The sequence below is a fragment of the Somniosus microcephalus genome, chromosome 6 (genome assembly GCF_052327205.1).
Source record: "Somniosus microcephalus isolate GS21.2 chromosome 6, FLI_Smic_1.0, whole genome shotgun sequence".
NCBI classification, from domain to species: domain Eukaryota; kingdom Metazoa; phylum Chordata; class Chondrichthyes; order Squaliformes; family Somniosidae; genus Somniosus; species Somniosus microcephalus.
In genome coordinates this window covers 15,601,956-15,746,134 of record NC_140992.1, presented here as the reverse complement: position 1 = coordinate 15,746,134, position 144,179 = coordinate 15,601,956, and the positions used below count along the sequence as shown (strand labels likewise).

The 144,179-nt window shown below is 48.1% G+C and overlaps 1 protein-coding gene across 1 annotated transcript; it reads left to right on the top strand.

The window, feature by feature from the left end:
* Positions 1-34,492: 34,492 nt before the first annotated feature.
* LOC147115491 (ras-related protein Rap-2b) lies at positions 34,493-36,809 on the top strand. The gene is made up of 2 exons (XM_085989759.1): positions 34,493-35,759; positions 36,429-36,809. The coding sequence occupies exon 1, from the start codon at positions 35,164-35,166 to the stop codon at positions 35,713-35,715; it is 552 nt and encodes a 183-aa protein (XP_085845885.1). The 5' UTR covers positions 34,493-35,163; the 3' UTR covers positions 35,716-35,759; positions 36,429-36,809.
* Positions 36,810-144,179: the final 107,370 nt, after the last annotated feature.

Genomic DNA, 144,179 nt, shown 5'->3' with positions numbered 1-144,179 from the left:
CTACCCCACCTCCCCTACCTTTTTGCCGATCCTTCCTAAATATTGTATATCCCTGGATGTTAAGTTCCCAGCCTTGCCCACCCTGCAGCCACGTTTCTGTAATCCCAATCAAATCATACTTGTTTACCTCTATTTCCACAACTAATTCATCCACCTTGTTCCTAATGCTTCTAGCATTAAGATACAAAGCCTTCAGGCTTGCTTTTTTCACACTCTCATCATGAATTAGTTTGGCCCTTTGTGTTTCTCTCCTTTGCTTATTGCTTCTCACCTTTCTACCATCTATTTCTAACTTCATATGACTTCCCTCTTTTCCACTACCTAGGTTCCCATCCCCCTGCCAAATTAGTTTAAATCCTCCCGAACCGCCCTAGAAAATATTACCCCGAGGACATCGGCTCCCTCACAGTTCAGGTGTAGACCGTCCCCTTGGTACAGGTCACTCCTCCCCAAGAATTGGTTCCAATGCCTCAAGAATTTAAATCCCTCTCCCTTGCACCACTGCTCAAGCCACGTATTTAGCTTATCTATCTTACTCTCTCTAAACTTATTAGCTCGTGGCACTGGTAGCAATCCAGAGATTACTACCTTTGAGGTCCTACTTTTCAATTTAGCTCCTAACTCCCTAAATTCAGCTTGTAGGACCTCCTCCCTCTTTTTACCTACATCGTTGGTACCTACATGTACCACGACAACTGGCTGATCCCCCTCCCCCTTAAGAATGCTCTGCACCCGCTCCGAGACATCCTTGACCCTTGCACCAGGGAGGCAACATACCATCTTGGAGTCTCGGTCTCGGCCACAGAAACTCCTATCTATCCCCCTTACAATTGAATCCCCTATCACTATAGCCCTATCCCTCTTTTTCCCGCCCTTCTGTGCAGCAGAGCCAGTCATGGTGCCCTGAACCTGGCTGCTGGTGCCTTCCCCTGATAAGTCATCTCCCCCAACAGTACCCAAAACGGTAAACCTGTTTTGGAGGGAGATGACAGCAGGTGACTCCTGCACTACCTTCCTGCCTTTACCCTGCCTTTTGGTCACCCATTTACTGTCTGAGCTAGCCTTTACCTGCGGTGTGACCAACTCACTGAATGTGCTATCCACAACATCCTCAGCATCGCGTATGCTCCAGAGTGAGTCCATTCGCAGCTCCAGCGCCGCCATGCGGTCTGCTAGGAGCTGCAGCTGGACACACTTCCTGCACACATAGTTGTCAGGGACAGTGTCCCTGATTTCCCACATGGCACAGGAGAAGCATGACACGGGTCCGAGCTGCCCTTCCATGACTTAACCCTTACAATACCCTTTTATTTACTACGATTTAGCTTAATTATTGAATTCTACTTAGAATAAGTTTGTGAAAGTACTCACCAACCAGTCACCTACCTGTTATCTGGTGTTGTATTTTCACTGCCGCCTCCTGTCCTGGAACCTTTTCCACCTAGGTTAGGCTCCTGAAATAAAATAAATTGAACCTACCTTTTCAACTTCCCCTAACCCCTAAAAGGTTAGAGGAGGTGGAAGGGTGGGAGACACTACACTGTAGTGTTTCGGGTTTAGCAACAGCTCCACCTATATAAGAGTTACTGGCCTCCTGCTCTCCCGACTGCACCAGCTGTGAAAGAAAAAGCCCGCGAAAGGTGAGCTTTTAAACTCACCAGTTACTGGCCTCCTGCTCTCCCGACTGCCCCAGCAGTTACTGGCCTCCTGCTCTCCCGACTGCCCCAGCTGTGGTCTCGGGCCTCGCCTCTCTCCGGTTTTTATACCGGGCTCCGACTCACTGCTCCCGACTGGTCTCGGGCCTCGCTGGTCGCCGGGTTTTCTCCCGAGCTCCTCCTCGCTGCTCCCGCTGGTCCCGACTCCGCCTCCACCCGCTGCCGATGCCGCACTGGGGCCTACCTGAGCCTCTGGGGCCTCTTGTAGTCGCTCTGCCGCTCAGCTCTGCCTCCACCCGCTGCCGATGCCGCACTGGGGCCTACCTGAGCCTCTGGGGCCTCTTGTAGTCGCTCTGCCGCTCAGCTCCGCCTCCACCCGCTGCCGATGCCGCACTGGGGCCTACCTGAGCCTCTGGGGCCTCTTGTAGTCGCTCTGCCGCTCAGCTCCGCCTCCACCCGCTGCCGATGCCGCACTGGGGCCTACCTGAGCCTCTGGGGCCTCTTGTAGTCGCTCTGCCGCTCAGCTCCGCCTCCACCCGCTGCCGATGCCGCACAAGACATAGATAGATAGATAGATAGATAGATAGATAGATAGATAGATAGATAGGTAGATAGATAGATAGATAGATGGATGGATGGACAGACAGACAGACAGACAGACGGATAGATCAGATACATTATGCTGTAGTGTTGCTTTTAGATAAAAATATTGGAATTGTTTTTTTTCAGTTAATTCAATTGCATTAAAATAACAAAATGGCACATTACTGACTTCAGTAGTTCCAATAAATCTCAATTGCTATCATTATTTCTGTAGGGCATATTTTCATAATGCCTCTTGCAAGGATTGATTCCCAATACTGTCATGGAGTGAATGATTTGCCTGTGAGAAGAGGCAATGATTAGGATTGATACAGATAGCTGGACTTCCAAATACAAGTTATAGTAATGTCTGAGGCTTTCTCGATGCCCGATTACATCATGTCTGTTGGTTCTTATCCCGCCTGTGACAGGCAGAACTGTATTGTGATTCCATTAGTCACTATCAGACCTGGGTTTATTTCCATAGGCCAATTCATTTTCAAATTCATTTATCAGTGTCAGCACCCACAGGACTCCCAGTAGGGATTTGTGGAGTAATAAGACTAGAAAGAGTAACTTAGGATATCCACCTGGTAATAGAAACATAGAAGATAGGAGCAGGAGGAGGCCATTCGGCCCCTCGAACCTGTTCCGCCATTTAATGAGATCATGGCTGATCATCCAAATCAGTACCCTGTCCCTGCTTTCTCCCCATATCCCTTGATCCCTTTAGCCTTAAGAAATATATCTTTTTGATTTGATAACTCCTTCTTGAATATATTTAATGAATTGGCCTCAACTGCCTTCTGTGGTAGAGAATTCCACAGGTTCACCACTCTCTGGGTGAAGAAATTCCTCCTCATCTCAGTCCTAAATGGCTTACCCCTCATCCTTAGACTGTGACCACTGGTTCTGGGCTCCCCGCCATCGGGAACATCCTTCCTGCATCTAGTCTGTCTAGTCCTGTTAGAATTTTATAAGTTTCAATGAGATCCCCTCATTCTTCTAAACTCCAGCGAATATAAGCCTAATCGACCCAATCTCTCCTCATACGTCATTCCTGCCATCCCAGGTATCAGTCTGGTGAATCTTCGCTGCACTCTCTCCATGGCAAAAACATCCTTCCTCAGATAAGGCGAACAAAACTGCACACAATACTCAAGGTGTGGTCTCACCAAGGCCCTGTACAACTGCAGCAAGACATCCTTGCTCCTGTACTTGAATCCTCTCGCTATGTAGGCCAACATAGCATTTGCCTTCTTAACCGCCTGCTGCACCTGCATGCTTACCTTCAGCTACTGCTGCACATGGACACCCAGGTCTCGTTGCACTTCCCCTTTTCCCAATCTATTGCCGTTCAGATAATAATCTGTCTTCCTGTTTTTGCCACCGAAGTGGATAACCTCGCATTTATCCACATTATACTGCATCTGCCATGCATCTGCCCAATCACCCAACCTGTCCAAATCATATTGGAGTTTCTCTGCATCCTCCTCACAGCACACACGCCCACCCAGCTTTGTGTCGTCTGCAAACTTGGAGATATTACATCTAGTTCCCTCGTCTAGATCATTAATATATATTGTGAATAGCTGGGGTCCTAACACCGATCCCTGCAGTACCCCACTAGTCACTGCCTGCCACTCGGAAAAAGACCCATTTATTCCAACTCTTTGCTTCCTGTCTGCCAAACAGTTCTCTATCCAAGTCAGTACCTTACACCCAATCTCATGTGCTTTAACTTTGCACGTTAATCTCTTATGCAGGACCTTATCGAAAGTCTTCTGAAAGTCCGAATACACCACATCCACTGGTTCTCCCTTATCTATTCTACCAGTTACATCCTCAAAAAATTCCAGTAGCTTAATCAAGCATGATTTACCTTTTGTAAATGCATGTTGACTTTGTCCGATCCTGTCACTGTTTTCCAAGTGCTCTGCTATTACATCTTTTATAATGGACTCTAGCATTTTCCCCACTACCGATGTCAGTCTTACCGGTCTGTAATTCCCCATTTTCTCTCTACCACCTTTTTTAAATAGTGGGGTTACATTAGCTATCCTCCAATCCATGGGAACTGTTCCAAAGTCTATAGAATTTTGGAAGCTGATCAGCAATGCATCTACTATTTCTAGGGCCACTTCCTTAAGTACCCTAGGATGTAGATTATCAGGCCCTGGGGATTTATCAGCCTTCAATCCCGCCAATTTCCCTAATACCATTTCCCTACAAATACTGATTTCATTTAATTCCTCCCTCTCATTAGACCCTATGTTCCCCGACATTTCTGCGATGCTATTTGTGTCCTCCTTTATGAAGACAGAACCAAAGTATGTATTTAATTGGTCAGCCATTTCTTTGTTCCCCATTATAAATTCCCCTGATTCTGACGCTTGACTTCACCAATCTTTTTCTCTTCACATATGTACTGCAGCACAAGCTACAGTCTCTCCCACACCCTCTAGACTTGCCCGTGAATCTAACTCCTACTGGGCCTCGATTGTACAAAGGCTCAAATCCATCACTGGGGTCTCAATAGCCTTTGATCCTCCTCAATGTTTACAGCAGCTCTCTTATGAGGTTCAGCTTGATCCTGAAATTGGCAATATGATTACATCCTGCTGTATAGTTTCTGGAATAGTAATCCAGTCATGAGGCACTTGGTGGACCTAAGCCCATAGTAATCCAGTCATGAGGCACTTGGTGGATCTAAACCCATAGTAATCCAGTTGTGAGGCACTTGGTGGATCTAAACCCATAGTAATCCAGTCGTGAGGCACTTCACAGAAATCACAGAAATCACAGAAACCTCACAGTGCAGATAGAGGCCATTTCGGCCCATTGGTGGATCTAAACCCATAGTAATCCAGTCGTGAGGCACTTGGTGGATCTAAACCCATAGTAATCCAGCCGTGAGGCACTTGGTGGATCTAACCCAAAAGTAACCCCGTGTTTGCGTGGGTTCCCTCCGGGTGCTCTGGTTTCCTCCCACAGTCCAAAGATGTGCGGGTTAGGTTGATTGGCCATGATAAAAAAATTGGCCCTTAGTGTTAGGGGTATTAAATACGTGGGGTTACGGGGATAGGGCTTGGGTGGGATGGCTGTCGGTGTAGGGACCGAGTGCTAGGGTTTGGATGATCAGCCATGATCTCGTTGAATGGCGGAGCAGGCTCGAAGGGCCGAATGGCCTACTCCTGCTCCTATCTTCTATGTTTCTATGTTTCTATGTAATCTAGTCATGAGGCACTTGATGGATCTAACCCCATAGTCTGCTTAGTTCTGGATAATCTGGAGAATGGCTCAATCAGAGAAGACTAGAGCTGATCTTTTGATTGGGGTACTTTAGCTGCCGGCCAAGGGGGGTTGTCCCTATTAAAACAATTACTCTCTTTCACCCTGGCCGTTCCCCCTGGTACAGGCCTCATCTTCACTCCCTTAAGTCCAAGGGACGCATTCTTGAATGGATATGGCGGACAACTGGTTTCGCCATTCACCACCAGATCTGGCTGGACCACATAAAGCATTATCGGATCCTGCTCTCGTCTGCCAAAATTGCTCACTATTCCAGAATCATTCTGGAATGCAAAGATAAACCCCGACGTCTATTCTCCACTGCTAGCTGTCTTCTTAAACCCCTCTCCCCTTTCTCCGCCACCCTCACCTCTGATAACAAGTGTGAGGAACTCATGGACTTCTTTGTCTCTAAGATTGAGACCATTTGTTCAGATGCCTCTGCCACTTCCCTTCCTTCCCCTAGCCCACTAGGCCAAACTTCCTCTAAGGTTCCCTCGCCCTAGCCCTGAAATCACATCTTTCTCCAGTTTCTCTCCAATCTCCCCTCATGACCACTCTGCACTCATCTTGTCCGTGAGACCCACTTCCTGCTCCCTCGAACTTATTCCTACCAAACTGCTGACCACCCAACTTCCTTTTCTGGCTCCCATGTTAGCTGACATTGTTAACGGTACTCTCGCCTCAGGTACTGTCCTCCTCTCCCTCAAATCTGCTGTCATCACCCCTCTCCTCAAAAAACCAACCCTTGACCCTCCGTCCTTGCAAACTAGCGCTCCATCTCCAACCTCCCTTTCCTCTCCAAAGTCCTTGAACGTGTTGTCGCCTCCCAAATCCGTGCCCATCTTTCCCGCAACTCCATGTTTGAATCCCTCCAATCAGGTTTCCACCACGCCACAGTACCAAAACGGCTCTCATCAAAGTCACAAATGATATGCTTTGTGACTGTGACAAAGGTAAACTATCCCTCCTCACCCTTCTTGAATTGTCTGCAGCCTTTGACACAGTTGAGCACTCCATCCTTCTCCAATGCCTCTCCACCATCGTCCAGCTGGGTGGGACTGCACTCGCCTGGTTCCATTCTTATCTATCTAATCGTAGCCAGAGAATCACCTGCAATGGCTTCTCTTCCCACTCCCGCATCGTTACCTCTGGTGTCCCCCAAGGATCTATCCTTGACCCCCTCCTATTTCTCATCTACATGCTGCCCTTTGGTGACATCTCCCGAAAACACAGCGTCAGTTTCCACATGTTCGCTGATGACACCCAGCTCTACCTCACCACCACTTCTCTCAACCCCTCCACGGTCTCTAAATTGTCAGACTGCTTGGCCGACATCCCGTTCTGAATGAGCAAAGATTTTCTCCAATTAAATATTGGGAAGACCGAAGCCATTGTTTTCGGTCCCCGCATCAAACTCCGTTCCCTAGCCAGTGACTCCATCCCTCTCCCTAACATCTGTCTGAGGCTGAACCACACTGTTCGCAACCTTGGTGTCATATTTGACCCAGAAATGAGCTTCCGACCACATATCCGTGGCATAACAAAGACTGCATATTTCCACCTCCGTAACATCGCCCGTCTCCGCCCTTGCCTCAGCTCATTCGCTGCTGAAACCCTCATCCATGCTTTTGTTACCTCTCGACTTGACTATTCCAACGCACTCCTGGCTGGCCTCCCAGATTCTACCCTATGTAAACTTGAGGTGATCCAAAGTTCGGCTGTCCGTGTCCTAACTCGCACCAAGTCCCGTTCGCCCATCACCCCTGTACTCGTTGACCTACATTGGCTTCCGGTTAAGCAACGCCTCAATTTTCAAAATTTTCATCCTTGTTTTCAAATCCCTCCATGGCCTCGCCCCCCCCTTTTCTCTGTAATCTCCTCCAGCCCCACAACCCTCCGAGATACCTGCGCTCCTTGAATTCTGGCCTCTTGAGCATCCCTGATTAAAGTCGCTCCGCCATCGGTGGCCGTGCCTTCTGTTGTCTAGGCCCGAAGGTCTGGAATTCCCTCCCTAAACCTCTCCGCCTCTCTCCCTCTCTTTCCTCCTTTAAGACGCTCCTTAAAACCGACCTCTTTGACCAAGCTTTTGGCCATCTGCCCTAATTTCTCCTTATGTGGCTCGGTGTCAAATTTTTTGGCTTATAACACTCCTGTGAAGCGCCTTGGGGTGCTTTACTACGTTAAAGGTGCTATATAAATACAAGTTGTTGTTGTTGATCATTCGTAGACGATTTCCTGATGTAACTGGTGGGTGAAGCTAACAGCCGGCAGCAGGATAACGGAAAAATCAGCCTGACCGTTTGTACTTCGCAGCTTCTGCAAGACAGAATGTTCCTGGTCTACTAACACACTGGCCTGAATTCTCGGAGCTGAACTAACAATATTATTTACAAGTCAGTGAGCTTAGCTGTGGAATAGGCGGGACGTAGATCCTGAGGCTTTTATCATGAGCCTTGAGATTGAAGCTTGGAAATAAGAGTTTGCAATGTGGTGAGGGGGAAAAAAACCTTGCATTAATATCGTGCCTTTCACATACTCAGAGGTCCCAAAGCACTTTACAGCACATTTAGTACTTTTGAAGTGTAGTCACTGTTATAATGTAGGGAAACATGGCAGCCAATTTTCGCACAGCAAGGTCCTGTAAATGATAATAAAATAAATGACGAGATCGTCTGCTTCAGTGATGTTGGTTGAGGTATAAATATTGGCCAGGACACCAATAGTGGGATCTTTTACATCCACCTGAGAGGGTAGAGAGGGCCTTGGTTTAACGCCTCACATGACATCCGGCAACAGTAGAGCAGAGCAGGTTAAGGGGGGATTTGACAGAAGTAATAGCGCAAATGAGGAGGAACTGTTTCTACTGGCAGAAGGGTCGGTAAGCAGAGGACACAGATTTAATGTGATTGGCAAAAGAACCAGAGGCGACATGAGGAAACAACTTTTACACAGCGACTTGTGATCTGGGATGCGCTGCTTGAAAGGGTGGTGGAAGCAGATTCAATGGTAACTTTAAAAAGGGTGTAGTGGCGCTCCGTAGTTTTCAATATGCAGCCACTGAGCTTTGACTGGCCTTTAGCAACGAGTAGACGCGTGTCGAAATAAAACGTTCCAAAACGTAACTTTGTCTTTTAACTGTTTAATGTAATACATTTCAAACAGGATTTCAAAGTAAAACACGTTTAACACGGTCAAAAACTGTATTGCCCCACAGCCATCAAAGCTTCTACCTTTTTCTAGCCTCGTGGAGCTTGAACTGTAAAATGGCTGGATATCATGTGACAAGCTTAAGGGCTATACCATTGGAGCAAGAATAAAGGGGGTCTCTCAGACTATACTATTAGAACAAGAAAAGAGGGGTTTCTCAATACAATAAGTCAGTCAGGTAAATTAACTGTATTATACTAGAATATGCATCAATAATAAACAAATGTACATACATACTGTACCATAATATTTAACCAATATTTTAAGGTATTTTCTTTCTTCTTTACACTTTCTTAAACTTTCATGACTCTTACAAAGGGAATTGGATAAACACTTAAAAAGGAAACATTTGCAGGGCTCTGGGGAAAGAGTGGGGTGGGGGGAGGAGTGGGACTAATTGGAGAGCTCTTTCAGAGAGCCGGCACAGACACGATGGGCCGAATGGCCTCCTTCTGTGCTGCATCATTCTATGATTCTACATGGCCCCAGAGCCCTGCTGGTAGTCCACCCGACAAAGCTCAGGCAACTTGGACAGGGCCTTGGTTAAACGCCTCACACGACATCCGGCAGCAGTAGAGCAGACATTGGCTCTTCTACTTTGTATTGCTGGTTTGTTCTGTTTGAATCTAGCAGGTCTGGAGGTCTGAAAAGGGCTGTTCTTACACAGGAATGTACGATTTCAGTGGAAATTAAACTTGGGCCAGATGTAGAACAGGTGGCCGAATCGACATTTCCCGTTTTACATAATCACCCAAAGGAAAAATTACCCCCCCTGTCTGTTACCCACCTTCGATCGATGAAAAAGAAAAGTCCCACCTCTGGATTCTACTGTGCCCTAAATGGGTTAAAATCCGCCCGATAAACATTCTGATCTGAACCTCTGCTCTTTGTGTGCCAGACTGCTCACATCAGACAGGGATTCTGTTACCATTTGAAGTGTGGACCAAAGGTGCAGTCTATACTAATTCAGTCGAGATCGGTACATAATTCAGTGCCCCAAGGTAAAATGTTCTGTGTTTGTTCCAATTAGGAACATAGGAACAGGAGTGGGCCATTGAGCCCCTCGAGCCTGTTCCGCCATTCAATGACAGATCAGGGCTGATCTGTGACCTAACTCCATGTGCCCGCCACAAAAGCAAAATACTGCGGATGCTGAAAATCTGAAATAAAAACAGAAAATGCTGAAAACACTCAGCAGGTCAGGCAGCATTTTATGGAGAGAGAAACAGAGTTAACGTTTCAGGTCAATGACCTTTCATCAGAACCTCATCAACCTCATATTTGGCAGTTTTGGTCGCCTTATCTGAGGAAGGATGTTCTTGCCATGGAGGGAGTGCAGCGAAGATTCACCAGACTAATACCTGGGATGGCAGGAATGATGTATGAGGAGAGATTGGGTCGGTTGGGCTTATATTCGCTGGAGTTTAGAAGAATGAGAGGGGATCTCATTGAAACTTATAAAATTCTAACAGGACTGGACAGACTAGATGTAGGAAGGATGTTCCCGATGGCGGGGGAGTCCAGAACCAGGGGTCACAGTCTAAGGATAAGGGGTAAGCCATTTAGGACAGAGATGAAGAGGAATTTCTTCACCCAGAGAGTGGTGAACCTGTGGAATTCTCTACCACAGAAGGCAGTTGAGGCCAATTCACTAAATATATTCAAGAAGGAGTTAGATATATTTCTTAAGGCTAAAGGGATCAAGGGATATGGGGAGAAAGCAGGGACAGGGTACTGAGTTTGGATGATCAGCCATGATCTCATTGAATGGTGGAGCAGGCTCGAGGGGCCGAATGGCCTACTCCCCCTATCTTCTATGTTTCTATTCCCCTTCCCCACACAGCTCCATATACCCGCCTTTGCCACAGATCCCTTAATACCTTTGGTTAACAACAATTTGGGTCAAAATGCACTTGGACGAGCCACTGTTTCAGATCTGTCATCAGGTACACTGAGATGAGCAAACATTAAAAGGAATCCAACACCAGACTATCCCAAACCTTCGGCGCAGTTTCGATACACTGTTGAAGAATCACCATCACCATGAAAATCACTTGGCCAATATCTATCCTTCTACCAACATCACTAAAGAACAGATGATCTGGTCATTATTACATTGCTGGATGTGGGAGCTTGCTGTGTGCAAATTGGCTGCCGCGTTTCCTACATTACAGCAGTGACCACACCCCAAAAAGTTCTTTGTTGATTGTAAAGCGCTTTGGGACATCCTGAGGTCATATAAATCCAAGTTCTTTCTTACTAGTATACAACCAGTGTGCATAGGCATGTTGATGAAATTTGACCCTTGAAAATTCCTTTGCTTGAGATAATTTACTGAGTACAGTATGTTCTGATGACAGGCAAACATCTGCACTGCCAGTGAATCCCCAGCAACCTACCCTCCCCCATCGCATCGGGGTTCGTGCAACACCGTTAGCACAAACCTACTATTTTTATTTCTATCTTCTAAGTGGCAGATGGGTCAGTAACCAAAGCACGCAGATTTAAAATAATTGCCAAAAGAAGCAGGGGGGAGATGAGGAGAATGTGGTTTATTTTTACGCAGTGAGTTGTTATGACCCGTTATGAGAATTTTAAAATCGAGGCGTTGCCGGACCGGGAGCTAATGTGGGTCAGCGAGCTCAGGGGCGATGGGTGTACGGGACCTTGTTGCGAGTTAGGATAGGGGCAGCAGAGTTTTTGGCTCGGGAGGGTGGAAGATGAGAGGCCGGCCACGAGAGCGATGGAATAGTCGAGTCTGGAGGTTCAACTTCGGAGGAAAACATGGCTGGCGGGGGGAGGGATTCATGTGGTGGGCGGGTGATTCTCGGTGTGGGTCCACATTGGGCGCGCTGCGGGCAGATCGATCGCTAATGCCCACCCGTTGGCGCCAGTAAGACCGTTTTGTGGCTGGGCCTCATTGCAATACTTTCAGCGGGTCGCTCAGATTCAACCAACGACAACGGGAAGCTCATTGATCGGGGGAAGGGGTCAAGAAGACACCACTGTAGAGCTGAGCTGGAAGTCAAGTGGTCGGGGTGTGGAGGCAGGGAGGAGTCCACTGGGGTTCCATGAGCGACTGGAAGCTCATGCGAAGATTTCTGTGGGGCCTGGAGGAACACTCAAGGTCCTCTTGACCCTCCCAAAAATCAGTGGCATGGCTGTCTTATTTTTGCCAGTTATGGAGCGGCCTGCAGCAGTCCCTTTAAGGACCCTTTAAGTGGTAGGCCACACCCACCCCCCCCAACGTCCAGTACCAGTGGGTCAGGCTGAACCACTCCAAAATCTTGGCAAACGGGATGTCTGCAGGAATGGGCAGTAGGTGGTAGGCCCCAACCCTGCCTGAAAATGAGGACAAAAATCATCCTAGCCCTTGGTTTTGCTTATGCATTGAGTAAGAAGCAGACTGCCATGTCATGTGGGTAGAGTGGTGTAGTGGTTATGTTACTGGACTAGTAATCCAGAGCCTGAGACTAAGGATTGACAGGGTCGGTGCTGAGTGGTTGTTTCCCCTGGCTAGAGAGTCTAGAACTAGAGGGCATAGTCTCAGGATAAGGGGTGGGCCATTTAAGACTGAGATGAGGAGGAATTTCTTCACTCCGAGGGTTGTGAATCTTTGGAATTCTCTGCCCCAGAGGGCTGTGAATGCTGAGTCTTTGAGTATATTCAAGGCTGAGATCGATAGATTTTTGGACTCTAGGGGAATCAAGGGATATGGAGATCGGGCGGGAAAGTGGAGCTGAGGCCGATGATCAGCCATGATCTTATTAAATGGCGGAGCAGGCTCGAGGGGCCGTATGGCCTACTCCTGCTCTTATTTCTTATGTTCTTATGATCTAGTAGAACATGAATTTAAATCCCACCATGGTATTTTGAGAATTTGAATTCAATTTTAAAAAATTGCTGTCTGTAATAGTGACCGTTAAGCGGTTGAATTGTTGTATAAACCTCACTGGTTCACTAATGTCCTTTAGGGAATGATACTTGATTTCCTTCTGTCCACCACTGGTGGCTGTGCCCTCAGCTGCCTAGATCCTAAGCTCTGGAATTATCTCTCCCTCCTCTTTTAAGACACTCCTTAAAAACTACCTCGTTGACCAAGCATTTGGTCGCCAGTCTTAGGCCTAGAAATTGGGTATAGCCCCGCTTGTGGCATTAGAACTGGCACTGCGCAAACTTTAGCGTCAAGCGCTCTTCCGCGCCAACTAGCGCCATATTGGGTCGTAGCGCTCCTAAGGGGATCGCAGCACTAATTCAGGCGTTGCACGGTAGACTTAGGGCGCTAACATGGTGGCGCAACCCAATAGCGGTCCGGCCAGGTGCAGCGCAGGTTCAATGTGTCATCGATGATCACAAGAGAGTCAGGAGCCAGCCAGCTCTTAAAGGGGTGGGTCCAGAAGGATCAGCAGCCACACTCTTCGCCCTGCTGAACTGAATTTTGGGCGCTGTGTTTTGTCTGTCACAACAAACTTTGTGAGCATGGAGAGGGCAAGGCAAAGAGCAGAGCGCTTCACTGATGATGCCTTGAATGCTTTGGTAGGCGCAGTGGAGCATCATCGAGCGGTCCTGTACGCGGGCAATGGCAGGAGGCCTAGACTGCAGGATTATCGCAGAGCATGGACGGCCATCACTCAGAGGGTCAACTCCAGCAGCCTGGTGGTCAGGGCGCCATTGCAATGCCGGAAAAAATTCAACGACCTCACCCGGGTCGTTAGGGTGAGTGATGTTTTTGCAGTCCTCCTCATGCCTTCATCTGCATCTGACTTTATGGCCAATGGGTGCGCCATGCCCCACTGGCCATCTATCAGCACGCACCCATGGCCCTTTCTGTGAACACATTTGCACATACAGCTGACGCCATGATGCCAGGGCTTTTCGACCAAGGGGGGCATGACATGACAGATGAGGCCATGATGTGAGGGCTATTCCACCAAGGGGGCATGGCATGACAGATGAGGCCATGATGTCTCATCATTTCCTGTCCTTTCTCCTGCAGTTCAAGCTGGCAAAGAACCGGCGACAACAGATCCAGACCGGTGGAGGACCTCCAAATGTCCAGAACCTGACGGACCTGGTGGAGCGCGTGCACCAGATTGTTGGCGGCCGCCTGACTGGCCCTGTCACCACTGCAGCAGCCGACCCCATTGTGCATGGCGATGGTAAGGTTATGTCCTCTTTGATCTGTGTCCTTCCAGTTGTGACCCCCCACCGGCATGCTTTTTCACAGTGGACCCATGTCATAGAATTGCACCAATCTTGCATCCCTTGCTGCCAACCTCTCCTCTAGCTGAAGCCACTCTTCTACCTCCCTCCTTTCAGATGCTGCATCACCAGATCAAGAGGCAGGCCCTCAAGCTGCCAGTCCCATTGAGTCCGGAGGTGACCAGCTGGAGGAAGCCGGACCTTCTGTGCCAGCCTCAGGGGAGGCATGCCAGCTGCAGAGTGGGGATAGCTCTGCCCTGGAGGGGAGCGGGGTGGGGGGACTCTGATGAGGAGCCAGCTCCAGGAACCAGTGGGCTGCACCAACGCAGGGGGGGAACGGAAGCTCGGGGGCCGTCTCCGCAGAGGCCGAGTCAGGCCACCATGACTGCTGCTCAGAGCGCAGAGGAGGTTCGGGCCCTAGCTGAAATGAGCGCCCAGGCTCGGCTCAGGCACAATGAGCTGATCGCTGCAGTGGCAAGGCTGCCTGAAGCCATTGACAGACTGGCAGGGAGTCTCCAGGACTTCGGTGCAGCACAGGAAAGGAGAGCGCAGGCCTTCTCCGATGCACAGGAAAGGAGAGCGCAGGCCTTCTCCGATGCACAGGAAAGGAGAGCGCAGGCCTTCTCCAATGCACAGGAAAGGAGAGCGCAGGCCTTCTCCGAAGCACTGGAAAGGACTGTCCAGGGCTTCATTGAAGCACTGGCACCTACCACGCAGTCACTCGCTGGCCTCATGGAGGTGCAGATTGAGGCTACGCGAGCACTGACTGCTGCCACCGTTGAAGGATCAGGTAGGATTACCCGGGGACCTTCCAGCACCACAGCAGGGCATCAATCTGTGGGACAACCGATTGGGGCGCATGCTGCGCTGCTGCCCCGTCAGAGTGCCAGTGTGTCGCACGGCCACGGAGCAGGTGTCCGCTCTGAGGATATCAGCATTCCTGATGCCACCACTGGCACGTCTGCACTGCAGCTGCCACCACCTGCAGGACAGACTACATCCGCCCATGAGCAGCTGGAGCAGTCCGCCCCCGGGCCCTCCAAGCCCAGAGGTCGTCCAGCCCATCCCTCAGGGGCTTCTGCGCTTTCGGACACGCAGCAGGCCTCCCCCAGCCTTGATGCAGCCACTGGGGTTCAATTACGGAGGAGCCGCAGGGAGGGAAGGGGGCGTTCCAGAATGAGAAGTCGAAGCCCATCAAGGAGTCAAAAGTAGAGGGAGCTTCGGAGACGACGAGGTTCAGCATTTCAAGGCCCTCTGCATCTCATGTCAATGATGAGCATGTCTTGTTTACTATCGCGGGTTTTGCAGACAGATAAGTTTTTTTTGGTTGCTGATGTGTTAAATGCTTAGTTATGTGTTTTGCCGTGACTGAACTGTTATTTTGTTACTTCAGCTTTCTTCTGCAATTGCTTTGTGAGGATGGAAGGCTCCACTTTTTGGAAAATAAAGAAAACTTTTCATTTACACTGGACATCTAAACTCTTTACACTTAATCTGTCCTTCATAGGCTTTGGGTGAACCGGACGGGCCTCTCCCAAACACACCAAGCAATCCGTCAGTGGGGCCGAGAAACGAGTCATTATGAGTTTGTGACGAACGGCCCTTCCAGTTTCGGCAACCCGCCCGTCCTCCACCTCCTCCTCCTCCTCCTCCTCCTCTGCTGGTCCTTCAAGTTCGGCTGGCATTGGCTGGGTGCGTTGGATGGCGAAGTTGTGGAGCATGCAGCAGACAACTGCGATGTGGGCGACTCGCTCCGGCGAGTACTGCAGGGCGCCCCCCGAATGGTCGAGACATCGGAACCGCTGCTTCAGCACGCCGATTGTGTGCTCCACAGTGTTCCGCGTCGCCTAATGGCTGGAGTTGTAGTTCTCCTCTGCCTGGGTGCTGGGCGAACGTAGCGGGGTCATAAGCCATGGGCACAGAGGAGAGCCCTTGTCTCCGAAAAGCCAGCCTCGTGGGTGAGCCGGGGCGTCGAAAAGGTCTGCAACTGTGGCCTGACGCAGGATGAAAGCGTCGTGGCTGCTGCCAGGGAATTGTGCTCTGCCTGTGAACAGCAGCAGCCAGTGGTCTCACAGCAGCTGTATATTAAGGGAGTGGAACCCCTTGCGGTTGCGGTAATCCTCGGGATTGCTCACAGGCGCCGCCTGAAATGAGCCGTTGGCAAAGAAATTGAGGGCTTCAGTTACCTTTACAGGCACCGCCAGAGATGTCGGGCACCGTATGCGCAGCAGAAGATCATCCTGAAGCAGCTGGCACAGCTCAGACACCACCTCCTTATGGAATCGCATCCTCCTGACACACAGCTCCTCCAACATGTTGTGGCAGCAGAACTGGTGTTTGATAACCCTCGCTGCATGAGCTCTGCTGTGGCGACGTCTGTTGGCCCTCCTCCGTCTGGCCACTCCTGGCCCTCTCTCCCTCCGTCTCTGCGCCCTCTCAAGTTGTTCTAGCAGCAGGATGTTCCCTTCCAGAGCAGCCCCCATAATAAGACTGATCAAGGTAAAGGTTGTAAACTCTTACCAGCAGCTAGGTAATGTTCACAGGGCTAAAGGTCCTCTGGCACTGCCGGTTGAATGGCAATAAGGCTCTAGCACTGGAGCTGCTCCACTGTATCAAACCAGCCAACAAGTTGCTCTGACAAAAGGGCTGACGTTATCGGGACAGTGGTGGCCCCTTTAAGCAGCGCCCCCCTACTCCGAGAGTGCCTGGGGAATGCTCCAGTAAGCTGTCACTATTAGCGCCAGGCGCAAAACAGGCGGGCGCCACCCAATATCCGGACCGGGGCGCTAAAAAGGCATTGCACCATGGAATGACATCATGATCAGCCTGCGCCCGCGAGCGCGCGCTAATCTTTTGCGCCGGCGCAAAATGCATGGTCAATATGGGGCGAGGCGTTAGGCTCCCTGCGGCCGCACAGAAATTGGCTATCGCCAGACTTTTCGGACTCTTTAGGCGTTATTTGGTGGCGCTAGCCACCGAATTTCTCCCCCTTAATATCTCCTTGCATGGCTCCGTGTCTAACTTTGTTTGATAACCGCTCCTGTGAAGCGCCTTGGCGATGTTTTACTACGTTAACGGGGCTATAGAATTGCAAGTTGCCCTTACCCGGTCTGGGCCTATATGTGACTCCAGTCCCTCACAAACGTGAATGACTCTTAACTCCCCTCTGAAGTGCAAGCCACTCAGTTGTACAAGGGGCAACTCAGGATGGGCAATAAATGCCAGCCTTGCCAGCAATGCCCACATCTCAAGAATGAATAATGGAGAGAAAAATATATCTTCTGAAGCGCATTTCTAATTAAGTTATAAAGACCCCGATAGCATCTGTTTTGTGCAACCAGCTGGAGTGAGACCCTTTTAAAGTGGTGCTCTGTCTGTGTGTGTGTGTGTGTGTGTGTGTGTGTCTGTGTCTGTCTGTCTGTGTATGTGTGTGTGTGTCTGTCTGTCTGTCTGTCTGTGTGTGTGTGTGTGTGTGTGTCTGTGTGTGTGTGTGTGTGTCTGTGTCTGTGTGTGTGTGTGTCTGTCTGTCTGTGTGTGTGTCTGTCTGTGTGTCTGTGTCTGTGTCTGTCTGTGTGTGTGTCTGTCTGTGTGTCTGTCTGTCTGTGTGTGTGTCTGTCTGTGTGTGTGTCTGTCTGTCTGTGTGTGTCTGTCTGTGTGTCTGTGTGTGTCTGTGTGTGTGTGTCTGTGTGTGTGTGTCTGTCTGTCTGTGTGTCTGTGTCTGTCTGTGTGTGTTTTACAACATAATTTGCTTGAGATTAATCCAATCAAGTGACAAAAAGTCTGTTCGCTTTCCAATTGGCAGGGCACCAGGAGGATGGACCAATGGCGGGAGTGTGGGGGCGGGGCGGTTGCAGGCTGGAGGTCATGTGCTGAGGGTGGTGAATCTTTGGAATTCTCTACCCCAGAGGGCTGTGGAGGCTCAGTCATTGAGTATATTCAAGACAGAGATCGATAGATTTTTGAAAATGAAGGGAATCAAGGGATATGGGGATAGTGCAGGAAAGTGGAGATGAGGTAGAAGATCAGCCATGATCTTATTGAATGGCGGAGCAGGCTCGAGGGGCCAAATGGCCGACTCCTGCTCCTATTTCTTATGTTCTTATGAAACCGGCAGGATTACACCCAACCAGAGTTGGCAACCCAAGCCAACTCATCTGAGCTTCTCTTACGTCGGTCTTACAACACACTTTGCTTGAACCACCATCAAATAGATTTTTTTTTAAAATATCAACATTTTATTTAAATTTTTACTCAAAAATAAAATGGCCGACACTCGCTGGAAAACCCAAGAAGTGTGTGACATTCGAACGTGCGAGCCAGCCTGTGCCGGAGCGTTGTGTTGAAGTGGAGGCAAACCGGAGCAGGAGGCCACTGGAAGAATGCCTCAGCTCCCCATCCTTAGCTTCTCTGTGTCCTCAGGGGGGTAACATGCCAGCGAAACACTGGCTGTGGGTGTTAACGGCAGCATTTACATCACAAGGCTGTCTCGAGGCAGAATTCCCATCCGGGGGGGTTTCAGTTAACCCCGAAAAGAAATGTGTTGTTCATCATTGCCAGCTGCAAGTCTGCTGAACAGACAAGCAGCGGCGGTGAACTAGACACAGAGGGCACACACACTATTGCCTTTGAAGGCATCAAACCACACCTCATGAGCTGGGTTTCCAAGAGGAGACGTTGAAAGAAAGAATAAAAGACTTGCATTTCTCCAGCGCCTTTCACAACCTCAGGACGTCCCAAAGCACTTTACAGTCAATGAAGTACTTTCTGATGTGTAGTCACTGTTGTAATGTAGGAAACGCGGCAGCCAAATTGTGCACAGCAAGCTCCCACAAACAGCAACGAGATAATGCCCAGATAATCAGTTATAGCGATTGACGTAAGAAAACTACTAGGCACTTGGTCTAAACGTTAAACAAAGCTTTAATCAACTGTTTTACAACATGGAGGTCTAGTTGTGTCCTTCACTAGTTCCTGTTAAAGAATGTCCTGAGCAAGCTGGGCCCATGCCCGAGTATTTATACTCTCCCTGGACAGCGCCACCAGCAGGCCGCCCAGTATTATTTCATAAGTCATTTCCACATGATGTTGGTTGATCACATAAATAACCCAGGACACCGGGGATCCTCTTTGAAATAGTGCCGTGGGATCTTTTACGCTCATTTGAAAGATAGCGCCTCCAACAGTGCAGCACTCCCTCAGTGCTGCACTGGGAGTATCAGCTTAGATTTTGTGCTCAAGTCTCTGACGTGGGACTTGACGCCACGACCTTCTGGCTCAGAGGCGAGAGCGTGCCGTCCCCTGAGCCAGAGCTGACACAGTTGAAGACAAAGCACCGCCAGAGAACAATATAAATGGCTGGCTCACGATGGTTGAAGGTGCTACTGTCTGCCATTGTTTATCACAGTGGGCGGGCGCTCTTCTCTCCTGCTCAGCATAGTGACAGCAGCTCCTGCATTGCCTCTCTGTACAGATCTCCCCACCCCACCCCACCCTACCCACAATGTCAAAGAAGGTCTTGGGCCAGAAACGTGAGCTCATGAACGGCAAACACACTGTCACGTAGCGAGGCCGATTGAAATAACAGGAGGCCGTGAAGAGACCACAGACCGAGCAGGCGTCAGGAGAGGATGGAAGTCCTGGTGAAAGATAAAGGGAGTTGGGGAGTCTCTTGAAGATGTGGAATGATGCGGCAAGAGGGGGGGGTTCAGGATGAAAAATCCCAGGTTCATGGGAAGTGAAATTGCTCTCTGTCAGTAGCACAAAATGTGTGACAGCGAATCGCACGTCAGGTGCCTGATTTGCGCTACCGAGTGAAGACCAACTTCACCCCCCGTAATGTCCACTGGTGGCCGAGCGAGGGGGGGGCAGGGAGGGGCGGCGACACAGGATTTTAACCCCCACCCCCACCACTGCTCGCCTGGTGATAGTGGTGCATGGGAGGGGTTAAAATTAGGCCTGAGGCCGCTGCGTTGCCGCTGCGTTACCGCCCCCCCCCCCCCACCCACCCTTTTAAATTCGGGGCCAGAATCTTGCACACGTGCAGCTTCGACCAGTCCTCCGACTCCACCCACCAAATAAACAGGGTGGAATCCACAGCTCCCAATCACCTCAACACATGACAGCACCAGACAGGCTCCAGAGAAGCTCAGATTGGGCTGGGGGACCTTGGGTTGCCAACCCTGATTGGACGTATTCCTGGAGGGTTTCATCACATGACCTTTTGCCTCCAACCGCCCCACCCCACCCTGCCCCCACACTCCCGCCATTGGCCCAACCTCGCGGCACATTGGAAAGCAAACAGACCCTTTGTTGTTGTCCATTGGATTAATCTTGTCAAACAATCTTTCCCCACCCCCCACCCCTCTCCATCCCCAATATTTTTACAACTAATAGATGAAAGTGTTGAAAGAAAATGCCCCCTAATTATGTTTTTCTCCCGGGTGTTGCTCCCAGCGGTGTCGTTGGAGTCTAATCTTCAATTCCTGAGACTCCAGGCCAATCCTGGGGGGTTGAAAACCCGACTGGGAGCCCAGGAGGCGAAGGGTTAAGAGACTGTGTGAATTTTTAACTGGTGTGAATCTGACTCACTCTCTGTGTTTGTTTTCTCTCGAAGGTGATCGACCTGGAATGCCGAAACCAAAAAGCGACGCAGACAGCTGTCTAAAGTTTGTAGGTTTAATTACCTCGGTAAGCAAAGGTGGTTCTGAGCTATGGTATGTGGCAATGAAAATATTTGCTCTATAAGGATTTTTTTTTAATGAAAGCATATCTCCACTTACCTAATAGGCTGTGGTTATGCTTCGGCAGCATTTTCCTAACCAATTGAAATGGTTTTATTCTTAAAGGGGCACCGTCTTAAAGCGGCATCGTCTTAAAGGGGCACTGTCTTAAAGGGGCACCGTCTTAAAGGGGCGATAGCAAAATACTGCAGATGCTGGAAATCTGAAATAACAACAGAAAATGCTGGAAAAACTCAGCAGGCCAGGCAACATCCGTGGAGAGTGAAATAGAGTCAACGTTTCGGGTCAAACCCTTTGTCTAGTCTGGATAAGCACAGGAAATGAAATAGATTAAAAGGCTGGGCTGGGAGAGAACAAAAGAGAAGTGAAGAGACATTAAGAGGTATTCAAAACGAGACGAGATGGTGATAGGACTAGTGGCTCTAGATTAGGTGTGAAATGCGCTGGCAGAATGGGAGACAGCTGTCATGTGGGAGAGAAAGAAAGCCGGGGGGGGGGAAGGGCCAAAGCAAAGGTGTGGATAAAAAATAAGTAAAAATGTAATGGGGGCCGAGGTTATGATCTGAAATTGTTGAACTCGATATTGAGTCCGGAAGGCTGTAAAGTGCCTAATCGGAAGATGAGGGCCACTGTCTTAAAGGGGCACTGTCTTAAAGTGGCACTGTCTTAAAGCAGCATCGTCTTAAAGGGGCACCGTCTTAAAGGGGCATCATCTTAAAGGGACACCGTCTTAAAGCGGCACTGTCTTAAAGCGGCACCGTCTTAAAGGGGCACGGTCTCAACAACAATAACTTGCATTTATCTCGCACCTTTAACATAGTAAAACATCTCAAGGTGCTCCACAGGAGCATTAGCGCTGTGCAAGTGACCTCTGCTAGAAAGAGCGGAAGTGTGCTCGTCAGGCGAGGAGAGAACCGGGTTCAGCTCTGACGCCCTACGTACTGGGATAGACTTTCCCAAGTGACCATTCTCTATGTGCGAGCTTAGACAGTCAGTAGTATCACAACAACAACTTGCCTTTATACAGCACCTTAAAACGTCCCAAGGTGCTTCGCAGGAGCGATTATCAAACAAAATTTGACACCAGGCCACATAAGGAGATATTAGGATAGGCGACCCAAAGCTTGCTTTAAGCTTAGGTTTAAAGGGGTGTTTTACGGGAAGAGAGAGAGGTGGAGAGGTTTGGGGAGGGAATTCCAGAGCTTAGTGGCTAGACAACTGAAGGCACGGCCGCCAATGGTGGGGCGGGGGAAATCGGGGATGCAATTTATCTTCTGCACAAAGTCTCTCACACCCAGCGCTCCAATCCTTCTCATCCCATTAACTCGGCTTCAATCCTGAACCTTGTTTTCAAATCTTTCCACAGCTCTAACCCCCTTCCTGCTTGGGAAATCCAGCCATCTGTCCCAGTTGGCACCCACTCTTTCCTTGATTCTGAATTGCCGCTCTTTCCCCGTCCGTTATATTCCACCGTCAGTGGCTGATCATTCAGCTGCCTCGTTCCTTCTGCCCTCGGGAGTTTTCTTCCACCACCCCCCCCCCCCCCCCGCAAACCACTTTGCCTCGCTACCACTCTGTCTCTCTCTCTGCCTTCAAAAAAAAAGTCTTTACTCAAACCTTCTGTCTCCCCTGTTAAATTCCACAACTTCCTGTTTTGCTCTCGGCCTCTCGCTCGTAAAGCTCTCAGGTGTTTTTTTATGTGAGGTGTGTCGTAAATATCAAAGAAAGGACTTGCATTTATATAGCGACTTTCACAACCTCAGGAAGTCCCAAAGCACTTTACAGCCAATGAAGTACATTTTGAAGTGTAGTCACTGTTGTAATGCAGGAAACGCGGCAGCCAAATTTGCGCACAGCAAGCTCCCACAAACATCAATGACCAGATACAACACCTGCCCTTTTACCTCCTCCCTTCCCACCGTCCAGGGCCCCAAACGCTCCGTCCAGGTGAAACAGCGATTTACTTGTACTTCTTTCAATTTAATACACTGTATTCGCTGCTCAAAATGCGGTCTCCTCTAGACTGGGGAGACCAAATGCAGATTGGGTGATTGCTTTGTTGAACACCTCCGTTCAATCCACAAGCGTCCCCCTGAGCTTTCGGTCGCCTGTCATGTTAATTCTCCGCTCCACTCCCACTCTGACCTCTCTGTCCTCGGCCTCCTACAATGTTCCAACGTAGCTCAACGTAAGCTCGAGGAACAGCACCTCATCTTTCGATTAGGCACTTTACAGCCTTCTGGACTCAACATTGAGTTCAACAATTTCAGATCATAAGCACCGCTCCCATTTTTTCGGACAGCGGGCGCTGGTAATGTTTCTGCTGTTTATTTAATCACAGCTGCCTTCCACCCTGTCACAGACCTTCCCTTTTGTTCTTTCCTTCCCCTCCCCCCTTTCCCTGCCTCTATACGTGTTTAAAAATCTGTTACATCTCTAACATTTTCCAGTTCTGACGAGAGGTCATCAACCTGAAACGTTAACTCGGTTTCTCTCTCCACTGATGCTGCCTGGCCTGCTGAGTGTTTCCAGCATTTTCTGTTTATATTATCAACGAGCAGATAATCTGTTTCAGTGATGGTTGAGGGATAAATTTTGGCCACATTCAAGTTGGCAGCTTTGCGGAAACGTGCTTGCCAAACATTTTTGTTTGGGAAGGAAGAGAAGCCAGAGGTAATGTGTGTCGTTTGGTAGAAAAGGTAAGTGACGCGCTGACGTGCTCCAATGCAACTTGCTTCATCGTGTGTTTGTAAATAAGTCAAAAGAAAACTTGTTCATAAAGAGATGGACATTTCCAAAGTGTCACCCCCACTCTCATCGCCCCACCCTTGGCAGCCGTGCCTTCAGCCGCCGAGGCCCTAAGCTCTGGAATTCCCTCTCTAAGCCTCTTTTGCTTTCTTTCATCCTTTAAGACGCTCCTTAAAATCTACCTCATTAACCAAGCTTTTGGCTCGGTGTCAATTTTTGCCAGCACTCCTGTGAAGCGCCTTGGGAGATTTTACTACGTTGAAGGCGCTATATAAGAACATAGGAACATAAGAAATAGGAGCAGGAGTCGGCCACTTAGCCCCTCGAGCCTGCTCCGCCATTCAATGAGATCATGGCTGATCTTCTACCTCATCTCCACTTTCCTGCACTATCCCCATATCCCTTGATTCCCTTAATATTCAAAAATCTATCAATCTCTGTCTTGAATATACTCAACGACTGAGCCTCCACAGCCCTCTGGGGTAGAGAATTCCAAAGATTCACCACCCTCTGAGTGAAGAAATTCCTCCTCATCTCAGTCCTAAATGGCCGACCCCTTATTCTGAGACTGTGACCCCTGGTTCTAGACTCCCCAGCCAGGGGAAACATCCTCCCTGCATCTACCCTGTCAAGCCCTGTAAGAATTTTGTATGTTTCAATGAGATCACCTCTCATTCTTCTAAACTCTAGAGAATATAGGCCTAGTCTACTCAATCTCTCCTCATAGGACAATCCCCCCATCCCAGGAATCAGTCTGGTGAACCTTTGTTGCACTCCCTCTATGGCAAGTATATCCTTCCTTAGGTAAGGAGACCAAAACTGTACACAATACTCCAGGTGTGGTCTCACCAGGGCCCGATAAATACAAGTTGTTGTTGTAATCACAAAATGCAATCCTCAAAATCCCAGAAGCCAACATAATAAGAACAAGGATATGACTCATTCGGTCAGAATCAGTGGATGGCTCTAATTGTCAATGGAGTGAACTGTGGGATGTCATCCCTAAAATACCGGTGAAAGTCCCGTCGTGCCAGCCAGTAAAAATGGAATTTGACTTTAATCAATCACTTTAAACTGGTCATTTGGCTTATCAACTCAGGGTTAGCTATAAATAAACTGCCACATGATCCTCTCTAACTTTTACCGCTGCACAATAGAGAGTATCCTGACGAACTGTATCACAGTATGGTATGGCAGCTGTAGCTACTATGACCAGAAAGCCCTGCAGCGGGTAGTCAAAACTGCCCAACGCATTACCGGCACCCGGCTACCGACCATAGAGCACATATACCAGAAACGCTGTCTACGGAGGTCACGGTCCATCATCAAAGACCCTACCCACCCCAGCCACAGTCTGTTCGCCCTTCTGCCATCTGGGAGACGCTACAGATGCATTCGCACCCGTACGACCAGATTTAGGAACAGCTTCTTTCCCAGGGCTGTCATCCTACTGAACTCCACAAATAAACTCTAAAGCCTGCACATCTGCCAATGCACTTTATTATGGTTATATTTATGTTAATGTATTACAAGCCAAATGAATGTTGAATGTTTAAATGTCTTAATCTAAATGTACACTCTCGGGAGCCGCAAGCCTACATTTCGTTGTACTGCACTTGTGCACTAACAATGACAATAAAGTTGATTATGGTTATGATTAACTGAATAACTTTCGCAAAATGATGATTCAATGAAGAAGAAATTTTAAGACAGAGAGGCAAACGTAAGGAGCTAAGCACACGAGTGCTGACTCCAGCGATTATACATATGGCTAGCCTGTTTCATTCCTTGGTGTGTGTGTGAATTGTGTCCTACACCTCTCACCGTACCCCTGCCTAGCCATTGACAGCACTGGGACTTGCTTGTGAAGTTAACTCTTGGGTTCTGCAGGACTGCACTGACGCTATCATCTGATGTCATCCAGGGACAAGCAGTTGGAGTGAGGGGAATGTCACAAACTGGGTCTTTAGTGAGGGATGGGTTAAGGTTAAGTAATAAGGGAATTCCTGTGTTACCATCGAATAACCACCGACACTTACTTCATCAAACGCATACGAATTTCATAACTGTCTGGGGACTTGTTTAATTTGCCAACACAGATGGTCGCTTTTAAGATCTTAAACCTGTACATACATCACAAACCATACAAAAGGTGCTCTTAAAGGGGTATCATCCCCAATAAAGTGGTTAGGGCAGCATGCTCGCAAACAGGTGACAATGATATCATTTATGTAGGGCCTCACCCTGAATGTTAACCTGCATGTTCTGCTTTCAGCTGCTGATTAATCCACTGTACATTTCAGGCACTTCCTGCTTTTATTTCGCAATTCACCTCAGACATCCCTGACATTGCAAAACATGAGAGTGTCACAGGAAGGTAATTATCTCATTTATTTATGATAAATCATCAGGGGGAAATGATACTCCGATCTTGCATGCTCATTCTTATCCCACGTCACTGACATCTGGGCGTTGCTTTTAACCTGGTGTATTTTTCAGTGCATGGTGGAGTTTCCTTGGAGCTGGGGTGCTTGACCACGGCCTTTGCCCCTTTTCTGACATGGCCAGCTCCCCCCCGGGGCAGCATCAGGTGGCGCGCGGCGGTCTGGGTCTCCCGGGTGCTGGCGGCCAAGTACTCGTCGCAATGGGCCTCACCCGCCGTGCGCTCGAAAATATTGTTCACAAAGGTGGTTGTAATGCTCCTGACCTTGGGGCAGAGGCCGGTGTTGGGGGGTGAACCTGCTTCATCATCACCTGGTAGATGTAGCTGGAGTAAAACCCTCCTTTCTCCACCTTCTCCGCTTCTTGCCGCCCTGTGCTGCGACTTCACTTGTAGTTTTCTTGGTGCCCTTCTTGGGGCGCTGGTTTCTTCTCCCCAGAAATTGTCACCTTCACTTTCAGACACAGAAATTTAACCTGTGCGTATGTTAATGCGGTTGTTAGCACATTAGGTTAAAATAGTGTATGAAGGAATTATACACGAATGTGTTAACCATTGGTCAACCAGAGGGTTTAAACCCTTAGATGACCCCCCCGAGACTTCAGGCGTTTGTTTTGCCGATTTTTGTGTGACACTAGGGTGGGCAGGGGTGGGAATTGGGGCAGGGTCAAGTCATCCCAGATGCCTGCCCATTTTTTTTACATCCGGTTGATTTTCTAGCATCATTTCCGCCAGATGCAGGAAGTACTCTTTGACCTCATATGTCCCATTTTCCGCCATTACCGCCTCATTTATGTTGGATGTCAATTGTGTATAAGACGGGCATCCAGTGTTGCTCGGCTACAGAAAAGGGGGACGTATACCATGCAAGTAGATAGGAGCTTTCCCGGTAGCTGCCCTCTTATTTTGCCATCTCCGACTCCCTCCATTTGCAGGGTTACAATGACTTCCTCCACTTTTAAGGTGGGTGGTGGGGGGGGTGATAGGTAGGTCCGACCTCTGTCCACTTGAGAAAGATTGTAAAAAAGTTAAATCAACCTTTAGGTATCAGGACAGACTGCACAAACTGAGGTGTCGGTAAGAAGCCCATAATGGGTATGATGCACCATGCAATTAGAGTCCACTTGAGGCTTTGAGTGTGGTGATTGCATGAAATACATTAAAGTAAAGGTTCTTGAGCACTGATGGTAAGCAATTCAATCACTTTAACACTGTAAGTGTCTGCCATACTTTGTGCAAGATGCTGCTGCCTTCTCTTACCTTGTCTGCCCATGTAAGGTCCTTAGGGGGAAAAATTGGATGGTGCCCAGGGTGCTAACGTCGTCAGGGCCTGAAATAGTTTGTGCCCCTCCGCCAGAAATTCTGTAGTAGCGCCCCAAACAGGAGGTGGGGCGCTACTGGAAAGCGCTCCGCCTCCTTCTTGGGGCGCTACTACTGAAGTTTGCGGCACTACGTGCAACCGCGCGACACGTGGCAGCACGTCACGCCACGTCATTGCAGGCCTCTTCCCCTGCCCAATTAGACCACCGGGGAGTGGGGTGACATGAAAACAGCCCGGCACTCCTCTCGAGCGATCGTGGCCGGTTCCCCGCATGAAAAAGGGGAAAGGGGGCAGGTGCTGGCAGTTGGCCAAAATAAAAATGGCCACCCGACACTTGCCCGTTAAGTAGCGGCGTCGCTGCCACTGAGAAAACGCCCCCTGATCCTGTCGGACACATCGTCCAGCGATAGGTATGGGGACGCAAGGGAAGTTTGCGGCTGGGACGCGAGCGGGGGACTGCACGGCGATGACATCATCGCCAGCAGCTCAGCGCCACAGGGCGCTACCGGCTATCTCCGCCGCTAATCTCCCACTGAATTTCACGGGAGGCGTTAGCGGCGCAATGCCCGGGCATTGGGGATTTGTGCCCCTTTAGCGCCCCCGGGGGTGCTAACGAGAGGTGTAAATCAACCCAATTTTTCTCCCCTAAACTTTTACGCCACTGAGTTACCATACGTGGGGCGGCAATTTCACTGCTCACTGCCCTGGTCACCTGCTGACATGCTGGTGTCTATGACCTAAACAATGTGTCCATCCTCTGCCTTGGTTCAGCTGTGGCTCACTGGGTAGCACTCTCGCCTCCGAGTCAGAAGATCATGGGTCATAGTCCCACTTCAGAGACTTGAGCGTATAATTTAGGCTGACATCCCAGTGCTGAGGGAGCGCTGCACTGTCAGAGGGACCGTCTTTTGGATGAGACATTAAACCGAGGCCCTGTCTGCTCTTTACAGGTGGATGTAAAAGATCTCATGGCATTATTTTGAAGAAGAGCAGGGGAGTTCTCCAGATCTATTATTCTGGATGGATGAGAAAGTATTCACCAAATGGCCTCCCTCATCTGCATCGATTTTGCGATCTTGACCTTGTGACCCGACCTCTGGAGACACAAGGACACTGGAGACATGGATTTTCCTGGGTCTCGCAAGATGCCATCAAATTTCTAATTAAAACGGCTGCCTCCCTCTTTGCCACAAGGTATGCGGGTCTCTGAGTCTCCAGTGGACCTCGATTAGGAGCAGCAACACCAGCTTAAGCCAACAAGAAGCAGCGGTGCCTGAAGGTTGCAGCTCTCCAGTTGAGCGTCACTCCAACAACAACTTGCCTTTATATAGCACCTTGAATGTAGTAAATAGATCCCCAGGGCGCTTCACAGGAGCGTTATCAATCAAAATTTGACACCAAAACACATAAGGAGGTATTAGGACAGATGACCAAAAGCTTGGTCAAAGTAATGGATTTTTAGGAGCATCTTAAAGGAGGAGAAGACTCGGAGAGGCGGAGAGGTTTAGGGAGGGAATTCCAGAGCTTAGGGACTAGACAGCTGAAGGCACGGCCACCAATTAAAATCGGGGATGCACCAGAGGCCAGAATTGGAGGTTGCACAGATATCTCGGGGGGGTTGTGGGGCTGGAGGAGGTTACAGAGATAGGGAGGAGCGAGGCCATGGAGGGATTTGCAAACAAGGATGAGAATTTTAAAATTGAGATCCCCCAGGGACCCATTGTGAGGATCTGAATTACTTAAATTTATTTCCCTTTTCCCCTGGACTCAATATGAGATCATGATGAAATCTGGAATCTACTCTACATCTACAGTATGTTTATGGATGGGGGGTGAAGTAGGGGGTATGGGGAGAGAAGACTGTCTGTTAAGTGTTTCTTCTTCTTTGAATGTTAACTCACGTGTATTGATATCACTGAGACAAGATACTTGCAATTATAAAGACAGTAATTAAAAAGAAAAGACTTTTTCACGGTCTCAGGATGTTCCAACGTGCTTTACACACCAATAAACTACTATCTTTTTGAAATGTAGTCATTGTTGTAATGTAGAAAAAGCGGCAGCCAATTTGTACACAGCAAGGTCCCACAAACAGCAATGTGATAATGACCCGGTCATCTGTTTTAGTGATGTTGGTTGAGGGATAAATATTGGTCACAACTCCCATTTCCTTCTTCAAAATAGAGTCATGGGACCTTTTACATCCACCTGAGAGGGCAGAAGGGGCCAAGGTTTAACGTCGCTTCCAAAAGACAGCATCTCCCACAGCACTGCACTGAGAGTATCAGCCTGGATTATGTGCTCAAGTCTCTGGAGTGGGATTTGAACCCACAACCTTCTGACCCATAGGTGAGAGTGCTACCCACTGAGCGACGGCTGACACCTATATAGTAAAGTGATGGGGCGATTTAAATGTGGATGACACCAAATTGGGGGGAGGGGGCAGGGATAATCAATACTGAGGAGGACTGCAACAAGTTACAGGAGGAAATAAAAACAGAAAATGCTGGAGAAACTCAGCAGGTCAGGCAGCATCTGTGAAGAGAGAAACAGAGTTAACGTTTCAGGTCGATGACCTTTCGTCAGAACTGGAAAAAAGCAGGAACTGGAACAGATCTTTAAGCAAGTGTAGAAGCTGGGAAAGGGGGGAGGGGATGAAAGAACAAAAGGGAAGGTCTGTGATAGGATGGGAGGCGGAAGAGGTTAAGAGACATTAAGAGATATTCAAGGCAAAAGGAGACGGTAATGGGACAGGTTAAGAAACAAAGGATGGTTCTAGATGAAGTTACAGGAGGACATTAATAAACTTGCAGAATGGGCATATAATTGGCAAATGAAGTTTAACACAGATAAATGTGAGGTAATACATTTTGGTAGGGAAAATAGGGAGGTCGCTTATCACTTGGAGGGTGTGAGTCTGGGTGGGGTAGAGGAACAAAAGGATCTAGGAGTACAAATACACAAATCACTAAAAGGCCATAAAAAAGCAAACCAAGCACTAGGGTTTGTTTCTCGAGGGATAGAATTGAAAAGTAGGGAAGTTATGCTAAACCTGTATCGAACCTTGGTTAGAGCACACTTTCAGTATTGCGTACAGTTTTGGTCGCCATATTATAAAGAGGATAGAGAGGCACTGGAGAGGGCGCAGAGAAGATTTACAAGGATAATACCAGAAATACGAGGGTATACATATCAGGAAAAGATGAACAGGCTGGGTTTCTTTTCTCTTGAAAAATGAAAGCTGAGGGGTGACCTAATAGAGGTCTTTAAAATTATGAAAAATGTTGATAGAGTGGATACAGAGAGAGTGTTTCCACTTGTGGGGAAGAGCAAAACTAGAGGCCATCAATATAAGATCGTCACCAAGAAAGCCAATAGGGAATTCAGAAGAAACGTCTTTACCAGAGAGTGGTGAGAATGTAGAACTCGCTACCACAGGGTATTGAAGCGAATAGTATAGATGTATTTAAGGGGAGGCTAGATAAGTATATGAGGGAAAAGGGAATAGAGGGTTATGCTGATAGATTTAGATGAGGAAAGACGGGAGGAGGCTCGAGTGGAGCATAAACACCGGCACGGACTGGTTGGGCCGAATGGCCTGTTTCTGTGCCGTATATCCTGTGTAATCCTGTGTAAAATAGGCCAGGTGCAGTACTCCATTCACCTCTGTATCAATAAAAACCGCAGTGTAACTTCAGGTGTGAAGTCCCCTGGATCAGACTTTAGCAGGGGGCCGGGGACCAGTTTGTATTGGTCTTGCACAATATAACACTGGGCCATCTGGAAACTTTTTAACTTTTTTTATATATCTGGTAGCAGAGACCTGACATTAAGTATCCAGAGAGTGACATTGAGGGAGCATGCTAACTCAGGCCTAGTGTCATTAAAACACCTACTAATCTCAAGCATGTAGTATCATTGTTCCCTGAAACCTTTTATAAATGTTCAGCCCCTCCCACACCTACTGAAGTCACTGATACTTTTTGGGGCCAACAGATTTCTGTCACCTCGCCCAAGTGCCCATTCTTCATTTGATAAATCCTTCCGTGGTCTCGCCCCTTCCTAGCTCTGTAATCTCCTCCAGCCCTAAAACCCTCCGAGATCTCTGCGCTCCTCCAATTCTGGCCTCTTGAGCATCCCTGATTTTAATCGCTCCACCATTGACGGCCGTGCCTTCAGCTACCTAGGAGCTCTGGAATTCCCTCCCTAAACTCCGTCGCCTCTCCACCTCTCACCATCCTTTAAGACGCTCCTTAAAACCTATCTCTTTGACCAAGCTTTTGGTCACCTGTCTCCTTTATGACTCGGTGTCAAATTTTTGTCTGAATTCGCACCTTGGGAAGTTTTATTACGTTAAAGGCGCCATATAAATGCACGTTGTCGTTTTTATTGATTCTATACTGCCTGTCTCAGCCCGTACATAGAGAATGGTCACTTGGGGAAAGGATGTTCGACCGCATAGGGCATCAGAGCTGAACCCGGTTCCCTCCTCGCCTGACATGCACACATTCCAGCTGAGTTCACTTGCACAGTGATCAGGGGGCAGGAACCCTTGCTGATTTATCCACTCCCGCGCTTAGGGGCACTAAGGGAGGTTGTCAGCCTGGTGCCCTTGGCTGAGATCAGCTAACAGCAGAGGTTGGGAATCTGCACAACTTAGTCGCACAGCAAGCATGTCCCCAACGAGCCTCAGCTAAAACGTATGGGCCGACCCTTCACTGTTGGTGATGTTAGAGGGTGACTGTTTAATGCATTTGTAAGACAATTCTCTGGCCCGTTCTTTTAACAAAGGGTTTTTATTTAAAATGCATTAATGCCACTAGTAAAGATCAGAGAAAGGAGGGCCACGCAAGCTCATTAAATATTCAACCTCTAACAGGATAAACGCTCTGCTCTGCCTGTCCCTGGCCCAGGATGAGAGGACACACAAATGTTCCCGCTAATATTTTTTTTTGGTGCACGGTCCCTTTAACCGGCTGCGCGGCCCATTCAAATTTTCACGCATGAACGGTTTCTTCCATTGAAAAGCCGGTGAGCGGCCTGCGCGGGACCTCCAGACCGCTGCGCGGCCGCGCAGCTTAGCGGGAACGTTGGGACACAGCGGGAAATTGCCTTCCACCAGTCCTTGAATTTCCGTCCATTAACGGAACCAATCTGATAGCGGGTCTTAGAGGGTTTTATTCTGAGGACAGGTTGCATAAACTTGGCTTGTATTCCTTTGAGTTTAGGAGATTGAGGGGTGATCTGATCGAGGTGTTCAAAATGATAAAAAGGATTCAATAGAGTAGATACAGAGAAACTATTTCCTCTGGTGGGGGAATCCAGAACAAGGGAGCGCAATCTTAAAGTTAGGGCTGGGCCATTCAAGGGTGAAATCACACAAAGGGTAGTGGAAATCTGGAACGCTCTCTCCAAAAGGTTGTGAATGCTGGGACATTTGGAACATTCAAGACTGAGATCGAAAGATTTTTGTCAGGTATGGTAATAAGGGATATGGAGCAAAGGCGGATAGGTGGAGTTGAGGTACAGATCCACTGTGATCTCATTGAATGGTGGAACAGGCTCAAAGGGCTGAACGGCCTCCTCCTGTTCCTGTGTTCCTATCTTTACACCAATGTCACTAAGATACCTCCCCTCAACCAACACCAAAAACAGGTTAACCCTGAAAATTCATCACTGGACGTACTGGTATTTACTGATTGTCAAAACAGAACCAACGCTTTAACTGGCAGCCAATTTTAGTTTGTTGTGAACCCATTGTCTTAACGGAGGCACTTGTCAGAAACTGGCGGTTATTCTGTGGCAAGTGCTGCTTAATGGTTCAAACAATAGAGGAAGCTTCATCCCATCTGCCATTTGTGGGATCTTGCTAGGCGCTATACTTTCTGTCCCGTTCACCTGCATACCAACAAGGTCTGAACTTCAACATTAATTCATTGGCTGTGATAAGCTCTAGAATCTAATTTATTTAGAATTATAGAAACATTCAGCACAGAAGGAGGCTATTCGGCCCACCATGCCTGTGCCAGCCCTTTGAAAGAGCTCTCCAAAAGCTATGCAAAATGAATGTGTCACAGGTGCTGTCTTTCGGAGAGATATTAAACTGAGGCCTTCGTCTGCCCTCTCGTAAAACACTGCACGGCACTACTTCGAAGAAGAGCAGGGGAGTTCTCCCCGGTGTCCTGGCCAATATTTATCCCTCAATCAACATCACAAAAAAAGCAGATGATCTGGTCAATTATCACATTGCTCTTTGCGGGAGCTTGCTGTGCACAAATTGGCTGCCGCGTTTCCCACATTACAACAGTGACTACGCTTCAAAAATACTTCATTGGCGGTAAAGCGCTTGGTGGCACCCTGAGGTTGTGAAAGGCGTAATAAAACAACAACAAACTTGCATTTATATAGCGCCTTTAACATAGTAAAATGTCCCAAGGCGCTGCACAGCTTGGTCAAAGAGGCAGGTTTTAAGGAGTGTATTAACGGAGGAGAGGGAGGTTTAGGGAGGGAATTCCAGAGCTTAAACCTAAGCAGCTGAAGGCACGGCCGCCAATGGTGGAGTGCAGGTTTGGGGTAGGGATTTGCAAGTCATAGAATCATAGAATGGTTACAGCACAGAAGGAGGCCATTTGGCCCGTCGAGCCCGTGCCGGCTCTCTGCAAGAGCACTCCAGCTAGTCCCACTCCCCCCGCCCTTTCCCCGCAGCTCTGCAATTTTTTTTCCTTCAGGTATTTATCCAACTCCCTTTTGAAAGCCACGATTGAGTCTGCCTCCACCACTCTCTCAGCCAATGAATTCCAGAGCCTAACCACCCGCTGCGTTAAAATTTTTTCCTTCATGTCACCTTTGGTTCTTCTGCCAAGTCAGTCTTTCTTTCTTTCAGAAATTGTAAAACGCCTCCATCACCCTTTAGGGTGTGTATATTTCAAGAAGACTTTTCTCTCTCTCTCTCTCTCTCTCTGAGATGATGATGATTCCAGGGATGAGGGATTTCAGTTACGTTGATAGACAGGAGAAGCTGGGGTTGTTCTCCTTGGAGCAGAAAAGGTTGAGAGGAGATTTGATAGAGGTGTTCAAAATCACGAGGGGTCTGGACAGAGTAGATGGAGAGAAACTGTTCCTATTGGCGGAAGGGTCGTGAACCTGAGGACAGAGATTCAAGGCAGACATGAGGAAAAACTTTTTTTTTAGTGCAGCGAGTGGTTAGGATCTGGAATGCACTGCCTGAGAGGATGGTGGAAGCAGATTCAATCGTGGCTTTCAAAAGGAGGGGGGAAAAAAAACCCCGCAGGGCTACGGAGGGAAAGGGCGGAGGAGTAGGACGAGCTGTCGAGGTGGTGTTGGAGTCCCAGCATTTATTTGCCAATGCGGCTCCCTCCGGCTGCTCTTGCACAGCCTGCCTTGTGTGCTGTCAGCATTCTGTGAGCATGGGACCCAAAGGTTATTTTTTGTTTTTTTTGCAGTTGCCCCTTTAAGAGATTAAGCTCCTCCCCGCCGGTGCAGTTTCCAGGCTGATGCCGATGTGTTCACGCCCTGTGCAGAGCCTTGTGTGTGTCAATGGGAAGCCAGAGCGTGGGAGAGATCGGCCCGCTTCACTCTCGCACTGCAGCGGGCAAGGACTGAAGTGGGGGGGAAGGCTGAGCCAGCCGGAGGGAGTCGCATTGGCAAAATAAATGCTGGGACTCTAACACCACCTCGACAGATTGGAAGAAGACTGCAGCAAGCACACCCGGCATCGGATTTAAACAGGGGGGGGGAGGGAGGGGAAGGCACACACACACACAAAAAAAAAAGCAGCAAGGATTTTGGGGGGGCTGTAATTGCCCTTGTAGCTTTCACTTGCAATTTCAGGTCAATTTCTTGCTTCTGGTGGTGGGGAGAGCGGTCGCTGACTTACAACACACACACACCCCAACAACAGGAAGACAGACAGACAGACAGACAGAAAGAAAGGAAAGTGGCTTCTGCCAGACCATGAGAGAATATAAAGTGGTCGTTTTAGGGAGCGGCGGAGTGGGCAAGTCCGCCCTGACGGTGCAGTTCGTGACCGGCTCCTTCATCGAGAAGTACGACCCGACCATCGAGGATTTTTACAGGAAGGAGATCGAGGTGGACTCGTCGCCCTCGGTGCTGGAGATCCTGGACACGGCGGGCACCGAGCAGTTCGCCTCCATGCGCGACCTCTACATCAAGAACGGCCAGGGTTTCATCCTGGTCTACAGCCTGGTCAACCAGCAGTCCTTCCAGGACATCCGACCCATGCGCGACCAGATCATCCGCGTCAAGCGCTACGAGAGGGTGCCCATGCTGCTGGTGGGCAACAAGGTGGACCTGGAGGGCGAGCGGGAGGTCTCGTTCGGGGAGGGCAAAGCCCTGGCCGATGAATGGAACTGTCCCTTCATGGAGACCTCGGCCAAAAATAAGACCTCAGTGGACGAACTGTTCGCCGAGATCGTCCGGCAGATGAACTATGTGGCTCAGCCCAATGGGGACGATCAGTGTTGTTCCTCCTGTGTTGTCCTGTGATGAGATTTCTATATAAATATATATTATACATTATAAAAAAAAAGGTGAGACTTTTTTTTTTCCTTCTTGGAGATTTGTTAACTTTTTTTTGTTAATCTCAGGTTCCCCCTCCTTATTTTTTGTTGTGGGGGCAGTAAAGCAAAATAATTTATTTTTTAAAAATGTGTTTTTTTTAAAAAAAGGATGAGATGCTCATGTGATGGTTGTGTGGGGGATGGGGAGACAGATCTCTAACCCCCCCTCCCAGTTATGATGCTACTTCCAGGAAGGCAAGTTGCAACCAGCAGGCTTCTCTCTCTCTCTCTATACTCACCAGTAAAGGACAGCCTCCTCACTTAAAATGGTGGGGCTGATAAGCTGCATGTGTTTGCTAGGCAGAGCATTCAGTGTTGGTCCCTTGTGTGTCTGTGTATGTATGTATGTGAGTGTGTGTGTGTATTTTGTGGAGGGGGAAAATGGGGTGAAAGCGAGTTAGCAAGACACATATTTGCATTAAAACCTCTTTTAACTGTAAAGGGGCAAGGGGGGGTGAGAATAAAAGATTTATTTAAGGACATTGTATTTGGTCTTTTGTTCACTGCAAGGTGGGGGGGGGGGGGGCGCGGTGTGCGGTTTTAAGTGAATCTTAAGTCTGGTGAATTATTTAATGATTATGATTTTTTTGCCACCCCCTCCTCCACCCTCCCCCCCCCCCCACCCCCCCTCTTCCACAGGCACAGAATTTCTATGCAAAGTTGGAAATATGGATATTTGGCATCCCACCTCTCGTGGCACCCACCTAACTTGGAGACTGTGCACCAGATGCCACCCAGTATGGATCAGAGCTCCATCTTACTGCTGTTTTATTTGTGGGGCGGGGGAAAAGTACTTCTATTTTTTGTTGAACTGCTGTGACTTAATTTTTCGCCTCTTCTTTCCCCCTCCCCTCCCCTCCCTCCCTCCCCCTACCCGCCAACCACCCCCACCCAGTGGAAAGAAGGGGGATGGTAGGGCCAATATATTTAACAACAAAAAAGTGACTGGTATTTTTTTGAACGGTGTGCTGTGAATGTGCTAACCATAGACTTGTACAAACAAGGGGTGGGGGGGTGGGGTGAGGGGGAAAAAACGAACTCGACAAACGGCAAGCCCTGGAGGGTGCAGACAATAACTGAAATCTGTGCTGTGGTCCACAAACCTGATGATCACAGGCCACCAACCACCCTTGTGTCTAGTGCCTTTGAGACTCCGCTGTCAATGCAGTACGTGCCAATCTGTGAAAGCCTCCACACTATCCCATTAGCTGTCGGTGCAGAAAAAAAAAAGTACTTAACAAAATTTCCTTCGAGTGTTCCCACACAAAGCATGGCAAGACTTAAAAGAAGACTCTCTTGACGGAATCTATATACCTTTTCGGTTTTTTTTTTTCTCTCTCGCTTTGCCTACATTTCAGGTTGTTGGAGAATTCATTTTTTTTTTCTCCTCGTCTCTCGTTTCCAAAGGAACTGTGTCAACCCTCACTTTGTTATTCCATGTACTAATCCAATCTCTCTCTCCAGGCCAGCAATGACAGAGATGGGAGGGCAAGGGGGGTGGGTGGGTGGGCGGGGAATCTTACTCTGGCGCACCAAGGAACTCTAACATCCTCTGTATGTTACAAATCCAGACACGCATTTAACAGCTGTCTGTCTGTTCCGAGACTTTTAATACAAAATGAATTTTTATATAAAAGAAACCCAAACAAAACAATATTAAGCGTTGGGTGTTTTATTGTATATCTTGGCATTTCAAATATTATACCTTAACAGAGAACCTGTCGTACTGTTTTATACATTGTAATACGTCTATTTTGACTACGGTTTAAAAGTGTACTGGATGTTGTGAAATCTAAAAGCAATTTTGTGAAATTGTCAACCATTTTGAAAGAAACGGGATGGCTTGCATTTCCATCGTGCCTTATTAGTGACCAGTCTCGGAAATATCTCTGAGCGCTTCGTGTGCAGTGAATTACACTGATGTTGCATGGCTGCGTGATAGCTACTTGCTTGGGAACTAAGGGTAAATAGAGGTCGAGGGTGGGGAATTGAGATTAAATAGGTAAAGGGTCGACATGGTCTACATGGTGGCAGCGGCGGCTTGATGAGCCTGTGCACGTAGTAAGGTCCCACAACAATGAAATGTGTATATAAAAAAAAAAAAAAAAAAATTCTTGGCGCCACTGGCAAGGATGGCATTTATTGCCCAGCCCTCATTGCCCTTAAGGTGGTGGTGAGCCACTGCCTTGAACCACCGCAGTCCATGTGGTGAAGGTACTCCCACAGTGCTGTTAGGGAGGGAGTTCCAGGATTTTGGCCCAGCGACGATGAAGGAACGGTCATTATATTTCCAAGTCGGGATGATGTGTGACTTGGAGGTGGTGTTCCCATGTACCTGCTGCCCTAGTCCTAGGTGGCAGAGGTTGCAGGTTTGGGAGGTGCTGTCGAAGAAGCCTTTGGCGAGTTGCTGCAGTGTGACGTTAACTAACCTGTTTTGGGTGATGTCAGTTGAACATTGTTGAAAGTCAGAGTATTTTGTTGGGGAGAAAATGTGCTTGAGTTCTGATTCTCTTAAGGTTTTACAAGTCTGGGTCATGTGAACATTCTAGGTATGCATTTCCTGTTGAGTCAAGCATTAGATATGAGAGGGTTAAAGTCGATCTGAGCAAAGCTGGCTGAAAATGATTTACTTGTAAAATGATTGATTTATTTGAAGACCTGTTCTCCATTGCTTTGTGGGCTAGTTGCCACCGCATGTGCTCCTGGAGTCAGAATCGTAGTTCTGTTTTCTCCCCCCTCCGTTTCCCACGTTGCAGTGTCTCCCCTCGCGTGGAACAATCCATGCAGCACTCTGGGCAAGCCCAGGCAAAACACAGAGAGTCACGTAAAGTAGGGAGAGTCAAATAACTGGCAGCCAGGACTGAATCGCAGCCTCTGGGTTTCTGACTTAAAGGCTGCAATATGTTAAATCTGTAGGCCGTGATGTCAGCAGTCAGGTGGGTTTTAGCAATGGGAGTGCAGACAATCCAAACTGTCGGACAAAAAGACTGCCGGCTCCTCTGTAAAAAGGAACTGACTGGCATTTTATAACAACAACAGCCTGCATTTATATAGCATCTTTTAATGTAGTTAAACATCCCAAGCAATGTTCCCTTCAAGCTGCATGGCCGCGCCGGCTTGTAAATGGCAAAAAACCTGCGCATGCGCGGTAATTTGAATGGGCCGTGCACCCCCCCCAACAAAAAAAAAAAATTAGCGGGAACATTGGTCCCAAGGCGCTTCAGAGGAGCTACACAAGGAGATATTAGGACAGGTGAGCGAAAGCTTGGTCAAAGAAGTAGGTTTTAAGGCCCGTCTTAAAGGTGGAGAGAGGTTTAGGTAGGGAACTCCAGAGCTTAGGGCTTAAGCAGCTGACAACACGGCCGCCAATGGTTGAGTGATTGAAATAGGGGCTGTGCAAGAGGCCAGAATTGGAGGAGCGCAGAGATCTCGGAGGGTTGTAGGGCTGAAGGAGGTTCCAGAGGGATGGCAGGAATGACGTATGAGGATAGATTGGGTCGATTGGGCTTATACTCGCTGGAGTTTAGAAGAATGAGACGGGATCTCATTGAAACTTATAAAATTCTAACAGGACTAGACAGACTAGATGCTGGAAGGATGTTCCCGATGGTCGGGGGAGTCCAGAACCAGGGGTCACAGTCTAAGGATAAGGGGTAAGCCATTTAGGACTGAGATGAGGAATTTCTTCACCCAGAGAGTGGCGAACCTGTGGAATTCTCTACCACAGAAGGCAGTGGAGGCCAATTCATTAAATATATTCAAGAAGGAGTTAGATATATTTCTTAAGGCTAAAGGGATCAAGGGATATGGGGAGAAAGCAGGAACAGGGTACTGAGTTTGGATGATCAGCCATGATCTCATTAAATGGCGGAACAGGCTAGAGGGGCCAAATGGCCTACTCCTGCTCCTATCTTCTATGTTTCTATGAAGGGGCGAGGCCACGGAGGGATTTGAACACGAGGATGAGAATTTTAAATTTGCGGCGTTGATGTAGGCCAGCGAGCACAAGGGTGGTCGGTGAACAGGACTCGGTGCGAGTTAGTACATGGCCTGCAGAGTTTTGGATGAGTTGAAGTTCATATAGTGCCTTTCATTACCTCAGAAACTGTACACAGTGCAAGCGACTAATGCAGCCCCTCCCCACCTACCCAATCAGCACCAGGACCTGTTCATTTCTCTTTTGGAAGTCCCCATTGAGGAAAGTTTGGAATTTTCCAACATTCCAGCAATTGTGATTGACGTCAGGTTTTCAGCTGGGTTCCTATTGGAAGACCAACCTGTCAGTATCTGTGAGGTGCTGGGGCCTCCTTGCAATCTGTCTCGGTGCTAATTTAAAAAAAAAATCACAGTCTGTTTTTATTTTTACACATCTTCGCAACTGCATCCTTTTAGTCTTTGGGGAAAAACCTTTTGCATTTTCGCAAGTGTTGAAATGGTCGGCTGGTGTGGTTTTAAGAATGGCGTCTATCTTTGAAATGACGTGCAAGAGAGATTTGCCTTTTTATAGTGCCTTTCATGACCCCAGGGCATCCCTGTAATTTTCTTTGGCGCCACGCAGCTCCTTTAAGGGGCCATGCAAATTACCGCACATGCGCGGTTTCTGCGTTTGAAAAGCCGGCTGTGCGGGATCCCTGGAGCGCTGTGCGGCCATGCAGCTCACAGGGAGCATTGGCTGTAAAGCACTTTGGGGCCAATGAAATACTTCTTGGAAGCGTAGCCATTGTTTAATGCAAGAAATGCGGCAACCAATTTGCGCACCACAAATGTGGTAATGACCAAATAATCTGTTTTAAGGGATGCCGATTTGAGGTGCTAAACATTGGCCGGGACACCAGGTGATAACTCCCCTGCTGCTCTTCGAAATAATGCCGTGGGATCTTTTACACCCACCCGAAAGAGCAGACGGGGCACTCGGTTTAACGTCTCGCCTGAAAGACGGCACTTCTGACAGTGCAGCACCCCCTCAGTACAGCTCTGGGAGTGTCAGCCTAGAGTATGTGATCAAGTCTCTGGTGTGGCACTTGAACCTACGACCTTTCTGACTCGGAAGCGAGAGTGCTACCAACTGAACCACAGCTGACACAAGTAGGCAAAATTTTGAGTCAGTCTTTCCGGCAAACATGTTTTCAGTAAACCTGCTCGTTTTTGATAATTTGATGGTTGTTACAAGTGTAGTCTTTGTGCAATAACTAAGATTTGTGGATAACTGTGTACTTGATGAGTAAGATTTGGGTAGTAACGTTTTACATTTTATTTACGTTTAAGTCAGTATAAAACGGTGATCAATTGGCATTGTGTTTTTAATTTAATTTACGGCCGCCCTCGCCTGAAGGCCTTGACCATTGTTAAGTTGCGGTTGTACAGCTTGCTGACGGCCCTGTCTGGGATGCCACACCCAGCTTGTCCATTCTTGATGGCCGAGCCTTGACATGGAATGTCGGCGGGCCATTCAACCATGGGGTGGCCTGGCAATCGAATCCAGCCCATAGCCCGGCATGCACACGAGCACGTTCCAGCAGAGATGATCGGATATCGATCAGGAACGGAACCCCGGCTTGATGGTTTTTAAGCCTTTTCCACCTCGGGGGATGTCACTCATGGCATTCGTGTCACTGCTGTGAAACACTCGGCTATCGGTCAAATATCCATATGAATCAAAGCAGAAAGTCTAAAGGACGGTGACTCTCTTCAACGTCAATTAGATAACCAACTCAATTCAAAACCAGACTCCGAATCATAGAATGATATGCACAGAAGGAGGCCGTTCGGCCCATCATGCCTGTGCCGGCTCTCTGAAAGAGCTACAAATTAGTCCCACTCTTTCCACATAAGCCCGGCAAATTTTTCCTTTTCAAGTATTTATCCATTTTAAAAGTTATTACCGAATCTGCTTCCACCACCCTTTCAGGCAGCACATTCCAGATCAACTCGCTGCGTAAAAAATGTTATCCTTGTCTCCCCTCTGGTTCTTTTGACAATGATCTTAATCTGTGTCCTCTGGTTACTGACCCTCCTGCCAGTGGAAACAGTTTCTCCTTATTTACTCTATCAAACCCATTCATAATTTTGATCCCCTCTATTACATCCCCCCCCCCCCCCCCTTGACCTTCTCTGCTCTAAGGAGATCAACCCCAGCTTCTCTAGTCTCTCCAAAACCCTGAAGGTCCCTCGTCCCTTGTACCATCCGAGTAAACCTCCTCTTGAACCTTCTCCGAGGCTGATTGTTATTCAGTGACCCCGTGCTGGGAAGTGCTCATGGGGCGAGGTCAGAATTGGACTTGGTCAGTGATGGACCTCCGCTGTTGCTCACTGTCAAAATGAAAAAAGGAGCTTGCATTTATATAGTGCCTTTCGTGACCTCAGGACATCCCAAAAATGCTCTGCACCCAATGAAGTAGTTTTGAAATGTAGTCAATGTTTGTAATGTAGGAATCGCAATTTGCGCACAGCAAGGTCCCACAAACAGCAATGTGATGATGACTGGATAATCGTTTATTATTTGGTGATGTTGGTTGAGGTATAAATGTTGGCCAGGACATTGGGGAGAACTCTCCCCCCCCCCCCCCCCCCCCCCACTCCTCTTCGGAATGGTGTCATGGAATCTTTTATATCCACCTGAGAGGGCAGACGGGGCACTCGGTTTAATGTCTCATTCGAAAGACGGCACCTCCGACAGTGCAGCTCCCTCAGTACTGCACTGGGATTGTCCGCTTTGATTTTGTGCTCAAGTCTCTGCAGTCTAGGCTCAGACATAATCACTGGCCTCTCGTGTGAGGGCACTGGGGGGGGGGGGGGGGGTGCCTGACATTTTAGGAACCATACTCCAGTGTGAGTCAGCAATCTTCAGGAGACAGAGAGGAAAGTAAAAGTAAGCTATTTGAACAATGATACAGTGGGTCCTTTTCTGATGCTGGTTGCCAAGGTAGCACTCGTAGCTAGATGCAGTGTTGCTGCTTTATGAAAAAATATAGAATTTTTTTTTTTCTTGATACAGAATTGGATCTGCTGTGTGCACAAGTCCATTCATACTGCAGCAGATGGGTGTTAACACTTATTAACTGAAATAAAGGCGACAGGGCATAGGGGCCGGATAAGATGTGTGTGCGCGGTGTTGGGTGGGGTGAGGAGGATGCTGTTATCTTGCAACAGCTCTTACTGTCACCATGGTGTCTGCATCTTGGGCAGCGGTAAATGATAAAATCTACAGTGTTTTTTGATCACGAGCGTTTTTTTTTCACAAGGTTCAGCTTTCGTGGTAGGCATCAATGAGGATCGAAACTACCCAGTGTGGCAGGAAGTTCATGTGTTCCTTCACCGGTCTGTGCTGAGGCAGCAGATCTCGGTCAGGCCCGTTGTTCGGGGAAGCACGGCAGTTCGGCCACTAGGTTTGCGGGCAAATGTTCCCGTTAAGTTGTGTGGCCGCGCAGCGGTCTGGAGGGTGCTGTGCCGGCCGCTCGCCGGCTTTCACGGGCAAGAAACCGCGCGTGCTCGAAAATTTTGAATGGGCCCATGCAGCCCATTAAAGGGACCGCGCGCCAAAAAAATTTAGAGGCAACATTGCTTGCGGGTCTAAGGCAGGGGCAGGAGCAGTCGGCCAAAGCCCCCCAACCGCCCCCATCCCTATCTGATGAAATTGGGCGAGAGCGTGACCATTTCTACCGGTGATCAGTGCCCACATTTGCATAGCTAGGATTGCCGGCCCTCCGGGATTGCCCTGGAGTCTCCAGGAATGAAAGATTAATCTCCGGGAGGCTGCTGCGAGCGCATCCGGGAGAAAAAACCAAAGGGGCATTAAAACAAAGTGTGTTTTCTTCAAACGCTTTCATTTATTAGTTCTAAAAATATTGGAGAGGGGGGTTGGTGGAAATGCAGTTTGACTGTCGAGTCATCCAATTGGATAATGAGTCTGTTCGCTTTCCAATTGGCTGTGGGAAGGCGGGGCACCGCGGGAGTGGATGTGGCGGGCGACCAATGGCTGGAGCAGGGCTGTTCGAGGCGGGAGGTCATGTGACGACACCGCCAGGAATACGTCCAGAGTTGGCAACCCTACATCTGGCTCTTGGCCAAGCTATCAGAGAAGGCTGTGGAGTCGGCGCCGTTTGGGAGATTACGGAATCTTTGCAATATTCACCAGGGATGGGGGAGGTGCGATTTTGACTTTGCGCGGTGATGTGAATCGGCAGCCCCGTTTTGCGCATCTCCCGATTTTGAGAGAATTTATTTCCATTTGAAGTTGTGAGAAATGAAAAGATGTAAAATGTCAAATACCTCCATTGTTCCTGGCCTTCAGTCCAGGAATTCCAAACAAAGGCCAGGATCGGAGGAGCGCAGAGATTTTTGGAGCATTCTAGGGAGGGTTCTCGGGCTGGAGGAGTTTTCAGAGATGATGGTGGGGGAAGGCGAGGCCATGGAGGGATTTGGAAACGCGGATGAGAATTGCAAAATGGAGGCGTTGCGGGAGCCAGTGTGGGTCAGCGAGCACAGGGTGATGGGCGAACGGGATTTGGTGCGAGGTAGGACACGGGGCAGCAGAGCTTTGGATGCGCTCAAGTTTATGGAAGGTGGGCGGCCGGCCAGGAGTGCGTTGGAACAAGGTATGGGTTTCAATTCACTGTGCGGAAGCCCTTGTAGTAACTTTGCTGCTGTGGACTCTGACAAGTGAGATTCTATTGAGCCATTTCCTTTCAAGTATCCTATTTATTTATTTATCTGCCTTATCGCAGCCGATACCTCCTTCTGTGACTGGACAGATAAGCTTAACACCGTGGCCCGATAAACTCAAAACTGAGCTGAGAACAGCATTCTGCATGGAATAGTCTTTTTGATAGTTTAAAAAAAAAAAAAATGTAATGTTATGCATAAACAATGGCAAGTAATTGTGACAGGCTCGTACAATATTTATCCAGCTTCAGAGAGATGTGGGTGTCATGGTGCAAGAAACACAGAAAGCTAGCATGCAGGTACAGCAAGCAAAAAGGAAGGCAAATGGCATGTTGGCCTTTATTGCAAGGGGGTTGGAGTATAGAAACAGAAGATAGGAGCAGGAGTAGGCCATTCGGCCCCTCGAGCCTGCTCTGCTATTTAATGAGATCAGTACCCTGTCCCTGCTTTCTCCCCATAGCCCTTGACCCCTTTAGCCTTAAGAAATATATCCAACTCCTTGAATATATTTAACAAATTGGCCTCTACTGCCTTCTGTGGTAGAGAATTCCACAGGTTCACCACTCTGGGTGACGAAATTCCTCCTCATCTCTGTCCTAAATGGCTTACCCCTTATCCTTAGACTGTGACCCCTGGTTCTGGACTCCCCGACCATCGGGAACATCCTTCCTGCATCTAGTCTGTCTAGTCCTGTTAGAATTTTATATGTTTCAATGAGTATAAGAGTAAGGAGGTCTTGCTACAATTGTCCAGGGCCTTGGTGAGACCACACCTGGAGTACTGTGCACAGTTTTGGTCTCCTTTTCTGAGGAAGGATATACTTGCCTTGGAGGCGGTGCAATGAAGGTTCACTAGATTGATTCCTGGGATGAGAGGGCTGTCCTATGAGGAGAGATTGTGTAGAATGGGCCGATACTCTCTGGAGTTTAGAAGAATGAGAGGTGATCTCATTGAAACATACAAGATTCTGAAGGGGATTGACAGGGTAGATGCTGAGAGGTTGCTTCCCCTGGCTGGAGTGTCTAGAACTAGGGGTCACAGTCTCAAGATAAGGGGTCAGCCATTTAAGACCGAGATGAGGAGGAATTTCTTCGCTCAAGAGGGTTGTGAATCTTTGGAATTCTCTACTCCAGAGGGCTGTGGATGCTGAGTCTTTGAGTATATTCAAGGCTGAGATCGGTAGATTTTTGGACTCTAGGGGAATCGAGGGATATGGAGATTGGACGAGAAAGTGGAGTTGAGGTCGATGATCAGCCTTGATCTTATTGAATGGCGGAGCAGGCTCAAGGGGCCGTATGGCCTACTCCTGCTCCTAATTCTTATGTTCTTAAAGGAAGCCTCCAGGGTCCAGCCACCACCTATTGGCATTCTCCCTATTGTTTCAGCTTTCCCTTTAAGTAATATGGGCGACGGGCATTCGATAATGTCAGCCAGCATCTCAATACTTTAATTGATAAATTAAGCTTCATTTTAACCACATGCAGTGGTTGAGGCGAATAGTATGGACACCAAAGAGGAAGCTAGAAATGTACATGAGGGAGAAAGGAATAAAAGGATATGTTGATGCTGTTAGATGGAAGTAGGGTGGGCGGAGGCTCGTGTGGAGCATAAACTCCGGCATGGATCAGTTGGACCGAATGGCCTGTTTCTGTGCTGTAAATTTGATGCTCCCTCGTGGCTTTTGTGAGCGTTACCTGTTGTTAGTGAGGAGACACCCAGATCAGAAAGGTGCCAGGTTCAGTTTGCAGTCAGTGCTGAGTTCATCAACATCGCTTAAGGGGTCGCCCACTTAAGACCGAGATGAGGAGGAATTTCTTCACTCAGATGGTTGTGAATCTTTGGAATTATCTGCCCGAGGGCTGTGGATGCTGAGTCTTTGAGTATATTCAAGGCTGCGATAGGTTTTTGGACTCCAGGGGAATCGAGGGATATGGAGATCGGGCGAGAAAGTGGAGTTGATCTGGTCATTTATCACATTGCTGTTTGTGGGAACTTGCTGTGCACAAATTGGCTGCCATGTTTCCTACATTACAACAGTGACTACAATTCAGAAAGTACTTCATTGGCTGCAAAGTGCTTTGGGGCGTTCATTGGTCGTGAAAGGCGCTATATAAATGCAAGTCTTTCTTTCGTTGACCTTGGCCAGAGCTGTGGTAGAGGTGCTACCAAATGTCCTATGTGACCTCGTGTCTTGGGAAAGGAAACATCAACCGAGGTTTCCGCTCCTGATCGCTCGCCAGCCTCTCGTGGAGATTGTGTGCCCGTGTTGGGTGACGACAGTTATAGGCTCGGTTGTGATGGCTTCTGCAGTAAAATAGCTTGCCAACACTCACGGTCTAGGCTCACCGATGGAGAATAACTAAGGTGGCAACCGTGGCTCAGTGGGCAGCACCCTCGCCTCGGAGTCAGAAGGTCGTGGGTTCAAGTCCCACTCCAGAGACTTGAGCACAAAAGCTAGGCTGACCCTCCATTGCAGTGCTGAGGGAGTGCTGCACTGTCGGAGGTGCAGTCTTTCAGATGAGACTTTAAACCGAGGCCCCGTCTGTCCTCTCTGGTGGATGTAAAAGATCCTATGGCGCTATTTCAAAGAAGAGCAGGGGCATTCTCCCCGGTGTCCTGGCCAATACGTAACCCTCGACCAAAATAACTTTTATAAAAAATTTAAAAAAATAGATGATCTGGTCATTAGCACATTGCTGTTTGTGGGAGCTTGCTGTGCGTGCATTGGCTGCCGCGTTTCCTACATTGCAACAGCGATTGCACTTCATTAGCTGTAAAGTGCTTTGGGACGTTCTGAGATGGCGAAAGGAGCTATATAAATGCAAGTCTTTCTGTTACTCGAGTGAAGTATTGAACGGAGGTCATGTTCGTGGTAGTGTAGCAACCTCCAGGAAATGAGAGGGCAAAGTTCAGCAGAGAGGTGAAAATGGATATCCATTTTTATTTTAATAACTTTGTGCACGTTTGAAGGCAAAGACAAATACAATATTGTCAATTTTTTAAGACGAGTCCTTATCTTTAGTATCTAATATCTAGTTGTCCCCCACATTCCATGCTTTACAGATTGTGAACTACTTTTTTACACTAAAGGAATTCTATCTAAAGCAGACCCCTAATAGTCCTGCTGTCGACAGTCCTCTGTAATACTAAAGAAACCCGGCAGCACCGGGGAGCCACATTCTCCCTTTAGACATCAATTTAAACCCACAGAGCAGGACTTGATCCTTTTAACTATGGTAATTGGGGTGGAGAGGTAGGCCTCAGGCTTTCAATAGGCCTTGCTTTAGACCATACTGACGAAAGTGTATGGGGCGGGGGGGGGGGTGTGGGGGGCAGGTGGGTGGAAGGTCAGGAGTCAATAAATGAGTGTCATTCCCTCAGGGCCCCAGTGGAAAATATAAAAATACATTTTCTATCATTGCTGAGTAATCCTTTATAAGAGCGAGGCTGCTGCATGTGAATAGGGTGGAAATTGTGATTCCTGTATGAACACACAGGCCCTGAATTTCTTGGGCTTTCTGCCGCTGCGACGCCATAACTTTGTCGGAAGTGCGCAAGCGGGGTTTCCGATGAAGCTACGAAGCTGCAGCGGAGGAAAGTCTTGAGAAAATTCAGGGCTTTAAATGTATATATGCACCAGATTGCGCTCTCCCTATTTTAGTGCAGCCGTCAACCCGCGATCCGCACCTGTGTTAAAATACTGCAGGGAGCAATTCGCTATGAGCCCATTAAACATGTGTCCGAGGAAATAGAAACCAGAGTCGGCCATTCAGCCCCCTCTGGCCTGCTCTGCCACTCGGATAGATCATGGCTGATCTGTACCTCCAACTCCATTTTCCAGCCTTTGATCCACGTCCTTTTGATACCCTTGCCCAACTATAATCTATCCATCTCGGTCTTGAAGGCTCCCATTGAGAATTACAGGTTTCTTCTACACTTTTTGTGGGGAAAAAGTGCTTCCTCATTGCCTTCCTGGATGGCCAAGCTCTTAATTTTTAAGATTGTGTTTCCCTTGTTCTTAAAATCAACAACAACTTGAAGTTATATAGCGCCTTTAAAGTAGTAAAACGTCCCAGGGCGCGTCACGGGCGTGTTATCAGACAAAATAGAATCAGACAATTATTCAGCACAAAAGGAGGCTATTCAACCCATCATGCCTGTGCCGGCTCTTTGAAAGAGCTCCAATTAGTCCCACTCGCCCCGCTCTTTCCCCAAACTCGCTTACCCCACCAGAGGTAATAATTTCTCTGTATCTACCCAATCAAATACTTCTACCGTTATAAACACCTCCATCAGATTAGCCCTCAATCTTCTATACTCGAGAGAATACTGCAGCCTGTCCTCATAATTCAACCCTCTAAGCCCGGTATCATTCTGAACAGCGCCAGTTATGACCTGTGCTTTAATATCTGTTGACGGCAAAATCCTGATAAGAGATTATATGAGATATTTTCACCCATTCGCTAATTTTACTTCAAAGGAGATGTGTATATAAAGTGGCAACCTTTGTGTGTCAAAACCTGCTGCTTCCAGTGAACAGACCAATGACCAGGCAACTCAGATCCTTCTGAGTGAAGCGTCTAACTGAGGAATTGCTGACATTTTTAGAAGTCGCTGTCCTCTGTGAACGCCTCCACTCTCAAAACCCGTATCGTGCAATGATGTGTAGGGTTGCCAACTCTGGTTGGACATATTCCTGGAGGTTCCATCACATGAGAACATAATAGGAGCAGGAGTGGGCCATACGGCCCCTCGAGCCTGCTCTGCCATTCAATAAGATCATGGTTGAACCTCTACCACAACTTCACTTTCCCGCCTCCTCAACCTCAACTGTCCCGCCCCCACACTCCCGCCATTGATCACCGCAGGTGTCCATCCCCCCTAGCACACCGCCTCCCCCCCAGCACACCGCCTCCCCCTCAGCGCACCGCCTCCCCCTCAGCACAGCGCCTCCCCTCACGCACCCCCTCCAGCTCACCACATCCCCACACGCACCGCCTCCCCCTCAGCGCACCACCTTCTCCCCAGTGCACCACCTTCTCCTCAGCGCACTAGTCCGCCCCCCCAGCGCACCACCTTCCCCTCAGTGCACTAGCCCCCCCCCCCCACAGCGCAGCGCCTCCCCTCACGCACCGCCTCCCCCTCAGCGCACAACCATCCCCCCCCCCCCCCCCCAGCCAGCTCACCGCGTCCCCACACGCACCGCCTCCCCACGGCCAATCGAGAGGTGAAGAGACTCTTCACTACCCGCTTGGATGATTCTTGACTGTCAGTCAAATAGATTTTTATTCCCCTGTCTCCGATATTTTGATAACTATTAAACAAAAATGTTCAAAGAAAATGAGAAGTTTTTAATGCCCCTGTGATTTTTCTCCTGGGTTTTGCATGCAGGGGTTTCCTGGAGATTAATCTTTAATTCTTGGGGCTCCAGGGCAATCCTGGGGAGGGGCTGGCAACCCTAAATGATGGGTGTGTGCAGTTTTCATACTATGCCCACTTGAACTATGGAAAAATACTCAACTGTTTAGTTATGTAATTTTTTCGCCTGGTGTTTTTGACCCTGTTCTGGGCAGGCACAACTCATGTCTGCTCATTCCACTCTTGACATTGGTTGGGCCCACAACAAGATCTTTAACACACTGCATTGGGATCTAGTTGCTGTGGCACTGTTCGACTCCATGGTCCAATATGAAGACCCAACGCACAAACCTCATAGAACCAGCTTCCCACCTTTTATAGAAACCGCTGTAATTAACCCCACAACACATTCATACACCCACAATGGGCCTACAATACCGTTAGTCCCCTAGCATGCCGGATAGATCACGCCATCAAGGGGTGATTAGCCGATGTGACACCCTTGTACAAGAAGGGAGAGGATGATAAATCAGATAGCTACGGACCACTTAGTCTGGTTTTGGGCAAACACTTAATGAGCATTTAGTAATGCGTGGGTTCGTGAAGAAGAGCCAGTACATATTTCTTAAAGACAAATCGTATTTGACAAATTTAATAGTTGTTTTGATGAAGTGATTGATTGGATAGAGGTAATGCAGTAGATAGAATCATAGAATAATACAGCACAGAAGGAGGCCATTTGGCCCATCGCATCTGTACCGGCCCTTTCAAAAAGCAATCCTGTTAGTCCCACTCCCCCGCTCTTTCCCCATATCCCTACAATTATTTCTCCTTCAAGTATTTATCCAATTCTCTTTTGAAAGCTATGTTAAATCTGTTTCCACCACCCTATCAGGCAGTGCATTCCAAATCCTAACTATTTGTTGTGCCCTCTGCTTATCGACCCTTCAGCCGGTGGAAACAGTTTCCCTTCAATAACTCTTATCTAAACCCTTCATGATTTTAAACACCTCTATCAAATCTCCTCTTAGCCTTCTCTGCTCCAAGGAGAACAACCCCAGCTTCTCTAATCTCTCCACATAACAGAAGTTCCTCATCCCTGGTATCATTTGAGTAAATCTCCACTGCAGCCTCTCCAAGGCCTTGACATCCTTCCTAAAGTGTGGTGTCCAGAATTGGACACAATACACTGGCCCCAGCTGGAGCAGTGCATATTTGGATTTTCAGAAGCTATTCGATAAGTTGTCTCAAGAAAATTGTTGGAAAAATCCAGGCGTATATTATGAGGAAATGTAGCAACCTGGATATAAAGTTGGGTTGCTGGACAGGAAAGAGAGAGGTAGGGTAAATGGATGTTGCTCGTTACAGAATTGCCCAAAGCAAAGTGGGAAATAGAGAACAACAGGCACCAGGCGCATTCCACAGCTGTCTGCATCCCACATCCAGAATCCAGATCCAACAAATGGATCCAATGTGGAGTTAGAATGGCTTCCAGAACAGCTGGTATGCTCTTCTCTCCTGCACATGGAGGCAAAAAGCTTGGATGCTCCCAGTTGTATTTTAAAGCTCAGTGCCGTTCAACTACTTGGAGAGTAACTCTGAGGATTGCACCTTTTTGCAGGCTGACTTGGACCTGTTGAATGCAGGGATACTAGTTTCCACATACACAGTGTCCTCGAGAATCGTCAAGATGAAACGGTATCTGTCCCTTTGATCGTTGAAGTTGATTGGAGAAGGTGTAGAAGGGGTGTACCCCTGGAGTCAGTGCCGAGTCCACTTATGCTTTTGGTAAATATTGATGATATGGACTTGGTATATGGAACACAATCTCAACATTTTTTCTGATTGTTTCTTCTGTATGAAGTTTGTAGAGCGGGAGGTTGAGAAGTGGCTGATCCTAACACTTGCCTCACTGGAGGATCAATCGTATTATCTGTTATTCCAACTCAATAACCTCTCCATCGTAAAGACCACCTACTTCAACCCCCTTAACATTGCCTGCCTCTGGCACTGCCCTTGCTTCAGCCCATCTGCTGAAACCTTCAGATTCCAATGCTCTCCTGGCCGTACTCCCACCTTCCATACACTTAAGCTCATCCAAATCTCTGCTGACTGATAATCTACATCCTAGGGTACTTAAGGAAGCGGCCCTAGAAATAGTAGATACATTGCTGGTCATCTTCCAAAATTCTATGGACTCTGGAACAGTTCCCGTGGATTGGAGGGTAGCTAATGTAACCCCACTATTCAAAAAAGGTGGTAGAGAGAAAACGGGGAATTATAGACCGGTAAGCCTGACACCGGTAGTGGGGGAAATGCTAGAGTCCATTATAAAAGATGTAATAGCAGAGCACTTGGAAAACAGTGACAGGATCGGACAAAGTCAGCATGGATTTACAAAAGGTAAATCATGCTTGAATCTACTGGAATTTTTTGAGGATGTAACTGGTAGAATAGATAAGGGAGAACCAGTGGATGTGGTGTATTTGGACTTTCAGAAGGCTTTCGATAAGGTCCTGCATAAGAGATTAGCATGTAAAGTTAAAGCACATGGGATTGGGGGTAAGGTACTGATTTGGATAGCGAACTGGTTGGCAGACAGGAAGCAAAGAGTTGGAATAAACGGGTCTTTTTCCGAGTGGCAGGCAGTGACTAGTGGGGTACCGCAGGGATCGGTGCTAGGACCCCAGTTATTCACAATATATATTAATGATCTAGACGAGGGAATTGATGTAACATCTCCAAGTTTGCAGACGACACAAACCTGGGTGGGCGTGTGTGCTGTGAGGAGGATGCAGAGAAACTCCAGTATGATTTGGACAGGTTGGGTGATATGGCAGATGCAGTATAATGTGGATAAATGCGAGGTTTTGGTGGCAAAAACAGGAAGGCAGATTATTATCTGAACGGCAATAGATTGGGAAAAGGGGAAGTGCAACGAGACCTGGGTGTCCATGTGCAGCAGTCACTGAAGGTAAGCATGCAGGTGCAGCAGGCAGTTAAGAAGGCAAATAGTATGTTGGCCTTCATAGCGAGAGGATTCGAGTACAGGAGCAAGGATATCTTGTTGCAGTTGTACAGGGCCTTGGTGAGACCACATCTTGAGTATTGTGTGCAGTTTTGTTCGCCTTATCTGAGGAAGGATGTTCTTGCCATGGAGGGAGTGCAGCGAAGATTCACCAGACTGATACCTGGGATGGCAGGAATGATGTATGATGAGAAATTGGGTCGATTGGGATTGTATTCGCTAGAGTTTAGAAGAATGAGAGGGGATCTCATTGAAACTTATAAAATTCTAACAGGACTAGACAGACTAGATACAGGAAGGATGTTCTCGATGGCGGGGGAGTCCAGAACCAGGGGTCACAATCTAAGGATAAGGGGTAAGCCATTTACGACTGAGATGAGGATGAATTCCTTCACCCAGAGAGTGGTGAACCTGTGGAATTCTCTACCACAGAAGGCTGTTGAGGCCAATTCATTAAATATATTCAAGAAGGAGTTGGATATATTTCTTAAGGCTAAAGGGATCAAGGGATATGGGGAGAAAGCAGGGACAGGGTACTGAATTTGGATGATCAGCCATGATCTCATTAAATGGTGGAACAGGCTCGAGGCGCCGAATGGCCTACTCCTGCTCCTATCTTCTATGTTTTTATGACTGTATCCTTTCTCATACCAAGTCCCGTGCACCCATCACCCCTGTCCTTACTAATCTACGTTGGCTCCTGGTCCCCCAACACCCCCAATTTAAAACTCTCACCCTTCTGCTTAAATCCCTCCTTGGCCTCCCCCCTTGCTACCTCCGTAAACCCCCTCAAGCCCTACATACCCTTTCCCAAACTGTCCATTCCTCAGAACTCTGGCCTCTTGCACATCCTCCCATCCCGTCACCCCGCCATTGGCGGTCATGCCATCAGCCACAAAGGTCCCATGCTCCCTAAACCCCTCTGCCGCTCCACTTCCATCTCCTCTTTTAAGAACCTCCTAAAAACTCATCTATTTGACCAGGGTTTTGTTCAGCTCTCCTAATACCTCTCGCTTTGTCTTGGCATCCATTTCTTTGATTATGTCCCAGTGAAGTGTTGTATCTTGTGATACATGCAAATTCATGTGAGCAATCATTGCAACCTTATATGCGGCCCCCAAAACGGTGGCATACTGGTTAGCACCGTTGCCTCACAGCGCCAGGGACCCGGGTTCGAATCCGGCCTCGGGCGACTGTCTGTGTGGAGTTTGCACATTCTCCCCGTGTTTGCGTGGGTTTTCTCCGGGTGCTCCGGTTTCCTCCCACAGTCCAAAGATGTGCGGGTTAGGTTGATTGGCTATGATAAATTGACCTTCGTGTTAGGGGGATTAAATACGTGGGGTTACAGGGATAGGGTGGGATATGTGTTGGTGTAGGGGTTACGGGGATTGGGTGGGATATGTGTCGGTGCAGGCTCGATGGGCCGAAATGGCCTCTACCTGCACTGTGGGGTTTCTGGGTTTCTGTGAAAACGTTGATGATATGCCCCAAAAGTGGCCTACGTAGACGAAAAACATGGATGCTCCCGGTCTAGCTGCAGTTGTATTTTAAAGCTCATTGCCGTTCAGATATTTGGAGAATAGCTCCAAACTGATTGCTCTCTTTGCAGGCTGACTTAGACCTGTTGAATGCAGGGGCACTAGTTTCCACGTACACAGAGTGTCCTGTTCGGGCATGTCAGCCATATCTCGAGAACCGTCAAGATGGAAAGATATCAGTCCCTTTGACCATTGAAGCTGATAGTACTGTTGCAATCGCACACCAAGTCTTGCAACAGTCCTGCAACAAAAAACACTTTAAAAGACTACCAACTGAGCCAACAACAATAACAACTTGCATTTATATAGCACCTTTTAAAGTAGTAAAACGTTCCAAGGCATTTCATAGGAGTGTTATCAAACAAAATTTGACACTGAGCCACATAGAGATATTAGGGCAGGTGACCAAAAGCTTGGTCAAAGAGGTAGGTTATAAGGAGCGTCTTAAAGGAGGATAGAGAGGCTTAGGGAGAGAATTCCAAAGCTCGGGGCCTAGACAGCTGAAGGCACGGCCGCCAATGGTGGGCTGAAGGAAATCCGGGATGCGCATAAGGCCAGAATTGGGTGGAATGCAGAGAACTCGGAGGGTTGTAGGACTGGAGGAGGTACCCTGCTTAGGCTTGTATTTTGATGGTGTTTTGCCTCACTGCACAAACACACTGAGGCACTGGATCTGCTCAACCCATTCAGGAGAAAATCTGGGACCAAATCGCAAGGCCTATGCGAATCACTGGGTCTACAGAAGCCTTCGAGAACTCTGTGTTCCTCCAATTCTGGCCTCTTGTCCATTCCCCCACTCCTTTAGCCCCACTATTGGCAGATGTGCCTTCAGCTGTCTAGGCCCAAAGATCTGGAATCCCCTCGCTAAACTTCTCTGCCCCTCTCTCCTCCTTTTTAAGACGCTCCTTAAAACCCTTTGTTGTGGTTCCTTACTTTGAGACGTGTTGTCCATGGCAGGAAAACTGTGCATCTGGAGTCGCTGGCAGTCAGATAGGGAATGAACGCCATAACTTGCCTTGTGAGGGCAGTATAAAAAGGCACCCAAAAATGAGCAGATACAGTGGATTGTGTCAGACAATCCTTATTCAAGCTAAGCTGTATTTAGAATGTGTTACTGCCTCGTTGCAATACACAGTCAGGATGTGTGTGAAAATGTGTGGTGACATTTCTCGAACATCCTGTTTCATGACAACCTGTTTGAAGCTTGCTGGATAAGTGTGATGATAATTATATAATGAGTTGTTTCTATGCCAAAATGATAAAGTACCAAATTGGCTACACCCAAGGTCAGATTGATAAATTATCTTGAACCACAACTTGCATTTATATAGCGGTTTAACGCAGGAAAACATGCCAAGGCCCTTCGCAGGAATGTAATCGGACAATAATTGACACCGGGCTACACAAGGAGATATTGGGACAGGTCATTGAAAGTTTGGTCGAAGAGATAAATTTTAAGGTGCTTTTTCAAGGAGGAGAGAGTGTTGCAGAGACGGAAAAGTTTAGGGAGGGAATTCCAGAGCTTAGGGCCTAGACAGCTGAAGGCATGGCCGCCAATGGTGGGGTGTAGGGAGTGGGGACGGGATGCACAAGAGGCCAGAGTTGGAGGAACGCAGAGTGCTTGGAGGGCTGTAGGTTTGGATAAGGTGATACGAGACCAGGGGGAGATTTAAACGCAAGGATGAGAATTTTAAAGTCGCGGTGTCGCTGGAGCCAGTGCAGGTCAGCAACCACAGGGGTGATGGGTGAACGGGACTTGATGCCAGTTAGGATACATGTAAGAAGTCACACAACACCAGGTTATAGTCCAACAGTTTTATTTGAAATCACAAGCTTTTGGAGCGCTGCTCCTTCGTCAGGTGAAAGCTTGTGATTTCAAATAAAACTGTTGGACTATAACCTGGTGTTGTGTGACTTCTTACATTTGTCCACCACAGTCCAACACCGGCATCTCCACACCATAGTTAGGATACAGGCAGCAGAATTTTGGATGAGCTCAAGTTTTAAGGAGGGTGGAAGATGAGAGGCCGACCAGGAGAATATTGGACTAGTCGAGTCCGGAGGTAACTAAAGCGTGGATGAGGATTTCAGCAGCAGATCAGCTGAGGTGGGGCAGAGTCGGGTGAAGACGGGTGATATTGCAGAGGTCATAGAGTCATAGAGCACAGAAAGAGGCCCTTCGGCCCATCGTGTCCGCGCCGGCCATCAAGCCCTGTCTATTCTAATCCCATTTTCCAGCACTTGGTCCGTAGCCTTGTATGCTATGGCATTTCAAGTGCTTATCTAAATGCTTCTTGAATGTTGTGAGGGTTCCTGCCTCTACCACCCTTTCAGGCAGTGAGTTCCAGATTCCAACCACCCTCTGGGTGAAAAGGTTTTTCCTCAAATCCCCTCTAAACCTCCTGCCCCTTACCTTGAAACTATGCCCCCTGGTTATTGACTCCTCTACTAAGGGGAAAAGTTCCTTTCTATCTACCCTATCTATGCCCCTCATAATTTTGTACACCTCAATCAGGTCCCCCCTCAGCCTTCTCTGCTCTAAGGAAAACAACCCCAGCCTGTCCAGTCTCTCTTCATAGCTGAAGCGCTCCAGCCCAGGTAGCATCCTGGTGAATCTCCTCTGCACCCTCTCCAATGCAATCACATCCTTCCAATAGTGTGGCGACCAGAACTGCACACAGTATTCCAGCTGTGGCCTAACTAGCGTTTTGTACAGCTCCATCATAACCTCCCTGCTCCTGTATTCTATGCCTCGGCTAATGAAAGCAAGTATCCCATATGCCTTTTTAACCACCTTATCTACTTGTCCTGCTGTCTTCATGCACACCAAGGTTCCTCTGATCCTCTGTCCTTCCTAGGGTCCTACCATTCATTGTGTATTCCCTTGCCTTGTTAGTCCTCCCAAAATGCATCACCTCACACTTTTCATGGTTAAATTCCATTTGCCATTGTTCTGCCCATCTGACCAACCCATCTATATCGGCCTGTAGCCTGAGGCTTCCCTCCTCGCGATTTACCACTCCACCAATTTTCGTGTCATCTGCGAACTTACTGATCATACCTCCTACATTCATATCTAAATCATTAATGTACACTACAAACAGCAAAGGACCCAGCACCGATCCCTGCGGTACACCACTGGACACGGGCTTCCAGTCACAAAAACAACCTTCGACCATCACCCTCTGCCTCCTGCCACTAAGCCAATTTTGGATCCAATGTGCCAAATTGCCCTGGATCCCATGGGCTCTTAACTTTTGACCAGTCTCCCATGCGGGACTTTGTCCACGGGACAGGTGGAAGCAGGCGGTCTTTGTGGTGGAGAGGATATGGGGTGGGACGCTCAGTTCAGGGTCAAATAGGACGCTGAGGTTTGCCAACAGTCTGGTTAAAGGGCAATTTACCCCTTTCAAAACAGTGGCCCTACATTTCCGATCGGAGGCTTCCTACGGGCGGGTGCCTCCGATCGGCAAAGAATCTACGAACTTAACTGGTGGTTCCGTAGATCCGAAGGTTTCCGATCCTGGGCCTCTCCTGTTGGAAATGCGCAGAGGCCCAGGTATCCCAGGGGCACAGGCAGTTCGCAAGCGCCCCTGGGATCAGGTGGGCCAGGCGAACCAATCAAAGGGAATCCCCCTTCACACTTTTGACAGGTCTGTACGGACAGAACTGTCAAAAGTATGAATGGGGATCACAGTTAAAAACACACACAGTTATACGTTAAATAAATTTTACAAAATATTTGAATAATTCAAATTCATTCAAATTCCATTTAATTAGATTTTTTTTTAATTTAATATTTTGAAAAAGAATTAAATGTTTTTACGGGGCTAAAAATAAACTTACCTTTTTGAAGAGTATTTTTAATTTATAAATGAGTTATCAAATTTCATTTTTCTATTTTTCAACACTTAAGCTGGTAAAAGCCGGCCTTGCGCCTGCCTTTACCAGGCGTAAGAATTCTACGGCCTTTCAGCCGGCGGAAGTTGTGCAAAAAGCGGAACTCTCCACCCGCGGAGGTTCTTTTCCCGGGCAGGCGGATGATCTGTCAAGAGAATGCTTGACAGATCGCAAGTGCCGGTTTTCAGCGCCTGCGCGTGCCTGAAACCTGACACTTGCGAGGCCCCTACGGGCGCGTACACACCCGTGGGGGTGGGCCGGAAAATCCAGCCCATTATACACTTCACTTGATCAATCAAAACCCCTCTGAGAGCTGTTCTGAAACCCTGTGCCTGTAGCAACATGGCCTGGGTCGATGATTCTTTACACCATCAGTAGGACCACTCTTTGTGATCTGCAGTGCATTCTGGGTGTCAATGACATCGCCCTGATTGGCTCATTGCCCCTTAGGCTTGTGGGGCTTACGACTTGGGTGCGGAATGATTAACTCCATTCAGAAAACAAAACAAAGACGCATTTCATTCAAGAGCCAAAATGCCACGGAAAATAGCACAGCTGCAACTGATGTCATGCTACCCAGCATGCACCACAAGAGAGTTCTGGTTGTGAGAGGAAGTTTCTCTGTGATTCACCAGAACACAGTCCTGTTCGCATGGCCGAGGATTGTGTTTGTTAGTAGCTACATGGTTTGAATGCTTTTTATTTCCCCTCAAAAGGCTTTCATTTTTCCTCCTTTTATCGAAACCAAAATTCAAAGTGAGGCACGAGCCAAAAAAGTCTTGTCTATGTTAAGGGCTCATAATGGCCCAGAAATTCGGGTCGGGGGCTTCCCGCGGGTGCAAGCCTCCGACCTGCACTTACCTAGCGCGCCAGCCGTGTGCTGTGGGCCCGCGTGGGATTCCGATCCTGGGCCTCCTCCAACTGCCGGCGCGCAGTGCTTGCGTATCCCAGGGGCGCAGTTAGTTCGAAGCGTACCCTGGGATCACATGGGTCATGGAGAGCCAATGGTAGCAGGGAATGCTTCATTCATAAATTTGACAGGAAGACCTGTCAAACCTATAAATACTATAAGCCCCAAAACATAACTAAAATTTCAAATAATTTTTTTTTAAAATCACATTTTTAAAATAACTATAAATTACATGAAATAACTTTTAAACAATTTAAAATTTTGCAAAAATTACATTTTCTAACAGGGCTAAAAATAAACTCACCCTTCTTTAAAGTATTTAAAAATAATAAACCTGTGGAAAAAATGTTTTAATTTTAATTAATTCACCACTTACCTTGTTAAAAGCAGGCCTTGTGCCTGCTTTTTAAAAGTGTAACTGCTGGAGACTTACCCTCCCGGAGAAACCTGCAAAAAAAAACGGAAGTTCGATGCGCACGCGCTGCTTCTCCGACGCATGCGTTCCACCTGTCAACCCCTTCTTTCAAGGGAACGGAAGTGCCGGTTTCCCGCGCATGTGCAGTGCGTGCACGAAACCGGCACTTTCGTTGGGCCTACGGGTGAGTACCCAGCACGTACTCACCCGTGGGGACCCGAATTTCTGGGCCAATGTATTGGTCTCGGAGAAATGTTAGGCGGAGAGACTAGAGAAACTGGTATCGTTCTCCTTGGAGCAGAGAAGGTTAAAGGGAGATTTGATGGAGGTGTTCAAAATCGTGAAGGGTTTGGATAGAGTAAATAAAGAGAAACTGTTCCCAGTGGTAGTAGAGTCAGTCGCTAGAGTACACAGATTTAAGGTAATTGGCAAAATAGCCAGAGGGGAGCTGTAGAGATGATTTATTTTTACGCAGCGAGTTGTTATCACCTGGAATGCACTGCCTGAAAGGGTGATGGAAGCAGATTCAACTTTGGGGGGAAAAAACCCTGGATCCGTGAGCGAGAGCTTGGATTGACCTCCCTGCCCCCACCCCCCAGGCTTTGGTGCATCATTTGGGGGGCCTATATCTGTGGCCATCGTACACATATGATTCTGCCACATCTTTCCCTTCACGGAGAAAAGCCTCTAGGTATTTTTGCAAGGACGCAACTATTGTCTAGTCAATCAGGAACTATTTAATTGAATCTGCTGTCATTGAAACAAGTTTCACAGGAATGTGGACACTGAGTTGAAGATTCATTGTAACTAGAGCCTTATTAAAGGGAGCTGAGCTTTTCAGTTCTGACCTGCTTCGACCGTACAGGGAATTGAAAATCCATTCAACAGTTCTGCTTTCAATTGTTGATAACAGAGATTAGAATCATTGAATCTTGCAGAACAGAAGGAGTCCATTCGGCCCATCGTGCCTGTGTTGGTTCTTTGAAAGAGCTCTCCAATTAGTCCCACTCCCCCGCTCTTTCCCCATAGCCCTGCAAATTTTTCCTTTTCAGGTATTTATCCAATTCCCTTGTGAAAGTTACTATTGAATCTGCTTCCACCGCCCTTTCAGGCAGCGCATTCCAGATCACGACAACTCACTGCGTAAAAAAATTCTCCTCATCTCCTCCCTCTGGTCCTTTTTCCAATTATCTTAACTTTGTGTCCTTTGGTTAAGGACCCTCCTGCCACTGGAAACAGTTTCTCCTTATGCACTGGATTAGAATTTTGCTGTGGATTACTGCAGCTATAGTATTGGTACAAAATAGTCTTGCTTCCCACCGGCGCTGCAGTTTATAATTTAGACGCAGCGCCTGAACCTGGACTCCAATCCCGACAAGACGCCCGAGCAAAGTAGAGTGAGACTGGAGAGGAGAATCTCACTCCACGTTGGATTCAGTCTGTGTCTTCGCACCTGATTTGGATTCCACGGGCTGGATTCTCCTCGGCCATCCCGCCCGGAATTCAAGGGGGGAAGCAGTGTCGAATCAAGCGCAGTCCAGCAGTGAGGCCGCGACACCCCAAGGTGGACTTCCCTCCCTCGCACCGTCTATGGCGAGAGTGTCATGGGCCCGCCTACTGGATGCCGAGGGTGACCGACACCACCTCCCAATTCCCGACAGATTTTCTCGGCATCCATCCCCCGATTACCGCCATTTCCCGTGACCACCATGCACCGAATCTATACCAGGGCTTACTAGGATGGCGATTTTCCCCCTCTCCGGGGCCCTTTAAATGCCACAACCAGCTCCTCTGTGCACCCAGGTGCTGCGGTGCCGCGATCTTGTGAAAATCTGCAGTTGTTCTGGTGGACTCCCATTATTATTCCGGTAAGAGGTCGACAGAACCCATCGGAAATTGGCAGAGACCGGCTTCCATCTGGGTTTCCCCACCACCCCGTACATTGTCGAGGGGGGGCGTGCGAATTTCAAGCACCACAAGTTCCTACTTTCAGGATCTGGGATAGCACTGAAGACCGGCAAAGCGAATGAGATGAGGACTACCAGCCACTAGATGGGTGATAGTGGGCCCCACCAGGATGGAGGTTTCAGGCCAGGCCAGGCAAGTATCCTGGACCTCCAAAGAATGGTTTATATATACACATATATATGGCCGAGGGGAACATGGCTGGGATCTATGGGAGGAAGGAGAGAGGAACCTCAGCATCTCTTTCTCTGCCCCCCCGCCCCCCCGGGAGATCATACACTTTGGACCTAAAAAGGATAGAACAGGGTACTTTCTAAATAGTGAAAGGCTAAAAACAGTGGAGGTCCAAAGGGGCTTGCGGGTCCAGGTACATAGATCATTAAAATGTCATGAACAGGTAGAGAAAATAATGCTGGCCTTTATATCTGGAGGACAAGAGTACAAGCGGGTAGAAGTTATGCTGCAGCTGTACAAAACCCTGGTTAGACCACACCTGGAGCACTGTGAGCAGTTCTGGGCACCACACCTTAGGAAGGATATATTGGCCTTGGAGGGAGTGCAGCGTAGGTTCACCAGAATGATACCCGGATTTCAAGGGTTAAATTATGAGGAGAGATTACTAGGGTTGTATTCCTTGTAATTTAGAAGGTTAAAGGGTGATCTGATCGAAGTTGTTAAGGGGAACAGATAGGGTAGATAGAGAGAAACTATTTCCGCTGGTTGGGGAGTCTAGGACTAGGGGGCAGAGTCTAAAAATTAGAGCCAGACCTTTCAGGAGTGAAATTAGGAAACACTTCTACACACAAAGGGTGGTAGAAGTTTGGAACTCTCTTCTGCAAATGGCAATTGATACTAGGGGTCAATTGTTAATTTTAAATCGGAGATTGATAGCTTTTTGTTAACCAAAGGTATTAAAGGATATGGGCCAAAGGGAGGTACAGGAAACTTTGTGATATCCGGCACCGACGGGACCGAGCTGTTGCCGATCTATCAAAACTGCCGGACATACAAAGTTAATGTTGAAGCATACGGAGGTTTTCATCTCCGTATCTGACAACAAACACTGTTGCTTAGCAACAGCTTCTAACGAGTTGGTTGGAAGCGTCTCTAGCTGAAGCTGTTGCTATAGCTACAGACCTTGCAGTAACTGACTGGGGGAAAAAAAAGAACGAGATCTAAAAAAAACTTATAGAAAACGGCTCCTGATTTTTGCCGTTAGATCGAGTATTCCGGACATACAACCTCCGGATAAACCAAAGTTTCCTGTATATGGAGTTAGATCACAGATCAGCCATGATCTCATTGAATGGCGGAGCAGGCTCCAGGGGCTGAATGGCCTAATTCTGTTCCTATGTTCGCACCTCCATGGCAGGCATGAGCCCGATGTTCCAGCTGCCCTCTTGCAAATCAGGTACCCTCCCACTGACCCCTTAGGGTCAGGGGTCGAGGATTACGCCAGGGTCACGGCTCACGGGATTTCACGGTCTGTTCTGACCGAAACATCCTCCAAGCTGCCATTTTTAGGTGTGTGTGTGTGGCCACAAGTCGAGTGTGTGTGTGTGTGTGTGTGTGTGTGTGCAAGTCGATTACCTGGTTTTACTGATGAAGAGTGACTCAATGTGAAAGCTTAGACTTTCTGTGCAGAACTGGATTCCAAGTAGGACCTTTAATAACCACAAGACTGCTGTGGGACCGGTGAAACTAGTACAGCGCTGAAGGCAATAGAATATTTAAAGCTGTTCGTTGTTTTGTAAATAAGGATTTTTTTTTACAGCTGACTTACAGGACATAATGACCGGCTCGATGTCCAGTGTGGACCTGAGCTGTACCGACCAGGAAACTCCCGGGCTCAAACGCCAGTTTGTGTTGACACGGTGGCAGTAGAGGCAAAGCAGTTGGCACTACTGCCCGTGAACTAGGGAGGGGGCTAATTAGGCCAGGTTCCTGCTCAGAAAGTGTGTTTGCATAGATGGCGATTATAATGGAATGAAAATCGGGTGATCCGCAACGCCCAGTTCTACGCCCGGGAGTCAAGTTAAAGCCGAAGTGTCAGCCATGGCTCAGTGGGTAGCGCTCTCACCTCGGAGTCAGATGGTTGTGGTTTCCAGTCCCCACTCGGGAGACTCTAGCCCCATAATCTAGGCTGGCAGTGCAGTACTGAGGGAGTGCTGCTCTGTCGGAGGTGCCGTCTTTTAGATGGGACGTTAAACCGAGACGTCTGCTCTCTCAGGTGGACGTAAAAGATCCCACGGCACTATTCCGAAGAAGAGCAGGGGAGTTATCCCCTGTGTCCTGGCCAATATTTATCCCTAATCCAACATGATTAGAAGAGTAGATTTTCTGATCATTATCGTATTGCTGTTTGTGGGAGCTTGCTGTGCGCAAATTGGCTGCCTGGTTTCCTACATTATAAGAGTGACTACACTTAATAAGCAACGTTCCCGCTAAGATGCGTGGTCGCACAGCTCTCTGCCGGTCCCGCGTAGCCCGGGACTGGCTTTTCAAATGTGAAATTTCATGCATGCGCGAAACTTTGAATGGGCCGCAGGTCTCATTAAAGGGACCGCGCACCCAAAAACAAATTAGGGGGAACATTGTTCGTAAGTATTTGATTGTCTGTAAAGCGCTATGGGGCATTTTGAGATTGTGAAAGGCGCTATATAAATGCAAATTCTTTCTTTAACCCATTAACCTATGATGTACCACTAAATGCAGTGAATGCAGATTCTATGCAAGTGTACACTGGGTAAATGGGAGGTTCCTTATTCAGCGGGGAGGAAGCTCATCCTTAATACTAAGGCAGGAGAGACTCCTTGTCATGCCTGCAAAGTAGACCTGTTTATGTGCTCACTTTGAGTACCCAATTGTCCAATATTAGAACTTTGTAGCACATTCGTGAATGCTCCCCAACTCCACCCAACATGCTGAGCTACCAAATGGTTGGGTTGATCTCTTCAACATGCCATTTGCTGGCCTCACTCCACCAACCCTTCATCTCATCCGCAACTTCCGCAGCCCACATCCTCACCAGCATAAGTCTTGCACTCCCTTCCTCCAGCCCCCACCGGCTCCTTGGGACCCAGCAAGTCGATTTCAAAAATTCTCGTGCTCGTTTCCAGATCTCTTCATAGTCTCGCCCCACCCTCCCTCAGTGATCTCCTGCCTTACCTCCACCCATTCCTCTAACACTCCATGCCCCATTGGTGCCTGCTTGTTCAGCCATTACTTTCCTGCCCTCTCCCAGTTCTCTATCCAATGCCCTTCACTTTGCCAACTCCCTCCCAACTTTCAAAAACCTCCTCAAATCCCTTCTCTTCAACCATGCCTTTTGCTCTCCCTCCAAAACTCTCCATTTCACCCCCTTTCCCCATGCTTGGTGTCCACCACATCCTTTTCCTCCTTAAGGTGAAGCATACTGAGATATCTTCTTGCATGAATGCGATGGAGTGATTATTGATTGAAGTGTCATTTGGCCAAAGGCGCAGTCTATATTCTATCATGTTCAGCTTCGTTACCTTTCTGTACATACTCTTCTAATTGTTTTCCCCTTTCTGTTACCTTGTGGGCATTGGATTTTATATGCAAACCAACATGTCTGTTTCATCAAATTCACTCTTTTTGGATCAAAAGGAACTGCACTCTTCCGACTCTGACCTCTTGTGCATCCCCCACTTTCTTCACTGCACAATTGGCGGCCGTGCCTTTAGCCATCTAGGTCCTAAGCTCTGGATTGGCACCCCATCCACCACCTTAAACATTCACTCCCTCCACCACTGGCGTACCGAGGCTGCAGTGTGTACCATCTACAAGATGCACTGCAGCAACTCGCCAAGACTTCTTCGACAGCACCTCCCAAACCCGCGACCTCTTCCACCTAGAAGGACAAGGGCAGAGGCGCATGGGAACACCACCACCTCCAAGTTCCCCTATAAGTCACACACCATCCTAACTTGGAAATATATCGGCCGTGCCTTCATCGTTGCTGGGTCAAAATCCTGGAACTCCCTCTGTAACCGCACTGTGGGAGCACCTTCACCACACGGACTGCAGCAGTTCAAGAAGGCGGCTCACCAACACCTTCTCAAGGGCAATTAGGGATGGGCAATAAATGCCGGCCTTGCCAAAGACACCCACATCCCAGGTACGAATTTTTAAAAATTCCTTCCAGAGCCTCTCCATTTCTCTCTGCTCCTTTAAGATGCTCCTTAAAGCCTACCTCTTTGGCCACCTGTCCCAGTATCTCCTTTGGTTCAGTGTCAGTTCTTGTTTGATAATCGCTCCTGTGAAGCCTCCTTGGGACATTTTACTATGTTAGAGGCGCCATATAAATGCAAGTTGTTGCTATTATGAATCCATTAATGCAAAAATTACATGCAAGTGAAGATTTGCTGAATTCCTAGCAAATAACGCTCAGCACCAGCAATACAGTCAGAAAGCCGGCCCTGTAACATCTCAGCTCCTGCTATTTGCGGCAGAGAGTTCCAAACTTCTATACCACCCTTTGCATGTAGGGTGTAGGAGATACGCTTCCCCAGTATCAACCATGCTGCTAAGAGAGTGGCGCTGAGCGGCAGCCAAACAATTCCCCAGCAGTCGTGCAGGGAGGCAAAGGTCAGAGGGCTGATGATGCCAGGCGAGGCGCATTGCATGGCAACTTTGTCTCAGGATGGCATCGGCAGATCCTTTTAACCTGAGGAAGATTTTACGCGCCAGCCTGGTGCTGAAGGGATGAGGTGTGGCCAAGTCTTCTGGAGAATTCAGGGCCTCCACTTTTGGCCTCCGGGAACTTTGAGCCTAAAAGTTACAGGCCCTGAAAATCGCAAAGGGGTTTTTCCTGTGCTCCTGCCATAACATGAATCACTAGAAAGTTAACAGGCAGGTACAGCAAGCAATTAGGAAAGCAAATGGTATGTTAGCTTTTGTTACAAAGGGATTAGCGTATAAAAGTAAAGAAGTCTTACTACAATTATACAGGGCATTGGTGAGGCCACACCTGGAGTATTGTGTACAGTTCTGGTCTCCTTAGCTAAGAAAAAACATACTTGCCTTAGAGAGAGTGCAACGAAGGTTCAGCAGACTCATTCTTGGGATGAAACATAGAAACATCGAAGGTAGGAGCAGGAGTAGGCCATTCGGCCCCTCGAGCCTGCTCCGCCATTCAGTGCGATCATGGCTGATCATCCAATTTCAGTACCTGGTCCCTGCTTTCTCCCCATACCCCTGGATCCCTTTAGCCTTAAGAAATATATCCAACTCCTTCTTGAATATATTTTAATGAATTGGCCTCCACTGCCTTCTGTGGTAGAGAATTTCACAGGTTCACCACTCTCTGGGTGAAGAAATTCCTCCTCATCTCTGTCCTAAATGGCTTACCCCTTATCCTTAGACTGTGACCCCTGGTTCTGGACTCCCCGACCATCGGGAACATCCTTCCTGCATCTAGTCTGTCCAGTCCTGTTAGAATTTTATAAGTTTCAATGAAAGCAAATGTATGTTAGCTTTTGTTACAAAGGGATTAGCGTATAAAAGTAAAGTCTTACTACAATTATACAGGGCGTTGGTGAGGCCACACCTGGAGTATTGTGTACAGTTCTGGTCTCCTTATCTAAGAAAATACATACTTGCCTTAGAGAGAGTGCAACGAAGGTACAGCAGACTGATTTCTGGGATGAGAGGATTGCCCTATAAGGAGAGATTGCGTAGACTAGGCCTATATTAACTAAAGTTTAGAACAATGAGAGGTGATCTAGTTGATGCATATAAAATTCTTAAGGGGCTTGACAGGGCTAATACTGAGAAAATGTTTGCCCTGGTTGGGGAATCCAGAACCAGGGGTCACAGTCTCAGAATAATTGGTCAGTCATTTAGGACTGAGATGAGGTGATATTTCTTCACTCAAAGGGTGGTGAATCTTAGGAATTCTCTACCCCAGAGAGCTGTGGATGCTCAGTCGTTGAGCATATTCCAGACAGAGGTCGTTAATTTTTTAGAAACTAAGAGAATGAAGGGATATGGGGATCGGGTGGGAAGGTGGAGTTAAGTTAGAAGATCAGCCATGATCTTATTGAATAGCGGAGCAGGCTCGAGGGGCCAAATGGCCGACTCCTGCTCCTATTTCTTATGTTCTAACATAATGGCTGTCTTCAGCTGTTTACGCCATATCTCTGGGGGTTCTGTGGTGGGTGATTGGGAGAACCCTTGTGAAGTTTCGGGGCCACTGTGTTGTGATTGGCAAGTTCCCCAAGTACCTGCAACCTCCACCAGCTCACGCATTTGGCCATTGATAGTGGTTATGTTACTCCAGAGGCCCGGACTAATCAATCGGAGAAGCTGCATTCAAATCCCACCATGGCTTTTTGAGAATTTGAATTTAGTTTTTTTTAAAAATCTGCAAATAAGAATCCAGTACCAGCAACAATGACTGAGAAACATTGTCGTCAAAATCCCAGCTGGTTCACTAATGTGCGTTAGGGAAATCTGCCGTCCTTACACGGTCTGGCCTATTCACATATTAACCTGGCTGACTCTTACCTGCCCCTCCTGAAGTGGCCTAGCAAGCCATACAGTTGTACAAGGGACACTAGGGATGGGCAATAAATGCCAGCCTCGTCAGTGATGCTCAGGTCCCGGAATTAATTAAAGTAAATTCATAATCCTGGACAGTGAGCACCATTCCGTTACGCTTCACGGCCACACAGCGATCTGGCGGTCCCACGCAGGCCGCTTACCAGCTTCTCAGTGGGAATAACCGCGCATGCGCGAAGATTTGAATGGGCCACAAAGCCAGTTAAATGGCTCGCGCACAAAATAAAATTACAGGGAACATTGACGGTGAGTACCTGCAGGCTATTTGACCCTGCGGGGCATCACAGCTGAGCCTAGTGCCGTCCTCACCTGATACCCCTAATATATGTGTCTTCAAGAATGGGTCACTGAGCAGGAAGCCCTGGCAGATTTCTCCTTCTCTGTCACAAGGCCCCAGCCGCTTTCTCAATTGCTATTGGTTAACTCCAGACACCACACAGATCCTTCCCAATAAACGTCTGATCCCAGGAGATATTTCAGCACATTTTATTCAATGCCTTGTTGTTTTTGGTGTGTTGCAGCATACGTTGTCTATTAAACTGCTCCCGGATCTGTACCAGAGCCCTACTCAGGAAGGACAATTTGCCCTGGATGTGTGGAGACCATTTTAATTGTGTTGATGAATCACTGTACCTTCTCCAAGATCCACGGTGTCAGTACAATGGCAGGAAGTAGAAGATTAACTGTAACAGTTCTCTTTTTTTTCTCTCGTGGTTAAAGTTTTAACACTTTGAATCATAGACTCATATAGAAGCGTACGACACAGAAGGAGGCCATTCGGCCTATCCAGCCTAATCCCACTTTCCAGCTCTTGGTCCGTAGCCCTCTAGGCCTCGGCGCTTCAAGTGAATATCCAAGTACTTTTTAAATGCGATGAGGTTTCTGCCTCTACCAGCCTTTCAGAAAGTCCGGTCCAGACCCCCACCACCCTCTGGGTGAAAACATTTCTCCGCAACTCCCCTCTGATACTTCTACCAATTACTTTAAATCTATGCCTCCTCTCTGGTTATTGACCTCTCTGCTAAGGGAAATAGTTCCTTCCTATCCACTCTATCTAGGCCCCTCATAATTTTATGCACCTCAATTAAGCCTCCCCTCAGCCTCCTCTGTTCGAAAGAAAACAACCCCAGCCTCTCCAATCTTTCCTCATAGCTAAAATTCTCCAGTCCTGGCAACATCCTCGTAAATCTCCCCTGTACCCTCTCTAGTGCAATCACATCTTTCCTGTAATGTGGTGACCAGAACTGCACACAGTATTCTAGCTGTGGCCTAACTAATGTTTTATACAATTCAAGCATAACCTCCCTACTTTTATATTCTATCCTCTGCTATTAAAGGAAAGTGTCCCATGTGCCTTCTTAACCACCTTATCTACCTATTCCGCTACCTTCAGGGATCCGTGGTCATGCACTCCAAGGTCCCTCTGTTCCTCTACACTTCTCAGTATTCTACTGCCTTGTTAGCCCTCCCCAAATGCATTACCTCACACTTCTCTGGAGTGAATTCCATTTGCCACTTTTCTGCCCATCTGACCAGTCCATTGATATCTTCCTGCAGTCTACAGCTTTCTTCCTCACTATCAACCACACGGCCAATTTTCGTATCATCTGCAAACTTCTTAATCATGCCCCCTACATTGAAGTCTAAATCATTGATATATACCACAAAGAGCAAGGCACCTAGTACTGAGCCCTGGGGAACCCCACTGGAAACAGCCTTCCAGTCACAAAAAACACCCTTCGACCATTACCCTTTGCTTCCTGCTACTGAGCCAATTTTGGATCTAACTTGCCACTTTCCCTTAGACTTTGTGGTCTCTTTACCTGTCCTTCACTAATGGCGTCGTTTTGACTCAGTTGGTAGCCCCACAACCTCTGGGCCAGAAGGTTGGCGTGTTCAAGAACATTACATAGAATTACGTAGAACTTATGTAGCACAGAAACAGGCTATTCAGTGCAACTGGTCTATGCCGGGGTTTATGCTTCACATGAGCCTCCTCCCATCTCTCTTCATCTAACGCTATCAGCATAACTTTCTATTCCTTTCTCCCCCATGTGTTTATCTAGCTTCCCCTTAAATGCATCTATGCGGTTCGCCTCAACTATTCCATGTGGTAGTGAGTTCTACATTCTCACCACTCTCTGGGTAAAAGAAGTTTCTCCTGAATTCCCTATTGGATTTATTAGTGACTACAGGAAACTCTCTGTTAACCGGCAAAATTCAGGAGTAGGTTCAGGTAAGTTTTACTTCATATTAGTGGCAGTTCCTGGATCTGTGGCTGTGTAACTGGGGCTCCTACACTTGTTGCTAAGCAACAGGGACGCTTGGTCTGTGGCCGGAGTTCCTACACGTGTTGCTAAGCAACAGGGAAACCTGGATTTGTTGCTGTGTATGGTGCTCTTGTACCTTTTAACTATACCTCTCTGTAATCCGGATTTTTGATAAACCGGCACCACGCCGGTCCCGTTGGTGCCGGATAATAAAGAGTTTCCTGTATCTATATTTAGGCCCCTAGTTTTGGTCTGCCCCGCAATTGGAAACATCTTCTCTACGTCTATCCTAGCAAACCCTTTCATAATCTTAAAGACCACTATCAGGTCACCCCTCAGCCTTCTGTAGTACTCGAGGGCTTGAGTTCATGATCTATGGGAGTTGAAGTGCAGTTGTTTGTCTCACAATATTCAACCATAGCTGGATGATCGGCAAAGGATCAGGAAGTGTCAGGAAATGTGCAGGAAGACTGGTGATGTGTGCTTTGGCCAGGCAGGATGAAAACTTGTTGGAGCAATTAAAAACTTTGGAGGGTTGAGTTTATGGGTAAGGCTGTGAGTTGTTTTCTCTGAATTATGTTTGTTATCCATGTTTTCTAAACTTTCCTTTTGTTGGGGACCTCCCCCTATGAATATTGACACATTCTCGAGGACTTCCTGCAAATATTGACATACTCCCAGGGAACCCTAGTCCTAACTTCTAAAAGACAGTGCGGGCTACACAAAGCAAAGCAGTGCTATCACTGAGGGAAAAAAAATTATCAGTATGCAACAGTGTACTGTGAGTCAACAGATAAAGAAAAATTCAGAAATCTGATGAAGTCATGGACCTCTTTAAAGTCCACTGACCTTAGTTTAATCTATGGAATCAAACCTCAGCAAGCGACATAGGAGCAAGCGTAAGCCGTTCAGCCCCTCGAGCCTGTTCTGCCATTTAGTTAGATCATGGCTGATCTGTATCTTCACTCCATCTACCCACCTTGGTTCTGTAATCCTTGCCTAAGAAAAGTCTAGCCATCTCAGTTTTGACATTTTCAGAATTATGAGGGGTTTTCATCGAGCAAGTAGGGAGAAACTGGCAAGTGGGCCAGTAACCAAAGGTCATAGGTTTAAAATCATTGTGTGGAGATGCCAGAGTTGGACTGGGGTGGACAAATGTAAGAAGTCACACAACACTAGATTATAGTCCAACAGTTTTATTTGAAATCACAAGCTTTCGGAGCGCTGCTCCTTCGTCAGGCGACTTTATGCATCTCTCCACTTCACTTGACGAAGGAGCAGCGCTCCGAAAGCTTGTGATTTCAAATAAAACTGTTGGACTATAACCTGGTGTTGTGTGACTTCTTACATTTAAAATCATTGGCAAAGGAACTAGAGGGGAAATGAGGAGACGTATTTTCACACAGAGGGTTGTGGAGATCTGGAACGCACTGCCTGAAAGGGTGGTGGAATCAGATTCCACAGGGCAATTGAAGATGTACTTGAAGAGGATTCATTTGTAGGGTTATGGGGGAAAAGTTGGGGAGTGGGGCTAATTGGAGAGCTCTTTCAAAGAGCTGGCACAGGCATGACGGGCCGAATGGCCTTCTTCTGTGCTGTACGATTCTGTGATTCTGTGATCTAGCCTCAACAGCCTTTTATGGGGAGAGTGTTCCAAATCTTCACTACCCTTTTGAGCCAGCACCTTTAGGAGAGGAGGGGCAAAATAGCTTCTGATGGAAGCGACCAAAAGTGACGTAAGGGGTGGCCCATCATCCCTGGAATGCACAAAGCTGATGAAAAATGTTGCAGAAAATGCCGACGAGGACGCTTTAAAAGCAGCAAAGAATTCTAAAACAGTAAAGTACGAATCCAGGACACACTGCTTAGTTCTGGGGATGATTTCTCTGGCTAATGAAAGGCAGCATCCAGGAAGGCGGAGAACGGGGGAAGGTCCTGAAACAACGAACAGGCAGAACACTCCGCCAGACCCATTTCATTTTTTAAAAGCATCTTCTCAAGCTTGTAAATAATCAGATTTAGCCCAGCGCCAGGCAGGAAAAGCCATACTAAATAACCACCACAGTTTACAGTCAGATGCAAGTTGGCTCATTTCCTGCACGGGTCAAGGGTCACGCAGCAGAGTTCTAGGACTTTGCCCCGGTCATTGTCTGCAACAGCGGCCATTGAAATGTTGTTTTTAAAAAAAAAAGTGTTTTCCTTTTGGCTGTCCATTGTAACAGTAATGACTAAAATGCACAAAAAGTACCTTGTCTTAACAGGCAGTCTTTGTCACTCGACACTGTCAGGACTGATGGTGATATCACGCAGTTAGGGCATTGTATGTGTCACCCTTTCAGTGACCTTTGGAGATAAACCTTTAACCCCTCCACTGCTGAACACACTCTTTGAGCTGAGGGGTTGTTCAGTAATCCAGGACGCTCAGGATCTAAGGAAAGAAAGGGCTTGCAGTTATACAACTCCCTTTCACGAACTCAGGACGTCCCAAAAGCATTTTACAGCCAATGAAGGACTTTCTCAGGGTAAGGGGTCGGCCAATTAGGACTGTGTTGAGGAGAAATTTCTTCACTCGGGGTTGCGATTCTTTGGAATTCTCTGCCCCAGAGGGCTCAGTCAGGTGGTTAAGAAGGCAAATGGTATGTTGGCCTTCGTAGCGAGAGGGTTTGAGTACAGGAACAAGGATGTCTTGCTGCAGTTGTACAGGGCCTTGGTGAGACCACATCTTGAGTATTGTGTGCAGTTTTGGTTGCCTTATCTGAGGAAGGATGTTCTTGCCATGGAGGGAGTGCAGCGAAGATTCACCAGGCTGATACCTGGGATGGCAGGAATGACGTATGAGGAGAGATTGGGTCGATTGGGCTTATACTCGCTGGAGTTTAGAAGAATGAGAGGGGATCTCATCGAAACTTATAAAATTCTAACAGGACTAGACAGACTAGATGCTGGAAGGATGTTCCCAATGGTCGGGGAGTCCAGAACCAGGGGTCACAGTCTAAAGATAAGGGGTAAGCCATTTAGGACAGAGATGAGGAGGAATTTCTTCACCCAGAGAGTGGTGAACCTGTGGAATTCTCTACCAAAGAAGGCAGTAGAGGCCAATTCATTAAATATATTCAAGAAGGAGTTGGATATATTTCTTAAGGCTAAAGGGATCAAGGGATATGGGGAGAAGGCAGGGACCGGGTACTAAGTTTCGATGATCAGCCATGATCTCATTGAATGGCGGAGCAGGCTCGAGGGGCCGAATGGCCTACTCTTGCTCCTATCTTCTATGTTTCTATATTTCAGTCGTTGAACATATTCAACACTGAGATCGATAGATTTTTTGGACACTTAGGGAATCGAGGGATAGGGGGAAAGGGTGGGAAAGCGGAGTTGAGGGAGAAGATCAGCCATGATCTTATTGAATGGCTCAAGGGGCCGTACGGACTACTGCTGCTCCTATTTCTTGAGTTCTTATGAAGTGTAGTCACTGTTGTAATGCAGGAAACACGGCAGCCAATTTGCGAACAGCAAGCTCCCACAAACAGCAAGGTCCTGCCGTATGGCTTGAATCCACTCCAAAACTGTACTGGAGGGTCAGCCTAGCCTGTAATCTGGTCTTGTGTCCTAGTGAGTGGTTTGAACCCACAGCCTTTAGATATAGGAGGCAAGAGAACTCACAAGTTTAATTACACATAAAAACTCCAGCTGCTATATATATCAAAAATAACAAACGGCCGCAGAGGCAGAAAGCGATAATTGAATCTTGGGTTGTGAAAATTACTCAAACTTTGATCTCAATGCTTATCGCATCATCAATTCAATGGGTGCTTTGTAACTTGCTGCCATTACCCAATTTGGTTCGTACTGTAGCACACATGATAGCATTATTTTGTACCAACGGCCTTGGAACAACATCGCTCAGTCTCGGTCAATGTTGTTTTATCTCTTTGATTAAATGGCAGGGGCATGTTTTAATATTTTAGTTCGAACATCGAGTACTGTGAAGAAAAGTGATTATCCTGGGCCACACAAGGTGAGCACAGGGCTAATTTAATCGCGGCATTCAGTGGTGTCCATGGCTTGTGTGTGAGTCATCCTCACCAGCATTAAAAGCTGACAGAACCAGCACCCTGGCTCAGTTGGCAAGGTGTGCCACCAGGCAAGGTTGATCTATACCAAACTAGGTTCTAAACTTGTATAGAACCTTAGCTAGACCACACTTAGTGTACTGTGCACAGTTCTGGTCTCCATGTTATAAAAAGGACCTAGAGACACTGGAGATAGTGCAAAAAAAGATTTACTAGAATGATATCAGAACTGAGAGGTTATATCTATCAGGAAAAATTGAAAGGGCTCTTTTCTCGAGAAAAGAGAATACTGAGGGCGACCTGATAGAAGTCTTTAAGCTTATAAAAAGGTTTGATAGGGTAGATGTAGAAAATATGTTTCCAAGGGCAGGGTAGACCAGAACTAAGGGCCATAAATATAAGACAGTCACTAATAAATCCAATAGGAATTCAGGAGAAACTTCTTTACCCAGAGAGTGGTTAGAATGTGGAACTTGCTACCACCTCCAGAATCACAGCAATCTGGTTGACTCTTAGCTGCCCTCTGAAATGGCCTAGCAAGCCACTCAGTTGTAAAAAACCGCTATGAAAAACAATAAGAATAAAACCATCCGGCATCGACCTCAGCACCGGCTACGGACATGGCAATGGCACACCCAGCCCAGTCGACCTGGCAAAGTCCTCCTCACCAACATTGTGCCAAAATTGGGAGAGCTGTCCCACAGACTAGTCAAGCAACAGCCTGACAAAGCCATACTCACAGAATCATACCTTTCAGCCAATGTCCCAAACTGCTCCATCACCATCCCTGGGTATGTCCTGTCCCACCGGCAGGACAGACCCACCAGGGGTGGCGACACAGTGGTATACAGTCAGGAAGGAGTGGCCCTGGGAGTCCTCAACATTGACTCCAGACCCCATGAAGTCTCATGGCTTCAAGTCAAGCATGGGCAAGGAAACTTCCTGCTGATTACCACCTACCGCCCTCCCTCAGCTGATGAATCAGTACTCCTCCATGTTGAACACCACTTGAAAGAAGCACTGAGGAGGTGAGAGAACCAACACGAGGGAAATATCTACTTGACCTCATCCTCACCAATCTACCTGTCACAGATGCAACTCTCCATGACAGCATTGGTAGCAGTGACCACTGCATATTCATTGTGGAGATGAAGTCTCGTCTTCACACTGAGGACACCCTCCATCATGTTGTGTGACACTACCACTGTGCTAAATGGGATAGATTCAGGACAGATCTAGCAGCTCAAAACTGGGCATCCATGAGGTGCTGTTGGCCATCAGCAGCAGCAGATTTGTATTCCACCACAATCTGTAACCTCATGGCCCGGCATACCCCTCACTCTACCATTACCATCAAGCCAGGGGACCAATCCTGGTTCACTAAGGAGTTTAGAAGAGCAGGCCAGGAGCAGCACCAGGCATGCATAAAAATGCGGTGCCAACCTGGGGAAGCTGCAACACAGGACTACATGCATGCTAAAAAGCAGAAGCAGCATGCTATAGACAGGGCTAAGTGATTCCACAATCAATGGATCAGATCAAAGCTCTGCAGTCCTGCCACATCCAGTCGTGAATGGTGGTGGACCATTAAACAACTAACGGGAGGAGGAGGCTCCATGAATATCCTCATCCTCAATGATGGTGGAGCCCAGCACGTGAGTGCAAAAGACAAGGCTGAAGCGTTTGCAACCATCTTCAGCCAGAAGTGTGGAGTGGATGATCCATATTGGCCTCCTCCTGAGATCCCCATCACCGCAGAAGCCAGTCTTCAGCCAATTCGATTCACTCCACCTGATATCAAGAAATGGCTGAGCACACTGGATACAGCAAAGGCTATGGGCCCCGACAACATCCTGGCTGTCGTGCTGAAGTCTTGTGCTCCAGAACTAGCTGCGCCTCTAGCCAAGCTGTTCCAGTGCAGCTACAACACTGGCATCTATCCGACAATGTGGAAAACTGTCCAGGTATGTCCTGTCCACAAAAAGCAGGACAAATCCAATCCGGCCAATTACCGCCCCATCAGTCTACTCTCAATCATCAGCAAAGTGATGAAAGGTGTCGTCGACAGTACTATCAAGTGGCACTTACTCACCAATAACCTGCTCACTGATGGCCAGTTTGGGTTCCGCCAGGACCACTCGGCTCCAGATCTCATTACAGCCTTGGTCCAAACATGGAGAGAAGAGCTGAATTCCAGAGGTGAGGTGAGAGTGACTGCCCTTGACATCAAGGCAGCATTTGACTGAGTGTGGCATCAAGGAGCCCTAGTAAAACTGAAGTCAATGGGAATCGGGGGGAAAACTCTCCACTGGCTGGAGTCATACCTAGCACAAAGGAAGATGGTTGTGGTGGTTGGAGGTCAATCATCACAGCCCCCGGACATTGCTGCAGGAGTTCTTCAGGACAGTGTCCTAGGCCCAGCCAATTTCATCTGCTTCATCAATGACCTTCCCTCCAACATAAGGTCAGAAATGGGGATGTTCACTGATGACTGCACAGTGTTCAGTGCCATTTGCAACTCCTCAGATAACGAAGCAGTCCATGCCCACATGCAGCAAGATCTGGACGATATTCAGGCTTGGGCTGATAAGTGGCAGGTAACATTCGCGCCACACAAGTGCCAGGCAATGACTATCTCCAACAAGCGAGCGTCTAACCACCGCCCCTTGACATTCAACGGCATTGCCATCATTGAATCCCCCACCATCAATATCCTGGGGGTCACCATTGACCAGAAACTTAACCGGACCAGCCACATAAATACTATGGCAACAAGAGCAGGTCAGAGGCTGGGTATTCTGCGGCGAGTGTTTCACCTCCTGACTCCCCAAAGCCTTTCCACCATCTACAAGGCACAAGTAAGAAGTGTGATGGAATACTCTCCACTTGCCTGGATCAGTGCAGCTCCAACAACACTCAAGAAGCTCGACACCATCCAAGACAAAGCAGACCACTTGATTGGCACCCCATCCACCACCTTAAACATTCGCTACCTCCACCACCGGCGTACCGTGGCTGCAGTGTGTACCATCTACAAGATGCACTGCAGCAACTCGCCAAGGCTTCTTCGCCAGCACCTCCCAAACCCATGACCTCTTCCACCAAGAAGGACAAGGGCAGCATGCACATGGGAACACCACCACTTCCAAGTTGCCCTCCAAGGCACACACCATCCTGACTTGGAAGTATATCGCCGATCCTTCATCGTCGCTGGGTCAAAATTCTGGAACTCCTTCCCTAACAGCACTGTGGGAGTACCTTCACCGCACGGACTGCAGCGGTTCAAGGCAGCTCACCACCACCTTCTCAAAGGGCAATTAGCGATGGGCAATAAATGCTGGCCTCGCCAGCGACGCCCACATCCCATGAACGAAGAAAAAAAAAGTTGAGACGATTAGCGTAGATGCCTTTAAGGTGAAGCTAGATAAACACACGAGGGAGAAAGGAATAGAAGGATATGTTGATAGAGTGAGATGAAGTAAGGTGGGAGGAGGCTCGCGTGGAGCATAAACACCGGCACGGACCAGTTGGGCTGAACAGCTGTTTCTGTGCTGTTAATATTCTGTAATAGGAAGGTCCTTCCTGCAGTATTGAATAAGCTGACTGCAGCTCGGGCAGTAGCTTAGGTCATTGCAGTTGCTGGAAGGACTCCAGGACTAGGGAGGGGGGAAAAAATCGCTGGAATTTCTGCTCCTAAATGTCATCCAATGACTGCTGTTTGGAAAGTGTAAATATGTGGACAGAATCAGGGTTGAGATTCTCGCACCCCCTCGCCCCACAGCCAATTAACGCGCCGATTCTAACTATCGCCCCACACCTGAAGCATGGCCACTCAGCCCAGCTAATGCTGCCTACCTGGCTGGCATGTGTGGAACTATCTTCATCCAAAACTCTGCCACGTCTTATCCTAACTCGCACCAAGTCCTGTTCACCCATCACCCCCTGTGCTCACTGACCTACTTTGGCTCCTGGCCCAGCAATGCCTCGATTTTAAAATTCTCATCCTCGTGTTCAAATCCCTCCATGGCCAATAAAATACTGTTGAACCGTAGTCAGTATTGCAACGTGTACCACTTTCCATACCTCGGGAGCCTACTGTCAACAAGGGCAGACAGCGACGATGAAGTCCAACACCGCCTTCAGTGTGCCAGTGCAGGCTTCGGTCGCCTGAGGAAGAGAGTGTTTGAAGACCAGGACCTCAAACCCGGCACTAAATTCATGGTCTACAGAGCAGCAGTGATACCCGCCCTGCTGTATGCCTCAGAGACATGGACCATGTACAGCAGACACCTCAAAGCACAGGAGAGGTACCACCAACACTGCCTCCGCAAGATCCTGCAAATCCATTGGCAGGATAGGCGCACCAACGTCAGTATTCTTGCTCAGGCCAACATCCCCAGCATCGAAGCTTTGACCACGCTCAATCAACTCTAATGGACGGGTCACATTGTCCGCATGCCCGATACAAGACTCCCAAAACAAGCGCTCTACTCGGAGCTCCGGCATGGTAAGAGAGCCCCAGGTGGGCAGAGGAAATGCTTCAAGGACACCCTCAAAGCCTCCTTGAAAAAGTGTAACATCCCCATCGACACCTGGTAATCCCTGGCCCAAGACCGCACAAAGTGGAGGAGAAGCATCTGGGAAGGCGCTGAACACCTCAAGTCTCTTCGCCAGGAGCAAGCGGAAGCCAAACGCAGGCAGCGCAAGGAGTGCACGTCAACCCAAGCACCCCACCCACCCGCCCCTTCAACCACCGTCTGCCCCACCTGTGACAGAGACTGTAGGTCCCGCATTGGACTCATCAGTCACCTGCAAACTCATTTTTAATGTGGAAGCAAGTCATCCTCGGTTCCGGGGGACTGCCTAAGAAGAAGGTAGGCGAACACAACAGCTAATTTGCCTGCAGCAAGTTCCCACAAACAGCAATGAGATAGATGACCACGTCATCTGTTTTGGTGGTGTTAGTTGAGGTATAAATGTTGGCCAGGGCATGTTGGGGAATCCTCACAATTACATTCTTCGACTGAATTCTTGAGAATTCTCTGCATCCTTATGGGAATCATTTCATGCTGCAATTATGCTGCAGCATAGTAATGGAATATATTGGTGGCCCCTTACTGCTACCGTGGCAGATCAATCTGGATTATTTATTAAATCAAATGTTGATGTGCGAATGATTAGTGTGGTAAAATCAGTTTTCAAATGAACTTTTTGCCATCTGTAAAGGAGAGTATGTGTCACTGGGGAAATCTGTTCAGACTGTATTAATTTCTGGAAACACTCTGAATCAAAACCATTACATTAGCTGCTGGCAGCAGACCGCAGCAGTTGCTGTATCAGATTCTCTCCCGCGCAGTACTACGGGAGTGCAGCACTGTCAGAGGTGCCGTCTTTCAGATGAGACGTTGAACTGAGGCCTCGCCTGCCCTCTCAGGTGGATGTAAAAGATCCCACGGCCACTATTTCAAAGAGGAACAGGGGCTTTCTCTCCGGCGTCCTGGTCAATATTTATCCCTCAACCAACATCACTAAAAAAACACAGATTATCTGGTCATTATCACATTGCTGTTTGTGGGAGCTTGCTGTGCACAAATTGGCTGCTGCTTTGTCGACATTGTAACAGTGACTACGCTTTAAACATACTTCAATAGCTGTAAAGCGCTTTGGGATGTCCTGAGGTTGTGAAAGACGCTATATAAATGCAAGTCTTTCTTTCTTTATTTCCTTCTTTCCTTCTTCCTTTTCGTGTACATGCGTGTGTGTATGCCTCTCCCTCTTGTTTTCACTTGCTCTTGGGTTGTGAGCAACACTGACGAGGCCGGCAGCGATTGTGCATCCTTACATGCCCTGAGAAGGTGACGGTGGTCCCTCTCCTTGGACCCCCTGCAGTCCGTGTATTGCTGATATTCCCAGCATGTTGTGAGGTAAGGAATTCAGGGTTTTGATGATTTATTACCCAGAGAAGTTACACATGTAACAAATCAGCTGCAAATGCATCTTTTAAAAATATTTTTACTGTCCACAGATACACGCTCTGGGGTTGCCTGGATGTTGTCTTACATGAAGGTTTATTTTGTTTAAGATTGGGTGCAGCCAGTTTTTGAAATAAGGGGGATATTCCCTGATGCAAATACATTAATTGCTACACTTGAGAAATTGTCCAAATTTGGCGATTAAGTAGGGAATAGGGTTGGGGCAGTGACGAGTTAAATTTTTTTACACATACACAAATGTTGCCTAGGCTGACACTCCAGCAGAATACTGAGGGAGTGCTGCACTGTCGGAGTTGCTGTCTTTTGGATGAAACATTAAACTGAGGGTCCGTCTGCTCTCGCAGGTGGACGTAAAAGATCCCATGAAGATTAGCAGGGGAATTATCCCCGGTGTCCAGGCCAATGTTTATCCCTCAATCAACATAACAAAAACAGATTATCTGGTCAATATCCCATTGCTGTTTGTGGGATCTTGCTGTGTGCAAATTGGCTGCCGCGTTTCCTAAATTACAACAGTGACTACACTTCAAAAGTATTTCATTGGCTGTAAAGTGCTTTGGAACACACTGAGATCATGAAAGGCCCTATATAAATGCAACTCTTTCATTGTATCTTCTTACTTTTTTTACAATTTCCCTGTTCATTTCTTATTCATACTTTGTCTGTATCTCTCACTCTTTGGGGAAAAATTCAGTATCACCCCGTTTGGGGCGCCATTATCGGCCGTGCGCAAAGTTTAGCGCCTGACGCTAATTATCGCCTCCGACTGCAAACTTGGCTTTTATCGCCCCTGGAGGTGATTGGAGCGCTAAATCAGGCGCTTCACACCTGTCTTAAGGCGCAAAGTCCGAGGAGCGAGGCGCTACCTCAGAGCGCTGGCGAAGCAAGGAAGTGCAAATCAAAATGAACCTGCAAAGTGCTGCTCAGTACCCAAAACTCCTTCACACAGCGTTGAATCTCTCCAGAAGTCTCTCTCTCTCTCTCTCTCTCTCAGAATGCGTGGTGCACAAATGTCACCAACAAAAAAAGGCAGGAAGCGATCGCCTTTAAATAGCGCTCCCCCAGTCCCTTTCTGACTGCAAAACGCACCCCTCAACCTGTCGTTGCTAGCGGCAGGCGGTAAGACAGGGGGCGCCACCCAATATCCGGTCCGGGGCGCTACCGGGGCGTTGCGCACTCGACTGACGTCACGATCTGCCGGCGCAGGAGATCGTGGCGGTAGTGTTTAGCGCCGCCGCAAAATGTCTAGTTAATTTCGCGAGTGGCGCAAACATCGCCGTGCCCGGGCGCTAGTTGCTTTGCGCCCCATTAGCGCCCTCTTAAGGCGCTAGCGGGAGGCGCAAACAACTTAATTTTTCCCCCTTTGTCTCTCTCTCTCTCTCCCAGTCCCTGTCTGTCTGCCCTTTCCTCTCTGTCACTGGGGAATGATTTCATCTGCTTGCAATGTGTTAATGGCATTGTAAACATACTGGAAAGGATTCATATGCTCCCTCACTCTAGCAAATTCCTAAAAACATAACATAAGAACAAGTTTGCGATTTTGCCGGAAATCTTCCCACTCTGTCTGTGATGTCAACATGTAGTTGCCCGCAAGCTTTTCTCCCATACTCCCCTGAAGTTACTAACACATTTTGGTTCCATAGACATGAAACGACCTCCAGTACCTCAGCTGGATAACTATTCTTCAAGTGTGAGGTTGGAGAGTGTTTTCAGAACATTGGCTCATGGAGGGACATCACCGATGAGCCCGGATCCTCGCTCAACATCAACGCCACACAGTTTCCATTGAAGATCACTGATGGAGATCAAGAGCACAATCCACAGGCAAGCTTTCCTCCCTAGCAGGTGGAGCCCAATAGCACCAGCCCTACAGTCCCCCGGTTGATCTCACATAACCCAACACAGGTTAAGGCTCGAACTGCTTCATCTTAATCATTAACGGCCATGTAACCGTAGAAGTTGGACTGCCAGTTTTACAGGGGAGGCGAAGGGCGGGATCACGCTAGTCACTGTTGGGTAAAAGTTTTGAGGCACTGCCTCCGGCTGACGATTTCCCATCGTTCTCACTGCTCCAGTCACTGAGGCATGCGAGGTGGATCTGAGACAGAGTGGGATTCAATGCACCAGGAGCGCTCTCCCCATCGCTTTATCAACCCCTTTTCTCTTCCTCTTTACTTCTGACCTGCCTCACTGTTGGGAAATGCTACTTCCCAAACATGTCGAGCAACAACAACAACAACTTGCATTTATATAGCACGTTTAACATAGAAAAATGTCCCCGAGACGCTTCACAGGCGCGATTATCAGACAAAATTTGACACCGAACCACACAAGGGGACATTAGGGCAGGTGACCAAAAGCTTGGTCAGAGAGGTTGGTTTTTGTAGTGTATGTACCCGTCTACCTTTAAGAGAACTATTGTATGTAACCGTTCACCTTTAAGAGAACTATTTTAGGTGTGGCACTACTTTGTTTGGCTTCTGTATACTGTAATACCGACGGTGACCACACCAGTATATAAGTGTTGTGTCAGGAATTATTGGGCAGATTCGCCCTGACCTTCGAATAGTAAAGTCCTGTTTTAAGTTACTCTTGGAGTCTGTGTATTAATTAACTAAACAACCCACAGACTTTACAGTGGCGACGAGTCCGATCGTACCCTGCGGCAACAATACGTCCGAAGCAGTTAACGAGCGTCGAGAAGAGGCAACCGCCCTCGTCGTTCTGCTGGGAAAAAACTCGAGGCTGCAGAACTAGAAAGGAGGAAGAATTTGGAGACAAAGGCTTCCATCAGCAACAGGTACTGACTGTCCCTTCTGCCACGGTGAGGAGTGAGCCGATCAGCACGAGAAGCAAGGCGGCCACGGTGACTGTGAATAAGGGAAAGTAAAAAGAATAACCGGAGGATAAGGGCGGTGCACTCGACCACGGTTGAGGGGGAAAGGCGCCAGACAGAAGTCGGGCCCAGAGGCGCTGAGACTGGGGTAGCGTGGAGCAAGGAAGCCGCGGTACAGACAGGCTGGGGGACGCAACGGCGTCGTGAGACAGCTAGACCGCGACCGGCGAAAAAGGCCGGGCAGCGACCGAAGCCACGAAGCGCTGCGACCGGGAACGTAGGCGCGGGAAGAGATAAACTCAGCCGCAGCCGGGGAGGGAAGCACCGGACTGCGAGAGGGCTGGGAGGCACGATTGGGAGCCGAGCGAGCGGGAGAAGCAGAGCCGACCAAGGGAGACTGAGCGAGAGCCAGTCCAGCGGCTGAAACTGTTCTCCGTCAACGGGGTGTACCCAGCGCCGGTAGAGCCGAGCGAGCGGGAGACAGAGCCCGAGCAAGGGGAACTGAGCGAGAGCCAGCCCAGCGGCTGAAACTGTTTGCCGTCAACGGGGTGTACCCAGCGCCGGTTGCCCTGCCGAGAAAAGGGAAAGCACTGAAGCCGACGCGCAGGCTGTGAACCTGAAAGCCAGCGGCCGTCGCCCGTGGGGAAAGTGTACCCCTCCCGCCAGGGAAGAAACGCGGGAAGCCGCCATTAGGCGGGGAAGAAGACAGAAGCGGGAAACCGCCATTGAAGTGGGCGGGGAGAGAAGATAGCGCGGGAAACCGCCATTTTCGCGGGAACCGCCATCTTGAAAAAAAAAATTTTTTAAGAAATAATTCGTGGTGTTTATCAGGAAGAGAGGAAGATGCCTAAGCGTGGTAACATCAACGATTTTAATTCCGAGGTAGAAGACTGGGCCACGTATGTGGAATGCATTGAGATCTATTGTGAGGCCAATAAAATAGAAGAAGATGACAAAGCTATAACCTTGCTAAACTCGATGGGCGCGAAGACATACGGGCTCTTGAAGCATCTACTATCACCAGCTAAACCGACGGATCAGACTTTCGATGATATTGTGGCTGTTCTGAAGGATCACTTGAACCCCACACCGTTGATGTTGGCGGAACGATTCAAATTCTATGCGAGAACGCAAAGGAACGATGAAAGCAACGCAGAATACTTGGTCGAACTGCGTAGACTAGCGAAACACTGCCAGTTTGGAGGGAATCTGACAGAGGCATTGCGAGACAAGTTCGTGTGCGGATTGGCAAAGGAAGGAACGCAAAAGCGACTACTCGAAGAGAACGACCTTACACTTGACAGGGCTGTCCTTATTGCAGCATCGCACAAAGCCGCAGCGAAGGGAACTGCGGGAATGCAGCTAGAGACAGCGGCACTCAGTGTGGATCAAATTACCTCGACAACAACAAAATGCTATCGTTGTGGGAAGACAACACACGACCAGAACCAATGCTGGTTTAAGAACCAGGAATGTAGGAAATGGGTCACATAGCTAAGGTATGCCGGTCAGGGAAGAAGACCAACAACCAAAGGACCAACAACCAAAGGAAGCCATCACAGGAAAAGTACAACAAGGTACACAAGGTGGCTGAGAAGAGTTCAGACGAACAGAATTTGGACTCAGACCCAAACGGCCAGGAGCTGGGTAGTCTGAGAATTCACAATGTGAGTAAGGAAGCTGACCTACAAACTATCTGGGTCATGCTAAAAATAGCTGGAGTCCAAGTGAAAATGGAGTTGGACACTGGATCAGCTCTATCAGTCATAAATCGAAGGGATTACCACCAGCTATTCTCACATATACCCTTAAGGGATACCAAGTTCGTATTGCAGACATACACGGGGCATAAAGTATACCCCATGGGAAAGATAAGAGTCAAGGTGAGAGATAGGGGTAAAGAACACCCAAGAATGAACTTACACGTACTACCTGAGGGAGGACCACCACTTCTAGGACGGGAGTGGATCAAGAAAATAGACATGGAATGGCCCTATCTAAAAGCCATAACGAGTGAGGACTCGGTGCAGACAATCAGCTCAGATTCTGAATCGGATGACGATAAGACCAACCCAAATGTGAAAGACAAGGCTAAAATGGACTTGCCGACTAAGGTTGGAAAAACGAAGGCATGCAGAAAGGCTTATGCTTCAGAGAAGAACAAAGTTTCAGAACAGAGCTCCACCGAACAACGACAACATAGTTTGACAGAGAATTCTGAGTCTGTTCAGTTTAAGGACATATCCATGACAGAAGAACACCGAGCTCGGTGTCAACTTTATTTCAAATCACGACAACAATTAGAACAATTGAGTTACCGTCTCGTACAAGAGATGAAAACAATGAAAAAGTCCTATGACACCGAATGGGAGAATCTGGAAAGACAACAGAAGCAGCTAGCTCAAGCAGAGAGCGACCATAGAGCCATCGTGACCAATCACCGATCACATCTCCCTTATGATGTTCAGGAGTTAGAATATTTGCAGAAAGAAGCAAATGAAGAGGAATCTTCAGGAAGCCAGGATTTTATTCCAGTTCTTCTCTACGACTCCTTACAAGCAGAGTTTGAGAAGTTGAAGGAACAGGCCCAGGCTACAATCCTGGAGGGGGTTAACTCGGCAACCTCCGAAAAGCTAGTTTCAGTGGAAGCATATGAGCAACTAAAGGTTGAACATGAACAAGAAGTCCAAAGGCTGCAGGAAGTTCTTAATGAGCTCAAGGCCAAGACAGACTCATCGGTAGAAGTTCCATCCATAGATGAGAAATTAGAGGTGAAAGACATGGCAGAACATGAAAGTCAAGATGTCCAAGAACTCATAAAAATATTGAAGGAAACCCAAGACAAATATGAGGCGGCAATGACCGAGGTTCAACAACTTGAAGAACAGATTCAACTGGGAATTCTTTCAGTGAAAGAAAAGGCAACTGTAAGAAACACAGACTGTAAGAATGGCCCCTGAACATGAGCTAGAGAGCATCAAGGCGCAACTTCTCCGAGCGCTTAAAGCCAAAGTACAAGAGGAAAAAAAGGTGAAAGCATTGGAGGAAAAGGTGGATGAAATGGAGAAGACTCTGATCCACAGGGTCCCCGTGGAAGAGTTAACGGTCAGCCAACTCCTTCATATGCTGAGAGACAAGACTCTGCAAGGGGAACCATTTGAACACGAGCTTCAATCTTCAAAGGGAAGGGGTTCGGAGCTCTCAAAAGTTTGGGGAATAGTTGAGGTTGCAACACAGATTTTACGGGGCTGCCGAAAGTACGCTGAATCACGTCAATGGGAACTACAGAATGTTGAAACAGCTGCTCCAGTAGAAGGATTGAATAGCCCGATCAATCAATCCCCGATGGAAGGGGAAGTATTGGAATCACAAATGAGGTCATTAGTGAAGGATTGGCAGGAAACCCAGGAAGAGCAGGATGAATATGAACGCATGAAGAAGTCTCTTCAGGAAAGATGTCTAGGGAGGGAACAACAGTCGGCTAATGTCCAGTTGGGTAAGGAAGAAGTAGCAGGCCCTCTCGCTAGACTAGCTCAGGACGACACCGAATATTACCATGACCTGTTGAGTGACACGGAATATTACGAGGACTTGGTCTGCCCAGCTTGTGATGAAAACTCCCAAAGTGCAGAAATCAGGATGAAGCACTTAAAGTCTAAGGAACATAGGGAGATGGTGGCGCTACAGCTGGCAGCTGATAAGGGAGCCCCGAGAGTCTCCAAGAAGCAGAAAAGAATAAGACGAAGCAGAAGACGATAACCATCTAAATCATTATCACTTCTATCAGATCATGCACGTGGGCCCTACGAAGGAGGCCAAATCAGTTGGAAAGTAGGAAAAATTACCAAGGCAGTCCAGCTGTTTGTAAAAGTCAGCACTGCTGGTTCAGCAGGACGGAAGTTCAAGCTGTTAAGCCAAGGGAAAGACTATTGGATGAGTCACGCTAGAAATGTGAACCGGCTACACCACAGAGATGTTGTTCGGACCGAGTTAAGACCAGAGACTGAATCTGTGAACTGTTCCCGCAGAGACTATATCTGTGAATTGTTTTACATGAAGTTGATTATATGTTATGTTTAATGGGGAATAAGTATGTTGTAAGCTAAAAAGGGAGGATTGTAGTGTATGTACCCGTCTACCTTTAAGAGAACTATTGTATGTAACTGTTCACCTTTAAGAGAACTATTTTAGGTGTGGCACTACTTTGTTTGGCTTCTGTATACTGTAATACCGACGGTGACCACACCAGTATATAAGTGTTGTGTCAGGAATTATTGGGCAGATTCGCCCTGACCTTCGAATAGTAAAGTCCTGTTTTAAGTTACTCTTGGAGTCTGTGTATTAATTAACTAAACAACCCACAGACTTTACAGTTTTAAGGAGTGTCTTAAAGGAGGAAAGAGAGGTAGAGAAGCGGGAGAGGTTCAGGGAGGGAATTCCAGAGCTTAGGGCCTCGGCAGCTGAAGGCACAGCCACCAATGGTGGAGCGATGAAAATCAGGGACACGCCCTTTCCTTCCGGTGTGGGGCACGCTACTGCACCCCACACGTCCAGTTGGCATCTGCCAACCAGAGGCTGTTTATTGTCGAGGCCACCAACGTCACAGGAGAACGGGCAGAATGGTGGAACGTTATCCCCCAAATTCCACTAACAGTTCCATAGAATCCAATGCAATAAAAATAGAATTCGAAAGATATGTCGGTGGTGGTGGGTGGGTGGGGGGTTACAATTTTCCTTGAGGCTTCTCCCGTTCCATTGCTGTGACTTTGACGTAAACTCCACTTACCCCCGCCATAGCGCCTCTCCTGTCCTCAGGACGTCCCAAGGCACTTTACAGCCAATGAGCTACTCCTGAAGTGTAGTCACCTTTGTTATTTAAGCAAACGTAGCAGCCAATTTGCACGCAGCGAGCTCCCACAAGCAGCCAATGAATGATCAGTTTTGGTTGGAGGATAGCTGTTAACCAGGAGAACTCCCCTGCTCTTCTTCCAATGGTGCAGTGGGAATTTTTGCACCACCTTGAGAGGGCAAACAAGGCCTCGGTTTAAAGCCTCATCCGAAGGACGGCACCACCGACAGTGCAGCTCTCCCTCAGTACGGCGCTGGACCGTCAGCCTGGAGTGGGGCCTGAACCACGACCATCTGACTCAGAGGTGGCAATGTTATGGTGAAACAGTCTTGAGGGGCTGAATGGCCTACTCCTGATCCTATGTTTATCAAGGCTTTTTAAAAATGTATTCATTAATGAGATGTGGGCGTCGCTGGAAAGGCCAGCATTTATTGCCCATCCCTAGTTGCCCTTGAGAAGGTGGTGGTGAGCCACTGCCTTGAACCGCTGCAGTCCGTGTGGTGAAGGTGCTCCCACAGTGCTGTTAGGGAGGGAGTTCCAGGATTTTGACTCAGTAACGGTGAAGGATCGGCGATATACTTTCAAGTCAGGATGGTGTATAACTTGGAGGTGGTGGTATTCCCATGCACCTGCTGCCCTTGTCCTTCCAGCAAAAAAAATGTTTTTTGTCTTTTTTTGTTTTTCATACAGACCCCAGCATCTGCAACATTTGACCCCTTGTGACCCCACCTCATTGTCCTTTGATGTAATGTTTTCCTGACTGACCTGTTTGGACATCATTCACACCTTTGATTGCTGTGATTATCTCTCTGCCGAGGTGTGATAAATGGCAGTTAGAAAGATTACCTGTAAACATCTGACATTATTCTCTGACTATATAAGCTGTGTCTTTATGCATCTCTCCACTTCACCTGACGAAGGAGCAGCGCTCCGAAAGCTTGTGACTTCAAATAAAGCTGTTGGACTATAACCTGGTGTTGTGTGACTTCTTACATTTGTCCTTCTAGGTGGAAGAGGTTGCGGGTTTGGGCGGTGCTGTCGAAGAAGCTTTGGCGAGTTGCTGCAGTGCATCTTATAGATGGTCCACACTGCAGCCACAAGATTGACTCAGTAAAGTCATTGTGCAGGAGAGCGGGGTTTTCCGTGTCAGCTCTCCTCCTTTAGAGGTTGGAAAATCCTTGACTAGGGGGGTAGCGGGGAGTAATTTCCCACTATAATTATTTTACCCACTGTGAAGATATTTTTAAACCTTTATCTAGTTGGCTCTGGCCTTCTAAAAGGGCCAATCAGCTTCCCTGTACCACTGGGTACGACGTATGAAGAGAGATTGGGTCGATTAGGCTTATATTCGCTAGAGTTTAGAAGAATGAGAGGGGATCTCATTGAAACTTATAAAATTCTAACAGGACTGGACAGACTAGATGCAGGAAAGATGTTCCCGATGGCGGGGAAGTCCAGAACCAGGGGTCACAGTCTAAGGATAAGGGGTAAGCCATTTAGGACTGAGATGAGGAGGAATTTCTTCACCCAGAGAGTGGTGAACCTGTGGAATTCTCTACCACAGAAGACAGTTGAGGCCAACTCATTAAATATATTCTAGAAGGAGTTGGATATATTTCTTAAGGCTAAAGGGATCAAGGGATATGGGGAGAAGGCAGGGACAGGGTAGTGAATTTGGATGATCAGCCATGATCGCATTGAATGGCGGAGCAGGCTCGAGGGGCTGAATGGCCTACTCCTGCTCCTATCTTCTATGTTTCTATGGGTCTTGAAAGGATGTGTTTAGCTGGGCTACGGCCTTCTTCTTGGCCCCCTCGCCCCCAGACACAAAATCTTTACAAGATGTGGACACCAGCAGCCATTTACATCTTGCTGTTGCAGGAAATTCCACCCCCTCCACCCCTTCCCTCCCATTACCTCAGCGCACTCCCAGCATTACCAATACTACAAGTGGGGCGCAGTGGTAAACTGTGCTAAGGAAGCGAACTCCACATTATGGGTGAGATCATGAAGGGTTTAGACAGAGTAAATAAAGAGAAACTGTTTCCAGGGGCTGAAGGGTCGATAACCAGACGGAACAAGTAAAGGTGATTGGCAAAAGAACCAGAGGCGACACGAGGAAAACATTTTTTATGCAATGAGTGGTTAGGATTTGGAATGCACTGCCTGATAGGGTGGTGGATACAGATTCAATAGTAGCCTTCAAACAGGAATTGAATAAATACTTGAAGGAGAAAAAATTGCAGGGATATGTGGAAAGAGCGGGGGAGCGGGACTAACTGGGTTGCTCTTTGAAAGAGCCGGCGCAGACTCAATGGGCTGAATGGCCTCCTTCTGTGCTGTACTATTCTCTGATTGTACCATTCTATGATTCAGGCACTGCTATCTGCACTCCTCTAACTCTGCCCTCTTGAGCATCGCTGATTATAATCGCTCAGCCTTTGGTGGTCGTGCCTTCTATTGCCAAGGCCCTAAGCTCTGGAACTCCCTGCCTAAGCCTCTCCGCCTCTCTACCTCTCTCTCCTCCTTTAAGGCGCTCCTTAAAACCTACCTCTTTGACCAAGCTTTTGGTCACCTGCCCTAATTTCTCCATGTGTGGATCGGTGTCAAATTTGTTGTCTTATAATACTCCTGTGCAGCACCTTGGGATGTTTTACTACGTTAAAGGCGCTATATAAATACAAGTTGTTGTTGTTATGGCCCCATAATCCTCCAAGGTTGCTGCTCCTGATCACTATACAGAAACTCTCATCTTTCGGATACTGTTAAACCAAGGCTCTATCTGCCTGCTTAGGGTGGATATAAAAGGTCCCATGGCACCATTCGAAAAAGAGCAGTGGTGTTCTCCCGGAGTCCTGGCTAATACCTATTTCTCATAAGTCACCTCCAAACACAGATTAGCATGATCATTTATCGTCTTGCTGTTTGAGGGATCTTGCTGATCGCAAATCGGCTGCCTACAAAAACAACAGTTACCGCACTTAAAAATCCGTTCATTGGCTGTGAAACACTTTGACGATGTCCTGAGGCCTTGAAAGTTCCACCTTTAACATGTAGGTGAATCGGGCGAGAAGAGCCTGTCAAACAGCCTATCGACACTCATTGCCTCAGCTGATCCATGATTAATGGCCACTTTAAACTTGTGACATGGCTTGGTAATTGGTTTGAAGGCCGGAGACAGAGAGTAGGGCTAAAGGCAATGTACGATAGCAAACCTTTGTTTTGGCCCTTTCCCCCCCTCCTTTTTTTTCCTCTCTCCTACATGGCAGCTGTCTCCCACTCTGCCAGCACATTTCACACCTAATCTAGAGCCGTCTTTTGTCTCCACTAGTCCTATCACCATCTCATCTTGTTTTGAATACCTCTTAATGTCTCTTCACTTCTCTTTTGTTCTCTCCCAGCCTGGCCTCTCAATCTATTTCATTTCCTGTGCCTTTCCAGTCTTGACAAAGGGTTTGACTCGAAACGTTGACTCTACTTTCTCTCCACGGATGTTGCCTGGCCTGCTGAGTTTTCCAGCATTTTCTGTTGATATTTCTAAAGGGAATGTACTCTGGTTGGTAGAATGTAAGAAATGATGTTCCCCATATTCAACATTCCAGCCTCAACATCGAGTTCAACAATTTCAGATCGTAACCATCGCTCCCATTTTTTCGGACTGCAGGTGCTGCCAATGGTTCTGCTTTTGCCATTTACACCTCCTCTAGACCTGTCTTCTGTTTCTTTATTTGTCCCATTACCATCCCCTCTTGCCTTGTGCCATCAGCCCTTTTGTCACATAGGGGGAAAAAATTGGGTACCGCCCATTTTGGGGCGCCAATATCGGCCGGGCTCAAAGTTTAGCGCCCGGCGCTAATTATCACCTCCGACTGCAAAATTCGTCTCCATCGCCCCTGCAGGTGATTTGAGCGCTAAGTCAGGCACTACACACCTCTCTTAAGGCACAAGCATCAGGGAGCGAGGCGCTACCTCAGAGCAATACCGAAGCTCAGGCGATGCCAGTTGCCATGGAAGCCAGACAGACTGGCGCCGTTCAGTTCTTAAAGGGGAGGGGCCATCTTGCTGGCCAGCCACTCCCTGCTCATTGCAGCCTTGAATCTCGGCCTGGAGAGACCTCAAAAGCAATTGTGTTGGAAGCACTAATGGATAGGCCCAGGGAAAGAGCTCGGCGCTTAGGAACCTCAAAAGTGGTGCCGAGGGCCAAAACTCCTTAGGACAGTGTTAAAACCCAACATTTTGCTGACAAGTAAAGGCAGGAAGCGCCCGCCTTTAAATAGCGCTCCCCCAGCCCCTTCCCGACTTGAAAACGTTCCCCTCTACCTGTCATTCTTAGCAGCCAGCGCTAAGGCAGGGGGCGCGACTCAATATCCGGTCTGGGGCGCTACCGGGGCGTTGCGCGCTTGACTGGCGTCACGATCTGCGGGCGCAGGAGATCGTGGCGGTAGTGTTTAGCGCCGCTGCAAAACGATTGGTCAATTTCGCGAGCGGCGCAAAAATCGCTGCACTCAGGCGCTAAGTTCCTAGTGCCCCGTTAGCACCCCCGGAGGAGCTAAAAGGAGGCGCTATCCAACCATATTTTTCCCCGTTTATCTCTCCTGCCTTCCACCCTATCACAGACCTTCACTTTTGTGCTTTTCACCCACCCCCCACCCCTCCCCCCGCCTTTCCCTGCCTCTGCGCTTGCTTAAAAACTGTTAAATCTCTAACTTGTTCCAGTTCTGACGAAAGGCCATCGACCGGAAACGTTAACTCTGTTTCTCTCTCCACAGATGCTGCCCGGGCCTGCTGAGTCTTTCCAGCATTTTCAGTGTTTATTTTTGCTGTTCCCCAGGGGTCAGTACTGGAACCTTAGATTTTCGTCATATATGTCAATGACTTGGATGAAGGAATAGAGAGTTGTGTATCCAAGTTTGCACTGAGGTGGGAGGCATGGTAAGTTGTGTAGACAGGAACAGACAGTTACAAAGGGACATAAACAGTGAGTGGGCAAAACTGTGGCAGTTGAATGTGGGGAAGTGTGAGGTCATCCACTTTAGATTCAAGAAACACAAATCAGAATAATTTCTTCACAGCTAGAGATCGGGAACTGTGGAGGAGCAAAGGGATTTGGTGATCTAATTAAAATGTTTAAAATAATAGAGGGATTTGATAGGGTAGATACAGGGAAACTATTTCCTCCAGTGGGGGAATTCATAACAACCACAATCATAATCATAATCAACTTTATTGTCATTGTTAGTGCACAAGTGCAGTACAACGAAATGTAGGCTTGCGGCTCCCGAGAGTGTACATTTAGATTAAGACATTTAAACATTCAACATACATTTGGCTTGTAATACATTAACATAAACATAACCATAATAAAGTGCATTGGCAGATGTGCAGGCTTTAGAGTTTATTTGTGGAGTTCAGTCGGATGACAGCCCTGGGAAAGAAGCTGTTCCTAAATCTGGTCGCTCGGGTGTGAATGCATCTGTAGCGTCTCCCAGATGGCAGGAGGGTGAACAGACTGTGGCTGGGGTGGGTAGGGTCTTTGATGATGGACCGTGACCTCCGTAAATAGCGTTTCTGGTATATGTGCTCTATGGTCGGTAGCCGGGTGCCGGTAATGCGTTGGGCAGTTTTGACTACCCGCTGCAGGGCTTTCCGGTCATAGTAGCTACAGCTGCCATACCATACTGTGATACAGTTCGTCAGGATGCTCTCTATTGTGCAGCGGTAAAAGTTAGAGAGGATCAGGGGTGACAGGTTACAAGGCAGCAAAATCTTAAAGTTAGAGCTGGGCCATTTAGGAGTGAAATCAGGAAGCCCTTTCCCCACACAAAGCGCAATGTCAATCTGGGACCCCTTCTCCCACCGCCCCCCCCGCCCCCAAAGGGCTGTGGATACTGGGGTTGAATTGAACTGATCAAGACTGAGATCGATAGATTTTTGTTAGGTAAGGGTATCAAGGGATATGGAGCCAAGGCAGGTAAATGGAGTGGAAGTACAGATCAGCGGTGAACTTTTTGAATGGCAGAACATGCTTAAGTCTGGTCCGACAACACCTGAATTTTTAAATTCTCTTCCTTGTTTTCAAATCCCTCCATGGCTTCGCCCCTCCCTATCTCTGTAACCTCCTACAGCCCCACGTTCCTCCAATTCTGGCCTCTTGCGCATCCTCGATTTTAATCGCTGCACCATTGGCGGCCGTGCCTTCAGCTGCCTGGGCCCATAGCTCTGGAATTCCCTCCCTAAACCTCTCCACCTCTCTTTTCTCCTTTAAGTCGTTCCTTAAAACCCACCTGTTTTTCCAAGCTTTTGGTCACCTGTCCTAGTATCTCCTTATGTGTCTCGGTGTCAAATTTTGTTTGATGACGCTCCTGTGAAGCATCTTGGGGCTTTTTACTACTTGAAAGGTGCTATATATATGCGAGTCGCTGTTGTTGTTGTTGAGGAGCTGAATGGCCTACTCCTGTTCCTGTGTACTTGGGGAGGCAATGCAGCATGGGCACGACCTGTGGAGCCATTCCCGCCCCGCCACAGCCGCCCCTCCTTGAAGTGAGTACCTTCTTGCCATGGAGGGAGTGCAGCGAAGATTCACCAGACTGATACCTGGGATGGCAGGAATGACATATGAAGAGAGATTGGGTCGATTGGGCTTATACTCGCTGGAGTTTAGAAGAATGAGAGGGGATCTCATTGAAACTTATAAAATTCTAACAGGACTAGACAGACTAGATGCAGGAAGGATGTTCCTGATGGCCGGGGAGTCCAGAACCAGGGGTCACAGTCTAAGGATAAGGGGTAAGCCATTTAGGACTGAGATGAGGAGGAATTTCTTCACCCAGAGAGTGGTGAACCTGTGGAATTCTCTTCCACAGAAGGCTGTGGAAGCCAATTCATTAAATATATTCAAGAAGGAGTTAGATATATTTCTTAAGGCTAAAGGGATCAAGGGATATGGGGAGAAGGCAGGGACAGGGTACTGAATTTGGATGATCAGCCATGATCTCATTGAGTGGCGGAGCAGGCTCGAGGGGCCGAATGGCCTACTCCTGCTCCTATCTTCTATGTTTCTATGTTTCTTGAGAGCAGGGGGAAAAAGGGAAGGGGAAATTGTTTTTTATTTCAAAGGAAGTAGTGAACTGGAAGCCTATGCCTTTGTGGCATTTTAACCAGAATGTGCTGGCAGGTTACCTGTGACACACCTCACCCGTCGACCTGTTTGTGAAGAAAACAGTGAACCTTGGAAAAAACAGGCTTGCGGTTCTGGAGCCAGGTCCAGACAGACAGCTGCAGTGTGAACGGGGCTGCTCTTCTGGCTGAACTGGCCATGGTTACAGTGAGCGGCCGGGGAGCTGGTGAGACAGGAAGGAAGGGTGGATCTGTATCCGATTTCCTGTCCTGGTGTGAGTCACGGATACACATTTGCAGCTCTGCCACTTGGTTTCTGACTGCGGCGGGCACAGGTTTTCGAAATGTGAAGAGGCAACGTCCTTCTGGCATAGCCTACAGAGACCGCTTGATGAGACTCGGGAGGGCGAGCTGGGTACTCTTGGCAAGCGACATTTGGGCCTGTAATTCCTGGCGTAGCTAAAGTCAATTTCAAATCCCTGTCAGGTGGAAGTAAAAGATCCCACGGCACTACTTAGAAGCACAGTCGGGGAATTCTCCACAGTGCTCTGGCCAATATTTATCCCACCGTCGAGACTTAACATATTTATCCCACCGTCGAGACTTAAAACAGATTATCTGGTCATTATCCCACTGTTTGTGGGGGCTTGCTGTGCACAAATTAGCTGCCGCGTTTCAACAACAACAACTTGCATTTATATAGCACCTTTAACGTAGTAAATCGTCCCAAGGCGCTTCACAGAAGCGATTATCAAACAAAATTTGACACCGAGCCACATAAGGAGATATTAGGCTGCATTACAACAGTGACTACACTTCAAAAAAGTACTTCATTGGCTGTAAAGTGCTTTGGGATGTCCCAAGGTTGTGAAAGGCGCTATATAAATGCAAGTCTTTCTTTCTAGGAAGACAGGGGATCGCGAGGATGGACGTGTCAGATGACCAATGGCGGGAGTGTGGCGGGGGGGGTGGTTGGAGGCAGGAGGTCATGTGATGAAACTTCCAGGAATCTGTCCAATCAGAATTGGCGACCCTATACTCAGGGTAACCAGGGATGGTCAATGTTGTGTCGGTACCTTTCTACCTAGACACAATTTAGGACTCAGAACTCAGAGATTCAAACATGAAGTGCTTTATTGGAAGGAAAGGAAGTTCTGGAAAGTGCCGAACAAAGAGAGCTAAAACTTAACAGAGAACACCCAACCATTTATCCCCTGTGACAGCGCCACCACAGGTGGGAGGAGAACACACAATAGAACACAATACATAACATTTCCTCCCCTCTTAAATGGAAGGTCCACATTATTCCTCAACAGGTAAGTTACTTTCAATGCACTCAACGAACCTAGGGTAGAGGTAGACTGCCTCAAACCCTGACTTTACCCTGGCGTTTATTCTGCCCCAGTCTTGTGGGTAAGTCACTAAGCCTACAGATCCAAGCGTCTTGGAGGCTGCCGCTCTCTGACAGGATACCGGCGGTCATCGCTGGCTTCCACAGCAGTAGGCATTGACACAGGCCTGGATGGAGAAGGTGCCTGTGTCAGTTGAAAGTCAGGAGTTTGCACAGGTGGAACAGTCTCTTTGACTTCCTGTGTTGGAGAAGAGCACTGTGGCAAAGGATGCTGGTTTGCGGTATCATCCGGAAACAGTTCAGGCCAACCAGCCGTTGGAGCCTCTGTGGCTGTCTCTGCTCCTAGCAACAGTTGATCTGTGTGTCTTCTCCAGACGACGTCCTCAGCAGTCTCAACCGTGTAAGACACAGGGCCCGTCTGCATGATCACCGTAGCAGGAACCCATTTCGGTCCAGTGTTGTAGTTTCGAGCTAGGACGTGCTCTCCTGGATGAAACCGTCTCTCCTTGGCTCTTTTCTCTCTCTTTTCAACTTGAGCTTGTTGTTGACAATGGACAACCTGTTCTGCCCTTGGAGATTTGAGTAAATCAAAACTTGTCCGCAACTGCCTCTTCATCATGAGCGAAGCGGGGGAAGCTTTGGTTGTGGCATGCGGCTCGTTCCTGTAGGACAACAGGAAGCTGTTCAGACGTTGGTGGATTGAGCCCTGACCTTGCGGTGCCTTCAAGGCGTGCTTCAAAGTTTGCACAAACCTTTCTGCCTGGCCGTTAGTAGAGGGATGATAGGGCGCAGACCTGATGTGTTGGACACCATTCACATGCAGGAAGGTTGCAAACTCCTGTGATACAAATTGTGGACCGTTGTCACTTACGAGTTGTTCTGGTGAGCCATAACGGCTGAACATCTCACCAAGTTTCTCAATTGTTTTCTCTGCCGTGGTAGACCTTATCACAGCGACCTCCAGCCACTTGCTACGAGTGTCCACAACCACCATAAACATCTTCCCTTCGAAAAGACCGGCGAAGTCCACATGTACTCGCTGCCACACTTCTGCAAGCCAATCCCAGGGGTGTAGGGTTGCCAGCTGTGGAACATTCCGGACCCTTTGACATGGGGAACATGTTTTGGCTTTCTCCTCAATATTCCCATCGAGACCTGTCCACCAGAAGTAGCTTCTTGCCATTTCCTTCATCCGAACCATCCCACTGTGGCCTGTATGAAGTTGTTGCAGTATAGGTTCCCTCAGAGGTGGCGGAATGATGACACGGCGTCCCCAAAGAAGACAACCTGCCTGGACGGAGAGCTCATTTCTTTTTGAAACGTAAGGTTTCAAACTAGGAGAATCTCCTATCGCTCTCCCTCGAATGGCATCGTCCATTACCTCAGACAGGACTGGATCGTTGCGGGTGTACCTTCGCACCTGAACTGCAGTGACAGGTGCTCCCTCCACTTGTCTAAAGTAGAAGATGTCTATCTGATGAGGCTCTGGGGGAGTAACAGGCAAGGGTAGCCTCGAGAGACCGTCTGCGTTGCCGTGCAAGTCTGATTTGCGATATTTGATGTCGTATGTGCGTCCTGACAACAGTAAAGCCCACCTTTGCATCCTGCTTGCAGCGAGAGACGGAATTCCGGTGTGGGCCCGAAGATTGAAGTCAATGGACGGTGGTCCGTCAGGAGTGTGAACCTTCTCCCAAACAGGTACTGATGAAATTTTCGAATTCCAAAAACGATTCCCAAGGCCTCGCGCTCGATCTGCACATAATTACTCTCGGCCTTGTTCAAGGTGCGTGATGCGAAGGCAATAGGTTTCTCTTCACCCGAAGGCATGATGTGGGATATGACTGCTCCCACACCATATGGTGATGCATCACATGCTAGCTGCACGGGCAGCTTTGGGTCGAAGTGTGTCAGGACCTCCGATTTCAGCAATGCTTTCTTTGCTTGGGCGAAAGCTTTGTTGCACAGTTCAGTCCATTTCCATGTTTTGCCTTGACATAGCAACTGATGTAACGGCTTCAGCAATGTTGCTAAGTCTGGAATAAACTTCCCATAGTAGTTAAGTAGCCACAGAAATGAACGTAACTGGCTCACATTCTGGGGTGTTGGGGCCTCCACGATCGCCTTGACCTTTGGCGGCACCTTATGCAGGCCAGTAGCGTCAATCACATGCCCCAGGTACTCAACTGAAGACTGAAAGAATTCACATTTGTCTTTACGAACTCTGAGTCCGTACTCTTTCAGTTGTTGTAGTGTCGCATCCAAGTTCAGAAGATGATCCTCCTCATTTGTCCCAGTGACAAGGATGTCGTCCAGGTAGCACTGGACTCCTGGCAGTCCACTCAAAATCTGATCCATTGCCCTTTGGAATAGAGCAGGGGCCGACGTAATTCCAAACGGAAGGCGGCAGTACCTGTATAGCCCCTTGCGTGTCACAATTGTCAGCAGCTCCTTTGATTTGTCATCGACATGCATTTGTAGATAAGCCTGGCATAAGTCTATTTTGCTGAACTTTTGCCCTCCGGCCAGGCCCGTAAAAAGATCATCAATGAGGGGAAGAGGGTACTGTTCCACAGACAGCACCGGGTTAATAGTCACTTTAAAATCCCCGCAGATTCGAACAGATCCATCCTTTTTCAGGACAGGAACAATGGGTGTGGCCCATTTGCTCACGCTCACAGGCTCCAGGACTCCATTCTCGACTAAGGCCTCCAAGTTAGCCTCAACTTTTGGCCTAATTGCATAGGGTACAGGTCGGGCTTTGTGAAACTTCGGCTTGCTGTCAGGTTTAATGTCCAGTCTCACGCTGATCTTTTTCATGCTCCCAAGTTCCCCATTGAAGAGTTCTGCATGTTTGTTTAAAACTGCAGTCAGACCTGACTCCCCTTTTGACATCATGCAGACTGCAGGCCAGTCCAGCGTGATTTTCTCTAGCCATGCACGTCCCAGTAGCGATGGGTAATTTCCCTTTACCACATATAGTGGCAGTTTTGCAGTCTGTCCGTTCAATTTAACTGTCACCTCAATGACGCCTCTCATGGCCACAGGTTCGCCGGTATACGTCTTTAGCACAATGTTTGTTGGCTGAAGGGTAAGATGCTTTAGCATTTTGTTGTAGACAGTGTGGTGTATGTAACCGTTCCACCTTTAAGAGAACTATTTTAAGAGATGCACTGCTTTATCTTGGCTGCTGTATACTGTAATACCGGTGGTGACCACACCGGTATATAAGTGCTGTGTAATGATTTATTGGGCAGTTCAGCCTGACCTCCGACTAGTAAAGACATGTTGAATTTACTCTTGTGGTCTGTGTGCAGTGATTCTTATTAACAATAACTAGAACACACAGACTTAACAGTGGCGACGATGACGATCTTACCCTGCGGCAGAGATATATCCAAGGCAGTTTAACGGGCGTCGAGAAGAGGCATCCGCCCTCATCATCCTGCTGAGAAAAGACTCGGGTCTGAAGAGCAAGGAAGAATCCTGACACGAAGCCTTCCATCAGCAACAGGCAGTGATCATCCCTTCTATCACGGTGGTGGGTAAGCCGATCAGCGACGAGCAGCAAGTCGGCCACGTTGGCTGTGAAGTAGGGGAGGGAAAAACGGAGGATATAAGGGCGGAGAACTCGACCACGGCCGGGGAAAAGAGCCGGACAGAAGTCGGGGCCAGAGGCGCTGAGACTGGGGCAGCGTAAGGCACGGGAGCCGCGGTGAATGCAAACGCAGCCGGTGTAAAAGACCGGGCTGCAAGCGGGCTGGGAGACGCAACAGCGTCGAGAGAGAGCTCGACCGTGACCGGGGAAAAAGGCCGGGCAGCTACCGAGGCCGCGAGGCGCGGGATAAATTTTTTTTTTAAAACGTGGAGAACTCAGCCGCAGCCGGGGGAAAGGACCGGACTGCAAGAGGGGCTGGGAGGCACGATTTGAGAACCGCTGGGGAGGGCGAACGCAGCAATACGGCAATCGCCATTACAGCCAGCAGGGGAGAAAGGCAAACGCGGGAAGCCACCATTTTCGTAGGCGGGGGAAGAAGACAAGCGCGGGAAACCGCCATTTTGAAAAAAAAAATACAAGAAAAATTTCTTTTTGTTTCTCAAGAAGATTGCGAGGATGCCTAAGCGTGGTAACATCAATGATTTCGATCCCGATGTTGAAGATTGGGCCACGTATGTAGAACGCATAGAGATTTATTGTAAGGCAAATAAAATATCGGATGAAGATAAAGCACTAACCTTACTAAACTCAATGGGTGCGAAGACATACGGGCTATTGAAGCATCTTGTATCACCAGCTAAACCGGCGGATCAGGCTTTCGCTAATATTGTTGCTGTCCTGAGAAATCATTTGAACCCCTCACCGCTGATGTTAGCGGAACGATTTAAATTTTATGCGAGAACGCAACTGAAAGAGGAAAGCAACGCGGAGTATTTAATTGAACTGCGTAAGCTAGCGAAATACTGTCAGTTTGGGGAAAGACTGACAGAGGCACTGAGAGACAAATTCGTGTGTGGATTGTCGAAAGAAGGAACACAAAAGCGGCTGCTTGAAGAGAATGATCTTACACTTGATAAGGCTGTCACTATTGCAGCATCGCACAAAGCCGCAGCGAGAGGCACTGCGGAAATGCAGCTGAAGGCAGCGGTATTCAGCGTAGATCAAATGGCTTTGGGTACAGCAAAATGTTATCGTTGTGGAAAGACAACACACGATCAGAACCAATGCTGGTTTAAAAATCAGGAATGTAGAAAATGTGGCAAGCTTGGTCACATAGCTAAAGTATGCCGGTCAGGAAAGAAGACCAGCAACAAAAAGTCACAGCAGGAAAAGTGCAGAAAGGTACATAAGGTGGCTGAGAAGAGTTCGGATGAACAGAATTTGGATTCAGACTCCAACAGCAAGGAACTGGGTAGTCTGAGAATTCACAATGTGAGTAAGGAAGCTGACCTACAAACTATCTGGGTCACACTTCAGATAACAGGAGTCCAAGTGAAGATGGAATTGGACACCGGATCGGCGTTGACGGTCATGAATAAGCAAGATTACAAAAGGTTATTCACACATATTCCCCTACAGGATACGGAGATAGTATTGCAGACATACACGGGGCAAAGAGTATACCCCATCGGAAAGATAAAAGTCAAGGTGGTACACAAGGGCAAAGAACACCAAGGAATGGACTTATATGTACTACCTGAGGGAGGTCCACCACTTCTGGGACGGGAGTGGATCAGGAAAATAAATATGGACTGGCACTCCCTAAAAGCAATAATGGTAGATTCCGGAAAAAAAGATGTCACACCTGAACGATTGTCCAGAATATTGGATGAGGCTAAAGAGGTGTTCCAACAGGGACTGGGAACACTGAGAGGAATTACGGCAAAAATCAAGATTGCAGAACATGCAAACCCAAAATTTTTCAAAGCCAGACCGGTACCTTATGCGATACGACCTGCTGTAGAAGCTGAGCTGGAAGGGCTAGAACATTCAGGAGTACTGTCTAAGGTGGACTGGAGTGAGTGGGCCACGCCCATTATTCCCGTCACGAAGCGTTCATCGAGTAACAAGCCAGGGGAACCGGGGAAGGTCCGCATCTGTGGAGACTTCAAGATCACAGTTAATCCGGTGCTTCACACGGTGCAATATCCGCTTCCGCGGATTGAGGATATCTTTGCTTCATTGTCTGGTGGGAAACACTTCACCAAGATAGACCTGGCGCAAGTGTACTTACAGATGGAAGTTGAGGAAGAGTTGCGCCAGTATCTCACAATCAACACGCACAGAGGCTTGTATCGATATAATAGACTGGTTTTTGGAGTGGCTTCGGCTCCAGCAATTTGGCAGAGGGCCATGGAGCAGGTGTTACAGGGAATTCCAAGCACTCAATGTTACTTGGACGATATCCTGATTACAGGAGATGACGATGAGGAACACCTTGCAAATTTGAAACTGGTGCTCACCAGATTGAAGGAATATGGCCTTCGAGTTAATCGCCAGAAATGTGAGTTCTTTCAGAAACGGATCTCGTACTGTGGTCATGTCATTGACCAGGAGGGGCTGCACAAGTCACCTGACAAGATCGAAGCTGTTGTGAAGGCTCCCGCTCCGGAAAATGTATCCCAGTTGAGGTCGTTCCTAGGGTTGATTAACTATTACCATAAGTTTCTGCCAAATCTATCCACGGTGCTGCACCCGCTGAACGCTCTTTTGCAGAAAGAAGTACCATGGAAGTGGAGCGAGGACTGTAAGAAGGCCTTTCGCAAAAGCAAGGCATTGATCACCTCAGAGGAAGTGTTGGCTCACTTCAACCCAACGCTACCTATTCGTTTAGCTTGTGATGCTTCTCCTTATGGTATTGGAGCAGTACTCTCACACAAGTTGCCAAATGGCTTGGAAAGGCCAGTCGCATTTGCATCCAGATCATTGACCTCCGCTGAGCGCAACTATGCTCAGATAGATAGGGAGGCTCTCAGCCTTGTGTGGGGAGTAAAGAAGTTTAATCATTACCTGCAGGGCCAGAAGTTTACACTGCTGACAGACCACCAGCCGTTGGTATCCATTTTTAACCCTAGGAAGGGTGTTTCGGTGATGACAGCACAGAGGCTCCAGAGATGGTCCCTTTTCCTAGGGGCACATCAATATCAGATAGAATTCAAAGGTACAAAGCAGCATGGTAATGCTGATGGGCTGTCGCGCCTGCCACTACCTACTGAGGAGGAGGCACCGACGGTTGACCCGGTGGAGTTATTTCACTCGACCATCATCGAATGTTTACCTGTCACCAATGCAAATATTGAAAGGGAGACTAGGAATGACCCGACACTGTCCCGGGTCTACGAATTGACAGTAAAGGGATGGCCAGCCCATGGTGATCCACTGTTACCGGCATTCTCAGCAAGACGAGAACAGCTGTCCATCTGTCAGGGAACATTGATGTATGGGACAAGGGTGATTATCCCTCCTAAGTTAAGAGAGAGAGTTCTAAAAGAACTACATGAAGGTCATCTGGGGGGAGTCAAGATGAAAAGCCTTGCTAGGGCTTATGTGTGGTGGCCGGGTATCGACCAACAGATAGAGGATCTGACGAAAAGCTGCTCAGGGTGCCAAAAAGTCCAAAATGCACCTCCAATTGCACCGCTGCATCCATGGGAATGGCCTTCAACCCCATTGCAACGTGTACATATTGACTTTGCTGGTCCATTCATGGATTCCACGTTTTTAATTGCGGTGGACGCACATTCTAAATGGCCAGAAGTGATTAAAATGGCTACCACTACCTCGGAGAAGACGATCGCGGTGCTAAGAACGATATTTGCAAGAAATGGATTGCCAGAGCAAATATGTTCAGACATCGGACCACAGTTCGTGTCAGAGGAATTCCAGAAATTCCTGAAGAAGAATGGGGTGAAACATTATACCTCTGCCCCATATCATCCAGCTACGAATGGGCTGGCCGAGAGGTTTGTACAGACGTTCAAAAAGGCAATAAAGGCCATGAGCGAAGATCAGATTCCACTGCAACACAAGGTGGACAATTTCCTACTGGCATATCGAAACGCCACCCATGCAACAACAAACCAAAGTCCTGCCATGATGTTCTATAACAGGAGGTTGCGGTCCAGGTTGGACTTGTTAAAACCAAATGTGCGGAGGGAAGTCGAGAACAAACAGTTCCAGCATATCAATAACAAGCCCACTCGGAGTTTTGAAATAGGACAACCGGTGTTAGCCAGGGACTATAAAAACGAGAAATGGCAATCTGGAACAATTCGGGCCAGACAAGGACCCCTGATGTACACGGTAGATGTTGGTGAAAATGTAATGCGACGTCATGCTGACCAACTGGTGGGATCGAGAACAAGGGTCGAGCCCATGGTTACGACAGAGACAACCGTGGAGGAAGTTAGTGAACCTGAAGCATCTACCTCAGAAGTGAATATACCTGATGATGATGTCCTATCCATAGGGGATCAACTAGATGAGTCACCCCAGCAACGAGAACCAGAGACCCCTGAAAGGCGTTATCCATCTCGGATCAGGAGGCCTCCTCAGAGACTGAATCTGTGAACTGTTTTTACATGAAGTTGTGTATACATGTTATTATGTTATGTTTAATGGGGAATATATACTGTTAAGCTAAAAAGGGAGGATTGTGGTGTATGTAACCGTTCCACCTTTAAGAGAACTATTTTAAGAGATGCACTACTTTATCTTGGCTGCTGTATACTGTAATACCGGTGGTGACCACACCGGTATATAAGTGCTGTGTAATGATTTATTGGGCAGTTCAGCCTGACCTCCGACTAGTAAAGACCTGTTGAATTTACTCTTGTGGTCTGTGTGCAGTGATTCTTATTAACAATAACTAGAACACACAGACTTAACAGACAGTGTCTGAAACAAGGGACACAGCTGCGCCTGTGTCCACCTCCATCCGCACTGATTGTCCCTCCACCAGTGGTGACACCCAGTAGCCATTTGAACCACCTGCAACCATCAGTATGTGCACCTCTTCCTCCTCAGAGGTGTCGCTCCCCTCTGTTTTGCTTGTTCCATCATACTGCACTGAATGAACTCTCTTTTTCCTCTCTTGTCCAAATACAGACATTTTGCTTCCATGCTTCCCAGCTCTGTCTGTTCTTTTTTTTACCTCTACAGGCGCGTTCAATGTGACCCTTTTTGCCACAATTTCGGCATTCCAGCTCCGTACACCAGCAGTCATTAGCGTGATGGCTGCATTTTACAGACCACACACAAGTCTGCCTCTAATGGTGTCATTCAGCACCTCCTTGAACTGGCAGTGTTCCGACAACCTTTTTAAAGCAGCAATAAACATCGTCACTGATTCCCCCTCTTGATTCCGTTTGTGAAATCTAAATCTCTCAGCAATAACCAGAGGTTTTGGTGAAAAATGTGCTCCAAGAATTTCCACTAGTTGCTTATATGTTTTAGTTCCTGGCTTATCTGGCAGCACGAGGCTGCGAAGTAAATTGAAAGTCTTTGGCCCGATTACACTCAAAAAGGTAGGCACGACCTTTTCATTTGCCACCGCATTCGCCAATACAAAATAGTCAAAACGTTCCGTATATGCGCTCCATTGCTCCACATTTTCATCAAAATCACCAATGTTTCCTAATATAGTAGCCATCTCACGTTTCAAATTAAATTTTCTGTTTACTCACTGCACCCGTAACGTACGCAGATTCACCCGCTCCTCGTTGCCACTTGTTGTGTCGGTACCTTTCTACCTAGACACAATTTAGGACTCAGAACTCAGAGATTCAAACATGAAGTGCTTTATTGGAAGGAAAGGAAGTTCTGGAAAGTTCCGAACAAAGAGAGCTAAAACTTAACAGAGAACACCCAACCATTTCTCTCCTGTGACAACGCCACCACAGGTGGGAGGAGAACACACAATACATAACAGTCAATAAATGTGACCTTGGCAACGACGCCTACATCCCTAGAAGTGTTGAAAAGAAAGAGTGGGATCCTTCAACTGAGACAGTAAACTGCGGCCCCCTTGCCCCCGAATTCAGCGGTTCAGATTAACATTAAAGATGCTGCACCACTATTTGAAGAAGAGCGACAGTTCTCCCGGTGTCCTGGCCAACATTCCTCCCTCGACCAGCTCCCCCGAAACAAAGGGTCATTCAGCTTATTGCTGCTTACGGGACCTTACTGTGCACAAAATGGTCGCCTAAATAACAACAGCCACTGCGCTTTGAAGTCGTTCACTGTAGGTGAAGTGCTTTTTGGTACATTTTGACTATTTGTCCAGATAGACTGAAGAGGCTGGGCCTCTTTGCTCTACAAAAGAGAAGGCTGAGGGGTGCACTAATAGAGGTCTTTAAAAATGATAATGGGGTTTGACAGGGGAGATGTAGAGAAAGAAATTTCCACTTGTGGGGGAATCTAATACTAGACGTCATAAATATAAGATCGTCACCAATAAATCCATTAAGGAATTCAGGAGAAACTTCTTTACCCGGAGAGTGGTGAGAATGTGGAACTCGCTACCACAGGGAGCGGTTGAGGTGAATAGTATAGATGCATTTAAGGGGAAGCTAGGTAAGTACATGAGGGAGAAAGGAATAGAAGGATATTCTGACAGGGTGAGATGAAGAGGGGCGGGAGGAGGATCATGTGGAGCATAAACACCGGCACGGACTAGTTGGGCCGAATGGCCTGTTTCTGTGCTGTAAATACTATGTAATTCTATGTTTCGGGAATATGAGGAGGTATTATATTGATGCAAGTCTTGTTGCTTCCTGCCTATAACTGCGGTGTTACACAGCATCACACCACTGTGGGCCAAACCTGTCCAAACAGATCATTTAATCCCGCTGAGCCTCTCTAATACCATGCTGATTACCTCACTCTGTAACAGATCTCGAAAATGTTCTTAGCAAACCCACAGCTGATTTGCATACATGCAAATTGCACTCATTGACATTACTGCAGGCACTTAATACAAAAAGTAGTTATCAAATGGCATGCAAAGCGCAATGAAAATTCATATTTGCTATGAACAGTAAAAGGTTGGCCACTAAAAGATAGTTTCCCAGTCGTGCTTTGTAAGTGTGCTGCGTGCTGTCAAACTGCGCCCTTACAGCCCAGGAAGGGCTTGGGTGCCGTTCCTGATCCATTCTGACTTCACTCATCTCAGGTATCCCTGGCTTTCCAGTGGCCCCAGTGGAGGGAGTGCAGCGAAGATTCACCAGACTGATACCTGGGATGGCGGGAATGACGTATGAGGAGAGATTGGATCGATTAGGCTTATATTCGCTGGAGTTTAGAAGAATGAGAGGGGATCTCATTGAAACTTATAAAATTCTAACAGGACTAGACAGACTAGATGCAGGAAGGATGTTCCTGATGGTGGGGGAGTCCAGAACCAGGGGTCACAGTCTAAGGATAAGGGGTAAGCCATTTAGGACTGAGATGAGGAGGAATTTCTTCACCCAGAGAGTGGTGAAGCTGTGGAATTCTCTTCCACACAAGGCAGTTGAGGCCAATTTATTGGCCCAGAAATTTGGGTCGGGGGCTTCCCGTGGGTATAAGCCCCCGATCTGCACTTACCTTGCGCGCCGGCCGTTGAGCTCTGGGCCCCCGTGGAATTCCGATCCGGGGCCTGGTCCAGCTGTTGGCGCACAGTGCTTGCGTATCCCAGGGGCGCAGTTAGTTCGAAGCGTCCCCTGGGATCACGTGTGCCGTGGGGAGCCAATCGGAGCAGGGAATGCTCCATTCATAAGTCTGACAGGAAGTGCTGTCAAGACTTATAAATACTACGGCCCCAAAATAGCACTAAATCGTCAAATAAATTTTTTAAAAACATCACATTTTTTAAATAAACTATAAATTACATGAAATAACTATTTTAAACAATAATTTAAAGTTTTGAAAAAAATAATTTTATTTTCTAACGGAGCTAAAAATAAACTTACCTTGCTTTAAAGTATTTAAAAATAATAAACCTGTGGAAAAAATGTATTAATTTAAATTAATTCACCACTTACCTTGTAAAAAGCAAGCCTTACGCCTGCTTTTTATATTTCTAACTTCTGCAGGCTTACCCTCGCGGGAAAACCTGTAAAAAAAAAACTAAGTTTGATGCGCACGCGCAGCCTCTCCCGCGCACGCGTTCGATCTCTGAACTCTTCGTTCAGAGGAACGGAAGTGTCGGTTTCCCACGCATGCGCAGTGCATGCAGGAAACCGGCACTTCCATTGGGCCTACGGGTGAGTACCCCATGCGTACTCACCCGTGAAGACCCGAATTTCTGGGCCATTAAATATATTCAAGAAGGAGTTAGATATATTTCTTAAGGCTAAAGGGGTCAAGGGATATGGGGAGAAAGCAGGGACCGGGTACTGAATTTGGATGATCAGCCATGATCTCATTAAATGGCGGAACAGGCTCGAGGGGCCGAATGACCTACTCCTGCTCCTATCTTCTATGTTTCTATGGCCTGGGGCTTGGGAGGTGGTCTTGCCAACCCTCCTGAATTGCCCTGGAGATTCCAGGTATTGGAGATTAATCTCCAGGACACTGCCACGAACGAAACTCCGGGAGAAAACCAAATCACGGAGCCATTAAGAAAAATAGGCCTAGAAATTCAGTGCCCTTAGCGCCGATTTTGCGGCGCTAGAGGGCCTAGCGCTGCAATTGGCGCCGGCGCCGAAATTGCCTGGGGCCCTTCCGCCGCGGTAGACCGGTAGCGCTGCGCCGGCACCGATGACGTCATCGGTGTGCGCAGCGTCCCGGTTGCCATGCCGACGGGCCCCAGCGCCGAAATTCAGTTGCGGCCGCCTCGCCCGTGGCAGCCGCAACTAAGACTCTGGCAACAGAGTCTTACATGACTTTGCGCCGGCGCATTAAAGGCCCCGCGGCGGCCGGCCGCTTTCCCGCCGGCCGCCTGGCCGCAGCTCCCTCCCCGGACTTCCCCCCCCCCCCCCGCCGGAACAGAAGCAAGCCCGGCACTTGTCCGAGGTGCCGGGCTCATTTTTACAATGATTTTCGCGGGCCGCGGCCGGGTGCAGGCAGCTCCTCCTTAAGGGAAGGAGGAGGCCTGCACTTCCCGAACCTGCCGCACCGCAGCGGGCGCCGCAGCGCCGGAATAGCGCCGATATTCAGCGCGTAGCGCCAGTTTTCAGGCGCAAACAGCTCTCAGCAGCGCCGGCAGCCGTTTGGGTGCAGAACTATTGAATTTTTGGCCCGCCCAGCGCGACTTAGCTCCGGCACTAACTTCCGGCGCTAAAGCCGTCGCTGCGCCAAAACCCAATTTCTAGGCCATAATGTTTTAAAAAAAAAATTCTTTGAACGCTTTTGTTTTATTAGTTATAAAAATTATTGGAGATGGGAAAGAAAGGCTGTTTGACTGGGCAAGCCGGTTTGAGGTGGGAGGCGATGTGATGAAGCCACTAGAAAGAAAGAAAGACTTACATTTAGAAATAGTGCCTTTCACGACCTCAGGATGCCAAATTTTGTCTGATAACACTCCTGTAAAGTGCCTTGGGATTTTTTTTAAGTTAACGGTTCCTATTTCTCATCTACATGCCGTCCCTTGGCGACATCATCCAAGAACACAAACGGGGAGAAATTCAGCTGGTTAGCGCCTCCCGTTAGCACCTGGCGGGGGCGCTAATGAAGTAGCGCCAGGGCGAGGTGAATCCAGCGGCGCACGCCAAATCCAGTTGCCCCTTAGTGCTGCCACTAATAGTTAGCGCCTGGGGCTTTAGCGCCAGGCAGACTGTGACGTCAGTGAGCGTGCAATGCTCACTGAGAGCCCGATCTGCCAAATTGATTATCACCCCCTGTCTTAGTGCTTCGCTCCGACAACAACAGGAAGAGGGGGCGTGAAGCAAGCGGACACCGGCTCCAGGGCCATATTTAAAGGGATGAGTCGCAGCTGCCAGGCTAGTGCTGTTTCACTGCCTCCTTGTCAGTTTGCGATTGTGCAACAGCTTAATTCAGTCATTTAAAGGTTCTTTAGTATCAGGAGTGCTGTGGCTACTAAAAATTTGTTACATTTATTTTGACAAAATTTCAAAGTGCTACACATCATTACATTAATGGGGGCTGTACTGGCAGTCAACCTCGCCCTCCAGGATCTACTGTGGAGGGAGCGGAGGCAGCAAGAAATATTGCAAGATGTGGCCAGAGGGAGGAGGAGGGTCATCAGGGCTCTCAACAGGAGGCCTTACCCTCTGAGGGTCTTCCGACAGCATTTCTCCTACCTCCAATTAAGTGAGGAGCAGTGCATTAGAAGGATCTGCTTCAGCAAGGATGTGGTCACTGAACTCTAACACCTCATGCAACCAGACCTTGAGCCTCAGATCAGGGCGACCACGGCTCTCTCAGTGGCAGTCAAGGTCACCGTTGCCCTCAATTTCTTCACCAGTGGTTGCTTCCAGTCTGCAACAGGAGACATAGCGAACATCTCGCAGTTCGCCGTCGATCGCTGCATCCAGGAGGTCACAGAGGCTCTCTACAGTAGGAGAAGGGACTACATTTTCTTCCCCATCACCAGAGAGAAGCAGGATGAACATGCATGTGGCTTTGCCAGGATAGTGGGCTTCCCCATGGTGCAGGGTGCCATTTGCGGGCACCACATAACAATCCTGAGGTCTTCCGTAACCGCAAAGGCTACCACTCACTTAATGTCCAGTTGGTGTGCGACCACAGACAGCAAATCCTCAACGTGAATGCCCACTATCCTGGCAGCAGCCACGATGCCTTCATCCTGTGCCAGCACTCTTCCAGCCACCACATCAAGCTCACAGCTGCTGGTCGGAGACAAGGGCTATCTGCTCTTCACCTGGCTCATGACTCACCTCCGCAACCCCAGCACTCCTGCTCAGTACTCATATAATGAGAGCCATGCCGCCACCAGGAACATCATCGAGCAGACAATCGGAGTGCTCAAGCAAAGGTTTCGCTGCCTTGGCCACTTGGGACGAGCCCTCCAGTACTCGGCGGAGCAGGTGTCCCATTTTGTGGTGGTCCGCTGCTTGCTCCACAGCTTGGCCATTCTGAGGACCCAGCCCTTGCCACCAGGGATTGCGGGACCACTTCAGGAGGAGGAAGAGGAAGACGAGGAGGAGGAGGAACAGGAGCGAGGGAGGAGGCAGCCACTCAATCTGCCTTCTGGAAGGGTTTTCTGTGACCGCCTCATCAGACTGCGGTTCCAATAAATTAAACTCCAGATCCCCATTGCGCAACACATCCCCATCATTCCATCCCTGTCACAGGCCATATCACAGCACAAAGCTGAAATGAGAGACAGTACAAAATTATCTAAAGCCAATCAATACATTTATCAATAATCAGTGAAAACATATTTACAACAAAACTATTAACTATTCACCCTTGTACAATTCCTTAGTGCCTGTCATTACTGTGCCTTTGCCTACTCCAGTGCTTCTACGAAGTGTTGGCCCAGTGGCTGCAGCAGGGCTGATGGAAAGCTGCTGAGTGTCCACGCGGGAGACTTCAGATGGCGTTGTAGGACGCCCTCGACCAGCTCTGGACCTGGAAGGCCCGGCTGTCGACTGCACCACCTCAGCATGGGCGGCAGCAGTCTGGGCTGGCTGGATGACAGGCAGCGACAAGGGCATTGGCGGAGTGGCAGTGGTGGGAGCAGGAATGCTGTCATCCTGAGAGAGAACAGCAGGTTCCTGCTCCACTGACCCACTGCCACTCCCCCGGGGCAGCACCTCAGCATCACTATCAATCTGCTGGAGCACAGATTGCTGGCCTGCTGCAACACCGTGAAATCCCCAGTGGTCAACCCAACCACGATGGCAGCAGTCAGAGCTTGCGTGGCATCAAGCTGAGACTGCATGAGAGCAGTCTGAGACTCGATGGCACCAAGCATAGACTGCATTACAGCACTAAGATGTTGTGTGGCTTCCGCCTGTGCTGCAATGGAAGCTGCGACATTGCCCATCACACGTGGCATGAGGTCTGGGTCACCATGGTCTCTCTGGGATTTCACCATCCTTTGCAGACTGCAAATGATGGGCTCCATGGTGCGTGCAGAGCTCTGTGCAGTGTTGGAGGCGGACTCCTCCACGCTCCTTACCATTGCCGAGTGGCTCTCAGGCACCCTTGCCATTGCACCTATCATCTCTGTGTGCATGCCTATCACCCTTCTTCTAAAGACCGCCGCATCGAGTCCCCCACCTTAATACAGTGAACACATATTTACAACAAAAATATTAACTGCAGCAGAAATCGTGCATGAACTCGCCCTCTGGGGAACTGACTCCCGAGCTACCCTTTCCCCCTGGCCTTGCTGCAGCCCACTCATCCCTGGTGCATCACCCTGTGCAGATCCCATTACTATACTAGCCTCTAAAGAACGTGTAGTGCCAGTATCTGAGCTGGTGCCTCGCTCTCTATGGCACCCTCAGGGACAGGCTGTTAAGCTGCTTGCTCATTATCTGAAAGCATAAAGGCACAAGAGTCGGGTTAAGGGGAGGGGGGCAGGAAGCGAGAAATGCATGCATACAGTACGATTAGCTGGAAAGTGGGAAAGGCTTGTAGGGTGAGGGGGAAATGGGATGTGAGAAGAAGGAGTAGGGATGAACATACCCTTGTTGCCCCCAACGGGGTCAAAGTTGACGGTGGCCACAGCGCCCACCACCTGGTGCCCAATGATCTGCAGCACTCTTTCCACTAGCTCAGAAAGTGGTTGGGTGTCAGGTTGTCCCCCGCCTGTGCGCTCTCGCTTCCTCCTGTTGTGAGCCACCTTGGCCTGCAAGAGAGAGGAAAGTGTGTGAGTGAGTGTGGAGCAATGTGTTTGGGATATGAGCCTTCCATAGTTGAATAGCTGTCATTGTGTGCAAGGTGTGAGATGTGGGTGTGAGTGTTGGTAGGTGGAGATTGTTGGTGGGTGAGTGCTGGGGGTGTGGTGCTTTGGGCAGTCTGCGAAGATTGTGGTTCAGGTGGTGGTATGTAACATCTGTTGAAGCATTCAGTCACCCTGACCACCTGAGTGAGGTCGTTAAATTTCTTCCTGCACGTTGTGTGGGTCCTGGGGACCAAAGTGCTGCCCGAGACCCACTGGGACACTACCCTCCACATGGCGCGGAAGACTTGCGGTGAGAGCCTCCTGCCAATTGCCGGGTAGAGCACCGCCCTCCGTCTCTCCACAGCGAGGACCAAGGTTTCCAATGCCTGGTCGCAGAATCTGCGAGCTCTCTCCCTGGGCCATTGATCTGCCATAATGACACCTCCTTCAGAAGTCTGGTTCCTTCTCCTTGGCCTTCTGCTGCTTGCTGAGACAGCTGCAGAACCAGCAATGCTGAGAATGAGGTTCTGCGGCATGATTGAACCTTCCCTTTAAGAACTGGAAAGACCCTGTGGCAATGATGACTAACGATTAGACTGCACGTGAAATTGCTTAGCGCTTTGAGTCTAACGCCACTGAGCTAGGATATTAGCGCTTGATTTAGCGCTCCCATCCTTTCTTTGAGCACTAACACTTAATTTAGCATGCAGCGAGATTCATTAGTGCCTGGCACTAAATCTCAAACTTTTCAGAAGTTCATTCATGCCTTTTGTTAAGTCTGTGTGTTATAGTGAGAATTACTACACAGACCACAAGAGTAAATTCAACAGGTCTTTACTGGTTGGAGGTCGGACTATACTGAATACAATATTATTACACTGTGCTTATATACCGGTGTGGTCACCACCGGTATTACGTATACAGCAGCCAAAGAAAGTAGTACCTTTCTTAAGGTGTGTTTTGATTTCTTTTTGGGTTCAATAAAGACTCATTTCTGAAAGAGAATGTTGTTTAATCTAAAGTCTTGTTCAAGACTTTCTACAGCTTTTTACAGAACACACTCTGCTGTGATGCATCTAGAATGAAACTGAAAGTAAAACTCATCTGGACTCTTTGTCTCTCACATGACCTCCGCTGGTCAGGCACAAGTAATCAAAAACACAGACAAATATGCTGTAAGGCATAAGTAATCAAACACAGACAAATATCATCACTATTTGCTGATATCATTACAAGGTGGACCAGGCTTAAGTTCTCTTAAGGTGGAACAGGTTACATACACCACAATCCTCCCTTTTTAGCTTAACAGTCATATCCCCAAATAAACATAACATATATACATATATAACTTCAGGTATAACAGTTCAAAGGTTCAGTCTCTCAGGAGGCTTTCTGATTCGGCTTGGATAACGCCTTTCAGTGGTCTCTGATTCTTGTTGTTGAGGTGCCTCCTCTAGTTGGTTGCCAATGTATTGGGTGTCATCATCATCAAATACATTCTCAGCCGAGGTAGATGCTTCAGGTTCATGAACGTCTTCCACAGCTGTCTCTGTCACAACCATGGGTTCGACCCTTGCTCTCGACTCTACCAGTTGATCCGCATGACGCCTTATCACATTATGACCAATATCTACAGTGTACATCAGAGGTCCTTGTCTGGCCCGGATTGTTCCGGACTGCCATTTGTCATTTCCATAGCCCCTTGCCATCACTGGTTGTCCTACGTCGAAAGTTCGAGTGGTCTTGCTGTTAATATGCCGAAACTGTTTGTTTTCCACTTCCCTCCGCACATTTGGTTTTAACAAGTCCAACTTGGACCGCAACCTCCTGTTATAAAACATCATAGCAGGACTTTGGTTAGTCACGGCATGATCGGCGTTTCTATATGACATCAGGAACTTATCGACCTTGTGTTGCAGTGGAATCTGATCATCATTCATGGCCTTAATAGCCTTTTTGAATGTCTGGACAAATCTTTCAGCCAACCCGTTTGTCGCCGGATGATATGGGGCAGAGGTATAATGTTTAACTCCATTCTTCTTTAAGAATTGTTGGAATTCTTCCGATACAAACTGTGGTCCGTTGTCCAAACAGATCTGTTCTGGCAATCCATTCCTTGCGAATATTGTTCTTAACACCGCAATTGTCTTTTCTGAAGTAGTGGTATTCATCTTGATGACTTCTGGCCATTTGGAATGTGCGTCCACCGCGATTAGGAACATGGAGTCCATGAATGGACCAGCAAAGTCAATGTGTACGCGTTGCCATGGGGCTGAAGGCCATTCCCATGGGTGTAGCGGTGCTAACGGAGGTGCATTTTGCACTTTTTGACACCCAGCGCAGCTTTTCGTTAACTCCTCAATCTGCTGGTCAATACCCGGCTACCATACGTAAGCCCTAGCAAGACTTTTCATTTTAACTCCCCCCAGATGACCTTCATGTAGTTCTTTTAAAACTCTTTCCCTTAACTTGGGAGGAATAATCACTCTTGTCCCGTACATCAAAGTACCATGGCAGACGGACAGCTGGTCTCGCCTTGCCGAGAATGCTGGTAACAGAGGATCACCCCGTGTTGGCCATCCTTTCACTGTCACCTCGTAGACTCTGGACAGTGTCGGGTCGTTCCTGGTTTCTCTTTCAATACTTGCGTTGGTGACAGGTAAACACTCGATAATGGTCGAATGAAATAACTCAATAGGGTCAACTTCCGTCGTGTCTTCATCTTCAGGTAGTGGCAGGCACGACAGGCCATCGGCATTGCCATGCTGTTTCGTACCTTTGAATTCTATCTGATATTGATGTGCCCCTAAGAAAAGAGACCATCTCTGGAGACGCTGTGCTGTCATCACTGAAACACCCTTCTTGGGGTTAAAAATGGACACCAACGGTTGATGGTCCGTCAGAAGTGTGAATTTTTGGCCCTGTAGGTAATGATTAAACTTCTTCACTCCCCATACAAGGCTAAGGGCCTCCCTATCGATCTGCGCATAGTTGCGCTCAGCGGAGGTCAATGATCTGGATGCAAACGCGACTGGCCTTTCCGTGCCATTTGGCAATTTATGTGAGAGTACTGCCCCAATACCATATGGAGAAGCATCACAAGCCAACTGAATAGGCAGTGTCGGGTTGAAGTGAGCCAACACTTCCTCTGAGGTGATCAATTCTTTGCTTTTGCGAAATGCCTTCTTACAGTTTTCGCCCCAGTCCCATGGTACCCCTTTCTGTAAAAGAGCGTTCAACAGATGCAGCACCGTGGATAGATTTGGCAGAAATTTATGGTAGTAGTTAATTAATCCTAGAAACGACCTCAACTGAGAGACATTCTCCGGAGCGGGAGCCTTTACAACTGCCGCTATCTTGTCAGGAGACTTATGAAGCCCCTCCCAGTCAATGACATGACCACAGTACGAGATCCGCTTCTGGAAGAACTCACATTTCTGCCGATTTACCCTAAGTCCATACTCTTTCAGTCTGTTGAGCACCAGTTCCAAGTTAGCGAGATGCTGTTCATCACCATCACCTGTGATCAGAATGTCGTCCAGGTAACATTGTGTGCCTGGAATTCCCTGTAATACCTGCTCCATGGCCCTCTGCCAAATTGCTGGAGCCGATGCCACACCAAAAACCAGCCTATTGTACCGGTACAACCCTCGATGCGTGTTGATCGTGAGGTATTGGCGTGACTCTTCTTCAACCTCCATCTGCAAGTACGCCTGCGCCAGGTCTATCTTGGTGAAGTGTTTCCCGCCAGACAGTGAAGCGAAAATATCCTCAATCCGTGGAAGCGGATACTGTACCGTGTGAAGCACCGGATTAACGGTGATCTTGAAATCTCCACAGATGCGAAACTTCCCTGGATCTCCTGGCTTATTGTTCGCAGGACGTTTCATAACGGGAACAATGGGCGTAGCCCATTCACTCCAATCTACTTTAGACAGTACCCCTGAACGTTCTAGTGCTTCCAGCTCCGCTTCAACCGCAGGTCGTATTGCGTAGGGTACCGGTCTGGCTTTAAAAAATTTTGGTTGTGCATGTTCATCAATCTTGATGTTTGCCGTAATTCCTCTCAGTGTTCCCAGTCCCGGCTGGGACACCTCTTTAGCATCATCCAATATTCTGGACAATCGTTTAGGTTTGACAGCTGTTTCCCCGGAATCTACCGTTAGTGCTTTCAAGGGGTGCCAGTCCATATTCATTTTCCTAATCCACTCCCGCCCTAGTAGTGGTGGACCTCCTTCAGGTAGCACATATAAGTCCATTACTTGGCTTCCTTCACCCTTGTGGACCACTTCTACCTCTATTTTTCCGATGGGGTACACTCTTTGCCCCGTGTACGTTTTCAATATAATCTCCGTATCCTGTAAGGGAATATGTTGGAATAACCTTCTGTAATCTTTCTTATTCATGACCGTCAATGCCGATCCAGTGTCCAATTCCATTTTTACTTGGACTCCTGCTATCTTAAGAGTGACCCAAATTGTCTGGAGGTCTGTATCCTTACTAACGTTGTGTATTCGTAAGCTATCCAGTTCATTACTGCTAGCATCTGAATCTGACTTCTGTTCAGTCAAACTGTTCTTTGTCACCTGGTGTACCTTTGCATATTTTCCTTGCGGTGACTTTTTATTGCTGGTCTTCTTTCCTGACCGGCATACTTTAGCTATGTGGCCAAACCTGCCACACGTTCTGCATTCTTGGTTTTTAAACCAACACTGGTTCTGATCGTGCGTTGTCTTTCCACAACGATAACATTTGACAGAACTCAAACTCAATTTGTTTGTACCGAGTTCCGGTGGCCGTAGCTGCATTACTGCCGTGCCTCTCGCTGCGTCCTCGTGTGCTGCTGCCATAGTGACCGCCTTCTCGAGAGACAGCTCATTCTCCTCGAGCAGTCGCCTTTGTGTATCCTGTTTAAATAAACCACACACAAATCTATCTCGAAGTGCCTCTGTCAGTCCCGTTCCAAACTGACAATATTTTGCTAGCTTACGTAATTCCGTCAAATATTCAGCATTGCTTTCATTTTGCCGCTGTCTTCTATCGTAAAATTTAAATCGTTCCGCTAGCATCAGCGGCGTGGGGCTAAGATGATTTTTTAGGACAGTAACAATCTGTTCGAACGTCTTATCCGCCGGTTCATCTGGTGATAACAGGTGTTTCAATTGCCCGTATGTCTTCGCACCCATTAAGTTTAGTAATGCTAGTGCTTTATCTGTCTCAGGAATTTTATTTGCCTTACAATAGTTTTGTATGCATTCTACATACATAGCCCAGTCTTCTATATCACTGTCGAAGGCATTAATGTTCCCATGTTTAGGCATCGTAGCAATTTATCATATTTTTAATGTTATCTAAGATGGTGGCTTCCCGCTCTTGCCGTCGTCCTCCGCCCACAAAATGGCGGTTTTCCCACGCTTGGCGGTCTTCACCCGTCCCCCGACGCTGTCTCCGCTTCACCGCGGCTCTCGCGCCTTCAGTTTCCCCAGACGCTGCGCCTTTAGCCCGAATGCGGCCCTTATCTCCGGTCGCGATCGATGTCCCGCGCTGCGCCTTTCGCTCGAAAGCGGCCCGGCCCTTATCTCTGGTCGCGATCGACCTCACCGCCCTTATTCCTCCGTCTTCCCAGCCCCGTCTGTACAGCCAACGCGGTTGACTTTCTGTCGCGTCGCTGCCCGGCTTACCCACCACGAGGTAGTAGAAGAAGCTGACAGTCGCTGATGGAGGCTTCGAGGTCAGGATGTCTTCTGCACTCCGGTTGCTCGATGCCTGCTGCTCGACGTGTCTTCCCGTAGGTGATGAGGGTGGAAACCTCTCTTCGACGTCCTGTCTGTGGACGAAGTCGCCGTGGAAATTACTGCAGCAGGGTAAGAATCGGACTCGTCACCACTGTTAAGTCTGTGTGTTATAGTGAGAATTACTACACAGACCACAAGAGTAAATTCAACAGGTTGGAGGTCGGACTATACTGAATACAGTATTATTACACTGTGCTTATATACCGGTGTGGTCACCACCGGTATTACGTATACAGCAGCCAAAGAAAGTAGAACCTTTCTTAAGGTGGACCAGGCTTAAGTTCTCTTAAGGTGGAACAGGTTACATACACCACACCTTTGTTACCTCGGGACTCGACTATTTCAGTGCTTTTCTGGCCAGCCTCCCATCTTCTACCCTACATAAACTTGACCTCATCCAACACTCTGCTGCCCGTGTCCTAACTCGCAGCAAGTCCCGTTCACCCATCACCCCTGTGCTCGCTGACCTACATTGGCTCCCGGTCTGGCAATGCATCGATTTTAAAAATACAGGAACAATGATGTAATAGCAGAGCACTTGGAAAACAGTGACAGGATCGAACAAAGTCAACATGGATTTACAAAAGGTAAATCGTGCTTGACTAATCTACTGGAATTTTTTGAGAATGTAACTGCAGGTAGATTACCGTTTATCCGGACTTCCGAAAACCGAAACCCTCTAAAAACCGAAGGTTTTTTCGTTCAGCGTAAGTCGTGCGTACGAACGAAAAAACCTTCGGTTTTTAGAGAGTTCCGGTTTCGGAAGTTCGGATAAAGGGTAAGTCGTGCGCACGACCCCCCCGCGGACCCCGCCGGCCCCGACAACCGCCGACCCCGCCAGCCCCAACAACCGCCGACCCCCCTGCGGACCCCGCCGGCCCCGACAACCGCCGACCCCGCCGACCCCGCCAGCCCCGACCCCCCCGCGGACCCCGCCGACCCCGACAACCGCCGATCCCCCCCGCCGACCCCCCCGCGGACCCCGACAACCGCCGACCCCGCCAGCCCCGACAACCGGCAACCCCCCCGCGGACCCCGCCGGCCCCGACAACCGCCGATCCCCCCCGCCGACACCCCCGCAGACCCCGACAACCGCCGACCCCGCCAGCCCCGACAACCGCCGACCCCCCCGCGGACCCCGCCGGCCCCGACAACCGCCGACCCCGCCGGCCCCGACAACCGCCGACCCCGCCGGCCCTGACAACCGCCGACCCCGCCAGCCCCGACAACCGCCGATCCCCCCCGCTGACCCCCCCGCGGACCCCGCCGGCCCCGACCCCCGCCGACCCCGACTGACTTACGCTGAGCGTCAGCGTAAGTCGTGCGCACGACCCCCCGCCGACCCCCCGCGGACCCCCGCCGACCCCCCCGCGGACCCCCGCCGACCCACCTTCCGAAATCCGAAATTCTCCTTTATCCGAAACTCGGCTGGTCCCGAGGTTTTCGGATAAAGGATCGTCTACCTGTAGTAAAATAGATAAGGGAGAACCAGTGGATGTGGTGTATTTGGACTTTCAGAAGGCTTTCGATAAGGTCCCGCATAAGAGATTAGCGTGTAAAGTTAAAGCACATGGGATTGGGGGCAAGGTATTGACTTGGATAGAGAACTGGTTGGCAGACAGGAAGCAAAGAGTTGGAATAAACGGGTATTTTTTCCAAGTGGCAGGCAGTGACTAGTGGGGTTACGCAGGGATTGGTCCTTGGACCTCAGCTATTCACAATATATATTAATGATCTAGGCAAGGGAACGAGATGTAATATCTCCAAATTTGCAGACGACACAAAGCTGGGTGGGCGTGTGTGCTGTGAGGAGGCTGCCGAGAAACTACAGGATGATTTGGACAGGTTGGGTGATTGGGCAGAAGCATGGCAGATGCAATATAACGTGGATAAATGTGAGGTTATCCACTTTGGTGGTAAAAACTGGAAGGCAGATTATTATCTGAACGGCAATAGATTGGGAGAAGGGGAAGTGCAACGAGACCTGGGTGTCCTTGTGCACCAGTCACTGAAGGTAAGCATGCAGGTGCAGCAGGCGGTTAAGAAGGCAAATGGTATGTTGGCCTTCGTAGCGAGAGGGTTTGAGTACAGGAACAAGGATGTCTTGCTGCAGTTGTACAGGGCCTTGGTGAGACCACATCTTGAGTATTGTGTGCAGTTTTGGTCGCCTTATCTGAGGAAGGATGTTCTTACCATGGAAGAGTTCAGCGAAGATTCACCAGGCTGATACCTGGGATGGCAGGAATGACGTATGAGGAGAGATTTGGACAATTGGGCTTGTACTCGCTGGAGTTTAGAAGAATGAGAGGGGATCTCATTGAAACTTATAAAATTCTGACAAGACTGGACAGACTAGATGCAGGAAGGATGTTCCCGATGGTTGGGGAGTCCAGAACCAGGGATCACAGTCTAAGGATAAGGGGTAGGCCATTTAGGACAGAAATGAGGAGGAATTTCTTCACCCAGAGAGTGGTGAACCTGTGGAATCCTCTACCACAGAAGGCAGTAGAGGCCAATTCATTAAATATATTCAAGAAGGAGTTGGATATATTTCTTAAGGCTAAAGGGATCAAGGGGTATGGGGAGAAAGCAGGGACGGGGTACTGAATTTGGATGATCAGCCATGATCGCATTGAATGGCGGAGTAGGCTCGAGGGGCCGGATGGCCTACTCCTGCTCCTATCTTCTATGTTTCTATGATTCTATGTCTTCCAATTATACCTTCTTCTTTGCAAATCCCTCCATGGCCTTGCCCCGTCCTATTTCTGTAATCTTCTCCAGCCCTAAAACCCTCTGAGATCACTGCGCTCCTCCAATTCTGGCCTTTTGGCAATCCCCGATTTTAGTCAATCCACCATTGGCAGCCGTGCCTTCAGCTGCCAAAGCCCTAAGTTCTGGAATTCCTTCCCTAAAGCTCTCCGCCTCTCTTCCTCTCTCTCCCCCTTTAACACACTCCTCAAAACCTACCACTTTGACCAAACTGTCCTAATATCTCCTTATGTGCCTCGGTGTCAAATTTTGTCTGATAACCGCTCCTGTGAAGCGGCTTGGGGATGTTTTACTATGTTAAAGGCGCTATATAAACCCAAGTTCTTATTGTCGAAATGCAAGTTGTTGTTGTTGTGTATGTAACCGTTTACCTTTAAGGGAACTATAGAATGTGACCGTTCGCCTTTAAGAGCACTACTTCAGGGTGGCACTATTTATTGGCTCATGTATACTGTAATACCGATAGTGACCACACCAGTATATAAGGGTTGTGATACGTTAACTAGGGCAGAAACCGCCCAGACCTCTGAATAGTAAAGACCTGTTTTGTTTGTACTTCTAAAGTCTCTGAAGTTATTTACTGCACAACTTACAGACTTTACAATGGCGACGAGGCCGATCGTACCCTGCGGCAACAGTAGTTCCTAAGCAACTAAGGAGCGTCGAAGTGAGGCACCCGCCCTCGTCGTTCTGCTGGGTGAAAACTCGAGGCTGCAGCGATAGCAAAGAGGAAGATTTTGGCATTGAAAACTTCCATCTGCAACAGGCACTGACGGTCCCTTCTGCCACAGTGAGGAGCGAGCCGATCGACAAGAGAGGCAAGGCTGCCACGGACTGTGAGTAAGGGAACAGTAAAAGAAAATAAGGAAGGAGTAAAACCAGAGGATAAGGGCGGTACACTCGACCACGGTCGAGGGGGAAAGGAGCCAGACAAAGTCGGGTCCAGAGGCGCTGAGACCGGGAGCAGGCCGGGTGAGACAGAGCCGAGAAATCGGGAATTGGCCGAGAGCCAGTTCAGAGGCTGTAACTGTCCGCCGTCATCGGGGGTACCCGGAGCCGGTTGCCTGCCGCGGGAAGGAGAGCGCTGAAGCCGACGCGCGGGCTGGGGATCTGAAAGCCAGCGGAGAGCGCTGAAGCCGACGCGCGGGCTGGGGATCTGAAAACCAGCGGAGAGCGCTGAAGCCGACGCGCGGGCTGGGGGTCTGAAAGCCAGCGGAGAGCGCTGAAGCCGACGCACAGGCTGGGGACCGGTAGCCAGCGGCCGTCGCCCGCGGGGGAAAGTGTACCCCTCCCGCCAGGGGAAGAAGCGGGAAACCGCCATTGCCGTGGGCGGGGAGAACAGAAAAGCGCGGGGAAAACCGCCATTAAAGTGGGCGGGGAGAGCCGAGAAGCGCGGGAAAGCCGCCATTTTTCGCGGGAAAACCGCCGAAGAAGAAGGAAGAAGCGGGAAACCGCCATCTTGGAAATTATTAAGAATTTCAGAAAAGTAATAAGATTTTTCAGAAAGGCTGGTGTGTTCTCAAGAAGAGAGAAGAAAATTAATAATAAGTAAAGTAATACTTGTACTGTTCTCAAAAAGAGAAGAAGATGCCTAAGCGAGGAAATATTAATGACTTTAATGCAGAAATAGAAGACTGGGCCACGTATGTGGAACGCATAGAAATATATTGCGTAGCCAACGAAATTGAGGATGACAACAAGGCAATAACTTTGTTAAATTCGATGGGAGCAAAAACATACGGGCTTTTGAAACATCTAATAGCACCAGTTAAACCAGTGGACCAGACCTTCGAAGAGATCGTAACAGTGTTGAAGGATCACTTGAACCCCACACCGTTGATGCTGGCTGAACGATTTAAATTTTACGCCAGAACCCAGAGGCAAGATGAAAGCAATGCGGAATACTTAGTCGAACTGCGTAAGCTAGCGAAATACTGCCAGTTTGGAGGGAATTTGACAGAGGCGCTGCGGGACAAGTTCGTATGCGGCTTGGCCAAAGAAGGAACGCAGAAGCGACTTCTGGAAGAAAACGACCTCACACTGGACAGGGCTGTCCTCATAGCTTCATCGCACGAAGCCGCAGCGAAAGGGACGGCGGAAATGCAGCTAAAGGCGGCGGCACTCGGGGTGGACCAAATTACAACAAGCACTCCCAAATGCTACCGTTGTGGAAAGACAACGCACGACCAGAATCAGTGCTGGTTTAAGAACCAAGAGTGCAGGAAATGTGGCAAACTGGGTCACATCGCGAAGGTATGCAGGTCCGGAAAGAAGACCAACAAGCAAAGGAAGCCACCACCACAAGGAAAGTACAACAAGGTGCATCAGGTGGCTGAAAAGAGTTCAGACGAACAAAATTCAGACTCAGACCCAAACAGCCAGGAGCTGGATAGTCTGAGAATCCACCATGTGGGTAAAGTAACTGATCTACAGTTGATCTGGGTCACACTAAAAATAGCGGGAGTCCAAGTACGAATGGAGCTGGACACGGGATCAGCTGTATCCGTCATCAACCAAAAGGACTATCACCGGCTATTCTCTCACATACCCTTAAGAAATACAAAATTCGTATTACAGACATACACGGGGCATCATGTATACCCCCTGGGAAAAATACGAGTCAAGGTGAGAGATAGGGGTAAAGAACACCCACGAATGTATCTGTACGTACTACCTGAGGGAGGACCACCACTTCTGGGACGGGAGTGGATCAAGAAAATAGACATGGAATGGCACTACCGACAAGCAATGACGAGTGAGGACTCGGTGCAGACAAGCAGCTCAGACTCCGAGCCGGAAGACGATAAGTCCAGCTTATGTATGAAAAACAAGATTGACATGAACTCACGGACTAAGGTTGGGAAATCGATGGCGTGCATAAAGACAGAGAATTCTGAGTCTGTTCAAGCTACAGACAGATGCATTACGGAGGAACACCGGGCTAGAACTCAACGTTATGTCAAAGTACAACGACAATTAGAACAGTTGAGTGCCCGTCTCCTACAAGAGATGGAAAAGGTGAAAAAGTTCTGGGACACCGAATGGGAGTCCCTGGAAAGACAACAGAGACAGCCCGCTCAAGCAGAGAGTGACCATAGAGCCATCGTGGTCAAGTACCAATCACATCTCCCTGAGGCTGTTCAGGAACTAGAATATACACAGAACGATCCAAAGGAAGAGGAATCTTCAGGAAGTCAGGATGGTATTCCAGTTCACCTCTACGACTTGTTGCAAGCAGAGTGTAACGAGTTGAAAGAACAGTATGAACAGGCTCGGACTACAATCCTGGAAGGGGTTAACTTGGCAACTTCCGAAAAGCTCATGTTAGTGAAAGAACATGAACGACTAAAGGTTGACCATAAGCAAGAATTACAAAGTCTGCAGGAAATGTTTGATGAGCTTCAGGCCAAGGCTGACTCATCGTTAGGGATTCAATCCATAGGAAAAAAATTAGTGGTGGAAGACATACCAGAACAGGGAATTCAGGATGTCCAAGAACTCGTTAAATTATTAAAGGAAACACAAAATAAATATGAAGCGGCAATGGCCGAGGTCCAACGACTTGAAGAACAGATGCAACTGGAAATCTTTTCAGTGGAAGAAAAGGGAACTGTAAGAAACACAGAGACCGTAAGAATGGGCCATGAACATGAGCTTAAATCGTCAGAGGAGAAGGGTTTGGAGCTCTCAAAAGTTATTGAAATAGCCGAGGTTGCAACACAGACGGAGAAGATGGCAGCAGAGCAACCCTTAGATACCAAAAGTACGCTGACTCATGTCAAGGTTGAACAACAGAACGCTGAAACAACTGCTCCGGTAGAGGGATTGAATAGTCCGATCAATCAATCTCCAAAGGAAGTTGAAGTATTAAAATCACAAATGAGGTCATTAGTAAACAACTTGCTGAAAGCCCAGAAAAAGTTAGAGGAAGCGGAACACGTGAAGAAGTCTCTTCAGGAAAGATGTCTGGATTTGGAACAGAAATTGGCTGACGTCCAGCTGGGTAGGGAGGATATAGAAGACCCTCTCGCTGGCCTAGCTCAGGACGACTCCGAATATTACTATGTCCTGTCCTGCCCAACTTGTAACTTCGACTCCCACCATACAGAAATCATGGAGGAGCACCGAAAGTCTACGGAACATCGGGAGAAGGTGGCTCTACTACGGAAAAAGGAGGAAGAGAAGGAGGAACTGCGCATACAGCTGGCAGCTGACAGTGGAGCCCAGAGAGTCTCCAAGAAGCAGAAAAGGAAAAGTCAAAACAGAAGATGACCCATCTGAACCATGATTACCTCTACCAGATCACACACGTGGTCCCTCCGAACGGAGCCAATTCAGTTCGGAAGTTCAAACTGTTAAACCCATGGAAGGACTATTGAATGAGTCACTCCAGCAATGTGAACCGACTACACCACAGAGACTGAATCTATGAACTGTTTTCCACAGAGACTGAATCTGTGATCTGTTTTGACATGAAGATATATATGTTATTATGTTATGTTAAACATGAAGTTATATGACGTTGACTCCATCGAGAGTATATCTGTAAATTGTTATATGACGTTGACTCCATCGAGAGTATATCTGCAACCTGTTTATATAAAATTGAAGATTGTATGTTTAACGGGATTCTGTAAGTAATAAGCTAGGAAGGGAGGAGTGTTGCGTATGTAACCGTTTACCTTTAAGGGAACTATAGAATGTGACCGTTCGCCTTTAAGAGCACTACTTCAGGGTGGCACTATTTATTGGCTCATGTATACTGTAATACCGATAGTGACCACACCAGTATATAAGGGTTGTGATACGTTAACTAGGGCAGAAACCGCCCAGACCTCTGAATAGTAAAGACCTGTTTTGTTTGTACTTCTAAAGTCTCTGAAGTTATTTACTGCACAACTTACAGACTTTACAGTTGTGTTAGCTTCTGGCGATGAACAGCAATGACCAGGGACCAGGGGTCTCCCTCCAGCCTGAGCAGCTCTCCAATATCAGGTGACATGGTATGTGGCTGTGCCTTCAAGCGTCAAGTGAGGACTGTTCAGACAGCTCCTTTCGTTGCCCTGCAGACCTTTAAAACACCCATTAGATCACTGCATTAAATGCTGCAACTTGTGCTTAGTGGCCTGGTTAATTTGTAGGGCTGCACACCGTAACATGTCCCACATGGCACTTAAAATGCTGCATGACTTCTGCTTAATAACATAGAAGGGCTGTTTGAAAGGAGGATTCCTTTCTCCTCTCTAATCCAGAGCCTGAAAAATAACATGCCCAGGCAAAATATGTGGTGCGGAAATCCAAAACATTAAAAAAAAAATTCTTTCCATGGTTATTTGCAATTCCACAGAGTCGACACAGTGATGACACGAAGATTCCAAAACTGGAGGTGGCGAGTATCCATCAAACTGTTCGACTTTCCTCTCCAGAAGGTCATCCCGGGGGCAGTTTCACAGGCCTATGATAGGGAAGAATCAGCCAGGATGCCTTCTCCTCATTGCTGCCTGACAATCAGGGGAACATCTCTCCACTGGCTGGAGTCATACCTAGCACAAAGGAAGATGGTTGTGGTTGTTGGAGGTCAATCATCTTAGCCCCAGGACATCCTCAGGGCAGTGTCCTAGGCCCAACCATCTTCAGCTGCTTCATCAATGGCCTTCTCTCCAACATAAGGTCAGAAGTGGGGATGTTCGCTGATGATTGCAGTGTTCAGTTCCTTTCGCAACTTCCCAGATAACGAAGCAGTCCATGCCCACATTCAGCAAGACTTGGACAACATTCAGGCTTGGGCTGATAAGTGGCAGGTAACATTCGTGCCACACAAGTGCCAGGCAATGACTATCTCCAACAAGCGAGCGTCTAACCACCGCCCCATGACATTCAACGGCATTACCATCGCTGAATCCCCCACTATCCTGGGGGGGTCACCATTGGACCAGCCACATAAATACTGTGGCTACAAGAGCAGGTCAGAGGCTGGGTATTCTGCGGCGAGTGTCTCACCTCCTGACTCCCCAAAGCCTTTCCACCACCTACAAGGCACAAGTCAGGAGTGTGATGGAATACTTGCTACTTCCCTGGATGAGTGGAGCTCCAAAAACACTCAAGAAGCTCAACACCACCCAGGACAAACCAGCCCGCTTGATTGGCACCCCTTCCACCACCTTAAACATTTGCTCCCTCCACCACTGGCGTACTGTGGCTGCAGTGTGTACCATCTACAAGATGCACTGCAGCAACTCGCCAAGGCTTCTTCGGCACCACCTCCCAAACCCGTGACCTCTTCCACCTAGAAGGACAAGGGCCCAGTGCGTATCGTTCTTGCTTCTGTGGGTTCAATTCCCTCTCCTGAGACTTGAGCACAAGCTATAAGCTTCTCTCCCCCTCCCTCCCAAAAAAATGTATGCTCTTACCCCTGAGCGTCTTTGTACTGGATGAATTTCAAAATAGTTTGCTATTGCTTTTTTTTTCCTATACAGTACTGTTAAGATCTCTTTTCATACTTGCTTTAATTTTAAATTCTGAGTATTAGAAAGAAAGACTTGCATTTCTATAGCACCTTTTTTTGTGTATGTACCTTTAAGAGAGAACTGCTTTTATACTGTAGTACCGGCAGTGACCACACCTGTATATAAAGCCGTAGCAGGCTTTTGTACTTTCAGTGCCAGCATACCCTCTGTTCAGTAAACACCTGTTATTACCGTTCTCCTGCAGTCCGTGTGTTATTGGTACGCGGACACTACAGTGGCGACGAGCAGGTTCAAACACACCTGCAGTACTGCATCACCTCACGGGGATCCATCCCTGAAAAGAAGCTTCTTGTAGGTCGAAGCCAGAGCAACGGGCGTCGACCGTGGGCAACCGCCCAGTGATCCATCGGAGTTCAGAGAATCGCAGGGGAAGCTGTGGAGAGCTGGGCTTGGCTCTCCAGTCAAGGTGTTCCAGCAAATCGTGCTGGTAGCAGGTAGTGCGCTGACCCTTCCGGACTGCGGCTGGCTAGAGCTCGATCGAGCGGCTCTGCAAGGGGGCCGTGCAGCGTCGTCGGGAAGGAAAAGAGAGAGAGAGGGTGGAGCGCACAGGGTGCAGTCGGTGCTCAAGAGCCGGGCAGCGTTAAAGAAAATAAAAAGGGGGAAGGAAAAGAGACGCGCAGTGGACAGCGTCGAAGAAGAATAAAACTAAGAAAATTAGTTAACAAAAGAGAGACGCACAGAAGCCACGGGGCGCCGCCATTACTATTTAGAACGCTAGGAGCAGCATTGGCAGCAGGGGGAAGAAGGAAAAGCGCGGGAGGCGCCATTTTAATCCATTGGGGAAGAAGGAAAAGCGCGGGAGGCGCCATTTTAAACCACCCAAGATGCCAAAGAGTGGCAGCATCACTGCTTTCGATAACAAAATAGAAGACTGGACCACGTATGTGGAAAGAATTGAAGTGTACTGCAAGGCAAATGAGGTGGCCAATGAAAAGAAGGCATCGGTATTATTGAATTTGATGGGCGCGAGAACGTATGGCCTATTGCGGAATTTAATTACCCCAGCTAAACCAATGGAGAAAAGCTTTGAAGAGATTGTCAATATCTTACAGGAACATCTAAACCCTACACCGCTGCTGATAGCAGAAAGATTCAAGTTCCATAAAAGAAACCAGCACAAAGATGAGAGTAATGCTGACTATCTTACGGAACTGCGCAAGTTATCGAAACACTGCCAGTTCGGAGCAGGACTGGCAGATACCTTAAGGGATAAGTTTGTCTGTGGGCTCCAGAGTGAAGGAACCCAGAAACGACTACTTTCGGAAAAGGACCTTATGCTAGATAAGGCTTTCAGCGTGGCAGTATCCTACGAAGCAGCAACACGGGGAGCTGCGGAAATACAACAGAAACCGCAAGAATATAGCAACAATGAAATGGCATATGGAGCAGAAAAGTGCTATCGCTGCGGCAGAACAACCCATGAGCAGAAGGACTGCTGGTTTAAGGACAAAGTATGCAGGCGATGTGGAAAAGTGGGACACATAGCACGAGTCTGCAGGTCGGGAAAGAAAACCAACACTAAAAGAATTACTAAGGAAAAGTACAAGAAAGTACAAAAGATGACGGACAGTAGTTCAGAAGATCAGAAGAGTGATAATGACTCCGGGAGCAGGAGACTAAGTTGTCTAAAGTTACACAACGTGATCGCAAAGGAGGATCACCGAACCATTTGGGTCACCCTCATGATAGCAGGGTCCCAATAAAGATGGAATTGGACACAGGATCAGCCCTAACAGTCATGAATCGATGAGACTACGAGCGGCTATTCTCACACATACCCTTGAAGGACACGTCCATTGTCTTGAAGACATATACGGGGCAAAAAGTCTACCCCAGAGGAAAAATAAGGGTGCCCGTTAAATACAACAGCAAGGAAACACAGAAACTGTATCTATATATACTACAAGATGGAGGACCACCATTATTGGGACGTGAATGGATCCAAAAAATACAATTGGATTGGCATTCCATTCAGGCGCTAACTGTGGCTGACAAAAAGGATGACGACGTCACACCTGGACAACTGTCAAAAATTCTAACTGACGCAAAAGAGGTGTTCCAGCAAGGACTTGGGACTCTAAAAGGCGTAATGGCAATGATAAAAATTGAAGATAACGCAAGCCCCAAATTTTTTAAGGCCAGACCGGTACCGTATGCGATCCGCCCAGCCGTCGAAGCAGAGCTGGAGAGTCTGGAGCGTTCGGGTGTGCTGTCCAAGGTGGACTGGAGCGAGTGGGCCACACCCATCGTTCCTGTAATGAAGAAATCATTGAGCAGCACGCCTGGGGAGCCGAAGAAGGTCTGCATCTGTGGGGACTTTAAGGTAACTGTGAACCCAGTCCTGCACACAGTACAATATCCACTTCCGCGGATAGAAGATATTTTCGCCTCACTATCTGGAGGGAAACGCTTTACGAAGATTGATCTGGCCCAAGCGTATCTACAAATGGAGGTAGAAGAAGCATCTAGAAAATACCTCACGATAAGCACTCACAAAGGTCTTTACCAGTACAACCGACTGGTATTCGGGGTAGCATCAGCTCCGGCTATTTGGCAGAGGGCGATGGAACAAGTCCTGCAAGGGATCCCGGGGACCCAGTGTTATTTGGACGACATCCTGGTTACGGGCGAAAATGACAGTGAACACCTTGCCAACCTGGAGCAGGTGCTCACTAGATTACAAGAATATGGGCTACGAGCCAACCGCCCCAAATGCGAGTTTTTCAGGAAACAAATCTCGTATTGTGGCCACGTGATTGATGAAGAGGGGTTACATAAGTCCCCAGACAAGATTGAGGCAGTAGTCAAGGCTCCAGCACCGGAAAATGTGTCGCAACTGAGGTCGTTCCTCGGGTTGGTGAACTACTACCATAAGTTCTTGCCAAATTTGTCTGCAATTCTGCACCCACTGAACGCCCTGCTGCAAACTGGAGTAGCATGGAAATGGAGTGATGAGTGTAAGTGTGCCTTTCAGAAATGTAAATGCCTAATCACTTCAAAAGAAGCATTGTCCCACTACAATCCAACACTACCGATTCGGTTGGCATGTGATGCGTCTCCCTACGGCATTGGAGCGGTGCTGTCGCACAAATTCCTTGATGGTTCAGAGAGGCCAATAGCCTTTGCGTCGCGCTCGTTAACCTCAGCCGAGCGTAACTATGCCCAGATTGACAGTGAGGCCCTCAGCCTGGTGTGGGGGGTGAAGAAGTTCAATCACTATCTGCACGGGCAGGAATTCACCTTACTGACTGATCACCAGCCTCTTGTCTCCGTTTTTAACCCGAAGAAGGGCGTTCCGGTGATGACGGCGCAACGGCTGCAAAGATGGTCCCTTTTTCTAGGGGCACATCAATACGACACAGAGTATAAGGGCACGAAACAGCATGGAAATGCTGATGGGCTGTCGCGCCTGCCGCTGCCTATGCTGGAGGAAGCACCTGCAGTGGACCCTGTTGAGATATTCCATTTGACCATAGTCGAATGTCTACCTGTTACAAACTCAAGTACAGAGAAGGAAACCCGAAATGACCCGACAGTCTCTCGGGTCTATGATTTGACGGTGAAGGGATGGCCAGCACATGGCGACTCACTGTTGCCAGCATTCTCGCCAAGGAGAGAACAGCTGTCAGTGTGCCGGGGGAACTTGATGTGTGGATCCCGAGTGGTAATTCCACCCAAGTTGAGAGATAGAGTGCTCAATGAGCTTCATGAGGGTCATCTGGGAGGGGTAAAAATGAAGAGCCTAGCCAGGGCGTTTGTGTGGTGGCCGGGAATCGATAAAGAAATCGAGGAAATGACCAAGAGATGCACAGGATGCCAGAAAGTCCAAAACGCTCCACCACAGGCCCCACTACACCCATGGGAGTGGCCCTCATCTCCATGGCAACGGGTACACATTGTATTTGCTGGTCCATTTATGGACTCAATGTTTTTAAGCGCCGTGGATGCACATTCGAAATGGCCAGAGGTCATCAAAATGTCCTCCACCACCACGGAGAAAACTATTGCAGTCTTACGGACCATCTTCGCCAGGAATGGCTTGCCAGAACAGATTTGCTCCGACAATGGACCACAGTTTGTGTCCGAGGATTTCCGGAGGTTTTTGAGGAATAATGGGGTAAAGCATTACACATCTGCCCCATATCATCCAGCCACAAATGGATTGGCTGAGAGGTTTGTTCAGACCTTTAAAAAAGCAATAAAGGCGATGTATAACGACAACATACCACTGCAACACAAGGTGGATAATTTCTTGTTTGCTTACCGGAATGCGACACATGCAGTCACCAACCAAGCTCCAGCCATGATGTTCTTTAACCGAAGGTTAAGATGTCGCCTGGATTTGCTCAAACCAAACATAAGACGAGATGTTGAGGATAAGCAATTCCAGCACATCAATGAGAAGCCAACCAGGAGCTTCAAGATAGGGCAACCAGTCTTAGCCCGCGACTACCGAACAGAAAAATGGCAGCCAGGAATGATATGCACACAGCAGGGGCCACTAATGTACACAGTGGACATTGGAGAGAGCATCGTGAGACACCATGCTGACCAGATTCTAGAGTCACAGGAGCAAGTCAAACCCATACCACGAGCATGCACACCTGGTGATGAACCCGAAGTACAGATTGCGTCTACCTCAGAATCAATGGTATTGGAAGCTGACGAACCAACCAATGACAATGAGCCAGAATCAACTCCGCCGCAAGAACAAGATACTCGAGAAAGGCGCTATCCAGACAGGATCAGGAAGCCTCCTCAAAGACTGAATTTATAAATGATTACTTTCAGCTGATGTATATAGTACAGAGAAAATTGTAATTGTAATTAGTTATTATTTAATTGTTAAATTAATGTTATGTACTGTTTATCTAAAAGGGGAGGAATTGTTGTGTGTGTACCTTTAAGAGAGAACTGCTTTTATACTGTAGTACCGGCAGTGACCACACCTGTATATAAAGCCATAGCAGGCTTCTGTACTTTCAGTTGCAGCATACCCTCTGTTCAGTAAACACCTGTTATTACCGTTCTCCTGCAGTCCGTGTGTTATTGGTACGCGGACACTACACCTTTCATGACCTCAGGAAGTCCCAAAGCGCTTTACAGCCAATGAAGTACTTTTTTGAAGTGTAGTCACTGTTGTAATGTAGCAAACGTGGCAGCCAATTTGCGCACAGCAAGCTCCCACGAACAGCAATGTGATAATAACCAGAGAATCTGTTTTTGTTATGTTGATTGAGGGATAAATATTGGCCCAGGACACCGGGGATAACTCCCCTGCTCTTCTTCGAAATCGTGCCATGGGATCTTTTACATCCACCTGAGAGGGCAGACGGGACCTTGGTTTAACGTCTCATCCAAAAGATGGCACCTCCGACAGTGCAGCACTCCCTCAGTACTGCACTGGGAGTCTCAGCCTGGATACTTATGCTCAAGTCTGTAACTCTGAATCCACAACTTTCTGACTCATAGGCGAGAGTGCTGCTCACTAAGTCACAGCTGACACAACGGTGTCGCAGTTGTCAAATTATACCTTTCTAATCTCCTTTCTTCCCCACATACAACACGGAAGTGCTCCTGTACATCACCGCAGCTTCCTGAATCTGCATGTTGGAAGATTGCAAGCACCTGGACAATGTACGTCAATGCAGCTGGAGTCGCCAAAACAGAAGCTGTTGGATTTATTTCAGGGCTGTCACTGAGAAACAAGTGTCCAGATTTCTGCTGCCGTGACTGGTAAACATACCAACACTTCACAGGGTTCATTTGTGTTTTAAGGTGTGCAATTAATCCTGCTGACAACTGACAACTACTTGCCACAGTCAACATTTGCCACAGTCTCAGATTTACTCAGTTGGTCGCACACTCGATGCTAAGCAATGAAGGTTGTGAGTTCAAGCCTCCCCCCTCCAGGACTTGACACAATCCAGACTGCTGCTTCAGTTCACTGCTGAGGAATTTACATAGAATTTACAGCCCAGAAACAGGCCATTCGGCCCAACTGGTTTATGCTTCACACGAGCCTCCTCCCACCATACAACATCTCACCCTAACCTTCTATTCCTTTCTCCCTCATGTGTTTATCTAGCTTCCCCTTACAATGCATCTATACTATTCGCTCAACCACTCCCTGTAGTCGCGAGTTCCATATTCTCACCACTCACTGGGTAAAAAAGCTTCTCCTGAATTCCCTATTGGATTTATTAGTGACTCTCTTATATATATGGTCCCTAGTTTTGGGCTACCCTGCAAGTGGAAACATAGGGGGGAATTTTGCTGGCGCTCAGGGGGCAGGTTTGGAGGCGGGACTGTTGGCAAAATTGCAAAGATTGACAGCGGGCCCTGAACCCGCTGTCAACCCACCTCCACACAATCTTCCCAAGTATCGGGTCCCCGATTTGCGCAGGGATCTGACACCTAGTGGCGGGAAGAGGATTATAGGCACTTACCTGCCTGTTAACAGGCAGTTAAGAGACTTTTTTCAATTTTGCCAGGTCGACTGCGGGCTTCCCGACGTCTGGACACCACACCAGGGTAAGTGTGGCGTGTTGTGTCGGTCTACTCTAATGTTTCTTCATTGATGACAGCTGCAGAAGTGGTGTGAAGGATCCAATGGTACACTGGTGAGTTTCAGAGGTAAGAAAATGTTGGGAAAATCATTTTTAATGTATTTAGACTTTTCTGTAGGTAATAAGGTTTGAAGTGTTTGTGTAGTCCCACCTCATTGGGAGAACCTCTCTCACCAGTGACAGATCGCTTCTGTAACCTCACCTGCAGCTGCCATCTGCTTTATCCTAAGGAGAGAGTCTCTGGAGAGCCTGGGTGCAAGGGCTCACCTTTGTACAGTGATTGGCAGTGTTTGCAGCACCTCAATGCTGTCAAACACTGAAAAATCATCTGTCAAAATAAAACTGAGCATGTCCCCGTTAAGAAAACCGACAGATGATGCTTCATCAACTGATGTCATCTGACACCGGCTTTCTCTTAATTGGCCGGCAAGCCCGCAGGGCGGAGCTTAACAAGGCCAATTGACGCAAAATAGCGTCTGTGCGCCGGGCGTCGTTGGGGGCAGGATCGGAACCCGCAAGTCAGCTGACCCGCTCCCAACTCGCACCGAAAGGTAAGATCGCACCCCTTGTCTCTATATCTACCCTAGCAAACCCCTTCAGAATTTTAAAGACCTCTATTCTGGCGTTATTAGGAAGTGCTGCATTGACATGTGTGTCATCCTTTGGATGAGATGTTAACCCAAGGCTCTGTCTGCCCATTCAGTTGGTCATAAAAGATCGCCATGTGCTTTGTTTGAAGAAGAGTAGGGACTTTTCCTAGAATCCTGGCCAACATTCTTATAGAATCATAGAATGGTTGCAGCACAGAAGGAGGCCATTCGGCCCATCGAGCCCGTGCTGGCTCTCTGCAAGAGCACTTCAGCTAGTCCTACTCCCCCGCCCTTTCCCCGTAGTCCTGCAAATTCTTTTCCTTCAGGTACTTATCCAATTCCCTTTTGAAAGCCACAGTTGAATCTGCCTCCACCACCCTTTCAGGCAGTGAATTCCAGATCTTAACCACTCACTGCGTAAAACAGTTTTTCCATATGTTGCCTTTGGATCTTCTCCCAATCCCCTTGAACCTGTGTCCTTTGGTTCTCGAACCTTCCGCCAATGGGAACAGTTTCCCTCTATCTACTCTGTCCAGACCCCTCATGATTTTGAACACCCCTATCAAATCTCCTCTCACTCTTCTCTACTCTAAGGAGAACAATCCCAGCTTCTCCAGTCTATCCATGTAACTGAAGTCCCTGGAGCCATTCTTGTAAATCTTTTCTGTACCCTCTCTAAAGCCTTATTATCCTTCTTAAATGCGGTGCCCAGATTTCGACACAATACTCCAGTTGAGGCCGAACCAGTGTTTTATAAAGTGTTCATCATAGCTTCCTTGCTTTTGTACTCTATGCCTCTATTTATGAAGCCCGGGATCCCGTATGCTTTTTTAACCACTTTCTCAACCTTCCCTGCCACCTTCAACGATTTGTGCACATATACCTCCAGGTCGCTCTGTTCCTGCACCCCCTTTAGAATTGTACCCTTTAGTTTATATTGCCTCTCCTCGTTCTTCCTACCAAAATGTAAAACTTCGCACCTTTCTGCGTTAAATTTCATTTGTTACATGTCCGCCCATTCCACCAGCCTATCTATGTCGTCTTGAAATCTGTCGCTATCCTCCTCACTGTTCACTATACTTCCAAGTTTTGTGTCATCTGCAAATTTTGAAATTGTGCTCTGTACAGCCAAGTCCAAGTCACTAATATATATCAAGAAAAGCAGTGGTCCTAGAACCGACCCCTGGGGAACACCACTGTATACCTTCCTCCATTCTGAAAAACAACTGTCCACCACTACTCTCTGTTTCCTGTCACTTAGCCAATTTCGTATCCATAGAAAGAAAGACTTGCATTTCTACAGCGCCTTTCACGACCACTGGACATCTCAAAGCACATTACAGCCAATTAAGTACTTTTTGAAGTATAGTCACTGTTGTAATGTAGGAAACACGGCAGCTAATTTGCACACAGCAAGCTCCCACAAACAGCAATGTGCTAATGACCAGATAATCTGTTTTTGTTATGTTGATTGAGGGATAAATTATTGGCCCCAGGACACTGGGGATAACTCCCCTGCTCTTCTTTGAAATAGTGCTGTGGGATCTTTTATATCCACCTGAGAGAGCCTCAGTTTAACATCTCATCCGAAAGACGGCACCTCCAACGGTGCAGCACTCCCTCTGTACTGCACTGGAGTGTCAGTGTAGGTTTTTGTGCTCAAGCTCATGGAGTGGGACTTGAACGCACAACCTTCTGACTCAGAGGCGAGAGTGCTGCCCACTGAGCCACAGCCGACACTGTCTCTTTTATTCCATGGGCTTCACCTTTGCTGGCGAGCCTATTTATGTGGCCATTTATCAAACGCCTTTTGGAAGTCCATGTACACCACATCAACCGCATTGCCCTCATCAACCCTCCCTATTAGCTCATCAATAAACTCAATCAAGTTAGTTAATTTGCCTTTAACAAATCCGTGTTGGCTTCCCTTAATTAACCCATACTTGTTCAAGTGACTGTTAATTTTGTCCCGGATTATCGTTTCTAAAAGTTTCCCCACCACCGAGGTTAAGCTGACTGGCCTGTAGTTGCAGGGTTTATCCTTACAACCTTCCTTGAACAAGAGAGTAACATTTGCAATTCTCCAGGTCTCTGGCACCACCTCCGTATCTAAGGAGGATTACGGCCAGTACCTCCGCTATTTCCACCCTTACCACCCTCAGCATCCTAGGATGCATCCCATCCAGTCCTGGTGACTTATCTACTTTAAGTATAGCCAGCCTTTCTACACCTCCTCTTTATCAATTTTGAGCAGATCCAGTATCTCTACCAGCTCCTCTTTCACTATGACTTTAGTACCTCAGCCATGCTCTCTGCCTCCATGCGTAGGTCTCCTTTTTGGTCCCTAATCTGCCCCACCACTCCTCTTACTACCCGTTTACTTACTGGGTGAAGCCCATGGAATAAAAGGGACAGTGGCAGCATAGGGACGAAATTGGCTAAGGGACAGGATTCTTCCCTCAGCTAACGCTGCCAAAACAGACCAACTGGTCATTCATCTTAATACTGTTTCTAGGACCTTGCCGTGTACAAATTGACTGCCACGTTTGCTGACTAAGCAGTGAATACGCGTCAAAACTGGCTCTGAGATGCTTTGGGTTGGCCTGAGGGTGTGAAAGGCGCTATGTTAAACCGAGGCCCCATCTGCCCTCTCGGGTGGATGAAAAAGATCCCACGACATTATTTCGAAGAAGAGCAGGGGAGTTCTCCCCGGTGGCAGCACGGTGGCATAGTGGTTAGCACTGTTGCCTCACAGCGCCAGGGACCCGGGTTCGAATCCGGCCTCGGGCGACTGTCTGTGTGGAGTTTGCACATTCTCCCCGTGTTTGCGTGGGTTTCCTCCGGGTGCTCCGGTTTCCTCCCACAGTCCAAAGATGTGCAGGTTAGGTTGATTGGCTATGATAAATTGACCCTTAGTGTTAGGGGGATTAAATACGTGGGGTTACAGGATAGGGTGGGATATGTGTTGGTGTAGGGGTTACGGGGATCGGGTGGGATATGTGTCGGTGCAGGCTCGATGGGCCGAAATGGCCTCTATCTGCACTGTGGGGTTTCTGTGATTTCTGTGATTTCTGTGTCCTGGCCGATAATTACCCCTCAACCACCATCACTAAAAAAAAGAGATGAACCTGGTCATTATCACATTGCTGTTTGTGGGAGCTTGCTGTGCGCCAATTGGCTGCTGCGTTTCCTACATTACAACAGTGACCACACTTCAAAAGTACTTCATTGGCTGTAAAGTGCTTTGGGACATCGTGAAGTTGTGAAAGGCGCTGTATAAATGCAAGTCTTTCTTTTCTTTCTTTATATATATTATGATGAAAATGAGAAGCGTGGGCCTTTATTTCTCTTCCTGTTTCATTGCTACGTCTGAAGATCACGCTGAATGGTGACTTCTCTAATTATAACTGCTGTCAGTTCCTATTGCTCTGTGCTTTAGCCCAACAGTTATATTGACCTGCACCACTTCCTGTTTTGTTGTTTAAGTGGGGATTATCACCCCAGGATAAGGTTTAACAACAACAACTAGCATTTATATAGCGCCTTTAATGTAGTAAAATGTCAAAAGGTGCTTAACAAGAGCGTTATCAAACAAAATTTGACACCGAGCCCCTTAAGAAGATTTCAGGACAGATTTTAAGGAGCGTCTTAAAGGAGGAGAGAGAGGTAGAGAGGGGGCGAGGTTTAGGGAGGGACTTCCAGAGCATAGGGCCCAGGCAGCTGAAGGCGCGGCCGCCAATGGTGGAGCGATTAAAATCGGGGATGCGCAAGAGGCCAGAATTGGAGGAGCGCAGGGATCTCGGAGGGTTGTGGGGCTGGAGGAGGTTACAGAGAATGGGAGGGGTGAGGCTATGAGGGGATTTGAACACGAAGGGTGAGAATTTTAAATTCGGACTTGGCACCTTCTGGCCTGCCTTGCTCAGTGAGGCAGCGCCTTTTGCTGTTTGTGATGTACATTTTGCGTGGCTGAGTATATTTGAAATGCCCAGTGCCATCTGAAGCTGCCAGTATGGAACCTCCCAGTCATTATCCACTGGAAATATATGCACCACTGATGAACATGAGCACGCTTTAATAATCTATAATTATAGCCTGAATTTATTTAAATCTGGAAAGAGCACACTTTGTGTGTGTGTTGGGGACAGTCTACGGGAGGTGAATCAAGTCCCTGCCCTTTGATGTGACTTTACTGCCCATTTGACACGACCTCTGACCAGTAGCCCCGAATCAAGACATCTTCGTGTCGCTGGTGCCTGGTGCTGCGACCGTTAATAAAACTGTCAAATGAGTTGCTAAGTCTGCTTTAATTATTTGTTATTCAAACCAAGTTACCTTGGGCCGTATTCTGCGACCCCTGCGGGTGCACACGAGGTGTGTACGCGCCTGTTGGGGCCGCGCAAGTGCTGGGTTTAGGCATGCGAAGCGCGTGCGCTAAAACCCGGCATGTGCAATCTTGACAGATCCTCCGCATCCGCGGGAGACGGGCCTCTGCGGGTGGGGAGTCGTGCTATTTGCACAACCTCTGCCCGTTGAATGCCTTTCAAATTCTTACGCCTGGTAAAAGCAGGCGTAAGGCCTGCTTTTACGAACATAAGAGTTTTTAAAAAATAGATTTAAAAATTTTATCACTCATTTATAAATCAAAAATACTCTTCAATAAGATAAGTTTATTTTTAACCCCATAAAAACATAATTTTTTTCTTCAAAAGATTTAATTTTTGTTTAAAATATTTAATTAAATGGCATTTTAATTTAATTTTAAATATGTAATTTAAAAAAAAACATATTTCATGTGCTGGTGTACTTTTTAAGTGATCCCCATTCTTACTTATGGGAGTTCCGTACATACAGGACTCCAATAAGTAGGAATGGGGATTCTCTTTTTTGATTGGTTGGGCTGACCCACGTGATCCCAGATGTGCCTACGAACCACCTGCGTCCCTGAGATACGGGGGCCTCTGCCCGCGCGGACCCAGAGAGGCCCAGGATCGCGAGCCTCCGTATCTCCCGGGCCACCAGGTACATTCGTAGAATTTTTGCAGCTCGGGGGCGTCTGCCGGCGGGAAGCCTCCGATTGCAAATGTTGGCCCCCTTGTACTTTCACCCCCACTTGAAGTCTACTTTTTGAGAAACATGTATTTATTTTTTGTGGGGGGGAATTCATGTTTTGGTTAGATCTGCTCTACTGCACATTTTACCCTGGCCGGTCTCACTGTCTACAAATCAGCTGAGGTGACCAGGCATGGCGCTGAACCCCATCATGTGCCTCACTGGCCCTTGGGCAGCTTGTGAAGTGGGGTCAAAGTGCAGGTGAGCAGGGGACTCGCATCCTCTTCCCGGGGAAAATAAAGGGCCCGAGCTGAGATAACAGCACCATGGCCACCAAAACATATTCTTTATTGTATAATTAATTGGTTCAGTGGTAGCGCTCTCGCCTCTAACTCGGAAGGTTCTGGGTTCAAGCCCAACATCCAGGCGCTGCACTGTCGTAGGTGCCGTCTTTTGGATGAGACGTTAAACCGAGGCTCCGTCTGCTCTCTCAGGTGGAGGTAAAAGATCCTCTGGCACGATTTTGAAGAAGAGGTGGGAAGTGATCCCCGGCGTCCTGTCCACTACTTACCCCTCAACCAACATCACTAAAAACAGATTATCTGGTCGTTATCACATTGCTGTTTGTGGGAGCTTGCTGTGCACAAACTGGCTGCCGTGTTTCCTACATTACAACAGTGGCTACACTTCAAAAAGTACTTCATTGGCTGTAAAGCGCTTTGGGACATCCTGAGGTTGTGAAAGTCGCTATATAAATGCAAGTCTTCCTTCTTTCTAATTGGCAGGTTGTTGGCTGCTGATTTATAAAATCACCGATTCTAACGGCAATACCAAATAAGCAGTATTGCGGGGGGTATTTTGTTTGTAAAAATTCATTCTCAGGCTGTGGGCATCCCTGGCAAGGCCGGCATTTATTGCGCATCCCCCAATACCCTGAGAAGGTGATGGTGGGCCACCTTCTTTGTAGCTGCTTGATACTACCGAATGGCTTCAGAGGGCGGGTAAGAGGCAACCACGTCGGTGTGGGGCTGGAGTCACATATAGGCCCAGATCGGGTAAGGACGGCAGGTTTCCTTCCCTAAAGGACATTAGTGAACCAGTTGGGTGTTTACGACAATCCGACAGCTTCATGGTGACTTTTACTGATTCCAGCTCTTTATTTCCACATTTTTAAAACTGAATTCAGATTCTCAAACTGCCATGGTGGAATTTAAACTCACGAGGGGAAAAATTTGGTTGGTTTGCGTCTCCCATTAGCGCCTTAAGAAGGCGCTAATGGGGCGCAAAGCAACTCGCGCCCGGGCGCGGCGATGTTTGCGCCGCTCGCGAGATTGACCAAACATTTTGCGGCAGCGCTAAACACCACCGCCACGATCTCCTGCGCCTGCAGATCGTGACGTCAGTCGAGCGTGCAACGCCCCGGTAGCGCCCCGGACCGGATATTGAGTGGCGCCCCCTACCTTACCGTCTGCCGCTAGCAACGATAGGTTGAAGGGAGCGTTTTTGCAGTCAGGAAGGGACTGGGGGAGCGCTATTTAAAGGCGACCGCTTCCTGCCTTTTTTTTGGCAACATTTTTGCACCACGCATTCTGAGTGAGAGAGAGAGACTGCTATAGATATTCAACGCTGTGTTGAGGAGTTTTGGGTACTGAGCAGCACTTTGCAGGTTCATTTTGATTTGACCTTCCTTGCATCAATTTAGAAGAGACTGTGGGGGCTGCACTCTGAGCTCTTTCCCTGGGCCTCTCCATTGTTCTTTCCAGCAGATTTGATGTACAGGTCTCTCCAGGCCGAGATTCAAGGCTGCAATGAGCAGGATGTGGATGGAGAGCAAGATCGACCCTCCCCTTTAAGAACTGGCCGGTGCCATTGTGTCTGTGTTCCATTGCTGGCTGGCATCACATGAGCTTCGCCAGCGCTCCGAGGTAGCGCCTCACTCCTCGGCGTTAGCGCCTTAAGAGAGGTATGTAGCGCCTGATTTAGCACTCCAATCACCTTCAGGGGCGATAAAAGCCAAGTTTGCAGTCGGAGGCGATAATTAGCGCCAGGCGCTAAACTTTGCGCCCGGCCAATAATTGCGCCCCAAACGAGCCGATACCGAATTTTTCCCCCCATATGTTGTCTAGACTTTTAGTCCAGGCGTCTGGATTACTGGTCCAGTAACATAACCACTACACCACCATACCCTTTATTAAGCAGAAATATGATTTAAACAATTTTCCCAAGTTGTGGGCATCTCTTGCTGCGTCTATTACCCATCCTTAGAAGGTAGTGTTGGGCCTTTTCCTTGAACTGCTGCAGTTGTCATGGTGATAGGTAGGGAGTTCTAAGATCTTGACTCACCAATGGTGAGGAATCAGTGATACCTGGTGAAGACACAGACCTAATGGGCCGAATGGCCTCATTCTGTGCTGTACTAATTCTCTGATTCTTATGATTAGAGCCAGGCCATTCAGGAGTGAAATCAGGGAACACTTTTTCCACACAAAGTGTAGAAGAAATTTGGACCTCTCTTCCTCCAAAAGGCTGTGAATCAATTGGAACTTTTAAGACTGAGATAGATTTTTGTTAGGTCAGGGTATCCAGGGATATGGAGCAAAGGCGGGTAAATGGGGTCGAGGTGCAGATTAGCCAGGATCTAATTGAATGGCAGAGCAGGCTCAATGAGGTTGAATGGCCTCCTCCTGTTCCTAATGTTCCTATGTTCCTAGATCCCATGGTACTAGTCAAGTAGGGATCATCAATTTTTCCACAACCAACACCAAAAATGATCAACTGGTCCTTTATCTCATTGCAGTTTGTGGCATCTTGCTGTGCACAACATGTCTGTTGTGTTCACCTACTTAACAACAGTAATTACACTTCAAACCAATTACTGTATGTAAAGTACTTTGAGACAGTTCTTAGTGATGTGATAGATGTTATCATTGGATTTAAAAGATTGTACAAAACCTTGGTAATGCATAAGTAATGTGAAAAAAAATCCTTTACAATTCAAGTCTCATTTTATTGTAATATCAACAGATGCAAGGCCATGATGGTTGAAGGCTCCATCACCCATATAGTAGTGGAGGGAAGGGATGGACAATCATTAATCTTCAGTCAGTTGAGTAGAGAGTTTGAGCTGGGACATAGGGCTGTAGGAGATGGTGAAGAGAGGGTGAAGCGCAGCTGTGGAGGATGAAGAATTTGAAATCAATGTGTAGGGAATTGGGAAACCAGTGAAGTTAGCAAGGATGGGAGGGTGGCGATAGGTCTGCAGGACAAGATGCAGAGGGTAGAGGTTTGGATGACGTTTGTGTTGGGTGGAGCTGAGGAAGCCACTAAGGAGAGCATTGAAGATGGAGCTGGAGGTGAGGAAGATGTGGATGAGAGTATCAGCAATAGTGCAGATGTGGTGGGGACAGAAGTGAGCAATATTTTGAAGGTGTAAATGGGCAGTTTTATGGATGGGGTTGAAGCTCAGTTCTGGGTTGAACAAGATAAGGAGGTTCATCCTGCGTGAACTGCAGGGGAGGAAGATATGATCAGGGGCAAGGATGGCTTTGCTGTTGCAGGTGGTCAACTGAAGGAGGTTCTGGTTCATCCATAACTTGATGTTGGACAGTCGAACATCACAGCAACACTTGCGAAATCAAGGGTGGTGCTGAAATTTTATATCAAGTTCCTTCCTCTGCTATTTTAACAGAGGTCAAGCACGGGTTAATGTCATGGACTAAAAAAGTAGACAAAAGAATTTTAAATGAATGCAGTAAGCCTTCATATGCTAATATTGTGACGGGTAATTTAACTCCAACACAACTTCTTCCATCTGCGCCAGTTGTCTACAATATAAATTGACAATAAGTTTCAACCAGAATGTCTTTAGACTTACACATTAGAGTGTCTCCTTTAGTCTATTTATAGAGGAACTCTAAGCTCATAATTTTTTAAAAAATGTACTTATTC

Coding starts and splice junctions, on each gene's coding strand:
- LOC147115491 (XM_085989759.1), top strand. CDS start 35,164: ATGAGAGAATATAAAGTGGTCGTTTTAGGGAGCGGCGGAGTGGGCAAG.